This window comes from Esox lucius, chromosome 21, assembly GCF_011004845.1.
Source record: "Esox lucius isolate fEsoLuc1 chromosome 21, fEsoLuc1.pri, whole genome shotgun sequence".
NCBI lineage: Eukaryota > Metazoa > Chordata > Actinopteri > Esociformes > Esocidae > Esox > Esox lucius.
This window is the reverse complement of record NC_047589.1, coordinates 26434665-26575255: the sequence shown is the minus strand read 5'-3', so window position 1 is coordinate 26575255 and position 140591 is coordinate 26434665. Positions and strand designations below refer to the sequence as shown.

Here is a 140591-nt window from a genome sequence, read left to right as displayed (position 1 = left end):
ACAGGCAATACTGAAACCCCAGGAAGCACTTAACTACCCCACATCCAACTACTCCCGTGTGTCGGCCTACCGCCCACTACTCCCCTGTGTCGGCCTACCGCCCACTACTCCCCTGTGTCGGCCTACCGCCCACTACTCCCCTGTGTCGGCCTACCGCCCACTACTCCCCTGTGTCGGCCTACCGCCCACTACTCCCCTGTGTCGGCCTACCGCCAACTACTCCCCTGTCTCGGCCTACCGCCAACATCGTGAAAGTGTTTAATGCCTGTGTGTGTGTGCGTCCACCCATGACATCAAACACACACGTGGGCTCCCACCTGCAGGGGTGACTTCACACTGCGCGATGAGAGCAGCCATGGCAGAGTTGGGGTTCAGACGGTTTCCAAACATGTGGGATGGGGCCATGTTGAACACCGGACCTGGCAGCCCACTGACCTGCAGGGAGACACACAGTTACGACACCTGGAGGGTGACCGGACATGCATGCTGGCTGGCACACACACACACACACACACACACACATTCCTATTTGCAAAGCATGCACGCAGACACTGTGCTGGAACTGGCTGTAAGTCCTCTATGTGCAGTAAATAGGCATGATATCCTGCTTCCCCAGGTCCCAGCTCTGCTCTACTATGCATGGGTGGGGGTTGGGATTCGAGTGCAACTCTCCCACCGTTCTTGTCCTCTATGGTGCCTGTCAGAGCACATCACGGCAGAGTGTGTGTGTGTGTGCGCCGAAATAATGGCCACGGGTCACAGATGGATACTCATGGTGTCATGTGGAATGACAACAAACAAAGAGCCAATGCAGGCCAGCGCATCTTTCCTTATACTTTGCCAAACTTACGTTTAGAATCCGTGTCAAGGTAGATCTTTATAGGGGGGGGAGAGGGGGGGCGTGGGGGGGGGGGGCGTGGCCTGAGCCGATACTCACATGGGAGGAGGCAGTGCTGGTCAGGGGGGCTGTGGCGGTGAAGGGGGCGGGCGGAGCAAGGGAGGGAGGCGGCTGTTGCTGTGGCAACTCAGAGTTAGCCCCACCCATAGCAACAGGTCCCACCCCTGAGGAGACGTCACCACTGGAGAACGTACCTATAAAGAGATGTGACCATCGTCATAATAAACTCGTTATTTATTATTATTATTATTATTATTATGAAAGCCTTCATCCTTGTGAATAATGATGGAAATAAACCTGACACCGTGAACCTTCTGGACTGAACCACAAATGTCCTTACGCACAAACAGCACGTGCACAGCAGTACACACACAGATGACCCAGAATCACTAGAAGAAATCTGATGACTCACATCAAATCACACACACACACACTCTATTCCATTCAGCAGGAGCCTCCATTCATATTCATGTGACTCCCCAGACTCACCAATCACAGACCCTGCCCTCTACGTTGGTGTTTGTTGTTCCTGCTGCTGTTTTATTGATTTCACACAAACATGCACGCACATACACATGGACACACGCACACACGCGCACGCACGCACACCTTAGCTGGGATAAAGTCTGCCCCCTAGTGACCCCCAGGGAGGGCAAGGAGGGGGAGGATAGAGAGAGGCCCCCCTCACCCCACAAAAGGCTGAATGGCTGTGAGCAGAACACATTCACAGGAAGAACAAGAGTGCTTTGTGCCGGAGAGAAAGAGAGAGAGCGAGAGATGAAGAGAGAGATGGAGAGAACGAAGACAACTAGAGATCACGTACTGCAGAAACCCCCAAAACCACTACTGAAGTCATACAATCGTCTACACAATACCAAAGTTATACAATATTGTTGACAAGACAACAACAGAAACAATACAGGCAAACACAAAACGGTCCAGTGATAAACAAAGACCCTGACCAGATTAACACCACAACCGACATATCACTACTAAGAGCTCGAGGCAAACCGTGCTGCTTGTGACCCTCTAAAATCCTTGGAAATAAGAGCACAAACAAAATGATTTCTTCCCCCTGCTGCACCAACCTCATAGTTTTATTAACCAAACAATAACAAACGTACTGGGGCCCACAACGATTCCGTCCAGCCTCACTCAAACCTCATCAACTTTCCTGCCATTACCCGCTAGTCCGGTAACACAAATTAAATCCAACAGACATCAGACTCTCACCAGGCCATGCTTATTGCCAGCGGATAGCTTTAGTGTCTACTGCGATTTGATCTTCCCAACACATTGCTCACAGAACATCCATGGGACAGGAAAGAGCCATGACTGTTCGGATCAGTCATGGAAATAAAGTGCTGATAACCAATAGGCTCCCGGCTTGAAAAAGACATCCGAACAAGCTCTGACGGGTGAACACTGGTGTTCTAGTTCGGGTATAGCAAACTACAACAGGTTTATTAAACATATAAACAGCTACATCTTAACATCACACTACACCTAGCCTACATTTATACATATCCACTGGCCCCATAACATCACGCTACACCTAGCCTACATTTATACATATCCACTGGCCCCATAACATCACGCTACACCTAGCCTACATTTATACATATCCACTGGCCCCATAACATCACGCTACACCTAGCCTACATTTATACATATCCACTGGCCCCATAACATCACGCTACACCTAGCCTACATTTATACATATCCACTGGCCCCATAACATCACGCTACACCTAGCCTACATTTATACATATCCACTGGCCCCATAACATCACGCTACACCTAGCCTACATTTATACATATCCACTGGCCCCATAACATCACGCTACACCTAGCCTACATTTATACATATCCACTGGCCCCATAACATCACACTACACCTATCCTATATTTATACATATCCACTGGCCCCATAACATCACGCTACACCTAGCCTACATTTATACATATCCACTGGCCCCATAACATCACACTACACCTATCCTATATTTATAAATATCTACTGACCCAATAGATAAATTGCGTGGCTACATTAGTCATGTCTACCTGGAACAAATGTAGCTAATAGGCTTTTATGGCCTCTAGTTAATCATGAACAAGACAGAGGACTGGATGACTGGGAGGCGAGTGTGTGTGTGTGTGTGTACGCATGCTGACCATCTTCATTAGCTCAGCAACATTGGCGCAGAACTGTCCATTTGGGAATCAATCAGATTGATCAATAAGGACTTAACACCCCCCCACCCCCCCCTCCACACGAGAGACATGTGGAGCTTCAGAGCTGGTTAAGGGAGTTCTGCCTATACTGCAAAATACAACACCCACATTAACCGCCCTCCAGATAACATTAACCTGCACCGTTTACGCCCCCACACCCCAACACCCCCACAACACTGAACTATCAAACATTAACAGGGCATGATGGAAGGATCACTAGTCCTAGTTATGGAATTATTGGCACCCTAAGACTATGAGAAAATGACATGGCTGTTTCATCAGCTGGAAAATTAGAGTATTCGAAGCCTTCATACAGGTAATTTCTTTTCAAAGAAACATTTACATATCCACCAATAAATCCTTTTTTAAATGTGTGACACGATTTTTGGCTACCCTGCAGTTAGTCCTTGGAGAACTCCACCCCCTCCAACAAGACAACCGCACTGACTGGTCTCCTATATAATGTTTGCTATATTGGGAGAACACATAACAAGGGATCTGACACCATATGTTAACGCAAATCTCCCCAGCAGAGTTAGTTTAGAGGGCTGGGACGGCCACTGCAAGCTTGTTTCGGTAGTCAGTGTGGTATTTCTTTGGGTCATTTCACACTGCATTGTTGAAAGCCCTGGGCAATCTTAGCCAAGGGTTAAGGGTTAGCTTAGCCTGTGTTCACACAAGAGTTTGTTAAACTTGGGCTAAGTTTTGACTCTAGGCTAAGGATTCACACTTGTATTCTAACAGACTAACGGACAGGTCTAACGGACAAATACGACACAATATCATTTTAGATTCTACGATAAGCTACAAATGTTACATTCTCTCTGGCATGCGAATAATGTTACAGTAGCCAATGTTACGCTACTATAATCCGTTGATCAAAATGCCCACCCTGTCGCTAGCCCTGAAAAGTCGGTGCTAACCCTGCTCCAGAGCAGGGCCTGCTAGCCCTAGGCTAAGGGTGATGATAGCCAACCTCAAAATAAACAATTGTGAACACTTGTTGAGCCCTGGAGGCCATTAGCCCTGGGCTAAGGTGCAGTGTGAACATGCCTTTTGTGACTCCGGGGGAATGCTGAGGATCATTGTCCGGGGGAATGCTGAGGATCATTTTACCCTAATAGTGATTTTTTTTTTTCTAGATGTGTAGCTCTTGTTTTCTAAATGTCAGTGCATCATTCCTGAATCTCAACAACCTATTGTCTTTTTTTATTTGTTTATTTGTGTGTTCTCTGACCTTTCCCATGTTGCTAGATGACTAAGGGAGTTTGACATGGATGTCCCCTCATATTTATACCCCAGAAAAAAAAGGTACTGAAATCTACTGTAGAAATAAAAATTACACACACACACACACACACACACACACACACACACACACACACACACACACACACACACACACACACACACACACACACACACACACACACACACACACACACACACACACACACACACACACACACACACACACACACACACACACACACACACACACACACACACACACAGGAAGATACCTGTGTTATTAGGTTCAGAAGAATAACAAAGGGTGCCAATAGTTCCCATGGCTTTTGAAGAAGAGAGAATGAGGACAACAATGAGATTGATTATTATGAGAGATGCAGAGGAAGAAGGAAAAACATTTCCTGCAGTAGAAGGGAACTCCAAAGCATTGATGACGTTGCCAAGCAACAGAACACAAGCTGAAACAAGAACACTTCAGTGTGTGTGTGTGTGTGAGAGAAAACAGCACGTGCGCACGCACACGCACACACTTTAGTCCACTGGGGTTCACAGCACTCTAAACCTCCTCCCTCACTCACGCAGTCTAATACAACAGCCACTAATTGAGAGTTCCCCTCCATCCAATCTATCCGCTCCTGGGATTTTCGGCTCCATCCCTCCCCTTTACCTGGGGATGTCCAGGCGCTGAGTCTCAACACTCTGGAGATTTCCTCTCCTCCCCATGACTACTTTAAATACATAATTTGCCTTTGGGGAAGACAACTTGGCCAAATAGGACCGCATGCCCACAGATGGGGGCTTCTTCTCATGCCAGTAATGGTTTTATCCCTCTCATTCAGTGCCAAAAAAAATTACTTAATGGATTGAAAGAACAGCTCTTCCAATCTGTACATCTTAAGTTGGGTGACACTGACTGACTGCATTTGGACGGGATTATTATCACAGAAAGCCCTCATGCCGTCATTGGGACAGCCCCGCCTTTTGAAATCCACAACAGCACATTGCGGTTAGTCCTGAACATACATCAGTCAGCATTTTGATTATTTTTTTTTATATACCCCAAATAAAATGTAGGTGGAGATAAATGTAACCTGGATTGTGATCCTAAGTTAACATCCTATGACTTCACCACACCCTTCAACTCCAGGGGATGAGGCGACATGCTAATTCCTCCCATTACCAAACCAGGCTATGTTGTTATGTTGAGTAAGTCCACTAGGGGCAGCGGTATGAGCACGTAGCCGCAAAACGACATCAAGTTAGGGAGTCAAAGACTCCAACGATTCCAGTTCCACACACAAGGAATGAGGCACATTTTGTTATTCTAACCCTCGACCACACAAGACTTAATAAACCTCAACCGGTTTTGTGGTCTAACCTTAATCCTAAACCTCGCCCACACGGGAGATTAAACTCATTTTAACCCTTTGACCGCTGTTCGTAGCAGAGGGATCCCCAACACCGACGTCACCAATGAAAACAAGACACCCGATTTCATGAAGAGTGTAGTGCTTCCTGTGGGAAGGCAGAAGGCGATTCTAGCACTGTGCACTGCGTGTGGCTCAACATGTATTTCTGCGTGTGGCTCAACATGTATTTCTGCGTGTGGCTCAACATGTATTTCTGCGTGTGGCTCAACATGTATTTCTGCGTGTGGCTCAACATGTATTTCTGCGTGTGGCTCAACATGTATTTCTGCGTGTGGCTCAACATGTATTTCTGCGTGTGGCTCAACATGTATTTCTGCGTGTGGCTCAACATGTATTTCTGCGTGTGGCTCAACATGTATTTCTGCGTGTGGCTCAACATGTATTTCTGCGTGTGGCTCAACATGTATTTCTGCATGGTACACATATGACAGGCGAGCGAAGATGTCTGCGACCTAGGGCTGCACAAATAATCAAATTGCAAAGCTGAAAGAGCAAAGCATTCGTAGTCAAGAGGGTGCAATATTTCTTAAACATCTCAGCTGCACGTGAAATGCGTTGACTTCAGGTGATTCTTCCCCCACACACCAAACCCCCGCCCGGACCACCTCCTCGCTGTTAGATTCACTTTACCTGACGATCTGCTAGGTCAAATACAGTTACCGGACCGTCTATGTAGAAAAGCCATCGTACCGATTGGCCTCAACAACGCAAAATGGGTTTGATGATTAATCCTGTCCCATGGTTCAGAGGTGCACTCCCGGCCGGAGCTACCGGCGTGTGTGAGCGAGCCCGTAGGCAGTTCTATTTTATTGCTTTATATGACCATAGTTATCAGGGTCCCCAACAGCACATTACCCAGCTGCTGACACAAAACATGCATTGATAGAATGGGTAATGAACGAGAGAGAAATAGTGTGTGTCCTACCAGAGAGAGAGAGAGAGACAGGGGGAGAGAGAGACAGGGGGAGAGAGAGACAGGGTGTGTCCCCTACCAGAGAGAGAAAGACAAGGAGAGAGAGACAGAGTGTCCCCCCTACCGGAGAGAGAGACAGGGAGAGAGAGACAGGGTGTGTCCCCTACCAGAGAGAGAGAGAGAGAGAGAGACAGCGTGTCCCCTACCAGAGAGAGAGAGAGACAGGGAGAGAGAGACAGGGTGTGTCCTACCGGTGGCTGAGGGAGTGGAAGTGACTCTGTGACTCTGCAGACTGCCGTTGAGTAAGGAAGGAGACTTCTGGGCTCCAGTACTGACACCAGCAGACAGCAGACCTCCACCACCTCCGGGCCGCCCTGGCAGGGCACTGGTAGAGGAGGGGGAAGGAGAGGCTGTGGAGGAGGAGAGAGAGGAGGACGGGAGGAGAGGTAGTGGGGTGGTGTGGTGCTCTGGTCCGTCCGTAGCCTTGCTGTCCGGAACATTAAAACAAGGTCCGTATCGATTCCTCCAGTTGCCCCTCTTCTTCTTGCCCTTCACTCCTTCTTCCCCTCCGCCTTCTGACCCCCCCCCTCCTCCTCCTCCTCCTACTCCGATCCCTGGCCCAGCGGAGGAGGTCGCTGACGAAGAGGAGGAGGAGGATGACGAGGGCTGGGGACGTTTGTAGCCGGCAGTGGAGGCTACGTTCCCCGTTGGCTCGCTGTGGGAGTTCTCATACAGTTTACTGCCGGTTATGCCGCCACTCGCAGGAAGTGACATCATAGAGCCAAAAGTTCCAAGCGATGCCATGCCCTCCGGGGCCGTGACCTCACCGGGCTTCACAAGGCAGCGGCTGAACGAAGGCGGAGAGAAGGAGTCCCCGCCTCTTGAGCGCAGCGACGGGTCAGAGAAGCCAAGGAAATCAGAGGTGGGAGGAGTCATGGTGGAGGGCGTCTTATTGGACAGCAGGAGTCCTAGGAAAAAGAGAGAAGCTGATTGGAGACTTAATACATGCACACATTAGAAAACCAAGCAGGAACCAATGCATAAATAGGCGTGCGTGTGCACACGCGCGCAATATCCAAAATAACTTTGTCTCTCTTCTGTAGTCAGGCCCTTGGACCTGATGGTCTGTGAGGCTCGAGGCCTAATACACCACATCAGACATCCAGGACACCTTGAGACAGAGGCGCACGCACAGCCCATCAATCTCACCTTGATGAAAGGTTCCAGTGGAGGAGGCGGCTGTTGAAGAAGTTGCCGTAGTGACCACAGCAGAGGGGAGTGGTTTCCCAGGTGTGAGAGACTTGCGTCCCCGCTGACCGCCAATCACATGACCGGTGACGCTCTTCTTGTTCTGTTTAACCTCCGACCCCTGTTTTCCTTCTGAACCCACCTGGGACGCATCTTTAGCACCCCCAGAGTGCACTGGCACTTCCTGAAAGTTGGCGGTTGTGAAGCGAGCGGTGCTGTCATCCAATCGCTTCTGAGAGGAGGCAGGCATGGAGGGTACTCCACCACTGTTGTAGCTCTGAGAGGGAGAAGGATGATGGGAGCGAGGTGGATGAGAGGGAAGACAGGAGGGACGAGGGGACGGGAGAGAGGGACGGGAGAGCATGAGAGAGGTCAGTCCAGCTTTAATACTTAACAGAGCAAGTCCTTTCGTGTCACATTAAACTCACAGAGTGAGACGGAGAGACTGAGGGACCTGAGCAGAACTCACCTTGTCTGACGCCACCATGAGAGCAGGAGCGAGGGAGGGGGAGAGCTCCAGGGTCTTCTTGTGCTTGGGTTTGTGTCGGTCTCTCTCTTTATGTTTCTGCAGAGAAAGAAAGAGGGGATGAGCATTATGGAAGGGTAGGAATGTGGAGGATGAGAGATATCAGTGTTTGGTTTGCTCCAGTCCACAACTTATGACGCTGCTTCTGAATGAAAGACAGACAGAAAGAGAGAGAGAGAGAGACTGCAAAAAAGGGAAAAAACATCTTACATTTAATAGCTCCAGTCTGAGGTTATAAAACTGTGCATAACAGAAATAAAACGTCTCTGCAACATATGAGACCCTTATTTTTTGGTGTTCCCAGTTATAGATTCTACCCAATCAGATCCCTAGCTTAAACCACTCAGAACTCAATTTACACACACACACACACACACACACACACACACACACACACACACACACACACACACACACACACACACACACACACACACACACACACACACACACACACACACACACACACACACACACACACACACACACACACACACACACACACACACACACACACACACACACACACACACACACACACACACACACACACACACACACACACACACACACACACACACACACACACACACACACACACACACACACACACACACACACACACACACACACACACACCCCCCAAATCTACACCTTTCAGAACCCCAGCAAACACCTCGGTCATGCGCTTACTGCACACTTATTAGCAACACACACACACCCTCACACGCCACCTGCGGTGATCCTGCGAGACGGCATGAAACTTAACATGATATCGACACAGCACCATGACAACCATCGACCCTCATCCAGAAGGGTCTCTTCCCTTTTCACTCCCACAAACCAACCTCTACCCCCCCCTCCCCCCATCACCCTATATATCCCCCGTCACCCTCTATCGCCCTACCCCCCCATCACCCTATATATATCCCCCGTCACCCTCTATCCCCCCTACCCCCCCATCACCCTATATATCCCCAGTCATCCTCATCACCCTATATATCCCCCGTCACCCTCTATCCCCCCTACCCCCCCGTCACCCTCTATCCCCCCTACCCCCCCGTCACCCTCTATCCCCCCTACCCCCCCGTCACCCTCTATCCCCCATCACGCTCTATCCCCCCTAACCCCCCTCACCCTATATATCCCCAGTCATCCTCATCACCCTATATATCCCCCGTCACCCTCTATCCCCCCTACCCCCCGTCACCCTCTATCCCCCCATCACGCTCTATCCCCCCTAACCCCCCTCACCCTATATATCCCGTCACCCTCTACCCGCCCCCCTCTATCCCTCCCCCCGTCACCCTCTACCCCCCCCCGTCACCCTCTACCCCTCCCCCCGTCACCCTCTATCCCTCCCCCCGTCACCCTCTATCCCTCCCCCCGTCACCCTCTATCCCTCCCCCCAGTCACTCTCTATCCCTCCCCCCAGTCACCCTCTATCCCTCCCCCCAGTCACCCTCTATCCCTCCCCCAGTCACCCTCTATCCCTCCCCCCAGTCACCCTCTATCCCCATGTTAGGTCCACTCCTTGGTGATCCGCTACTACTCTGTTATCCACTATGTATTCCAATCTTTCTCTACATCAATCCCACTGTCGTCCTTTCTACCTCAATCACAGCCTTCCTGTCTGTCCATCATAATCCCAGTTTTCCAGTCTCTCTACCTCAATCTCTCGGTATTCCGGTCTCTCTACCTCAATCTCTCGGTATTCCGGTCTCTCTACCTCAATCTCTCGGTATTCCGGTCTCTCTACCTCAATCTCTCGGTATTCCGGTCTCTCTACCTCAATCTCTCGGTATTCCGGTCTCTCTACCTCAATCTCTCGGTATTCCGGTCTCTCTACCTCAATCTCTCGGTTTTCCAGTCTCTCTACCTCAATCTCTCTGCATTCCTGTCTCTCTACCTCAATCTCTCTGCATTCCTGTCTCCCTACCTCAATCTCTCTGTATTCCTGTCTCTCTACCTCAATCTCTCTGTATTCCTGTCTCTCTACCTCAATCTCTCTGTATTCCTGTCTCTCTACCTCAATCTCTCTGTATTCCTGTCTCTCTACCTCAATCTCTCGGTATTCCTGGCTCTCCACCACAATCTCCGTTGTCCTCTCTACCTCAATTCCTCCATTTTCCTGGGGCTCTACCTCAATCCCTCTGTGTTATTGTCTCTCCACTTCACCTGCATCTGTCCCGGTTCCTTGCAGATGCCAGGTCGTATTCTCAGGGTACCTTCTCAGGTTGTGTAACAGGGTGGGGGATCCCTTGTTGTTCCTCATTAACATTCCAGTGTTACGCGTTGACGGACAGAGTTAGGCCGAGAGGGTCAAAGTGTTCACACAAACGCACACAAAATCCACTTTTTCGCCTTGCACACCCTGATAGGCTCCCCCCTTATCAGAGCTGGAGACACGGAGGAAAAAAAAGAGGGGCTGAAAGACAGGAGGGGGGAAATAATCCAGCCCAGACCGGCAGGAATTCCCTTGTGGAGTTTCCACCAGGCTCTCTGACCAGCCAGTGTGTTTGTGTATATTTTCCTGCAGGCTGTATAAGCGGCCAGTGGAAGGACAGGCTTTTAGCCCTCATTGTTATTTGGCTGCGGGGTTTGGAAATAGGTAGGCACAAATGAACACACACACACACACACACACACACACATCTGATCCTTCTGACCTATGACCCTGGAATGTGGAGGGGAGGGGGAGGAGAGGGGGGGAGGGGGTCCAACTGCTAATGCAAATCAGGCAGTATAACAAAAGCCAGGGCAAGGAAGGAAACACAGGGAGACTTCACAACTGGGCTAACTCTGCTTTCACACACCCACGCACGCACGCACGCACACACAAATGCACACACAAATGCACGCACGCACACAGGCACGCACACAGGCACGCACACAGGCACGCACACAGGCACGCACACAGGCACGCACACAGGCACGCACACAGGCACGCACGCACACAGGCACGCACGCACACAGGCACGCACGCACACAGGCACGCACGCACACAGGCACGCACGCACACAGGCACGCACGCACACAGGCACGCACGCACACAGGCACGCACGCACACAGGCACGCACGCACACAGGCACGCACGCACACAGGCACGCACGCACACAGGCACGCACGCACACAGGCACGCACGCACACAGGCACGCACGCAGACCCATTTTCAGTGTTACCAAAAAAGCAAAGTTAAAAGCTCATTCATTTCTCATTCTAGTTGACTTGTCATGCAATTCGAGAAACATGCTCAAAGCACTCACATACCACATGATAGGAATGATGGCAAAAAACTAAACAAAAATATCTATCTTAAAAGGTCCAAAAAATAAAATAAAAATATTTGTAAAAACACTAACTACAACTAATATACAAAGAAGCAGGCAATGAACTACGGGCACATTATCCAATAAAAACACAGGAGGTGGATCCAATAGAAAAGAACGATCAGTAGTTGACCAATCGGGTGAGAGAAAGGGATTAATGGAGCGCGGGACTCCCCCCAGTGTCATAATGGAGGATGCATGGGCCAGACTTGGGTCCTGTTCAAAAGCGAAAACATGACAATCAGACAGGAGAGAAACTTCCTGCTTACAGACATCGACAACAACCGAATAATGACCTGCCCGGTCTACGGCAGGTCAGAGTGTTTATTGATGATTTCTGCAAGCAGAAAGACCCCATTCTGTGTAGAACCATGTCATTAATTTGGGATACCTTTAAACATGCATCCTGCCCTAGTTGAAGAAACAAATCTAATGGTGTTGGACAGAGGAGGGCTGGGTTCCAATATAAGGATTAATCTATGCTGTCACCTCAGACCAGCAGAAACTAAGGGAGGGAGGATGCATGTGTAAGATATTGGAACAGGCCCAACGCCAGAATAGAGTATCGATGACAGTGGACAGAAAACCATACGCTCTCTCTGAGTGTCTTAACAGTAGTGACTGACTTGTGTTCACTCCAACATAATAGAGACTGCAATCCCGTGATCGTTCAGACTGGTTTTACCCAGAGGGCCACGTTGCGGGGACACAAAGGTCCGAAGTGCCGCAATTCAAATGGGCTGTTTCCTGGCCCTCACAACTTGCAACAAAATTGTCGGTCCATCATCACTTTAGGGAATTTTCAGCATTCCCACGCTTGTCCAGCCTTCCCCTTCAACGACTGTTTTAGTCAGCTGAAGTGTGGGATTGTTTCCCACCAAAAAAAACAATTACAACGTACGCAGGAAATAGCTGTTCTGTGGAGCGTACGTTTGACACCGCTGACCCAGGACATAAACCTGTTCAAGCGAGGGGCATGCCCTCCTCGGCTTAGCCGTGTCTCAGCATCGCCGGGCCTCGCCGTCCCGTCTGCCTACTGTGTGTGTGTGTGCGCCTACGCATGCGTGTGTGTGCGTGTGTGTGCGTGTGTGCCTAGAGAGGGCGTATGGTTGCAGTGTCCGTCACAGTCACGTAGAAACAGAGATACCAAATGTTGGGGCTGCCTTACCTTGTGGTCTTGGTGATCAGGGGGCTTATCCCAACACTGAGAGGAGTCAATAAGGCCCCTATTACCACGGACCCTGCGCCTTCGCTAAAAGGTAGAGAGGAACTTGACGTTACCAGAGTATTGCCCAGCCCAGATGGAGACTAGATGAATGCACAGAAGCCAGATGAAGAAATAATTACAGGCGCAGCTATGCTAATGAGGCCAGGTGAAGGGGCTGCCGGTATATGTGGTAATGTGTACCATGTACGAGACGAGTTTGACTCCCTCTGGAATCAGGGTGATGTACGGCGCGAAACACGCAGCCCACAACACAGTGAAGACGCATCGCACACACACGCAACAGACACACGTAGTGAGGGCGCAACCACGCATGCACGCAACGCACACACGCAACGCACACACGCAACAGACACACGCAGCAGACACGCAGTGAAGACACGACACACAGACGCAGCATAGATGCACACAGCATGCAACGCACGCAACACACGCACGTTGATGCAATTTACAAGGAGCAGGCTAGTCAAATGTTTTTTTTTTAAACAACATTGCTGCTAAATCCATTCTGGCCGACTGTAAAAAAACTATCATCATAGGTCCAATAGAGGAGCATGAAAAGGGTTAATAATGTCAAAACATGACAATGTCACAACTCTCTACAGGAAGACAAAACCCTGTAAATGTCACATGTTCATAACATGACATTCGTCAAGCCGTTTGGCATCTGATAACTACATTGGGGGGGATCCAACATTGATCCCTTGTCATCTGCGTCTTTGCCCCTCTATGCTGTCCTAGCCTAATTACATTAGACCAGACCATCCAAACCCCTACACAGGATCAATACAACTACAAGGATTCCTTAACCAGCATTTGTTAACATCATAAAATGTCATCTATGTGTGTGTGTGTTCGTGTGGTTGTGTGTGTGTTTGTATGTGTGTGGTTTGTGCCTGCAATTACAGGACAGCGGAAAGTGTACAGCCAGAGTTCTATTAAAATCACAGAAACAGTCCCCTAATTCTTGTGCGTGTGTGCGCGTACTTTTTTGAGTGTGTTTTTCCTTCCTGACAAATCACACGGGTGGGGCACTTAATGCCTGACACAGCAGGGGCTCCAAAGCCCTCAGAGGAGATAGAAAGACACAGAGAGAAGGAGGGACACGAGAAGACGAGAACAGAGAGGGAAAGAAAAAGAGGAGCAGAGAGTGAGGGATTGGAAGAGAGATGGAATAAAAGAGAGGGAGACAAAGAGCGATGATATTCAGGAAGAAAAGAGCGGGACAGAGGGACACACAAAGAGGGACAGAAAGAAGGGGACACCGAGAGGGCGATGGGAAGAGAGAGCAGGAGCACGTGGGTGTAAATGTTCAGCGTTCCCACGCGGCGCTCCATGCGCCAACATGAACCCAGACAACATCTCCTGAGCCTAACCGTACCCCTCACCCAGCCATGCCTCTTCCCAGCCCCAGACAGGAAGCCCGGTGGACCAGGGACGGCCATCCGGTTCGGAGGTACAGGGAGCCCTCCAGGCACTGGGGAGCTCGCCCTGCTGCTGTAACCCAAACCGCTGTGCCCGGCCCAGGCTTAGCACACGGAGAGGTGGGGGCGCGGGGGGACAAAGGGCCTGGCAGGCATTGCTGATTGTCAACGAGATTAGATGGGGTTGAAGGGGAGGAGGCGGGGGGGGGGCTTGACAGAAGAGGGGCAAAGGGGGAGAAGATAGGTAAGATGGTGGGAGGCAGAGCGACTGGGGGAGAAAAAAAAGGCGGGAGACAGAGGTTGTTGGGGGGGTTGCGATTAACGGACGGCTCCACTTTCAGCAGTTGGAATTGGCACAAGAGAAGAGTACTAAGTCATTCAAGAAATAAGAGGCGGTCTTGTCTTGTGCGCGCGTGCGTGCGGTCCACATCCATGTAGTAAACCCTGAAAAATATGTCCCATAATGTTTTCTGGCAGGTCCTCAAAAAAGGAAAAAACATATTTCCAGCTCAGGGATAAGTTGTAGATTTTGAGCATAGCGCTCGAATTGCCGCCACTTTCAGATTCAGAGATTATTGGCGAGGTTTAGGGTTAGGCATTAGGGCAAGGTTAAGTTTAGGCAAACAAGTTCCATTAGAGAGGCTTGGGTTAAGTTAAGGTCAGGGAATGGGGAAGACGGACTTCTGTGTACTCGTTTCAATCCCCGACAAGAACAAGGAAACAAACGCGGGTCCACGGCCCGAGCGGCGACCCCCACCAACCTTACAGCTTCCATCCTGACAGGGCACTGGGAACCAACACCGCACCAGCTCCTTTCAATCAAAACCAGACGCCACACTTCCGAGGTGAGAGACAACTCTCTTACTCCCCCCGGCACGACAATAATGTGAGGAGTGAGACGTGGAGAGTGGGGAGACGGGGGGAGGAGAGGGGGAGGTGTCTTACCAGTTTGCTGTAGTGGTATTTGCAGTAGCCACAGTATTTGACGTTGTCGGCATCTGATCCCTGCTCCTCACACAACAAGCCAGCAAACTGGGCACTGCACACAGGAGACCGGGGGGGGAGTTAGAGCGTCTTACGACTAGAACAGGGAGACTGCTTCCACGGTCATTTAAACCTGATGTCACTTCTCCTAGGTCAACCCCCAGGGGTCAACCAAACCCTGGCCCTCGCCAGGGGCCATGTTTCGTGGGGCAGGAATAGAATTACAAGCACGGAAATGTATGCAGTCATTAGGGGAAGTCTCTTCGTATAAGACCATTTACTGAAACGAAAAATTATATATATATATATAAAATTATATAAAAATGTATACTGCGTATAAAGTCAGTTAAATGATCATGCTTCTGAATTTGTAATGTGGTTAGCTAGTAGAAACACCAGTAACACAGTAATAGTGGGCTGAAGCCAAATGGATTAAGTGTTTGGAGAAGAAAACATTGAATTAAAATATTGCAGGAAAGTTTTAAAACATTGTCATGGTATAGTTTTGCTTTAAATGTGAGATAATTGAGAAGGAAAAAACAAGACCGGCATGTAACTATACTAACAGAGACTGTGATGTCTGACGAACAATTAACAACTGCAAAAGAAAGTTTGAGACAAATTGCGCTTTTCTCCATTAAAAATAAGTTACATATTTGGCATTGTCTCACCATCTAAAAATGTACTAATCAAGTTGTATGTTTCTGAATAAAGCTTACAGCTTTATTAACACATGTTCGTGGTATGTATTTGAATGAAGCTTACCACGTACATTATGTTAATAAAGTTTTTCTGCATTTGAAAGGGGCTCACCATGTGACGTGGAATGCTTGTCGGCAGCCATGTTTGTTGCAGGTCATACAGGCTCCGGTGGCAGCTTTACTCTCTCGGCCCTGGTCCTCACAGATATAACACGTCTACATGAGAGAAGCACACCGTCACACACAGAGACACAGAACACAGACAGTGGGAGTGTCCGTTTGCGTACCTTGTTGTAGCGATCGTGGGGGACAGACTGCAGTACGATGGGCTCCATGGTGGACACGTTGGCGAACTCGACCTCTGGGATGTAAAGGGCACACACTACATGGGCCCAGCCTACACACACACACACACACACACACAGACACAAGACATTAGAACCAAGAAGTTTTAAGAAAAACCACATGCTGGTGAAACTGAGGGCCATGTTAGTGTGGGGTGTGCTATGGGGGGTAGTGCTCTCTGTTTGTAACACATTCCACTGTGGGGAAAGGTAACCTGGAATGACATTGGACGTTTCAATAATGATAAAAAGAAAGTTGGGAAAAAAACTACCTTGATAACAACAACGCGAAAGATGTCCTCCACACAAAGCCGACAAATCTAATGTCTTACTATGAATTTCCCAATCGGAGTTTCTTTGTGTGGCCGTCTATGGGAATTGCCATTTGGGCTGCACCGAGAAGTTAAACAGTACCAGCGGCAGACTGCAGGCGCGGGGAGGAAAGGCGTGCTTCCAGACCGGAACACCGGCCCCTTCGCTTCAACTTACAGTTGACCTGCCTTTGACCCCGCCAGGGGACAGGGGGGAGGAGAGTGTGAAAGGGGGATATTGTTGTTTTGAAGTCCCTCCAAGAATCTGTCAGGAGGACTATAAAACCGGGCCGTAAAACCACACAGAGCCTCCACGCCGGGACACGTGCACCGCTCACCAAGTCTCCTCGTCTCCCCCGTGCCGCACCTCGTGCGAAGTCGTGCAATTTAAAACCTAAACAGCTGTTTATCCAGAGGGACCCTCCGTGCCATCTAGTACGGCAGGCCGCAACACAACCCCATACAAACCCGCGGGGCTGCGGACATATCAGGGAGGGGGAGGGAGATAAAGGAAACGTGCACGAGAGCACTAGAACAGATCAGGTAGTTAAACGCCGTGTGTGCTGGTCTGATGTCTCCCCACAGGCCAGGTCACTGTCCCACAGCTGTGCCGCCATCCAACACACACATTCCAATCCGTGTTTACAGTCTTCTCGGTGAACTCCCGGTGAACCCAGGGGAGAGCCTCCTCGCACCCTCGCCTGGCCCCGCCCCCTCGTAAACACATGTGAACGATGGGTTTTAAATTACGTTACTGTTGGAATAACACTGCACATTTTTTTTTTGGGGGGGGGGGGGGGGGGGGGGGCATTTCCCCCCGAACTTTTTCTTTATTTTTACTTTTAGTAAAAAATTTACCCGATCTGAGCACAGTTTAGCAAGGGATAGACAGAGGCACTATTTCACCCCCCTGTTGGCTTAGTAGGAGGGGCATTTCAGATGACGGATAAAGATGTGTTTCCTCCAAGACGACTCCTGGGGCAGCATGGAGTCAAGCACTCAGAGCAGCGGAGCAGTTACCGGCCACTAGTTAACAAGATGCTAAAATGAATCCCCAAGTTGACCGCGGTGAACAATCTGTAACTCTGTCCTTGGGCAAAGGCCGTTAATCCTAAGCGCTCAACCGCGCAGCAGCAAAGCCTGAGGGCATTTCATGTGGGTTTCGAAAGCAAGCAAGCTAGTTAAAGGCTGAAAACAAACCCGTTGCCCAAATGACATCTTGCATTTTGAAAAGGCATTTCAGTCGATGGCAGGCTAATCACAGGAAACACGTGTGCTGCAATCGTGTGTTAGCAAGTGGCAAATGGAGGAAACAGGAGTGTAACGTCAGAATCTGTGAAGGGTTGCGCAAACTTGATCTCTCGCCCCTAATACAATAACAATGATAATTATAATAACAATCACACGGCTTCTCCACTCCAAACTGTGAAGGCATGACAGTTTTACGGGTGTGCATGTCAAAAAACACATAGAAAAGTTAGTTGCTTTATAACATTTTAATAAACGCCTGGGCCCATCCCTAGCACAACACCACGGCCCTTGGAGATGCACACATCCAGGAGAATGAGACAAAATATACATGGGCTTTCAAAACACATTGTATTTGTAAAATACACATGTGGACTGATGTATAGACTGGACCTGACTGGCTCATGTGACTTCTTCACCACGGCCTGGAGGGTATGTGTGAACCGTATCAGTTTATCCAGAAGAACTAGTCGCCCTCGATTGGCTCAACTTTAGCCCTGTCTATGTGGATCCAGAGCGCTGCTGGTCCTCCCTTTCCAGTAGTTCCAGTTCACCTCTGTCACCACCCTGTCTTCGGGGGAGAGACTGTTGTCCACTTGTTGGGTCATAATGGAGACAACATCATCAGGGCAGTTAAGTCGACAACAGCTGAGGTGAACTCGGTTGGTTTATCGGATGACTCCCGGGAACATCACACAGACTGTGTTCGCAAAAAAGTCTTAGTAGTTTAGAACCGACTTCATCTGACCACTTCCTTATTGAGCACGTCACTGGTACTTCCTGTTTTGAGCTTCTTCTTTTTTTTAAAGCAGGTGTCAGTGCAAACAGTTGGTTGACTCTTACCTCCGTTATCTGTCCTCTTGAGGGCGCCATCTTTGTGGGGGCACAGCTCACACCTCTGCAGAGAGGAAGACAGAAGAGAGGTCACAGCCTTCAGCAAAATCCAGCACCGTTAGAAATACACACAAAATATTGTGGACACGCTCGCAAGCATGTCCCTTACCCTCCCTTTCCCAGTAAACACCTGGAGGCCCACAAATCAAATGAACCATACAAAAACTACCTCAGCATGTGAGGACAACCATGGGCACAGATGCATTTTGGCACTCTCCGGATTTCTCACTGAATTCAGAACTACGACACAGGTGTATGAGGCCTTCCAGTCCGTTACAGTTACACCCAGTTCCGTCACCCTGTGTGGTCACAAATTTGAGGAAGACTGGGCCTAGTTAGCACCAAGCTAAAGCCTCTCTTACACACAATCCAAGACCGCTTCCCTTTCCTCTGCCCGTGTCTGCGCGTCTGTGTGTCTCTGTGGGTGTGTGCGCCTGCATACTTGTAGCCGCCTCCCCACTACTACACCCCCTGCACAGGATGCTTCAGAATATATATTTGTTTAAATACATACATAAAGTTTTCCTCTTCCTTTTCCTGCCTGATTTAATCAACACAACCACATAAGACATTTTCAACAGCCACTATGAGGAAAAGGCAGACAACGGCGTCGTCTCCCCCTGGGAAAACCACACTCGGGTGACTCTCAATCCCAGTATACAGCCGCCATATTCTGCCCTGACACTTCAGTGCGTGTGTCACTGCTTGTGTTCAGGCAACTCTGCAAAATGTTTGGGTCAGAAGGTTTAGCAAGGTCCGGCATATTACTATCAGAGTGAGAAATTGAATTGAAAAAAAAGTATTCCTTGTTCAGAGTTACAGACACGCTAGGCTAATTGTTGGCATCGGATGTTCCAAATTAAGCCTGCCACGGTCAGAAGCCTGATCACCAACAGCCAACCAGCATCACGGGGTCTGGGCAACAACCTCTCCCTGAACTTCAGAAAAACCCCTTGTTCATTTACCGCTCAGAACCTCATCAACAACTGAGGTCCAGCAGACCTAGTCAGCAGTTTGAAGCCCCTGGTCAGAGAACCTCCCCTGGCTTATCAACGCCACTGACTTGGTACGTGTGACTAAGGTTGGATCCGCCACCCGGGCCTCCCAACAAACACTACAGTGGCACTAGCAGAAGCATTCCAGCGGCATCTCAGCCTGACATGGTAATGGCTCCACACACGACCGCAAAGAACCAATTCCAAATGTTTAACCCAGCCACACACAATACAGCCACCTACCATTGGATAGGAGGTTAATTGTAGATATATCAGTCTGTATCAGCCTATCCAACACAAAGCTTTTACCCAACAAAAGCTCTGCGGGATACCTCACACAGGTCATTAGCGATATGGAAAAAAATAATATTGACACATCGTAATACAGTTTTTGATAATAAGAGAAATTCACATTTTAAGAAACAAAGCGTGACGCCTTGACATGCCCACAACAATTGCATCTCGCTTAGCAAGACCGCCACCAACAAGAGCCAAGGACGAGACCCAGACCAGGGAACACATGGCAGATTTACTCATTAACATCTGGCATGTTACTGGCCGAACTAGCAGTTGGCAGACTTTCTACATGTCAACTCAACACAGCCTGTCAGCATGCATGGGAACCGCCCACGGTTGCACCGCTCCCGGGAAGTGTGAGGCACATGGAAGTGTGAGGCACATGGTTTCCTCCAAAACACCAGGGGAAGCCACACACCGGGTAAAAAAAAAAAAAGCTGATGTGCCGACAAGATGAAACAGGGCTTTCGATATGTCAGAAAGATCTCCACAACAGCCAGCCGTCACTTCCAAGTTGCAGGCTCCCGAGACAGGAAAGAACAAGGAGGATATCTGCACTCTGACCCAGTCTGACCTCTCAACTGCAAAGGAGATCGTACGGGGCCCTAAAGCCAACAGAAGAGGTCAATGTTGGAGGGGCGCGACCACGCAGTGTCAGCCATAACACCCTAACCCGCACAGCGGCTGTGCGACAAAAACGAGAACCGTGGAGATTCGCCGACTACGGAAGACAAATGTAGCGGTTGAGAACCTAAAGAAGGGTTAAGACAGTACTGCGGAGAAGAACCGTCGCTACACAGTCAGAGCCCTCGGCCCAAGATTTAAAACACCGTCGTTCCTATTTAAGGAGAAACAGGAAGCATGAAGCAGAGTGACGGCTGAAGCTACAGGGACAGGACCCAGGTAAACATCTCAATTAATGTAACTACGTTTTCTCTGCAGATTATTGCACTCGGAATTTACCCATAATCGTTAGTGCAACAGATTTAAATATTAATTACTAAAGATGCGGCCCGTGACAATTGTAATTAACCTCATCGTTTTAACCCTCCCATTTTGTGTCACATTTTGTTCATTGGCATTAGTAGAATTTATATCATACCTCAGTCAGCCACCAAATTTTTTAAGCGTGTGGTTTTGACAATACGGAGCATACATTTCCACGTACATGAAACAGCACACACATTTCAGGTAACCTATAGGGCTCGAAAGCAGCACACAACCAGTAGCCAATAATCCCAGACTGCATTTTGAAGCTTCATTTGTTTCCGTGTTTGTTGTGTTTTTCTAAGTTGTACCAATGTTTTTTTCTAAGTTGTACCAATGTTTTTTTCTAAGTTGTACTAATGTTTTTTTCTAAGTTGTACTAATGTTTTTTTCTAAGTTGTACTAATGTGTTTTTCTAAGTTGTACTAATGTTTTTCTAAGTTGTGCTCCGCAGCAGGTGGTGGTGGACAGAGAGAAGCTCTTTGAGGATGAGACTTATTCCAGGGCACATATTGCATTTTCATTTTTACGATCCCTAAAATGGATTCTTGAATGGCTTACCTAGTTAAGTAAATATTAAATTACATAAAAATAAAAAGGGGTGGGGCGTAAGATCCGTAACCAACAGGCTCAGACAGTTCTGTTGCTATTACTAGAGTAAAATTAACTTTCAGTAACCTAAAAAGGTCTCCAATCAACAGACAAAATCAAATTCTGACTAATATTCTACTGTGCAGATGAAATAGTACAGGCCTAATAAAATAAACACCATACTATGGTACAGCTGGAAAGTAAGAAGAAGAATTAGCAACAATCCTTATCAATAATTCCTGGGTCAACATTTCTCACCCAATCTGTAGGGTGACAATCATAGCTACATGCTGGCCACCTACAGTTCACTTCCTATAGATCTATTCCTAATCCGATTAAAACATTACCGACAGGATAGGCCTATTTTAACTGAAACCACGCCTCCCAGCTAAGAGCGTGTCACGGGCCGGCCGTGACGCAGCCGTGATGGTGTGAATGATACCGGATCCAGGCGACGGACGTCATGTTAACCGAGTCCACCATCATTTCAACTGCGCATGGTGGCAGGGAACGCCCCCCCCCCACCTTCCCCGACCATCCAGAGCACTTTGACAGATCCCATCTCTGCTAAGGACGGCCGGGCGGTAGCCTGCATTTGGTCGAATATTTTTTTGTTTTGTTTTGTCTTTTACCTTGCGGGGGGGTCCATCGAAACTGCGGAACGCCCGTGACCCACACCCATCGACCTAAAAAACAAATCACCCATCAATCAAAGCTACCCGGAGCGCAGCAACAGAAACACAAGCAAGTAACATTTCTACTTTTCCAAGAATATTTTTAAAAAATCTTGTCGCTTCCAATCCTTTCTGGAGGAGATGCTTACGAAAAGATTAATGACAAATGCTTGGTCAATGCAGTCCATCCTATGAAATAAATGAAGCAGGAAAACGAGAGCAACAAACCAATTTTAGATGTTCAAAATCATAAACAATTTGAAACATGCACATTTCTGCACCTGGACTAAATGATTTTTATTCCTACAATGCGCACGATTTCCTTCAAATCAACATACGAAGTTGGGAACTATGAACCTGATGTTAGATGCAAAAGACAGGAACTGATTAAATAAAAGATTTCATGGTGAACACAAAAATTACAGTAGGGGTTCAAATACTTCCAAGCAGAACTGTAACTGCAACAAGGCACTTTTGTAGCCATTTTACCTAGAGCAGGATCATGGGAAACGCTGGGAATAACTTATCTGCTTAATGCGCTAAGAGCGGAAGTGGCAGTGAGCCAGATCGAGAATTCATATCGGGTTGTCTTGTCAATTCACATTATGACTTAGTTTCTTTAAGTTAAATCAAACAGTAGCTTAAAGCATCAAACAACTTGGTTTTATTAAAACACACACAAAAATAAATTGACTAGTCGACTAGTTGAGAGATCAGCCGAATCTCAGGTAAAAAAAAAAAAATACATCTAAGGAGGGGACAGCCCTTCTGTGGATGTCCTGTTCCTGAGGATCTATCTCCCATATAAAATTGGTTTTCAATTGCGGATTGAACTGCTAAAATTCCAACTTCAACTGAAGCCCATTTGGAGCAGATTTGTATTTAGAAGAGAAGCAGACAACTTTGCTCCTTTTGTTTCTACTTGATGGTAAACCTGGTGTTGCACCTCAGTATAAGTATTTCAATCCTCAAGGACCAGAGTCACTTACCCCGGATTTAGATGGTTGATTTTACAACTCAGACATTGTGACATGAGCCTGGGAGGTTTATGTTCGACACATGAAGACTTTCCAAAATGTCAAGGCAACAGCAGCTCAAATGAAATTCCTACTGTCTGGGGTTGGTGTCGGACACATTTGGTCTGCCTGTCATATTATAAAGACTCAGCATGTTAGCGCCAAGAAAAAGAAAAGAAAGAGTAGATAATGAAAAAACAAACAATTGCTTCAAACAATTTGGTATCTTTACAGCAGGCAACACAAAGTGCAGCTTTTGTGGTCTTGAATTGCCTAACTTCGCCAAATTCCTCTTAAAAATAACCCTTGGAGCTAGAGTTAAAGCTAGCCTCTGTCATTCTTATACTAACAAAGCATTCATCCCACCTATATTTAGGTAGAAGGATGAGGGACGGCCCTGAAGAAAAATAATCTCACGTTCATAAACAGAGCTACACGTTTAGTGTACAATGGCGTATGTACTTGGGCTGGGAAAAGAATTGGAGCGGCCTGCCACAATGGCTATGAACCAAGAAGTTAGCTTGAGTCCCAGCATGACTGGCTGGTCAGAAACAGCAGAGGGGTAAGAAGATAGAGTGATATGTACCTGACAAAATCAAATTCAAGCACTTTCAAGTACCTTTTCAGGCACTATTTTCTTCTTATACACCTAATCCAAGTAATATCACTGTATATTATAAACCTCACGTGAACACCATACTATTTACCAGTCCATGTTTTCACAAATATTGAAGGTCTTTTTCATATATTTTACTTCACCCATTAAACAATCCATTTATTTAAAGTTAAAGACAGTCCAATCTACCACACTGTCCTCTATCTACCATACATGGTCCAAAAGCTAGAGACGATTTATTATGATCAACCTGCAGCTGCACAGCGCAAAGAACATGATCACAGCCACAATTAAAGAACGGTAACTGATGAATGAAACTCTAGAATGCATGAGTGTATGAAAGAGAACAATCTGTCACTGTGCATTAAATAAATAAACAATTATATTTTCTTCCATTTCTACATGCGCAATTCTGCTAAAATGAGCCGACACATGTAGAGAATATTTTATTTTTGTGGAGGGTTACCTTTAGTGTGGATAGTTTACCTGTCAATGCCAATATTAAAACTGCATGTATAGTGCATTGTGTTGCTAATCTCATACGGTGAAGAGATTTCAGTGGGTCATAGATATTAATATTGAAAGGAATGCCACATGCAACAAGATCTACCCGGTCCCAAGTAAATTTTAGTTAAAATATAGGCACTGAATATTGAAATCAAGTGGTATGAGCCTAGCTTGCTGAAACACTTTAAGAAACTATGATTTCAAGAAAAACTGTTGGCTACGTCTTAACTAGAAAAAAATGTATGTTGATCTTTCAAAACTGTTCTGATTTATAGCTTTCAGTTAAACGTGAGTCTGTCAACCTGGCTTGATAATATTGTCAGAATAAAGAAAGACAGCTAGCTGGCAAAAAATAAGAATAAGCAAGTTATTGGTAGGCAAATAAAGACCATCATGAGCAGTACAGTTACACGCCTGATGTCAGTCGAAGAGTTCAAAATGATGTGAGACATAATGGCACAGTTAACAGTCAACTTCAGTCGAATGTTCAGCTGCAGTCCGAACTAGGAGTGGTCAGGACAAACAAATGTTCTTATTTAATCTTGATCACAACTCAAGATTATTATTATACGCATTTAGCAAAGTCAGGGCCTGTAACGATAAATTGACAAACTGACTGGATTAATTTACCTCAACCTGGCATTTCGAGGGAAACATTGTGACTGTTAGGGAGAGGGAGCAATAGAGCTCCGAAATTTCTTTCAGCACTTTAAGGACCTTGTGTGAACCCTGTAATAACCCATGTCCTGCTTGGATTTTCTCTCTGTTGATACAACACATGCACGGTACTTGATTCTACCAGGAGGTTGTTCAGCAGCCAGGCCAACTGTGATGCATCCCAGTCCCATTCCAAAACCTTCAAGAGCACCTCATTGTGCCACACCATTTCCTAGAAATTGTGAAATACGGTGTTGAAAAAAAGGCTGTCGACTCACCACTCTGGCCGCTCTCTCCTGAGATTCACACTTCCTGCAGAACCACGGTCCGGTAGGAACTTGGACAATGCCATAACATGCTGCCGAAAAGACAACACCAGGTTATTAAATACCACAGTAGGACACACACACACAAACACGCCACTCATCCAGCTACAATTCCAGCCAAACAGTTGCCGATCTGGCTGGCCATTTCACAACGATGAAGCCCACGTGACAGGACACAAATGCATTTTAAAACAAAACAGATAACAAACAAAAAAAAAAAGAGAAGCATTCAAAATGTGGAAAGCTGGAGATTTTTTTCGCCAGCATCTTGGTACTGGTCTTGGATGACTTATCTCTTTGTTTTCAACAGTATGCCATTGTGCCAGATTGGTTCCATACAGAACAAGACCCATGTGTATGCCTCTATACTGAGCACATAGACTGCTTTTATATGATCTAGAACATTCAAGTGTGTAGCAAATGCTCTGTGATAACTCCTTAATACCAGATTAAGGCAGGTTCACTGATGACCTAGTGACCTCAGAGTTCAAACCCTGATTTCAAGCATGTCTATATTCCTGTGAATAAGACGCAGGTCTCAACATGCAGCAGTCCAGACTAGATATCTCTGCGGTTTTCTTTCCAGATAAACTCACTGACTGTCTGACTGTCAATACAAATACACTTCAGTCAACAGAAATAATTCAATGATGATAAAAATGGTTACTATGGGACCTTCGTTAGTTATTGATTACATGTAAACGTACTGAATTCACATGCCAAGAACAAGTGGTATGTTCAATAACAGTATTATCTTTAAATAACAGTTAATCCAATTCTTAAGTCAAATGATTGTCAACAAAATCTGAGTGACGTTGACATTGTTTGAGTCAGTGAAAACATCTGTCATGTTTGGTGCAGACAAGCTTGCTACACAAGTTTATTCGGTCTACCCCAGTAATAGTTCGCAACTTGGCAAACTACCTATTTTATCACGTGGCTTTAAATTATAGTTGTTTACAAAAAACAATATGCTAGGTCACAATACATTTAACAAACAGTGTAATTCAACAGCTAACCTTGTTACCAGAGATAGTTAGTTATGACAAATTATATATAGCTAACATGCTAATGTTCGAGTTAGGAAATACCTGGGCAATACATTTCTACGAATTGTAGCTAACTATACAGCCAGGCAAAGTCCACTTTGACTAGTCTTACAGAACTTTGTATTACTTAGCTAACTCAACACCATACTACTAGCTATTTACCTATACATGAAGGCTAACTAGGTCACGACAAAACGCGCTCACACCACTAGATTGAAAGCTAGCTAGCTATAACCCTGGCTAACTAATAGCAAAATGAGTTAGCTTAGCGTTGCTAGCAAGCTTACTGGCAGTCCATATACCGCGCTGTTACTTGCTAGCCATGGCTAGTTGTCGGTTGTTAGTCAAGCAAATTCCACGTTTATTTTAAAGGGTGTTTACCTTGATGGACTGCAACATTGCAGCCGTGACCGTCACAGTAGACGAGAGGGTTTTCTGCCCAGCCTCTCTCGTCTGAGCACACGCAGCAACCTCCGATCATCTCCTTCATATTATTCGTCAAGAAGTCGTTGTCCGCTGCCAGGCACAGCTCGCCGGAGACCATCTACGGAAAAAGTGGACATGCGAAGACAACAAAGATGAGCCTAAACCTGTGAAGAAGATCCTCATCTAACCACTGTGACACCGCTTTAGCTCCCACTTGGCCAAAAGGTCATGTTTTAGTCGTGTTTACATTCCATTTCAATACTGCATTTTCTCTCCTTCAGCATAAGCTACACACAGCACGGGCGAGAAGAAGCTGTACGTCGTTGAGTGGAAGTGCGTAAGCACGCACAGCCTGTGACAGATAAAATATTATTGATGCGATTGGCTCAGAGAGTGTTGCCAGTGTGCGTGGCGCCATTTTAGTTCCACATGGCCTTTTAAAACAAATGTGTTGTGAGGAAAACTGCTTTGGAAACTTCGTAAAAAGGCAGAGACTACACTGCCCGCCATCCCTGATATGTTTTAACTTTCTAGCCTTTTGACCAATCAGATCATCTCAAAAAGATATCCCCTGTAAAAAGATGTAATGTGATTCGTCCAAAAACATTGAAGCAAGATGATTGTTAAAAACATGATTGTTTAAAAAAAAATACTGAATTGCGATTGACAATAAACATGAGGCATTTACAAATATATATATATATATATTCCTTATTAAAACCCTAAGCCCTATAATTATTATCTTTTGCCATTCGTTGTAATTGAAGGACCTAGTCTTAAAATGAATCCAAAATAAATCCATAGCAAAGATAACACACACATAATTCTGATTATAATATAACATATTGAGCATTCGAACATTGTAGCTATACAAATCAGATGGACTTTGCATATGAACATGCAACGGTGCATGTATTGTGTACGTTCATTTGTTGATTACACACTCAGTAGTAGGCTAGTAGTCTGTTAACATCTGACATTGTGCCCTTACATCAGGCCTAAATATATGTGACTAAGGGAGTAGTATACGGAATTAATAGGACTGTGGCAAAATCTGCACACACATTCTGGAACCTTCGAAGACAAGAGTTGAAATCATCTGAAATTATTTTTACATGGATTTCATGTATCTTTCCTAAAGCCTTATATTGGGTATGTCTTTAACTATGGGAACATACACGTCAGTTTGTTAGCTAAATATATTCACAATAGTTTATTAAGAATAGGCCTACATATCAAATGGTTGTATTACAATTGTTTCTATGTATTAGTCAACTGAATAAACAATCCCACTTTAAACAATGAATGGAAACTTTAAAAACACAATTAGAAAACAGTACTTATTTCGCTTCAGTTTTAAAAAGTTTTATTACATAATCTTGGTTCCATCACTTAGATGCTATGCAACAAGCATGGATTTATTCGCACGCGCATCAGCCAGCGGCTTGCATCACAGTTCGTAAACCCTCAGACGTCTCCCGCTCCCTCCCGGTTTGGTTTCCAGAGAAACGTAATGACTTGCCAATAATGCGCGAAAGCACACGAGCGTCCTCCGTGTAATATGAAGAGCGAGAGGTCCCCGGGAGTGGCTTCCCATTGCTGGCTTTAATTTCAAATTGCTCGAATGCTCCAGTCCACACCACACAAAACGGGGGGGGGGGGGGGGGGGGGGGTTGTGTGTGGCAGGGGAAAACCTATTAGAGTTGGGGAGAACAAAGAGAGGCGAGGGAGGGGGCAGCTTTCGGTTGGAGACTACTGAAACACCGAAATAGCAAATGATTTTTTACAACACGCACTTGATTCTGGCAGCCTAGTTCTCCTGTACAAGGGCTATATTCGAGCAGAGAGAGAAAAGGATCCACGCGTTGGCAAAGTATCTAAGAAAAATGACCTTCCTAATATAATTTAGTGCCTATGCCGGGTCTACTAATACAACATACGGAGCGACATACACGGCTGACACATGGGTCTGTTTCAAATATAGAATATATACTGCCACAAATATTGGACTATTATAGGCGTGTTAGCCTACCTACAAGCCTATATATATGAATGGATGTTCCATTATGATTTTTTAAGAATCCTTTCGACTTATCAGTTGCTCTATATCCCGGATACTGGAACCTGGAAATATGCAGGCTATTTTTAAAAAATATACTCAACTAAACCGTAATTACTTCTTACATCAACATCATATTACCCCATGTAGGGTTTTGGGGAGTTCCAACGTGTTGTGTTTGGTGTTTGGGACTGGGGGGTTTGAGCTCCAGAACAGAACTGATGACGGATTCACACAAGACATGCCGCTTGAGCTCTTATTGGGCAGTATAGACTATAGTTTCATGTTTCGCGGTGATCTGAAAGATTTATCTTTACCGATGTAGGCGTACGCCAAAGCTATGAACAGAGAGCGAGTGACAGACAATATATATAGTTCATCTGACCAAATGTCCAATCAGTGTTTACATTTAAATTCCTGCTTCCTACAGAGATCCGAAATTGTCGTAAACGCAGAAAAAAACTAATATGCTTTATAGTGCACGGTATGAAGTTTTGCACATGTTTAGATAGTTATTAAGGAAGTGGGTATATGCTAAATATCAGGGACAATACAAGTCTGTTCGAAACATCAGTAATAGCAGAATCATTTCTGACCACAAACTTCCGTGACATCACAAGATGCTATACTTTTAAACTGAGAAAAACTCATTTACGGCATCACCGAAACAATACATCTAAACCTTTTTCCACTTGGCCAAAGGCCTGAATTAACTGCACACAAACACACACACACATATATATATATATATATATATATATATATACATATATATATACATATATATATATATATATATATATATATATATGTGTGTGTGTGTGTGTGTGTGTGTGTGTGTGTGTGTGTGTGTGTGTGTGTGTGTGTGTGTGTGTGTGTGTGTGTGTGTGGGTCTATTTACACTCTTTCGAATCGCTAGTGATGTTGTATTAACCATAGGGTAAGCGGTTAAAAACCAAAATATTTTTTATGGTAATATAAAAAATAGCCACAGGCTACTATGTCAATGGTCGGTAACAAGATCCTGTCAAAAAATTATAAAACTTGTAAGACAATCTGAATTGTTCTTGAACAAATTGGGCAAAGAATACATTTGGATTCACTGCTAGGCTACCTTCAAGGTGTATTTTAATTGGACGCTTCAAATCCAAATTTAGACTATTTCTCCACTCCAGAACCTGAGTGCCTTTTGTACGAACAACCCATCCCACTGAATGCATTAGGAAAACCGCGTTTACCATCAATTAATAGCGGCATTAAATATTTCCTCAGGCTGCATTAAACTTGCATTACATGATGACACTGCATGACTGTCCGGTTCCATACGACACTCATGGCGATGGGGTTGTCTTGCAAACAGCCCGGAGGCATATGGGGCTAGGGGGATTAAGTGGGAAAACCGAAGGCTCGGTGTAAATGCCTAACCATGGAGTTGCTTTGTGTTTTGGCACATGGTCTGTACGAGAATGCACTGATGCAATGCTGAAACAATTTGCAAAACAATGTTTTCATTTAAAATTTAATTCAAAACAATTGTCAAAAAATCTATTCTTAGAAAAAATGTATATTTAATTGACCTACCAAAATTAAAATACATAATAGCCAACATGTAGTTTCTTATCGAAACAAATAATTAAGCTTTTTAATTTATTTTCCATTTTGGAAAAATGTCCATCATATTCATTTTTTTTCTAGTTCTGAACTACAGCCAAACTTGCGCATGAGCTACAGATGGGTGTACACACTGAGGCTAAACAAAACCACGTCAGACTAAATAAAGAACATTACAGCAGATTGGCCAGTCCTACCTAGTTTGATTCTTCATCGTAAAATCTGTTGTGTTGATTAACTCCATAAGAAGTTAAAGTAAAAGGTGCAAACGTACCCCAGTGTTGGTTTAATAACCAGAATAGTATGTTAATGTGGATTAAATCCGTCCCATTAATATCATGCCTATTTCAAGAATATTTCACAGGGTAGACTATATATGCTGTAATGTTTCAAATCCCCCTCACAGAGTCTCAGTGTGGTCTAGGCCTCTGTCTCCAGGGGCACATGTACTGCTGCAACATTAGTTTGAAACAGTCAAACTGCACTTTCTGCATAAACACTCCTGTTCACCACTTTCATCTCCAACAAGCCATAAAATATCTTAAAAAATATTTCCACAATCATTTCTTGCTTCACTTAAACGTTACAGTAGCTAATACATTTATGGAACTTAGCATTGAGTGTTGTAGGCTCTTATAGTTCCTTACAAATAGTTTAGATTTATATGTGATGGATGGCTCAGGCCAAGCCGAATGTAGTTGTGTAATAAGTGTATACATGTATAATCAACGTTTGGAGACAGCTTTGCTTATTTTGTTTCACTAAAACCAAAACATTACAAATAGGTCACTCCCATTAAGAAAATTTGGAGAGTTGTGCTACTTGTAGAAAAAAGATGCAGGCGTGTTTTGTAAAGGTAGATTTTTCATTTAATTTAGCAACCTTTAGGATACCTCAGATATTGGCGACTCAAACTTAAACTTGCTCTGGCTTGAAAGGCTAATAATAAAGTTATTAACACATTAAATCCACAGAGCAGTTAGCCTACATTTTGAGTTAAGAAATTGGCGCCTCACCCAGCCCACAACAGCTGGTGAGCTCTGAAGTGTGCGCAGACAGGCTCCGCCCCAGCTCAGATTATACACTTTGCGCAAGCTAATCTCTTTCTTCCTTTAGCTAGGAAATACCAGCCTTCCAGTTGTCTACCCTTTTCCTAGACAAACAAGTTGGTGTACAGAAAGTAAGCATTGAGTTGAGTTTAATAATACAACTGAACTCTCCCGAAAAATAGATTTTCTCGTCTTGCTAAACAGGTTATTCCAGGTTATTCTAACAAATATCTATCTTTAAATCAAAAAAAATATCTAGATTCAGCGTTAATCTAGCCCTTGTGGTTACAAAAGACATGACACTTCATCTGTGCTATGTTTTTTTCTATAGTGCAATAGTGGAATCCATTTTGTTCAAATAAAGTCTACCGTGCACTCAGTTAAGCAGGCTATGCTACTTGTGGACATGAAGGAAAATAATATAAGGGAACACCTTGTTTTCTTATAACAAACGTAGCTGGGTTGTATTCATGTATTTAATCTGTTGAACAAAATGTTTTAGTTGTGAAACAGTGTTTTTAATATGAAGATTCAAGTAGTTCCCTGTCACTAGTTTTTTTGTTGATGAAATTAATTTACCCTTATTTAACCACTGACAAAAGTCTCTATGTAAACATTTTGTGGTACAGAAAAATAGATATAAATATTTAATGATCTTATTTTAATGATCACAATTATACTGTGTGACTGGGTAAATATATTTTTATATAGAAATGCCATCTAATGAGGTGGCATGGATTCCAACAGGAATTACATATAATTAGGAAAGCCAAAATAATGTGACTTGGCGGCCCGATGTGGACGGTAAACCTTGAGTTTCGGGCAACTGTATTGGGTATGAAAAAGATCAGCACCAAAATACGACCTTGTGACATATGTAATGTATTTCCAGCAAACATTGCATACCCTAAACACATACAGGGGACTATCTCACATCCGAGAACTTATATTATGGTATGTAATGAAGGATTAGCGAGGTGGGTCAGAGTCTTTACTGCCCGATGTAGCCAGAGAGATATAGCCTGTTGAAACTCCTGCGTTAACCAGCTTTAAGGCTTTGCCTCAGTCTCTCTCCCTCTCTCAGGTGCTTTCTACAGAGCTGCACTGGAAACAACGGGGAGGGGGGGGGGGGGCATAATTAGGCCATAGGACTCCGTGAATGAGTATGTGCACATTTGCATTGGGCTCTTCCACCCTCCACACATTTACCTCATTAACTTCTCAACAACTGTGCCAAATCCACGTTTATTTTAGTTAGGTATACTTTAATGTCATGTTTGTAGAATCACAATCACCTGTAATCTGTCACGTTAATGTGCATATCCTTACGGATTTACCTGGTGCCAGGTCACGTTTTTCAGTAGGCCTATTAGCCAGCATTTATAGAATAGATTCGACGTTGACATTTCACGAAGCCTGCATTGCTTGTTAAACATAGGCCACGGTCCTCTTTCTAGACTGGCTAGCTTTGTCGGGCCAATGTGGTTAACTAAGTTGACGTGGGCTCGTTGACGTAAGCATAAAAACTAGTCGATTGGCCATGCCACTCCTCCGCAGGCAGGCTCTATGTCCCAGCCCCGCCAGAGTGCAAGGGGACGTCCCTATACAATCTCGGCCCTGGAGGATTACTTCATACAATAGAACCATACATGATCCAGACGACCCGTTGACGTTCTCGTGTATTACTTATCAGTAAGCTCATTTAAAAAATAGATTACCCAGGCCTATTAGGCTATATCACTTCATAGATTACATTGCACAGCAGATTTTGAAAACGCTGACAGCTGACTTGTCGAATGTAACAAATAGGCTGGGGTATATGCTATATTTTTGGGGGAGACAGACTATCAGGACAGAGAAAGTAGGAAAGGTCGAGGCGGGGACTGAAACCCGGTCTAGGGTTTGGGCAGCTGTGCTTACACCACCAGACCGTTGTAAGGGTATATTTTGATTTTGGTCATTAAAAATGATTTAGAAATGTATATACCAAGGTACAGATAATGCTAGAATGTAGGTAAAATTCTGCAATTTTAACTATATTCTCATCATACCTTATATCTCTATTATTTAATTTATTTGCAGCTTTACGTTTTGCATACATAATGGTTAATACGTTTTATAAGAAAGTATATTAACAATTTGGACTAAGCTTAAATAATTGAAGGTTAAGTCACATTACATCATTACATTATTGTAATAAAATAATCCTAAAATAAGATGATGGAACTTTAAGATCAGATTGGATCGATTTTAAAGTTTGGACCAGACATAAAAATTCTAAATATGCACATTAGTTAATAGCTAGTTTAATCTATATGAATGCAAACAGCTGTTTTCAATGGCGAATTTGGCAGTAGAATTCATTTTCAACACGTGTACACAGAAATATGAGCGAGAATGTGGGAGAGTGACCAATGTCACTCAATGTGCAGTATAAAAGGTTCTGCCCTATACCTTATGCAAATTTAAAGCGCTGCTGGGCGGTGACCAACCACGTCAACCTGAGAACCAAGGCTTGTTTATTAAAGATAGCTAACATAAATAGGAGGAGGGTTGCAAATGTAGCCTAAGTATTTAAATCCTAATGTATAACAAATCCAGCAAAACATTTACAATTCGGAAGAATATGTTTTCATTCTTTTTTTCTATAGTATATTTCCGAAAATTGCTGTTAGCCCTAAAGTAGCAACATTTTGGACCTATGAGTACTATCATGGTGAGGTGTCACACCGACTGAGGCCGAATGAGGTTTAAATAACGCAATGGGGAGGTTGTCACCGTGCTGAAACAGCCGGACAAACATAAAATTGGCTATACTGCAAAAATCTAAAGACAACATTTTTATTGTAAATCTTGTTTTAAGGAGATATGGTAAATTGTAAAAATGTGAGGGCTTTTTAGCCATGAATAATGTACTGAATGATGATGAAGATGACTGCAGAACATCTAGACTGATCTATAAATCTCCTTGCATCACAAAAAATTACTCAATATTCGGCTACTTGTGGATCAGCCAGTCAGTCGCAATTGCTAATCACACATTGCGTTTTTGATTGTAGGGAACATGGCCAATTAAGACTGTTTCAACTATAATTAGAGCTTGTCTTGTGGGATCTCTTAAAAAAAAAGTAATTAATTATGACTTTGCTTAAGGCTTCCATTATGTTTACTAGTTATGTGTAGCGTACTGCATGGGCAAATATAGCTTACGTGACTTTCAGTTGTAGGCTCAATGAATTGTAGAAATGGGCTTTGAAGTTAAGACTGATTTTCAGGTGATAGCATAGGTTCTGGATGGTTAACATATCTCTAAAAACAGTCAAATATGCGTAGGCATAATACCCTCAATCCTTTTTCTTTAACATGAAATTAGATTTTATTAGGATCCCTGTTAGCGTGTGCCAAAAGCACAACCCAGCTCTTCCTGGAGATCACAACAAACATGAAACATGTTGCATTAAACATGACACAGGTCTAACACATAACATCAGCTCCCAAGAAGGCCGGAGCAAAGAGTCAGATTAGGCCAACCCAAATAAACCGTCTAAAACGTGGACATCTCAAATGAACGGGCCGCGAAACACACACAAAACACATTCCCAAAACCCATTCTGCACATCTACTGGAGCGGGGAGGATGCTTGAGACAATACACGATGCCAAAGGCTGCATACCTGTTGGACACTGATGCTCTCTTTGGTGCTTTTTGGTTTGCTGGGCTATAATAGCACTACGTCTGCTCTGCTGGTGGGTAAAGGCAGGGGCACAGGAAAACACAAAGTAGACATACATAACTCGGTGGGTGAGGGGTGAAGACGGCCCCTACCCCCCAGCCGCAACGTGCTCACACTTCAGGCTCAAATTGCATGTAAAATCACATTCTTCGGGATCAGACCCAGGAATTCATTTGTTTTGGCATGGCTAGTAAATGTGCGCCTCAACAAAGTGTCTCCATAAAACTAAATGCTAAACAAATTACTTGGGGCAGGTTGGGAAAGTGGAAGCGTTCAGTAAACCAGACACCAAGAGTTGAAGTGAGAAGCACATTGGTATAAAGTTCTAAGGCTGTTGAATTTCAGAGTTTGGGTTCTAGAGTGAAGCGCCTCCCCAAAGAATTTATAGCCACTGTGTTTTTTTTTTCTTTTTCTGCCAGCTTTTCAAGAAATCAACCGAAACACGAACAAGAGTAGTATAATTTAATTATTTAATCACAATTAACGGATATCCGCTTTGCGGTGTGGTGTTTTCACACATGGGAAACACGCGTGCAATGAGTCCAATTTTACACAAACACGTTATGGGTCGTTTTCAGGCCCTGACCTGAATATTTAAAATGTAGCATGGGATCAATTTATTAAAGACCTATACCTGCAATCACGTTGAAATTGGAATTAAAGAAGTTCAACTTTGATTATCCAAATATTACTGCCCGCTGACCCATATATTTCGCGACAGTAGTATCTCATAAAAACAACTGTATATCTACACACCACCACACAGCCTACTAGTGTGGGCGACAGGCCTAGAGAACGCCTTTAGACGTGTAAACCAGAGGGACAAAGTACTCGTGTTGTTTTGCATTGTTTTCCGTGAAAAACGAGGACGTGTGTGAGTGTATGTGTGTTAGAGAGAGAAAGGCAGAGAATGTGTGTGTGTGTGTGTGTGGGGGGGGGGGGGGGGTCCTCTTACCTTCCACTCGCTCTAATCCCATCTCCTCCATCAAACCTCGCGCGCAGCCATGTGCTCGCCAAAAGCACGCGTGCACATTACAGCAAACACATCTATTCGCGCGAGTAAAGAATGTGCGCCCGGGGAAATGCACTGGGCTATTCTGCCAGTCCGGTCGCAGTATTCCCCCAGTATTATGAAGCCCCAATGCAGCACGCTGCTGTGTTCTCCACTCTGGAGCTCTTCTTGGTGAGTCAACTACACTCCTCCGGCCGCGGTGGCTGAGCTCAGAGGGAGAGAAGAGAGCTAGGGAGCGGCAGGACATCTCTACACAAAGGGCTAGAGAAACGCGGTCAACAGCAGACACAACTTCTGAATAAGCTGCAGCACCTGAAGGGAATATCGGTTTTAAATACAAAACTAGGAGCAGGCCGAAATGTTAGCCTACATGCAAAGTGTAACGGGGAAATAAATGTGTGGTAAAATAAAAAGCCTGTAGGCGATTCACAAAGACTCAGAACAAGAACTTATTACACTGCAGTACAAGGGAAAAGCAGAAACCATATATTTGGTGCTTCAAGTATTATATTATATGTGTGTATGTTATTATTTTTATTTAGGTACATTATTTTTAGCTAGGTATATCTTTAGTGTTGGCATGTAGGTCAATCTAAAAATGATACCCTGTAGGCTATCCCATATGCTGAAATAACGCAAATGAAATTCACATAAATTGTAAAACACATAATTATAGAATAATGCTTCACGGGTGTGTGTCTATATAAAGCTTACAATAGACCTATGTGTGTAATTAGATTTACACATTTTAGCTATTAGTTTGGGTTTGGTAACGGGCAAACAAGTTGGCAAATAAAATATTTACTAAAAACTGCTAGGCTTATATATTAGCTGCTTTGTAAAATAGTTGTGTTGATCCATTGAAAAACTTTAGCCTACATTCACCCTTATGTTTTGTGTGCGCACGTGCGTGTGTATTCACACGTTCTGCATCAACAATTGCTGGTCTTTCTGTTGTAAGACCCAAATGCATTCTAGGCATTTACATATTCAAATGGAGTCCATAACGTGTATAATTAAATATATATAAAACTCCCTATGGAGAATTATGTGAAACTGGATTGATTAGTAGGCGCCTTAAAGTAAATGTAGCCTATGTGCAACACCTACATTTTTTTCCTGGGCAACCAGATCAAACCCTATACTTCATATAGCCCTAGTTGGAGTAATGCACAGACGTCACATCCAAGATAAGCAAACACGCGAATGCACACTTCCTCTATACTCTCCATTTTGGACAGAAGTATAGTTTAGAAGCGTTTTTACACTAAGCTAGTTTTATTTAGAGAATTACTTGTTGCGAGATTTGCATAAGATATCTGTTTCGGTAGTTTTAAAGGTGAAATGTCAATGGTCCTACGTGGGACAATTTTCCGACTTACACTCCCCACAGGTCTACAGATGTCTCTACATGTGTTTTGGAATGGAATGAGCGGTTATGTAGAAGTCTGTTTCTGTTGGTTGTTCAAGCTCCATAAACAGAATCAGAAAAACAACAATTTAGTAAATGGGAAGCAACTAAAAACACATCACACAGGCAATAGAAACAGTTAGCCTATACTATCATGGCACTTGTTCAACAAAGAACGCCGTGCGAGTTACCAGGTAAACAACATCGTCAGTGACTTCAAGCATGCGTTGCACCTTGCAACACGGCGTTGCTAGTGTGAATAGAACATGACATTTACATTTTATGTTAATGTTATTTAAATTAAATTGTTTTCAGACAATTGTTGTGGTCTAAATGGGCTCATAGGCTGGAGAGGTCGAGTCTTAATCACCACGGATCAGGTCTGTGAGGGCTGGTGGAGCTTAGCTAACAGAGAAACCTCCCTTCCTCTTCTTTGTAAATCAGAAGGCAGCAACATCCACACACTCAGTACTTTATGCATAGTAATTCGGTTCACTGAGAATGTTACAATTCAGAGAAGTCTTGATAGGGGACTGAGTTGGATTAGAGTTGTCCCACACACTTACACACTCACACAGAAACGCACCGAGTTACATAGTGCAAAAAATATGGTGGCCTATCGTGCATTAGTATTCGTCCCGTCGCATATTATAGGCTAGGCTACTACACAGGTTAAATGCAGACTTAACATCAAACCCCAAGTAGGCCTTCATGGTGAAGGCTCCGAAACCGTGCACAACGTTCAGCGTCGATAAAACTGTAATACCAGGCCGTTTGGCATCCCGACTCCGGATCCTGCTGACAACGCTCAGCGCTCCCCCAGCGGGGAGCTACAGGCCGGGATGTGCTGTAACTTGTACATCGCCCTGGATCACAGGCTGCTATGTAAATACACGCACAGTCATGAGCGATAGGTTTAAACGCCACTAACGAGTTCATCATAATAATCAATGCCCCATAGCCCTGGAAATGAATCCCTGGAGCAGGTACCAGTGGAACAAAACAATTCTCGTAAAATATAGGTTGTAGGCTTATCAATGTATTTCTGTGGAGGTAAAACTGGAGTTATTTTTGCAATAACGGCGTATGGGGTAAAACATTAAAATTACAAAAATATGTAAACTAACTGTAACAAACTTATTTATATTTGAGTATAAAATCACTACCGACCACGTGCACTTTATATCATGAAAGGCAAGTCTGCCCTCCCACACCCAGCGCTTTCATCCCTTTTCTTTACCTCCGCCCTTTTACTCTTCCCAATTCTCTGGAACTTGGTCAAGTAGACTATTTATATACAGATTAGGCCTATGTGCAAAGATTTCGAGGGTTATAGACATTGACAGTTCCTGAGGTCTGTGCTACGCAAATAGTTTCAATGTCACAATTTGCATGTTTTGGTTGTTTTTGCCATTCATTAAATTAGATGCCTATATCGCCGTCCGCGGTGCTTGTACCACCAATCTGCAGCCTGGTCTAGCCTAAACGTACCAAAATCAGCAAGGCTATAAACATACAAGTGATATTGTTAGGTTAAACAGACACCATAAATTATCCTATATCTCCCATACCCATATACACACACGACAATTAGTAATCAATTTAAAAAGCATATTTGAGCGCCGATATGGCTCAGCGTGATGATTCTCCAGTCAGCCTCACCCTGCTCAGGCCATTGGCATGTGCATAATACAGCCTTGAAAAGTGTGTGTGGTGTGTGTGTGTTGGGAGGAGGGGGGTTTATACGTATTTCACATTGCCGTGGTTAACATACAATACCTTGTTGAACACAAACCCTAAGTGGAATTTACCAGTGTCACATAGTCACGTAGTCACCGAAACACCACACACGACAATTAAGAAAAAACGGTCATAACTCCTATTTTTCTGACGTTGGCCTATATAAAAGAATAAAATATAAATACACTATTTCAAAAATATATATGGATAGGTCTAACGTGAACATAAACTGAAATTAATCCGCCTCGTCTTGGGGAAAAGCAACTCTGAGCGTACACTTTAGCAACACGTGAAAGCACGAGACTTTCCCAGACGAATCGTGCCTCACGTTGCTCGCGTTTTCAACGTGGTAGACCGGGACATAGCGAGCTCAGTGGCCGAAATAGAAAGAGCATATTTACCGTTTTCAAAATAGGCCGTCGAGACAAAGACTTGACCATTAATACCGAGGTAAATGAGAATTCATGCTTCCTCATGTCTCACACTTAGTCTACACACTCATACACACTACGTAATCTCTTAAGATTGGAAGCTTCGACAATATGTTATGTAACTGAAACTGCAGATTAATATTAGGTTTTCGATCTGATATGTGTATATGTAGTGTTTGTGCACGGGTGTATGTATTTACAGTATATTTGTGTGTGTGTGTACGTATGTATGTATAAACCTTATAAATGATTGTTTTTCTGTTTGCTACAGATAATACAATGTGCTGTACGCACATGTGGTCTGAGCGTCATAGAAGATACATGACAATGATAAAACCAATCAATCAATCCATCAATACACACACACTTACACTTTCACACACACACACACACACACACACACACACACACACACACACACACACACACCTCACACGCCCATCATTCACAAAGCAAAACTCTCTATTTGGCATAATGTTGAGGGAAATCTAAAAGGTATAAAGATTACACAATGTAATGTTTTTATTCATAAATTATAAGACCCAACCATTCGTAAATATGTCGCTATACCTAAAAATATGCTGCTTAATCGGTGTAATAAGCTTTGATTTAATTCTTGAAATTCGCGACAAAACTAAAACAAAAATCGCGTGACAAAAAATATTTCCTAGGAAAGCCTACCTAGGTGGTTTGCACCTCAAAATGTGGGATTTTGAACAGCGATATACTGTTCAAAAAAAAATGAAATCTCTTTGTCTCCAAGTCCACTAGAAAAAAAAGGCTACACCAAACCTCCATACTAGAATTAGCCAGGGGGGTTACAAAAAAGATTACCAGAGGCCTGGATTCAAACAATTATGATCTGGCAAATAGATGTCATATATTCCATGTTGCCTAATGATTATGCTCTCAATAATGCAACTTTGACTGACAGTGCTATACGAATAAAGCAATAGACTACTAGCAGGATATAGTAGAGGGCTTGCCCTGTTCAGCTTTTCCATTTCGTCTATAAAAAACAATCTTGAAATATGAACTTGTCACAGGCGCATTATTTACTTAAAAAACGGAGGTGGTGGTGGTAGGGGGGGTACAATAGCACGGCAATCAACTGGGGGGTGGGGTTGGGAGAGGGGGTGGTAGGGTCAGTGGGTGGAATATCCATTTTTATTGCATCACCTGTCAGCGGCGTCCAATAAGCTTCGAGTCTGAGGGCATTAATTGATGAAGGTGTCTCCTGGCTCGCGCACTTCCCCTCTGTCATTTTATTTGTGGCTAACCCCGCAGCCGGGATAGCAGCTGCATTTTGGCTCTTATTCTCTCTCCCTCCCTCCCCTCTCTCTCTCCCTCCCACTCCATGTAGCTAGCTCTCTCCCTACCCCTCTCTCTCTCCTCTTTTTTATCCTCTCGTTGGGGCAGTGGTGTGCACCTTCCTACCGTGCTGTCGGCCAGAGGGAGTGAGCCGGAGAGGAGGAAAGGCAGGTAGGGGATAGCGTGCCCGGCGACACAACCCCTCGCATTCCTCCATCATGCTTGGTTCGGGGCAGGGCCCGGGGACTGATGCTCTGAACATATTCGACACCACTCCATTTAACTCCGCATCTCAAAGTTTGCCTGTCCATGACGCACAGTGGAGGTACTAGGACGCGTCAACAGCGGCCGGCGCGTCAGAATGCCTTGAGCCCAGAAGAACAGGGAGTTTATTCCTTTTCTCTTTTTGTGGCCGCATGAGGACAATTGGCCGAGCTGAATGCTGGGATTATTACAATAGACAGGGAAACGCAACATGGGAGACCTGGAGTGTGGGTTTGAGGAGATGCAGGGAGTGAGGCTGGGATACCTGCTGATAAAAGGAAAACAAATGTTCGCCCTCTCCCAGGTCTTCACCGACCTCCTAAAAAATATTCCCCGGACCACCGTGCACAAACGCATGGACCACCTGAACGTTAAAAAACACCAGTGTGATTTGGAGGAGTTGAGAAAGCTCAAAGCAATACACTCTATTGCTTTCCACGCGGCTAAATGTACTCTGATATCACGGGAGGACGTGGAGTCGCTTTATTTCTCATGTAAAACAGAGCGTGTGCTAAAATCCAACAAAAGAAAAGCAAGGAAGGCAAGTCTAGAGGAGGATGTTGGCGAGGGCAAGCTCCATGCGGACACGCACCCGGCTGGGTTATGGAAGGAGAAAGTTTGGTTAAGTTTGCACAGCGTTCCACAGGCTCTGTCTCTCAAAAACAAACCCGGCAAAAGAGAGCAACCAACCTCACAGCCCGACTCTACTCTACCTCAAATTTACAAAAAAAACCTAGGTCAGAGGTACTCTTCTGTCACCAAGTCGGCATCTAAACCCTTTAAAAACTATGAAACAGCTCAAATACCGGGCAAGTGCGTCGCGTTCACCCAGAGACAATCGTTTTTTCGGAGCGTGGTTAGCCGGCAGCCGGTGTTGTTTCAATCCGCCATTACTGCTCAGTCCAGGCTCTCTGCAGCCGGCGACCTACTTCACAAAAGGAAGAGGAGGCGCGAGGGGGGCGGCAGCGGCAGGGATAGGGACAGCAGCGCAAGGCGGTCGTGGAGCAGACACACACTCTCACACACTCTCTCACACACACACCACCCGGTGCTCCTCGTACAGCCGAAGTGCTGCAGCAAGCCAAAAACAAACCGCAACCAGAACGGGACAACTCACGGCGAATTTCACGTTGGTCATGGGTTTTACCTCGACCACCGAGCTCACCATCATCCTCAGCCGCAGCAACATGTGGGGGTTTTTCCAGAGACCTACAGCAGTGACACTGAGTCCAGTTGCTACTCGGAGCGGCTCCACAACGACTCAGATTTTGGCTCCAGTTTATCCACCAGCAGCAACTCTGGGACCTCTGACGAGGAAGAGGACGAAGAGGAGAGCTCTGAGGTCAGTTCTGACGAGGAGAGTTCATCTCAGTCTGACACCAGCTCTGTATCCAGCCAGGTATCTGTCCAGTCTATCCGTTTTAGGAGGGCTCTGTTCTCCTCTCTCAACACCCCCAAAAATATCACCACTAGAACAAATGCTAAAACTCTCCCCAGTGCTGTCTCCAGCACTAGAACTCAGTCGAACTCAAGAACACTATCAAACAATAGAACTCTTCCTCACACCAAAGCACCTTTACTACTACAGCCTACCTTTCACTACAGCCACCAGCACCACACTTCTAAGTCGATGGTCCAGGGTGTAACCTGCCAGGTGGACTGTGTAAGTCCAAGGAAACAACAGAAATATGACGTTGCAGCCAGGGAGGCCAAGCAGAACGCACACACACCCAATTCGCCTGTCGTCTGGGGGAGCTTTTTCGTGGAGAAAAGAGACAAGAGTGTTCCCGAGACACAGATCCAGACCCAAAGAGAGGCAAAGAGAGCCGAGTCTGTGACTAGAACAGTTCGTGCGCTGAGCCCCTCACCTAACCGCAACGGAAACAAAGCGGTTTCTCAACACAGGACACCCGGGCACGCAAACAAATGCCCCTCAGCCTTGAGCTCACACTGCGCCCATGACAAAGACACAAAGCACCCCAAGCCTATAGACAACAACCAGCTTTCATTAGCTTCAAATCTAAAGAGAGAAGTGAGAATCAGCCCCTGCCTGAAACTGCCCTCTCCGCTCAAAACTATTAAGACAGAGCCCGAGGAGCGCTCAATAGCTGCGGGTCTCATTCCTGACAGCGGCAGGCCGGTCAAAACTCACCCCTTCAACCTACAGAATGTAAAAATTAAAGTGGAGGAGAGCTATGATGAATTCGAATACTACAGCCAGCCCTCTGGGTTCCACTGCAAAGAAGACGAGGCTGTTATCAACAATGGCCAATACTCTGGCGGCGACATCAAACAAGTTGCTGGCTGTTTCAACAAGACCAAAGCCATTGAAAGTTCTGCTAGGGTTCCTAAGTCCTCCACCGGCTTGCAGGAATGCGGGAGCACTCAGGACACCCGGAGTACAGAAGAGGGGGAGTACAAAAACGGAGCTAAGGTCAGGAAAAACGACAAGACTCTGGTGCTGGGGAAGAAGTCTGGAATTTCGAGGGCGCAGCCGAAACAGAACGTGCCCAAAGTTGACAGGACTTTATCTTCTCGTCCCACTGGTAAAGCCGAGATTTTTGAGGGAAATATTGAGGATCTATCAGGGGCAAGTAAACGAAAACGAGCGCCTAGCAATGTAACAGCCTCTCTGAAGAGGCCTTTCAGCTTCATTGCGAATTTCCCCGCTCCTCCGTCCTTGGTTGTGGGAAGCGACGGGGATTTAAGCCCTGCTTACTCTCTGAACTCTCTGGGGGGACCCCGGCCTCCCCCTTGCTCTCACCCGGTGTGGCGGTGGCAGCCTGGCGGTGTGCCTGTCCCTCCCCCACCCGCTCAGAGAATCAGGAAATGTTAACGCGTTTTCTTTGACAAAAACAAAAGCGGAAAAACCCTGGATGGAAACCTACCTTGACTACACTTAAAGTGAATGGGAGGCACCAATGACTTGCGTCCTTTACATTGTTTTTTGCATTTTTACCTTCAATTGATGATGTGGATTTATAACTTTCCTTGTTGTTGTGGAAATATATAGATCAGTGATATACTGTGCTATTTCCCATAACGCGCGGACTGTCCATGAGCTGGGCAGTCCCTCCTGGTGAATCTATTCTGACAAACTAACTCTAAATAAGCTGTTCACTACAAGCAATAGTCCACGCGGTTTGGCGAAGTTTGCTAAATTGACTTCGTCTGGGATCTATTGTTTTTTCTTCGCCTTGAATCTCGACCTGTTGGATTGTGAAGTAAACATTTACTTGTGCCGTGGCCAGATCTGCTGCCTTTGTGGTGAGAGAAAAAGAGGGGGAGATTCCCTCTGATAAAAAAAAAAGATCACAGCACTCCTATTTGGTTTTCACTGCATTTTTTTCTAACGTCAGCTGTAACTTGGGTTAAGTTGGGATCAATGGACAGATTCAGGGGTTTCCTTTGGTAACTTGGTTGGAACTGTTGTCTTGTCAACCGTATAATTATAGTTGTGGTTGTTGTTGTTTCCTATACGATTTGGAAAACTTAAACAAACCCTAATTTATCGTTTAATTGTATGCTTCACAGAGTTTGGGTCGATGTATCTAATTCAGAGTTTAGAAAAATAATTTGATTTAAAATGCAAATTAATAGCCCACAGTAGACTAAGGACGAAATAATAGTAAACATTGGACCGGAAATATTGAAATGTGAGATCAAGTAAAAATAGTAAAAAGAAAGAATGATGATAATGATACTGTTGGTCTAAATTATCTGCGAGGGAATTTACACTTACTCTAACCTGGTTGGTGCTTGTGGTATTTCTGAGAGGTTACGATTTGGTTTCATTCTTGTTTGTATTTCTGAGGGTATTTCCTGGAAAAGGATATGTTTGGCTTATGTTTGACTGTAGTCAGATAGCCACCAGCGCCCATTTCGGCCACAACACACCACAGGCCTTACGTACTGACTATCTCAAGGCTACCCAGACCTGACACAGATCACACCTTTTCGTGAAAAATCACACGTCCTGGGAAGCCTTGAACCTTTTTTTGTGATTTTGGTTTTTGGTGGGTAATTTTCCTATTAGGCCTCTACGGTTATCTGTTATTTGAAACATATGTAATGTACATGAAAAAAAATATATGAGAAAAACTGTGAAAATTACACTCCTCTCCGAGACTTTTGCGTAATAAGCTTCCAGTTTTGGATTTGCTTCACAGAAACACACCAAAGTGACGTCTTACAACACACCTACGTAAAGCGGAGGAAAACGTGGAAGCACAAATGATAGGCCTACATGCTTTGCACTTTGACACACTCATCTTGAGTATCGTACCTTCGCCTACAAAATGAAAGCGGTTGTGTGTGTGATAGAGAGATTTTTAAGAAGAAAATAAATGCAAGATAAAATATCTACTAAAAGCTAACGTCCAGATACATATTTCACTTAAAATGTCTCCATTTGTAGTTGTTATATTGTGGCCTGTCAAAAGGAGATAAGATAATTTTTTAATTAATTGTACCCACGTATCAGCAAGAATGAATAAAATGCCTTGCACAGCACGTTACTGGGAAATATTAGCTCGGTTGGTATGCGCAATTATCTGTTTACGTTATGCTGCGAATCCCGCCACGCTGTACTGACCAGGAAAAATATCCAGCCAGTCAAAATGACTTACATATCGTGTACTGTCTATGACCATACGAACAGGCCCTACCTGCATCCAGTCACAAATGTGGTCGACGGAGGCCCGAACACAAAGCTGATCGTGTCCCTTTGTTGGGATAGCATTGCAACTCTACAATGATTCGCGTTTTACACAAAAGAATGTCCCGATTTCAGCAGATGGCCTATACGCAGACTTTTGTCATGTAACAAGTGACAGAAAATATTTTTAAATGTTACCACGTTGCATAACATTAATTTAGCCTTTACATAAGGACGCGCGATGAATGTAGTATGTCAACGCTTTTGTATGGAACATTATGTTTAAAAAACTGATGTTGATCATTCAAAACTTATAGTAGGCCAAAAGTAATTTGTTAATTGAATTGATAACGAGTCACCTAAATATCTTTTCACCGACGTTAAATGCTGATTTTGCGAAGTTAAGTTGAACAGATTCGTGTCTCGTGATTTCAGGTTTCTCACAATATTAGCAGCATGGCAGAAGCGAAACTCCATATCTGATTGTTTTTTGTAATTGAGAGCAAACGTGGCCTCATATAGCTCTCATTAGTTTTGGGGCTGAGATGGATGTGTCTGAAATGCAGCTATACCACCCGGAGTCTGTATAACCTCCCAGCCTCCTGTAGGTCGCACTCTTATGCTATGAGACGTGTACTCAAAACACAGCCATTTTATCCTCCACTTTAAAATGACGTGATCTCTCCAACCTAGAGGGAGTTAGTCCAACCTAGAGGGAGTTAGGGGGAAGGAAGGGAGGGGAATTCATATGTTGCACGAGGGAAGCCTTCACCCCGTAATCCCCGTGTCAAAGTGTATTGGGCCAGAGAAGGAATATACAGCGCGGAGTTCAGAAAGGATACACACACACACACACACACACACGCGCGCACGTTTCCCAATAGGTTCTCGTCTATTCTCACGCCGATCACAGCAAGCATCACCCAGGCAAGAAGATGGTGGTCGAGGCGTTTAAGGGGGGAACGGCCAGGCAAAGACCAATAGAGCTCTGACAGTGACGCTATTCACGTAAACAATTTCGTGATGTCGCGGCTCCAAGGATGGAGTCCTCCCTCTGTTTCTCGGTCCCTCTCTCTCTCCACACCATCAGTAGCTTTTTGATACACTTGAGGTCAGGTTTTTTTTTTACATGAAATTGAAAGTCACTGGTTGTTTATATAAATACTGAATATTTATTTTTGTGAATAACTTGTTTTTTTGTATATCATTGTTGTGTAGTATAATGCACTCGAAATGAAAAACTTGAATGGTGGATTTCTGAAGCACTTTCCCTTTCTTCTGAGTTATGAAGTATTCATTAAAGACGTCTGAGTGTGGGTTACAGTGCATTCTCAATGTTGTGAGTTGTTGATGGCACACACTGCATGTCCTTTGTTTCATTGAAGAAAATCCGTAATCAACGCACAATGTTTGGTTAGGGTCTATTCCGGCAAGGCAACTATTTTACACTCCATTGAATTAGGCTACAGGACTTTATTGCCAGATGGCCCACCCTACACTGCCTTATTTGATACACAGTTAATTGCAATTATTAACATACTTCCTTGGCTAGTAATTAAAATATAGGACAGGTTACCTCAAACGCCTATGGCACATTTTGTACACGTAATGTAATAAATATACATGGCTTATGTGTGGCATTTACCATTCACCGTAGATATCCAACCAAATCTATGATGTACTCGTAGGCTAATGTGTATTGTGTATCAATTCAGATCTACTTCAGTCTATACCTGCTCGTCTACTGTGTTTTTGTGTTTTGGTTTCCCAAAACACAATTTTATGGTAAGGCCGGAAGTTGATGGAGAGGACCCCGGGTTAGAGGGCTGATTTTCCCGGGCCAGGCCCGTGCACCGGAGTCCCCGTGGTAACCTACGGATGGATGATCTCACTAGCAAAGAACTTTGAAAATATCCCTTGTTGAAAAGGCATATTTCAAAGATTTTTTCTTAATGGGTTGGCAATCCGGTGTCGCTTACTGAGACTAGGTCACAGACGACCATTGAAAGCTACAGCGTTCAGGAAGGGAATACTGGCGCAGATTGCGAGCCAACAGATTGTAATTTCGGAAGGATAACAGGAGATAAAAGCAGAGGAATTAAACGAGTTTAACCAGAAGCTGGTTTGACAAAAACCTCCGGATATTTAATATCTGGGCGGTTGTTGCGTAGATATTTTCGCCATACAATATTGTAGGCTATGTCCATGTTTAGAAAACCAAGTTATTGTAGAAACGCCGACGGATTCAGCCAGCATGAATCTCAACGCTATGATGTATCAGAATTTAATCCCAGACCGACAAAAGCTGTCAGATCGCGTTTATAGCCAATTAAATGTCTTAACTGTAGGCTATTAAAAAATATGAAAAAGATTGTCGCATGTCGTTGACATTTATTATTTAAAAAAAGGCTACCTCAAAATATGAATTATTATAAAAAATAATGGAATTAATTAGGGTAATGAAACACACACATAGTGGTTACTGAGTCAGTAAAATACACATTGATCTATAAATAATTTTCAGTGATTGCTAGGGGTACAATTGCGTGAAGAATGGGTCAGCAACACTTAGCTTTCCTTTCTGCACTTAGCTTGACTTTCCAATAAATAAATAAAAACACAATAACTCGCCCTTCGAGCAAAATTAACATGAATGGGAGATTGCGGTGAAAGTTCGGGTTATAGGCTATAGCATATGTCACTTTGGATCCCTCCATGCTGGATGTAATCATTTGGCAAATGCTGCTGGTGTAGTCAATCGGTCGCATGCTGTATGATAAATACTGATCCTACACACCAAGAACAGATCACACTGGCCAAGCTACAATATGTAATATGTAACAAGGATTGGATATATGTCTATCTATTTGGTGTGCACTAAATTCCCAATTACCAATAGTCATTTGAAAACAATAACAGGCCTAGGCGCTCAACAACTAATTTTCAATATCTACAGCAGTAGGTCCAAAACCAGCAGAAATCCACACTGATTAGGCCAGGCGTTTATGGTGTTGCACAGAGCCTGAATATTAGGCTATGTGCAACACATAATAGGCTCTTTCCATCCACAACTTTTTTTTAAATTTGTTTCATAATTTCAAAAACCGTAGTCGGCCAATAAATGTTCGCCGTGTAATTGTTTTGAAAGTAATATTATATAGACTACTCAGTCAACTACACCACGTCGCTAAACCGAAGACAAAGCACTGATGATGATTATCCTGTAACATGAAAGCTACTTCGACTGAAGATAATTGCGTCTGTGTGTGTGTGTGTGTGTGTGTGTGTGTGTGTGACCTATATAAAGTCCATACATTGTGCGAAACCTAGGAGACTGGTGGATTTGAATACGGTTCAGTCTTGTTAAAACCATGTTGCACAAATGCAGGCAAAATCACTACTCAACGAAGCGTCATGTAGCAGAAAGGAACTGAACTCTCTCAAAACAAACATTGTCACTTGAGTCCGTATAATTGAAAGACCGTAGATGTGAAACACCCAAAGCTTTTATTGTCGCACTGACAATGGTGCTTGTTTACTTAACCGTCGGGCGTCTGTTTTTACGACGCTGACTTCTGTAAACACGCATGGTCCGGTCTCCATTAGAAGAACAGCAAAGTTTACAATCATAACAACAAAGGTGTGGTCATAACAGCAAATCCCAGCTATCATATGTGTCAGGCCAAAGCACGAAGCACGAATGGAGTCCAAAAGGGAGGACAAAAAGTGTGGCTAATCTCTTTTAATGCTTAGTCAACGTGATTAAAATAAATATTTTAGGCAGGGTACTCGTCTGTTTTTTTATGAATGTTTTCTAAATATAATTCCATGTTTATTTTTGTGTGCAATTTTTGTTTAGTTCAGTTTAAGATCGTTCTTGTGTTGACTTAAGTGGAGTGTAACCCCCCCCCCCTCCCACACACACACACACACACACACACACACACACACACAACCCTTGCATATTTAGTGGGGAAATGTGTTTGTGGTTTAGTGTGAATTACAAATATGCTCCACCTTCATGCCCACTTCTTTCAAACAGCCTACCAATGATCACCTGAATAACCACAGAGTAATAAAAACCACACACACTCCAATACACCACTGCTCATCTTAACTGAAACAACATTAGTAGCCTATACCCACAGTGGCAGGCCGGCACAGGAAGCCTTATGGCCTATTCAGGGATGACAACAATTTAGTTTAATAACATGTATATAACATAGAAATACAGTTTTGGATTAATACCTGCAATGAGAACATGTAGGCTATTTGCGCTTTTTAAACAAGTCAATAACTATTGAGGGTTAATACTTTGCATTATTCCCGCCAATATACACCTCCATAGCCACATACACCAAGCGGTCACAAAGCTCAGAAAAAGGTGAAAACAAGCGCAGACAATGCCTTGCCCTGCCAAAATAGTAGGTTGTCTGTTGCTTTCCGGCTAGTTGGCTAGCTAGTTGGCTAGCGTGCATGTTTAGTTTAAAGCTTATTGGACATGTCAAAGAGAGTTATCGCATAAAGCAAAGGACAACCCAACAGGAACTGGTCCCATAGCTGGTATTTACTGGACCAACTGGCTGAATTCCTTAGACAGTTATGGTAAGTAACATGCTAACAGTGTAGCCGAGCCAGACAGTCCAAAATAATATTTAAACAAAGGGAATAGGGGTTGGTCATAACCAGTGCATCACACATAACATTGAATGCTCCATTGCACTGAATGTAGCGCGTGACTTTGAATACGTCTTAGGCGTACACCGAGAGCTAACTAGCTGTCGCTGATTTAAATACGTTTTCAGGAATTCTGCCACTACCAGCTGCTGCAGTGTAGCAGCTGATCAAAATGAGCTATTGTTGAAAAACTGCAACACGGGAGACTTCCAGGGGTATGCGGTGTGGCTCAACACGTGCGCGTGCAGCGCTTTTGCAAGACCACTGCCCAGTTCGGCCTAGCCTACATCAACCAACTGACAATGTTGTTTACCTGATAACTAGCACGGCGAAGTCCGTCAAACGTGTTAGTTACCTGGTGCACGACGTAGTGAGTTCATAGCCTAGCTGAAACAGTGCGCGCGTGTGTTTAGTCTTGCAACATACCTCTGGGCCAGTCAGTTTCTCATTATCTGGTGTGAATTGAAAATAGTATTTAAATATTATGTAAATCTTATCCAAATAAATGTTCATTTAACCAATTGGAGTCTAAACAGGTTCAGAGATGGGACACTTTCAGGTTCAGAGATAGACCTACTCCCCTCGGATGCTGAGGTCTAAACACGATGTCTCGCTCAATGTGTGTTTGAGTGGAATGTGCAGTGTGACGTTGAAAGTCTTGTTTTTGTAGGTCGTTCCGGCTCCTTAGACAAAATCAGAAAATAAATTGCGGTTGAGAAGCAACTGAAAACATCTCATTTTGGGCACCGATTTTTTTTTTTACTACCACCAACAACACACTTGTCCGATGCCATGTTAGCTACCAGGTTTACAACCGGTCTTTCGCCTTGCAACAAAGCAAGATAGTGTCCTCTTTGCTAATGTGAATAGAAAATACTATTTACATACTATGTTAATGTTATTTATATTAAATTGTTGTCACCAAACAATGTAATGTAAATAGGCTCTTAGCCTCCCCTTACTAAATGTCTCTGTTATTTGTCAACATGAATGTCCTTTGACCTCCAAAGTTACCACTCACATATCTAAAATTCACATTAGCAACACATTTAGTGTTCAGACTCCAGTAACCGCAGTGGGTATCCTAGATTTGAAACGTTTGACAAGCTACCTCAAAGGGTAACGCGAAAATGTGCATATTTACCAATATAAACTATTTTAAAATACATAGGCCTATTCTGAGACTGCAAATCCAGCAACAAGTCTCATTATCTGAGTAAAACAATCGAAGTTTTAAAGGGCTCCTACTATGTGAATCCAGGGAGAAAAACAGATAGAGAAAATAAAGTGAAAGGAGAGCGAGAGAGAAAGATTAAGTTCGGGGGATATGACCAAATAAACCTAGTCCAAACCAGAGATCCAATGAATCCAATGATCTACCAATGATCCTCCCGCGAGACGACCATTATCTCTCCTCTCCACCGCGGTGTAACAGGCATACTCATTTCATTAAGGAAGTCTAATAAAGCTACAATAGGTTTGATTATAGGTCAAAACACGCATGTTGCGTTTTGCGTCAGTATAGGCCTATTCCTTTTCACTTACAATATTTTTTTTAATAGAAAGTGACTGAGTCAATTATTTGAGAAATGCAACTTATAATATCTGTTAAAAGCGAGGCTACATTTTATCTTACCAAATTACTCAAGAAACAAAAGGCCTGTTGTATTTTCAGATTAAATATTAAAACATACACGCAGCAACATATGCAGCATTAATTATAAAATATAAATATACGGAGGTAATATGCGTTATTAAATTTTTAAATATAAATTTTTTTATGTTATGTTGGCCTACAGTAACCGTAGCTCTTAATGTGATTTAAATTAAGGTTTTATGATTAGTTATGCTATTTAGTCCAAACAGGCCGTCCAAATTACATAACATGTGCCAAATTATATAACAACGCATGGATACAAGCATCCAACCACACAAAAGACCTTTGTTGTAAAGTTGAACCAGTTTCTCGCATAGGGCAGCCAATAAGTTCATGAAGCCAACTTATTTAGGGCATATCCATAGGTTACAAAGACGCCCGTTTTCCACATCATTTGTATGGGGTAAACAACACATGATCTGAGAACCTTTGAGAAAAAGCGTTGGTTTCAAATGGACCTGAAGTCTTCAAAAACATTGCTTAAGCATCGACAGGTTGCAGGAAGAGGCCAGGGGCTCTTCATGAATGCGAGGGAGCGGGGCTGCATATGGGGCTCGTGGTGGGTGGAGGGGAAAACCGTCTGGCAGAGGGCTCGCGCCTGGTCATGGAGCTCAAAGCGATTTCAAAGCTTCTTATGCCAGGAGAACAAGTCTTGATAAGTCGAAAAAATATCAAGACTGAACTGTGGAGTTGTCTGTTTTCAATATTTAAACAGTCGTATTTTTGTATAGGCCTATTTTTGCAGTGTTTAAATGGTTATTACAGAAATGACACAAATGACAAAAACTATTATACGAAGAGCAAAATTATGAAGAACATGACCCTGAAAATACATGAAGATGTAATTTCAAATCGATACGTCACTGCTTTTGTACAAATGCACTGTTTGAGTAGGACATGGACATTTGAAGTTGTAACTATGTAATTCCAAACCAACATGATGTAGTACACAATCTGAATTTGAGTTCTGCGCGTAAAACTGTTGAAAGGTCTATTCCGCGCTAACCCACTGTACACTGTAAATCCTGAGTGTTGAGAAATCCTATGTCAGTATTATATAGCTACTATGTCAGGGTTTTTCTTATACTTTATAATTTTAAAGAGTCGTGCAGTCCCACCCTGTTAATAATTTGTATGTATTTGAATAAGAGGTAGACATACGTGGCAGTAGGGCGGTTTCGAACCCATGCAGACCCATTTATTACTCATTCACGTGTGCTGAGGAAGCGACATATAATATAGAACTCTGGACCATCCTTTCCCCTATTACATTTAGCCTGAATACAAATTTGTTATATCAGGAGTAACAGCTTACAAACCCCGATTATAACATCGTCATCAAATTTGGTAATTGTTTATGTAAACTAGTAAACTAGTTACTGAATAATTAAACAATTACATTTTGATATTGATCATGCTGGATTTATAATTTCTACATGTTTTCATGACATACATTATTTAGGCCTTGCATAAACAAAAGCTATTTTTATATTGGTGATAAATACTATAACTCAGGATCGTCACGTTATTGTTTAAAAACCTATAAACTCATATGCGGATCTTTAGAGGTTTTTCTTCTACAGTTATCCGCATGAAAAAGTCTAGTCTCGTGCCCCCTCTAACACATTCCGGTTTCTGAATCCATCTGAGGCCGATTGACACCGTAGCCGCCGCGGGGGCCTCAATTGACCGCGGGGGTTAAAGGACTCACATTTTAACCACGACCCTTAATAGGCACAAACTATACCCTACCAATTTATAGGCTACTCCCTGGTTTTGTTCTCATGATATATAATTATTATTCTGTCTGGAATAACTGTTTAAACCCCAGGCTCTTTCTTCTCCAACGTCTACATTTAATCATCGAGTAATTTGAATGTATCTTTTACATGACTGCAGAGCATTAATAAACCGACTTTTGAATGACTGGACTTCACTGTTTGACGCAACTAACTTGTCCAACTATCAAAGTTAAATTATTAGTGATTTCTTTATGTTGATTTGCCTATTTGTGCTCCCATACGCACCACCGGCGATAATTCCAACATATTAAAGTTAAGCAAAGACATCCATGCAAAATCCTTTTACAGGACTAATACAATTTCTATATTTATTTAGGCTATTGTAAAGGCATTTATTATTGTATTTTCTCAAACAGTACTTTTAGATCAGATTATATTTATCTCACAAAATATATACGTAAGTATACTTACAGTACAACGTACTTTTCAGTACCTCTACGTAAAATGTAAACTGTAGGATATAATTGATAAGAAATACATCCTCATAACATATAGAAATTGAGAGAAACAGATTATTGTACTGAAAGAGATATAGAATGTAGAGAAGATTATTGTACAGATAGCAAAAGACGAAGAAAGAGAATCAAACTGTCGGGAAGTTCGGAATCACTTATGCCAGATGGTTTAATTGTAGGTGATTGTCTATACAGAGATAGTGCCTATATAAAGCTATTGCCTATAGAGCACAAAAAGCTAATTGTGTCTGGTATTTCAGTTAACAATTCCCTGAGAATTTTTTTTTGTTGTTGGCGAGGCTACAATTATTACCTATTATTACACAGAATGTACATATGCATACATTCTTATGTAGGCAGAAACAACAGCTACAGAGAACATTCCCATCAGAATCCGCTGAAGATGTAAATCGGCTTATTGTATATAGCCTGTAGAAGTATAGCCTGTAATCGATTTTACTTTAACCTCCCCATGTTTATAAATATATACTGTGTAACAAACAAGGTGGGCTAGACTATATCAAACAATTTCTAACTATTCTGCATTCTAGAAAATAAGCCTTGTGGTCATTTATAAATGCCATTGTTTGTTTAGTTTTTGGACGTGTCCGCGCCCGCGTGACCGCCTGCAGGGATCTCACTACAATCGCGTCCAGTGCTGACCTTTGGCCCCTCATACCATGGGATCAGAATCGGCATGCACTGGGTGAATGAACACAACAAGGAATACTGTAGGTACAATTGTCCATATATTAGCCGAAAACCCCATTAGCTTCTAATTAATTATTCATGTTTTTATGGCAAATGATCTAGTCCTAAAACATGTCTCAACGTGTAGAATAGACTGAACCTTGTCACAGTCCTCTCATTTTGAGATAGGGATTTTTCTTTGTTATTGGACCACTTTCTATCTTGTTTATTCGCAATAAATAGGCATGAGTAGGCCTATAGTTGAAACTTGTTAAAAGTAATCACGTTTGTAATGAACATCACGTTTGTAATGAGCACAGGAAGTGACACAGAAAAGATTCGGCTACTACGCCTACGTGAAAACTATCATTTTCGTCGTAAAAGCAACCTCGTTCCACTTTACATTTAAATTGTTAATTTTCATATTTTCTGTCTGGTTCTCTTGGATCCACCCAGGTTTCAGACAGCATTTGCATACCTTCTTTAAATTGGGTATTGAGGGCCTGGAACAAAAGGGAGATTCAGGCCACATTGTAACCCTTGGGAACGTGGGGACTGTGCTGTGAAGCAACCACCATTCAAAATGGTAACGAAGTCAAACAGGAGTTATGAAATAAACCCTTATATTAGGCTACCACTTTACGTGACCCTATTGGTATTCGAGTTTTGATCAAAGCTCCATGTCACGGTGGCTCTCCGTTAGGCAATTTAGGTTTGGTTTGATTAGAGCTTGTTTGGATAAGTAATACGACCTGGACCAAACCCCTGAGGGACACGTAGCATCAACAAATGTAGTCAACCAGTTTACAGGGGCTCGATACTTTAAATATCTGGAACTTTAAAATGTAGACGACTAATCCCCATTGTTTTCACGGGAAACCTGGTGGCAAACGAACTCGCTCTTCAAGATGCATGCAGGTTATGGGTGTTGAAAGTATTTGTCAGTCACTTATATGTTAAACTACACAGGCTACTTTTTTGAGGTTTTTAGTTAATGGCGCAAGGTTTTGGATACCATCAAGCAATTAACTCCGTAGAAAAAATAGATGACATCAATTCACCGAATAGCTAGTGAAGAAACAGATGCTGTCACAAGCTACGTTCATAGTAATTCATAATATTAATTACGATTTTTTTTCATCTAGCTGACTTGAAGTTAATGTAAAAATATAATACACACATTTTCCAATTTTGTTAAAGCAATGTAATATTGACCAATAAGACCGTTGCTTTAAAATGGAGTGTATAGTCCATGTAAAGGCCTATCCATTGATATGACGCGACTTTTGAGTCTGATTCATAAACCGAACACACATGGTTGCCCATGTTTACAAAATATTGCAGTGTGTGTGTGTGTCTTCACTTGTTGGAAACCTCAATGTTGAAATGTTGCGGTGTGTGTGTGTGTGTGTGTCTCATTGGGAACCTCAACTGCATGTGTTCCAGTTCTAGTCGTTTATTTGGCCAGTACACTTATTGCAATATTTCATATTTTACTAATTCAGTGGTTAGACAAGCCAAATATCCCATACAAAATTATAGCACATTTTCTCAAACTCCAGAACATAATCATCAAAATATATATTTTAATTAAATACGTTTTGATATCGTATAGCCTAGGCGAAGTCTGTGAATATAAAATAACCTATCTGTAGCCATTGTTACGCATTGTCATTTGACACGAATACCAATTAAATTAATAACGAATAAGCTAACAACACGATTTAAACTTTGTTTTGTGTGCATGCATTAGCCCCAACGAGAAGACATTAACAAAAAGTATATTGGAATTAGATTAAGATTTGTGAACACAAAGTTTATTTTTTTTAGAATGTAGGCCTGAATTAATTCTAATTGGAAAAGGATTACCAGTTTGTTAAGGGAAAGGTGGTGCCTACCTTTCTAACTGATGTACCTGCTTTTCCAGTTGTGTTATTGTGTTAGGCTTGTTGAAGACTGATGTAAGAGATACTCAATGAGGGGCTACGCTTTATGTGGAAAATAATATTCGGAAAAAGATTAGCGGTTAATTAATAGTCCTGTAAAATCATACTGAAAAACCTCAAGAAGAGGGGAAAACTAGTGTCAGTGTTATTATCAATTTCAAAACCACATATTTCACACACAAGTTAATCATTAATTTCCTCACCATTCGCTTGTTCATTGCTTGTCCGGGTAGATCTTTTCTTGTTTGATAGATCTAACCGGTACTGATATTTCTTCTGCAGTTGTTTCCTGAGAAATTCTCTGTCATATGGTCAGTCATAGCCAATAGCATGAAACATTAAAAACTAACTTTTTAGGGAAATGATGCTGGACTGCGACTATTTAAAAAAATAAATTACATTGAGCGTTATCAAGAAGTGTTCGATGGGCATTGGCAATAATTCGGTTAATACTAATGAAATTTAAATGTTTATTGAACTATATTATAAGCTATATTTACGGCATATTTTAATATAGTTATATAGGCCTATAACATGTTATTCTATCGTTTTCATTCAAAATAAAGTATAAAAAGTCATTATCATGCCTCGTTTGTCACGGAGGAGAGAATGACGGTGGAATGTAACAGCTGTTAAGCATTTTCACTTCAACGCGGGCAAAACAACGCTTACATAACACGTGATACAATATTTATCTAAAAAGAGTGAACGAGACCGCTCTGCTGTGCTGGGTGGTGAGTGCTGTTATGGGTTTGGTGCAAGCGCGTGGAAAAGCTGCGGCTCTGCAGACCTGTGTGTCCGCGGCATTTTGTCGCGGGATCTGCGTGCTGCGTTTTGCCGACAGAAAGATTAGGCAAAAATATATTTTGTAGGCACTGAGCCCACATTTAATAATGTGATATTGCATAGTAATATAAATGAAATAAAAACAACGAGGAAGACGAATTAGGATAGGCTACTTAATAGGCATTACATTATTTGAACTCGGTTCTGACTGTAGTTATACTATTCCTTGGATTTCTTAAGTGAGCATCTATATAGACGGGGTGTTATTATATTAAAATGCTCGTTTTTAAGAGAGGAAAGAGCTAGGCTTCCACTCGGAATAGGCTAATAACACACTGCCTAATTGTGTTAGTAGATAATGGCACAATCTACCAGCGCCCCCTCCCGACCACAGAAACTTGTGACGCGCTATCTTAAAGGGGATGTTAGGCATACCGGAAACACAATTTAAGGTGGAACGGGGTAGATGGAGTCTCGTTATACTGGCATTCTGCGAAGTAACCATAACGCCCTGGATAGAGCTGAGTGCCAGGCTTCGATGATTACATTTCTCATTCTCTAGCGTTTATGGTAAAAACATCAATTTACATGTGTAGGCTAATATTTAAATGACTATTTGGCTAGTTTGAATTAGTTGGTGATTCGAAAAAATCTTAAATTGTAGATATTAATCAGACGGTCTTAATTTCTAACGCGAATTACATTTGGGGCTTTAGTCTTGGGTCATATTAATGAACTGCTCACACGTTAACCGCAGTAAATCGAATGAAACCAAATTATGCACAAGAGTAATCCACCATGTTAACCTGCAGTTACTACCTTTATTGAACTAAAAAGGCCAAATACGTAGTATTAAAGAATATAACTTCGCGCATAAGTGTCTCAAATATTATTTATTTTTTACAGGTAATACTATTGTATAGCCATAATCCAATATAAGATGAATCCATAATTTACAAAACGAAAAAAATAATAATCATGTAGGAATAGGCTTAAAGCGGGGAGATTATAGCCTACCCACTCGTATTAGGATAATCAAAATAACGGTTTTCAAAAAAGTTTGAGGAACAAGTAAAAAATACAACTCTTACACACAGTCTTTCTAAAAGGGCCAACGTTGTCTTCGAGATAAACTGTCGTAGGTAGCGATTACAAGTAACACAAAGGGTAGGCCTAAAAGCGTGTTGCAGGCTTCTGTGAAGCACATAATATATGACATCAGACTTTCATCCAAACTTCTGCTTGATTGAACCACAGGGGTTTTCCCACTAGGTAAGTTAAACGTGCGTGTACGAATTGAATTAAATTAGCCAAAGGCAATCGTGGAGTGTAGATGCCAACAACTTAAACCCAAACCTCTTTCGAGGACAGGGGTCTTCGGCTAGCATCTTGGATTTCGTTCCTTACCTCGGTCTAAAACCAAACACGACGTTTATCAGTCAAATCGTAGCAACATTTTAAAGTATAGTTAAACCAAATTAAACTGGCATAGTAATCGGTAAGAGAACAAACACTGATTTTGATCCGGAAAAGAATGGCTGTCAAAAACACTTCTGTAATGAGACCAAACGCTGCTCAAATAATTAGTTGGAAAAGAACACCATTTAACTGGATTAACAGTAGCATAATGTTTAGAACACGACCGTTTCGAAACATTAAAAAAACAGTACAACAAAATAAAACTGTTTCATAAACGAAAGTATATACATCCGCAGTCTCAAATATTTCATCAACACCCAGAAATTGAATATAATATTATTTAGTTTAAACTAACGTTGAAGTGCCTCCTGTAACTATGCTCGTGGAATTGAATGCGCGTGTGAAAGAATGTAATTTGTGATTCTATGTTCAAACTCCGTCAGTGTATTTTTTGTGCTCGGTCTTGTTGCGTGTGTGACTCCTGTCTGTGCTGCTGGGTGAAAATACTGGAAATGGGAACGATAATAATAAAAATAAACTATTCACGGCAGACAGCAGTTTAGCAAAGTGCTTTATTGTACTTGAGCGAATGCTTATGGAATAGAGTGTATTATCATCATCATGTGTTGAACAATAAACATCATAGAACATGAGTGAGCCTCCCTCACAAGACACAAGAGGTTACACCCCCACGGACCATCTGCGACAGCAACACACAATGCTTAAGCAAAGCAAGGACTTTGGGTCACTTTGGACATGACAAAACATGCAGGAAGGACCTCGTAAAAACCTATAGTCTTCTGGTCTGTTTGCATATTCAATCCCCCCAAAAAACTCAGCGTATTTTGTAACAGTTTTCGGTTGTATTAGAGTCTATTTCATGAGTATAACCGATTTCAAATCCCTATAGGGTTTGAGAAAATTCAGCTCCTGCAGATTCTGTCAAGCCAAAGCTATCATCAAGTTTTATTTCCCAAACAGTTAAAACCCGATTTATAAACTTGCACCGGCCTGTCCCAATAGCTGTGAACGTCCAACAACTATCTGTGAGGGCCCGCTACAACCCTCCAAACGTTCTCCCAATTCACATGTTAAAAAAATAAACCCGATTGAATACATATACACCAGACAACATTTTTAAGCTCATGTGCGCACGTTGAGACTATTTATGGATACACATTAATGGGAAAAGTAGCTTTTGGCAATATGGTGGACTCAGAGGTACAATAGGTTTTACACAAAGGTGAGAGTTGAAGGATCATCCACGGATGGAACTGGAATGGGAGGGGGGGGGGGGTCATTTGTTGTTTACCATAGTCAGAGTTCCTGTCGGCGGCATGGCAGCACTATATGGATCCAGCCTCAACACAGCCAGAGCAACAACAAAAATCACAGAATGCTGCGTTTTCTATCAGAAAGTGCAGGTTGGATTTGTTTTGTCATGAATCTTGTTCTATAGGCAGAAATTAATCGAGGGGATACCTCAATTTTAAATGGTGGAACTTGCATTATAAAACATACTCCAAGCTCAGATTACACTTGACCAGGTTTATTGCTCAACTCTGACTTTAACCCTAACCTTGAGCCCAACCTTTAACCTTAACCAATTCCATCTGAAACTTAAATCGAGGGACTTGATCGACAGACTCTGGGGGCACGTCATTGTCAACGATCACATCAGATCTGCCTCGAAAACGAGTTGAGAAAATATTTCGTCAACTGCACCACGCCTACAAGACGCCCCCCAAGAATGGAGGCGTTTTCTCCGAGTGACGAGTGTGCGAGTGCTGGATTGGCTGACCCACTGGGGGGAGGTGGAGTAGGTAGTAGGTCCTGGTGTACGCTGACGTAGCAACACTAACACAAGATGACGGGAATGGGGAGCGACTCCTGAGAACAACGTGGAGCTTGTTGTCAGAGTCAGACTGTGTCCGAATCATCCTATTCTCTAAACAGCCGCACCAGTTCCGACCCGGATACAGCAAATCCTGCCCGTGTGACGGCTCTCGTCAAAAACCGAGCAGTGTGGGAATAGAGTGCCATTGCAGAAACTCTCAAACTCGAAAGGAAGCCTTCAGAGAACCAGCACGACAAACACCACAGCAGTCACGCACACGCACGCACACTAACACACATCCCTACTGAAGCAGGAACAGTGGTGAACATCCCCACACCTGTGAGGAGGTAGAAGTTGCCCCTGGACACCGATCTGCAGTCAGAGTCGCTGTTACCCCACCTAATGATTAAGGTTAGGATTTAAGGAGGGTAATCTTGATCTGTGCCTAATAACTAACTTCTACACGTCACTTCCGCATCAAAGATGGCCATTTATTTTTCGTTTTCTGAAAACTGAAAGTCAATATCAGTTTGGACTTAGCAATAACAATAAGAGATTGAAAAACACCTACTACACGGGGAGGGGGGGCACTGAGAATAAAAGTGGTGATACATTTCTAAATAACCACCCTATTATTATTATTATTATTATAATTATTATAACCTTTCAACTTTGTAAAAAATAATAATTAAAAAATACAAAATTAAATAATTTGGAGTATAAAGGCACACCTCTTAAACAGTGTATACAATAAAAGAACACTTTAAAGCATGGTAAGAACAGACAAGTGAAGTTAACAGACCGGTGAAGTTTCGGTGGATCTAAACAGCCAAGACACAGGAGGAGGGAGAAACTGTATTCCTGAAACATGCATTTTTGTTTTTTTTTACAGTACGTACAGTGAGCATTGTACAAATCCAAGCAGTATTCTTCATATGACACAACACTTTCATTCCCTTGAAGGGCGGTGTTTTAAAATGCAATTAAATTTGATGACCACAATGCAATGCAAAAATATATGTGAATATAATCTGTGTGTCCAAAGAAAACAAAACATACCTCAATATGGAAGCTTTCTGCTAGGGTTAGAATAGTGGAGGACGACAACATCACTGGTTTTAGTTGGTTAGCCATCACAGACTCAACACCAAAGCCACAGACACTTGGTACAAGTCAGAGCTATATAGAGCTACAAGCCATATACAGCCCCGGTACAGATATAATAATATTGCGTTTCCCTTGTTAAGACCATGTCAACCAATCAGGGTTGTATGCATAACATTTGGTTCCTTTTTAGTTTTTGTGCAAAATATAAAAATTTACAGCGTCAATTCCTAAACTGCCAAATCCAATCAGAGATTAACAAACTTAAAAAAACAACAACAACACGAACAACACAGTCTGATTAACAGACGGACAACAATGTTAAAAGGAGAGGCTGACAGGTTGCCATGACATCAACACTTAAACAACAAGTCAACTTTTTTTGTTTTGTTTTATTCTATACCACCAGAACCTACTTCCACGCCCCTCTTCATAACAAAACACTGAGACACACAGCCGATTCAACACTGAACCAGATATGTCAGATATTTTACGGCCTCTGGGTTTTCGCAACTCCGATACAGGAGAGCTACTAGCACGCGCAGGCTCTCATTACCTCCCGACTCCAAAACACCCGATTCAAGCTGTCTTGAATCAGGTGTGTTTGTGCTGGATGAGAGTAAAATCCTGCACGCCCTGTTCTTCTCTGGAACCGACTTCAAGTCCCTGCTGACAGAGTTCTGGGTGAGACCATGGTTCAGGGCGGTGTGTGCTGGTATGATGTCAGACGCAGACAGCAGGCTCCGACCATCCGCCTTTGAATGCATCTCCCCTCTCTCTGCCGCCCTGACCCAAACCCACCTGAAGTCCCTCCCGCCCCAAGTCGCTGTGGCCCTTAGCGGCCTAGACACTCCTATTCCCTTCTACAGCCCCATCAGAAATCCCAGGACTGTGTTCTATAGCTCCAGACAGTGCTTTTGTTTGCGGCGGCGTGTAACAGAACAGGGTGTCCTACTTCTAACAACGTAAAAGTGCAACGATATGTTTAAGGGTGCCAATTGCAACGCAGGGTAGAGACTCCGCGGAGTATCAAAACACGGCCTCACAAGACGCCAGACACAGAAGCATCACCATGTCACTTCCTGGTACTGTTCCGGGAACGACATGAACCAGATCAGTCATTGATGTCACGAGTCTCCAGAGCCAAAATGAAACTCTGCCCAGTAACTGGAGCTGAAGGAAACAGTTGGAACTCTTAGATCTCATGTGTACTGTGCAGTCTGCTCTCTGGCCAATACTTCTTCACGTCTTTCTAGGTACTCCGCTATCCTCTCCCTGTCCTCTTGCTTCACGCTCGCATTAATGTGTGCTGAGCCAACTGCTCACTAACACATACTATTAACGCTAACACACAGTGTTCCTTGACCAGCTCTTGGTCTTACTAAACAACTCATCTTAACTTGTTGTGTCTTGAGGGAAAGGGAAATACAGTGTGTGTGTGTGTGGGTGTGTGTGTGAGAGTATGTGTGTGCATGCAGGTGTGAGTGATAGATTGCAAGTAAAGGTGCATATCGGGGAGGATCACCCATTGCCAGGAAGAGGGTTTAAGGACAGAGTGAAGGATAAGGGGACAAATAGGAAGATACATTTGGCTAGGGCAGGGCTGTACCAAATGGTGATTGGATGATCTGGCTGATGACCTATTGGAAGACTACTTCCTGAAGAGTGATTGGATAAGCCTCAACGTGCACTTCCTGTTTACTATCCAATCATTGAGCCCTGTTAGTCCTCATTCTTAGCCCCTCCCACCCAAAAAGGGTAATACAGAACAAAAACAAGAACAAAAACAACACAAGAATACTGGTCACGTAAAGAGGCAGTAAAAAAAAAAAAGACAAAAAAAAAAGAAAAGCTAAATTCCCACAGTAAACCAGCAAATAAAAAAGGTACTGACTAGAACCAAGCTAAAACACGTGTTCTTCTCCTGTCACATGTCATGGTCCCACGTAACAGAGGTCAAACCAACAGAGGACAACAAGGTAAATGTAAACAAATGATGGTTTTAGCTGCTGAGAGGGACACCCGTGCTGACGGAGAGACGAAGACAACCCACCGCCCTCACCCACCCGTCCACTCTTGTTTTGTTTCCCTCCATTCCTCCTCTCTGTGAGTGGCCCCATGTGCCCCCCCACCCCCTACTCCTAGGGGCTATGAGAGGATGGTGGTGATGAAGTCATAGAACCTCTTGGAGTACTGCTCCGGGTTCACGGTCGAGATCTCAGCTCCCGCCTGCAGGGGCAGACAAAGTGGAGTGGATGGTTAGTCCATGGAACACACACACACACATTGATGTAATTAAGAACACCCACACACCCCCACACACACCCACACCCACACACCCCCACACACACCCACACACACCCACCCCATGTTTGACGGTCTTGGCAGCATGAGCAGCTTTCTTCTTGGCATCATAGTGCTGCAGGATGTCAATAATGGCCATGAAGTACACCTCCTTCCTAGGAGCACCTAGACAGACCCCCCCCCACACACACACACACACAGACAGGCACACACAGACAGACAGACAGACAGACAGACACACACAGACACAGGCACGGTTAGTGTTATAACCATTAGATTGAATAGCAGGACAGAGATCATGTGAATCACATTCCAGTTCTGTGGGGTCTTGACTCCAGAACCTACAATATTACTCTAAACGTAAAGGGTCGGCCCAACATGTAAACCCTCACGTACCTGAATTGAAACTAATCCCCCATTTGCCTACGAGTAACAACGGTGGAAAGTTGGGACATGACCTCGCAAAACTTTTTGGATTTATTCATGAGAAAAAATACCTCCCATTTGTCCCAGTAACGTTCATCTAAGTGAACTTTAACCCTGAAACCCTCTATCCACCCAGTCAAGAGAAGATTTCAGAGTGACCAAAAACTGGATAAAACTTCACTCACTGTCGTTGCTCCTGATGGCGTAGACGTCTATGCTGGGGTCAAACTCCCCAGGGGACAGGGGCTTGGTGCTGTCCAGGGTGTTACTGGGGGAGTCGGGGGGTGTGCCTATCCCCCCATCACTCTCCCCATCATCGTCTCCCTCGTTGTCCTCGCTCTCCACGTCCTCCTGCTCAGCCCGCTCCACGTCATGGATGCCCACCAGCAGACTGTAGTCCATCAACTTCAACTGGGCCAGGAACTGGAGGGTGAAGGGGAGAGTGAGGGTTAGAGTGGGGGGGGGAGAGAGAGGGAGAGTGAGTGAGGATAGATAGGGTTAGAGTAAGCGGGGAGAGTGAGGGTTAGAGATTGAGGGGGGAGAGTGAGGGGGGAGGGGGAGGGTTAGAGTGAGTGAGGGGGGAGACACGTCAAAAAACTCCTAGGGTTAGATTAGGATTTATCCAGTATTTACACACACACACACACACACACACACACACACACACACACACACACCTCCACGTCTTTGCGTAGTTTCTCCAGGAACATTTTCTTGTTGTCGTCGTCGATGTAGATCTTCTGTCCATCGTTGATGAAGTCGTTGTCTTTGTAGGTGGGCAGTTCCTTTGCCTGATGCCGAGCGCAGACACAACAGTCAGTAGAGCAGGAGAGGACACCTGGTCTTGCTAGTAAAACTTAGACGGACTTCTGAATCTTTTGTGATCCTCTAACTGACTTATTCATAAAATAATCCTATTTTTTGTTTTCCCAGAATTTACCCATGTTTTTTTTTTTTTTTTAGCAGCAGTGGTAAAGTTATGGTGCATGCAGAGGGGTGTGGCCAAAGGCCCAGTCAACCAAACATTTTAGAGGGACAACCTAAAAAAAAAAAGAAGATTCCCAAAATACCATATATTTTTCTAATTTTATGGTGATGTTGGTGTATGTTTTCTGTCTATGACATCAGGGGCTTCCTGATTGGCCAGGTTAACTGCAAAAATGCACATTTGTGCACCTGCACTGGACACCTTTCACAAATTAGCAGTTCTAAAGTGTTGGCAGTTCTAAAGTTTAACTTAACCATTTAACCAAGCCTTAAAATGTATAATATGGGAGTGGCAATTGCAATTACCCACCCCTGCTAAATTAATATAGGGGAAACACTTGCCTGGGACACCAACATCACAGACCAACATTGGAAGGTTTGTGAGTTTCCTGTTAGCCATTTGGCTGCACTACCATCTGTGGCCTGTGGTTTATGGGGGGGCACTGGTGTATAACATAAGTGAGTCAGGACTGGATGGTCGTAATTCTGTGAAACTGAGGAAGGAGCGAGCAGGAAATGAGGTCACATCAGAAGCTCTGCTTAAAGAGCTGACAGAAGCAGTTCCACGGCAGCACGAGAAAAGCAGCCACGCACGCGCACACACTCTCACTGAAATGGATACACACAGGTACGTCATGGACGAACACAAACCCACACAATTTTAGCAACACAAAAAACCCCACAAACAACGCTATGATGGCCGATGCACCCTGGTTGTACACAGAGATGGGTGTACTGCGTAATAATGTGGAGCGTCAAACTGCCCTTGAAGACAGACCAGCAGCAGATAACACCCCGGATATATATACTCCCGGCCTTCAAATATCTTTCCACCCATCCTGTTCATCCATCCTCAATCTCTTCTCAAATTAGTAATCAACACATATTTGTCGCCAAGTTATCAGTTCCGTCTCAGAAGAGTACAGAGGAGCTCAAACAAGTAACAGACCAGGTAGAGTTTGGAACGTTTGAGGCGCAGAGTTAGACTGTGGTGACATGAAGTCAGCCTGAAACAGAGGAAGTAAAATGAAAAAGGCTCAGAGAGAGAAAAATCAAAATATCAGGGGGCCCTGATTTTTAACGCCATCATAGAACTGCGTAAACCCTCCATCTCAACTTGGGGCGAAAGAACAGGACATCTGTGCCGGATCAGACACACGCGTCACAATATTCAAAGCAAAACCCCCAGTAAAAAGACACACAACCAACGATGATCAGTGAGACAGGGGCGGCGTGATAACTGATGACCCCGGCCGAGTCGTTAGGGAGTCCGGAAGGACAGGGGAGGGGCTGGTGGGGGACGGTTGCCGACCAGGGGAGCTCCTTTCCGGGCATGCCCAGACCCCAGCAGTCCCCACCAGCCACGCCTCCCTCCCAGTCTGCCCGTCAACACCGAATGGCAATCTGGGTCAGCCGCACTCGGGGTGTCGGAAATGGCACCTATTTCCATATGCAGAGCACTACTTTCACCCAGGCTGGGGGGGGGGGGGGCGACGACATCGTCTCAAGTAGTGCAGTTTGTAGGGCATAGGGTGTCATTTCAGACACCGCCTCACGCTCCCTTGGGGCCCAGCATCACCACACTGCGTCAGTGACAGGAAGAGGATGTGAGTGTGATTGGTTGTGAGGTTGTAAAGCGCCGTAAAGTGTGTGTGTGTGTGTGGGGGGGGGGTACGAAAAGACAGCACTATGAAAAACTGTTCCAAAATAAGGAACAGTTCCTAGACGTTATTCCACTGCAAGTATGGTGTGCCGTGACATTACAGGAATTTGGGGGGAAATATTTGTGAGAATAAAATGATACGATGGATCGAGTCAGAATGCTCTTTGTTGGTTCTGTATTATGATCTCATCTGATATTTGGACATGAGCATGCCTAGCTAGGTCACATAAAACGACTGATAGATTGAGCATGCCTAGCTAGGTTACATAGAACGACTGATCGATTGAGCATGCCTAGCTAGGTTATATAGAACGACTGATCGATTGAGCATGCCTGGCCTTGTCTCTTACGTCTCTTACGTGTTTCATGGCGCAGTAAAAGCGCGTGGCGATCCGAAGCGTTTGCAGCCTTTGCTGAACGTTAGATTTGGGCCTTGGAGGGGCATCCTCAGGAGGGCGTGGCTGCTAGAAAAGGGGAGTGAGGGAGGGAGGGAGGGAGGAGGAGAGGAGAAAGCCAGAGAAAGGAAGGAAGGAAATTGGAGAGGCAAGTTTTTAAGGAATACACAAACCGTATTAGTTAGCTTAAAGAGCAGCAAGGAGGGGGAGAGCTCCCGAGAGGCTGGCAGCACTGGTGAACGCTGCTGGTAATGACAGGGTCAAAAGGTTGCAGGGATCACATACATAGACTGAAGTATCTGACCCCATTGTACTGCAAGTCGCTTTGGACAGAAGCCTCTGCTGAGTGAAGTACAGCAAGTAAGGTCATCATAGCCCACCACTAGAAGTAGTCGATGACAAACGAAGCAGCACAACATGAAATATCCATAATCCTCTGGGGCAAATAAGGAATGGCTGCGACAGCCAGTTCTTTCTGACCGCTGCTAAGGCGCTCCGTCTGTTGGGTAAAAGCCACGTCGTTAGCCGACCACATTACCCGCTGGCGCCAGGAGCCCCGGGAGAGGAAACCAAAACAATACCACCACCACTAAACAGCAGAGCTCTCCAGCGGTGAACCGGTACCCCGACAGGTCTGAGATCAACAGGTGGGGAGCTCTGAACCCAGAGCACAGACGCGAGTGCATGCTTTTGTTCCGGCACAGCACTAAAACACAGGAACAGGACTTGCCGACAGACACTCATCGGCCACTTCATCAGGTACGTCAGTCTTGTTTCAGGTAGTCTTTTCTTGTATACGTTTGTTTTTTTTGCACCCATCTGCTTCAAGGTTCGACGGATCGTGTGTTCAACGCCGCCCTTCAGGACACCACTGTTGTTAAGGGTGGTTAATAGAGGATTGTGGCCTTTTTATCAGCTTAAATGACACTGGCCATTCTCCTCAGACCTCTGACCCATAGAACTGCAGCTCACCGGAGGTCTTTTTGTTTATTGCACCATTCGCTGTAAACACGAGTGACTGTAGCGTATGAATATCCCAGGAGGTCAGCGGTTTCTGAGATGCTGGAACCACCACGTCCGACACCAACAATAATACCGCTGTCAAAGTGTCTTAGATCACATGTCTTCCCCAGTCAAATGTTTGGTCGAACTACAAATAAGATCTGCATACTTTACTTACTGGGTTGCAGCTACATATTTTGCTGCTTGGCTATTTGCCTTAACAAGCAGATGTACCTAAAAAAGTGGCAGCACGCATATATTTCACAGCTTGTGCAACTGGCGTGGTCAGTGTGGATACATTTTGTTCAATCGTCCCAGCTCTATCCCATCGACACTCACGGTAAAACAATGTACCCTCTTAGAAACCTCTCACATTTGGTGTGTTTAGAACTGGGCTGAAACTAAACCATGCACAGTGCATACAACGCAGTCCCGTCGCCCACCCTGGCTGTGATCCATGAACATGTTCATGTAAAACGCAAATCAAAGTCCGCAGCATGCTGCGCGGAGTGGGGCCACCACACACAGTGACACTGGTCATTTTGTTGGAGAGAGGCAAGCCCAAAAGATGCAGGACCATGCAGAGTACATGCGTGAGAGATAGACAGAGATAGAGAGTGGGCATGCAGTAAGTCAAGGATGCTTGTTGTTTGTGTGTGAAGCAACATACACCTTACAGCTGTAACACATTTACATAATTATAACTCCACCAAACATAAACCATCTTCCTTGTGCTACCATTCAACCCCCCCCCCCCCCCAACTGTGTTTATACAGATACCTTAGTCACAACTTCCAGACAGGACGAATGGCTGAAAATGAAGAGCCGGCGTGCTTCTGAAACAGTTCAACCAGAAGGGACTGAACTGAGGAGCGTGTGCGCATACCGCACGTGGCGTTTACCAATACGACCACAATCAACATGGGAAGGGGAGTTTTCAGTCACACGGCGTGTAATTGAACGGGGCTAGTGTTCGGCGAAGCATGCCTTTTGTCAGATTTTTTTGTGTGCGCGCGTTCGTGCGTGTGTGTGTGTAGCATTAAGTCCAACTTCTAGGACAAAAAAATTGAATAAAAAACGCAGAACTTGAGGTCACATCAATTCTGCCACTATGGAAAAGCAAGTGGTCACAGCAGCACCATTTGCACCGGGAATGTTTTCGTTTCTTCTGGCGGTGAGGTATTGTAAATGCTACGCCCATATCCACATCCGCTGATTGGTCGGCAGTGAGTGGTACTGTCACTTTGTCGGAGTGTCAGAGTGTGCCGAGTGAGCAGAGTGATTAGAGGACAGCGTCCTGTGTGTATTTGCATTCATCTGCTTCTATACTGCAGCATAAGGGGGTCCAGGGTGTGTGGTATATGGCCAGTACAGCACGGCTAAGAGATTCTCAGGCCCACAGCATCCCGGAGTGATACGCAGTATAGCACACCTAACAGCCAATCAGCATTCAGTATTCAAACCACTCGGTTTATAATTTCATTCAAAGACCCACACCATGCCAGGGTTTACCCATGATACTGTACAATGAGTAAACAAATGTACAATAAGTAAACAAATTGTGGACAAAGCAAGATGTGCTAGGCCTCGAAGTGGCACAATCGAAAGTGTCACCTTGAGTGCCATCTCTTTGCCCATCACCTGTCAGTGTCTTAATAGTTACTCTTGTATTTCTATGCTCCGTGTGGACACTTTCTCCATCCCCAAACCATGAAAATGTATTAGCACATTCACATCAATAGCCTGCATTATTACCACAGAGTTGGATTTCCTGGTCTAGAAAATAAATCATGCAAAATAGGGGGAGAACTACCCTCCAAGGTGGGTGTTCAGATCACCATTCCTTTCCTCTGAGGGCTATATTTAGACAGAGGGGAAACCTGAAGTTGCCACAACCCTTTGGTTCTAGTGTTCCACCCGACCGGATCGCCAGAGGAAAGATCTGGCCTTTCAGGGTGAAATTATGACCTGGCCAAACACTCACACACAAGCTTGTTCTCTCACACACACACACACACACACCCCCACATCCAAATACAGTATGCTGCAGAGTTCACAGTGTCGCACATCAGTTCACGCTACATCACAGCGTGACCCTCAGAATCTTTTCCACACTGCAGGGAAGGTTCACGCTAAGGGTGGGGAGGGTGGCTGGTTTTGAGTGGGGGAGGAAGAACTGCGACGGGTGGTCTGACCCCCCAGCAGTCCTTAATTAATGCAGCAATTCCCACTCCTGGAAAGTCTGCTCTCGTTACCAGATCATCGGCTGATATAACAGCATCTGATCAAATAAACAGCCAATGTCAACACACACACGCGCACACGCGCGCGCGCACACACACACACACACACAGCAAGCAGGGGAAGCAACAGAACTGCAGTGGCAAACGGATGGAGCAAACTGACAGAGAGAGCGTGCAGGAGCATGGGGAATACAATGGACAGGTATGGGCGAGGGTCTTAAAAAGGAAGATGGATGACCCGCCCCCCCAAGACCACTCAGTAGCGGCAGAGCCATGTGGCCGGTCAGGGATGGGGCCGGTCTCAGATGTGGAATGGGTGGGAGCTGGGATGCTTTAAAATGAGGTGTCTGCTTTTAAAATAAGGTGTCTGAACATAACCCCCCCCCAGTTTCTACCTCCACATGGCTTTTATAGGTCAAGGAGGGGAATCAACGCATTAAAACGCCACATAACAGGTACAAGAGATGTCTTAGAATAGATGTCTGTGTGTGTCTGTGTGTGGGCGCATGACTGTACCTTCTCCTTGTCACTGGCCTCTCTGGCCACAGTGGAGCCCTAACAGACGAAGACAGAAACACATCAGAGATGTTCTTCCCCACGCCAACTCATGTAAGGCCACAGAGGTCCCTCTGCCCTCCGCCCCACCTCCCGTACCTTCAGGTCGTATTTCTTGTAGACGGAGAGGCGGTGGGAGAAGACGTTCCGGGTGACAATCATGTAGGTCTCGTCTCCGTCCACCGTGAGGCGATACATCCCCAGGAACTGAGGGAGAAGTGTGTTGCCATGACACTCCACGATGAACTGAAGGGGGAGGTCCATATTTTAAAACCCACTCTAGGAACTCATGAGGTGTGTGTGTGTGTGTGTGTCTGTGTGTTTCTACCTGATGGTACTTCTTGAGGATGTTGTGCATCTCAGCCACGTCCTCGCTGCTAATGGTTTTGATAACGTAGCGTTTGTCGTATGAGGTGTGGAAGCGAGCGCCGCTCCGACCGTGAGCTTCACTGTTCAATGGAGCCTCACGTGTCAGGGAGTTCTACACACAGAGACAAGAGGGAAACACGTAAGTAAAAACCAAACTGAGTTATATTCACAACAGAGAAAGACAGAGTGAGGAGAGAGAGAGAGAAAGGGAGTGGACCGTTTCAGAGTCAACTGTGCCATCCCTGTCAGAAACCGCCACGCCTTCCATTGTAAACATTGAGACAGAGAGAGACCACCTCACCCTTCACTGTAAACATTAAGACAGAGAGAGACCACCTCACCCTTCACTGTAAACATTGAGACAGAGAGAGACCACCTCACCCTTCACTGTAAACATTGAGACAGAGAGACCACCTCACCCTTCACTGTAAACATTAAGACAGAGAGAGACCACCTCACCCTTCACTGTAAACATTGAGACAGAGAGAGACCACCTCACCCTTCACTGTAAACATTAAGACAGAGAGAGACCACCTCACCCTTCACTGTAAACATTGAGACAGAGAGAGACCACCTCACCCTTCACTGTAAACATTGAGACAGAGAGAGACCACCTCACCCTTCACTGTAAACATTGAGACAGAGAGAGACCACCTCACCCTTCACTGTAAACATTAAGACAGAGAGAGACCACCTCACCCTTCACTGTAAACATTGAGACAGAGAGAGACCACCTCACCCTTCACTGTAAACATTGAGACAGAGAGAGTCAGTCTCACCCTTCACTGTAAACATTGAGACAGAGAGAGACCACCTCACCCTTCACTGTAAACATTAAGACAGAGAGAGTCAGTCTCACCCTTCACTGTAAACATTAAGACAGAGAGAGTCAGTCTCACCCTTCACTGTAAACATTAAAACAGAGAGAGTCAGTCTCACCCTTCACTGTAAACACTAAGACAGACCATCTTACCCTCCACTGTAAACATTAAGACAGACAGAGAGAGAGAGCTGCAGATGACTAGAACCCACTGATCCAACATCCCCTAATGCCCACACAGAACACACTCTCTAGCCTGGGAATAAAGCTTTACACACAGATGCAGAGATTTAGAATGGGAGCCAAACAGAGAAAATGACAGAAAAAGAGAGCGGGAGACAGAACACACTGACAGTACTTCTACAAGGGTTACAGATTTCATTGTACTTTTTGGGTCATTCCTACTACGGGGTGCCATTTCTTTCCCCAAGAAAATATAATGTCTAGTATAAAATTGTCTAAGGTTTTAAATATGATATACATTTTCATTTAAATGTATTTGACTAAAACCAGTGTATATGTTTTATATAAAAACAGTAACTGTCAGCTCCTGGAATAGAGAGCATCTACTTCCCGTACTTTGATTCTGAAACAACAAACCCAGAATATCTGACCAAAATCCAATGGAAGACGTGCAGTTTGAATTAAGTGGTAACATTAAGTAAATTATCTAATGCTATTCTTAAACTGTTTAAAAATGTTTTTATTGTTGTACAGGGCAACACTGTAAACGAGTCCTCGGTCTCAGATGGTTTTCCCTATAAGAATACAACAAAATAAAGATAAATAATGCTACGTGTGAAAGTGTGTGGAGTGCAAGTGTGTGTGGGTTTTGTGTGGGCACCGTCTAGTGTGCGTGTGCACACGTGCGCATTATAGTGAATTCTGAAGCGATACTGCAAAAAGACATTTGATAATCATTGGCATCTGATAATCTTTCAGTTAGCAGCCTTGTTTATCAGTGTTATTGCCTGGGGTGAGAAGTTATTTGTCAGTTCTCACCAGAACACAGAGGTCTCCGCTACACAGGGACCAATTAATTTGCTCCTGTTGCAGCTGAGTGAAACCCAGAAGAGACCAACGAAGGCCTTGGGCAGGCTTCCCAAGGAGTCGTGCCTGGTTTGCCTTGGACAGGGTCATGTTTCTTTGCCCTTGTCCGTCACAACCTGCGCCACTGCATGCAAATCCTAATAAATGGTGATCCATGAATGCCATACTTTGTGTAAGCAGGATATTATCCAAAATACTGAAGTTTCTCTATAAAAAAGGCAGGGTTTCAAGTGGGGGTCATCAAAAAGTACTTTTTCCTTAAAACGGACAAGGAAATTAACGGGATCTGGATCCCCCATCAGGGGGCAAGGCCAGAGAAGGGTTTTCGACACAGTCGCTGGGCAGATCGGACACCACCCTTGTGTAGGAGCCGAACAACCAAGAGCCCAGAGGTGGCAGAATAAAGAGCCCGGGCAGGGATGTAGGCGTTGCTTAAAGGTAAGCAGGGGGAGCACCCCTTCACTGCGTCTCACTGGAAGCCATTGAAGTGAGCAGCGGAGCAAGGTGACATGGGACAACCTGGGACGTCCTAACACAAGGCATGACGCAGGACTTTTTGACGAGTTGCAGGTTTTTCTTAGGAAGACCTCAGGAGCTCTGTCGACATGGTGAAGTGGACACCACACCTTTATTTGGACACTCATATGTTTACAACAGCGCCAAACAACCCTGCACGGGCATTAAATAAACCTGGGATGGTGGGCACATCCCTGACCAAACAGGCCTGTGCTTGCTCTGATCTGAGAAATATAGAATTTAAGAATGGTAAACCCTAACGATGAGAAATTCAAGAACGATTTAGGTTCCTTGAATCAGTAATTAAAAACAAGCAAACGCTATTTAATTATCCAAAATCCAACAAGAACTAAATGAAAAGCTCAAATCTGTAAAAAGACATTAGAGGGCAAGATTAGGAGGACAGATTGCGAGTGAGAGTGGGATTAGAATCAGGGTGGGTCAGTGTGTGTGTGTGTGTGTGTGTGTGTGTGTGTGGGTGGGTATGTTCATGTTTAACTAACCTGGTGGGGAACAAAATCCCCAGATGGAAAAACAAAAAACATGACCATCCACCAGTCCACACAACAAAAAAGATTATTGAGTTAGGTACTAGGTATGCAGGTAAAGATTATGGAAGATAGGATTTCATGGGAATACCTCTGCGTCCCCACAACGATAGTGCGTGTTTGTCTGTGTGTACCTGGAAATCCTGGTCATCGATTCCAAACTTCTCTCTGAGGTTGCGGAACACTAGAGGACAGTACTCCTTAAACTTGAAATGGCTTGGCATATTCTCCCTACACACACACACACACACACACACACACACACACACACACACACACACACACACACACACACACACACACACACACACACACACACACAGTCAACATTTTATGAAAAACGGTTATTAAGGTAGTAGGCATAAGAGGAAAGGCTAACCAGATTGTTCATCGGTCCACTTACTTGTTGAAGAGGTGATTGTCCACCTTGATTTTGGAGTAAGCCTTGAAGTCATCAGGCATCAGCATGATGGGAATCTGAACATGGCTCAACTCATTGATCTGAGAATGATACAGACAAAGATCAGGAAGGTAAGAGAGACTGATATAAGAGAGAAAAGTGTAGTGCAGTGCAGCGGTCTAATCTGTCGCAGTGTTTTGATACATAAACATGTTAAAGATTTTAGGTAAAAACCATTCAGAAGAATCTGAAATTCATGGCGAAGCTCAACAAAGACACATGATCACAGGGACATAGACATAAAAAAATGACAATGTCTGAGGTCCAAGTTCCCAGTTGGTTCTGAACGCAGCATTAACTCCCTTCAATGTGTCATCAGTGACAGTCTGCTGAGAAAATTGTTTAAACCAGGTACAAGTTGCCTATGACAACATCGGACAGGATACCTGATGGATATTACACAGATCTGACAGGCAGTGCAAACGTAGCGGTAAATTACGCAACTATGGTTGCAAAAAGTCGGAAACCTCCTGAATTGTAATAGACATTTTCCATGGGAAGTTAAGCCCAGGAATTTTGCTTAAATTAATTGAAAAAGTTTCATGCCAGCGTACCCCAAGTATGCTGGCAAGAGCATCCTGTCTGGTGCAGAGATCAACAAAGCCTGCGTTGTCACCACTATCATGACTCGCCAGCTTGGCCAGGATGAAAGCCAGGTTCTTGGCAGTTTGGCGAAGTACACTTCCAAGCAAGGACTTTGGGATAGAGATGTAATATGGCCGTAGTGCCAACATATGTCATCTGCCACCTGGTGGAAGGGACATTGTGAATCTTAGGCTCTTTCCCCTGTGGCTTTAACAGACTGATGTTCAAGAATTGGACATTGAGGTGGTCCAGGAAGACGACATGGAGGTCTGAGAGGAAAACAACCCAAGTTTTAGTCTTCCGATTACCAATTTACAGGCAACGCTTTTTTGTGGGATGCAATGGATCCTTGGGAACACATCATTCAATATTCCCTTTCTTTTGTTGTTCAGTGGAAATAATGTGAAGAGTCTTTTGAAGTTCAACTGGTAACTTCATGGTTTTCTTTTTTAAATTCTATTGGAAGGATTTCATTATTTGCAATTATGTTTGTCCAGAAATATTTGGACACTGACACAATTTTCATAATTTTGTCTCTGTACGCCATAACGATGGATGTGAAATGAAACAACTGAGATGCAATTGTAGTGCAGACGTTCATCAAAAATATCATATGAAACTTTTAGGAATTGCAGCCATTTTCATACACAGTCCCCTTATCAAAGGGACTCAAATGCAATTGGAAAAATTTTAATAATTTTTCCAATTAATACTTTTTCAAGAATCCCTTCCAGGCAGTGACAGCTTGAAGTCTTGAATGCATGGATATCACCAAACGCTGGGTTTCCACCTTCATGATGCTTTGCCAGGCCTTTACTGCAGCGGTCTTCAGTTTTTAGATGTTTCTTGGCAAAGTCTAATCTGCCCTTTCTATTCTTGTGGCTTATGAATGGTTTGCACGTTGTGATGAACCCTCTGTATTTGCTCTCATGAAGTCTTCTCTTTATGGTAGACTTGGATAATGATATGCCTACCTCCTGGAGTTTGTCCTTTACTCAGCTGGATGTTAGAAACGGTTTTTTCTTTACCATGGAAAGGATCCTACGATCATCCACCACTGTTGTCTTCTATGGACGTCAAGGGCTTATTGTGTTGCATAGCTCACCAATGCGTTCTTTTTTTCTCCGAATGTACGAAACTGTTGATTTGGACACTGCCTATTTTGGCCACTAAGGATCCTGCTATCTCTCCGATCAATATTTTTTGCAGCCTAAGGATGGCCTGTTTCACTTGCATTGAGAGCTCCTCTGACCACGTTGTGGGTTGACAGTAACAGCTTCCAAATGCAAATTCCACAACTGAAATCAACTCCAGATCTTTTACTTGCCTAACTGATAAACAAACAAAGGCATAGCCCACACCTGGCCATGAAACAGCTTTTGAATCAGTTGTCCAAATACTTTTGGTCCCTTGGAAAAAGCAGGGGCTACATACTAAAGAGCTGTAATCCCTAAACCCTTCCACTAATTTGGATGTGAATACCCTCAAATTAAGGCTGAGAGACTGAACTTTAAGCCCATATTCATTATTTAACTGTAACCTTGATATATTTTAGTATACAGCCAAAATACCAAAACTTGTGTCAGTGTGAATTTTGTCCGACCTAACTGTAAAGGTAAAAGGCTTATGTATCTATCAGCATATGATATGGTAAAAGTATCCTATGCCGAAAAAAAATCTACATATAAATAGTATTAATATTAATTAACATATTTTTGCGTTAATTCCCCACATATGTGTAAATTCCCACAGAAAGTTTCCACCTCTGAATATTCCCCCAAAAATGAGCAACACTACACTCGACACTTCTGGGAACTTCTCTGTGCCGTTTTTTTGGATGAATTATCCACTAACTTTAAACTGTTGCTAACACAGGCAAAGCATGGCCCCACAGTTGTGAGATCCTCCACACAGGACTGTGTGTGTGTGTGTGTGTGTGGAGGGGTGGCAGGCAGGGACAGGGTTGTCCAGCCAGCCTCAATACAGCAATAGGGATCTGCAGAGCAGCTTGCCTGCCAGCATCAGCAGCTGTGACTCACCCACTTCTCATTTCCCCATCACTCTTTCTCTCTCTCACTCACTCTACGACTTTTTCCGTGTGTGTGTGTGTGTGTGTGTGTGCCTTGCTGAGAGGTTGTTCAGTTCCAGTCTATGTTTTATTAACTGCTTAATACAGCAGCCACTCTCATATTAAAAGGACCATTGGAGACAAAAAACAAAAAAGCCACGGGCACAACATGGTTTTCTAGTGACCCTCCAAGGGTCCATCATTCATTCTGTTGTTTCTATAACAAACCAGAATGAGTTCCATTCACCCCCCCCCACCCACCCACCCACCCACCCACCGGACGGTTCAGGAAGTACACTGAAAATGCAATTCTCCTCAATGCATTTAAATGAATAACACAACTGGAATGGAACCACAAGGAAGAATTTCTTGAATGTGATACCAGAGGCCCGGTGCTGAGGCCCAGAGGCCCGGTGCTGCGGCCCAGAGGCCCGGTGCTACGGCCCAGAGGCCCGGTGCCCAGAGGTTTCCAGTGCCAATGCAGCATGGGTTTCAATCTGGTTCACTGCTCTTCTTTTTTTCCCCTTTTCTTTTTTCTTTGAAGCCCTCCCTACCATTCCCTTCTTTCCTGCCCAACCAAACTAAAACGCCCAAAAGGACACTAAAAAACCCAACCTTGGCTCCCACAGAAATAAACACACCTCCACTTCAATTCCGGCAGGGGGTAGAATTAAATGTACCACCATATAAACAAAAGTTTATATAATAAACACATGTCGGTTCCATCATCATACCATTGTGTTTTAATTGGCACCGGGCCAGCCGGTTAGCTACGTCACCGTCAGGCTGACCACGGCTGCAGAATAATGTCAGTGTAGCGAACAGTGTCTGGGGGGGGATTGGGTGGCTCGCGAGGCAACCAGTCTGTCCGGGCCAGGCCTGCGTTGCCTTGTCAGGGCGGCAGGATCTACACAACAGATGGGATGGGACATGGTCTCAGCATGACTCTCCTAGTCCTCGTCCTAGTGCCGTTCAGTATGAGGTTTACTGAATAAGTAAGAGGGAGGGAGGGGGAGGGAGGGAGGGAGGGAGGGAGGTAAAAGTAAGAAAAGACAAAGAATGACTAGAAAAGAAGTACGAGAGAGAGACCGATACACAGGGGAAGACTCGGACAGAAAAGTATCATTTGAGGTTGTGTTTGGTGTTGACACTGCCTTTTTCTGCCGTCTCCTCCTACCTGTAAACCCCCTATTTTATGGAATATGGTCCAAAATAATACCAAATAAAACGACTGACACCAATTAATCTACGGAGTGTTCTGGACAATTTTAATGCCTCAATTCAATTCTCTGGTTTGGTCTTTTACTCTGACATGCACAGTTAATTGAGACCTTATATAAACAAGTGTGTGCCTTTCTAAATCAGGTCCAATCAACTGAATGTCACAGGTTGACTCCAATCAAGTTCTAGAGACATCTTAAGGATGATCAAAGGACACTGGATGCATCCGAGCCCAAATATTTTTTCAATAAATTGGCACACATTTTAAATGTGTGGGATATTGGGTGTAGATTCTTGGCAAAAAAAAAAAAGACATAACCAATGACAAATTAAGTTCACAATACAAAATAATAGTGGAGAAGTGAATTATTTTTGAAGAAACTAAAATTTTCTATGTAGGACCGCCTGCTAAATGACTAAAAGGTACACCCAACAGGGCACAATTTCAAACTTCGTATGATCAAAAATCCCAAAGTATCCCTTTAAGGATAGAGGCTTCTACGAGACTGCGAGATGTTGGGTGCCAGGCAACGACGTCACCCAGGGAGACGCATCCTGGGTACTTCAGAAGGAGACGTCCCCACATCACAAAGCCGTGTCTCACAGAGAGCAGAGGCAGGAGGGAAGACAATGCCCCTAATCTCCTCTGATGGTGAGAATGATCGCTCCGAACGCAACTCACTTATGCTCCATTTTCCTCTGTCAGCACTTTTCAACCTGTCTGTCTCTCAGACTGTCAGCCTGTGTCTGTCAGACAGGCTGTCAGTCTCTCTGAAGCACTCTCTCTGCCTGCCTGTCTGACTGGTTAACTTTCATACTGCCACTTCCTGTTCATTGTTGCCTTGGTGACGGAGTCTGAGGTTTCCGGATCGGAGCAGAGTGCATGGCCCCGGTGGACAGGAAGTGGGAGAGGAACTTAAGTCAGCACATGGAGCCTTATCTCTTATAACACCACTCTGGCTGACAGAAGACACAGAGCCTGGAAAAATTAACTACAAAAAAAATGTGGAAAAATCACCAAGAAAAGTCAACAAAAGCATATGGTGTAAAACTACATTCTCAGGTCACCTATGACTTTTATTCTTGGCCCTTGGACACAACTCTGACAAACAGCACCACTATACAGACAAATCACCAGTACTCAAGTCATCATGCTGTCCCAGCACATTAGTAACAGGTACAGCCAGGCGGAGCAGGTGAGCAGCGCGCCAGCTTAGCACAGCAGTCTGCGTTCACTGCTTAGTGACTGACCTGACATCTGAAAACCCACCGACAAGATTCAGAATGTCTAGCCGATATGTAATCTCCGCAGGAGGCAAGCGACAGAGACATACACCCCGGTTGCCCAGGCCGGACACAACCAGACCCAGCCTTCCGGTTGCCCAGGCCGGACACAACCAGACCCAGCCTTCCGGTTGCCCAGGCCGGACACAACCAGACCCAGCCTTCCGGTTGCCCAGGCCGGACACAACCAGACCCAGCCTTCCGGTTGCCCAGGCCGGACACAACCAGACCCAGCCTTCCGGTTGCCCAGGCCGGACACAACCAGACCCAGCCTTCCGGTTGCCCAGGCCGGACACAACCAGACCCAGCCTTCCGGTTGCCCAGGCCGGACACAACCAGACCCAGCCTTCCGGTTGCCCAGGCCGGACACAACCAGACCCAGCCTTCCGGTTGCCCAGGCCGGACACAACCAGACCCAGCCTTCCGGTTGCCCAGGCCGGACACAACCAGACCCAGCCTTCCGGTTGCCCAGGCCGGACACAACCAGACCCAGCCTTCCGGTTGCCCAGGCCGGACACAACCAGACCCAGCCTTTCACAGCTGCAAAATGTGAGCACAATCGGGCTCATCACACGACGGCAGGCAAACGCAGCAGTTTGGCCTTTTAGCACCAGTGCCTCTACACTGCAGAATGGAAAGGGTGAAGCCATCACTCCAACGACGTAATCCCGGTTCACTTGGCAGCAGACGGACACACCGGAATACGGGAGTAGGTAAAGATGTAAGATATCCTGATAAAGAAGTAATCAGCTGGCTACAAAATCAACTGGCTACAAAAACGTTTGTCTAAAGTGAAAGTACCTTGTGAAAGTAGTTGTCGAAAGCTGCATTATTCAGCTCGTTCTGGACTCTAGAGAATGGACACAGTATCTCCAGAGGATGGACACAGTATCTCCAGAGAATTGCTGCTTAACATGACTGGCTGCAGGGAAGAACGCAGATATAAAACATCTCTTGCATTATGAAAATGCATCACTGTTCATGGCAGCCTAATCCCAGGCCACATTTGAGCAGCTTTCGTATGTGTCCATGTGTCATATAAAGCTATGATATAACAACATTTCTCCTAGAGTAGTCTGTGATTTCATCAGTCTATGCATTGGTTTCATAAATCAAGCTCAATTTATGTAGCTGATTTTATTAAAACTTAAAAAGTTTACCAATCAGCTGGCCAAAAGAAATGTGGACTACGGTCAACCAAGTTCTTTTCATCTGGAGACAGCCCGGCACAATGTCTGAGTGTGGCACAGACGGGGCCCCAAATGCCACAAGCAGAGTTCATTTAAAACGATCTATCCACATCCAAGGGGGGGGATCTAAGACAATTAGGCTCTAAATGTCACAGATTAGGAACACAGAAACTGGGAGACCTGCACAATGCTACCACTACCTCATCAAAGCACTGAATATTGGCCCACATTCATCAGCCCAGGCTGCGGACAGCACAAGACCTTTAGAGATAACATCTCCTATTGTCACAGAACGTTATCTGTTCATTAAAATGTACATTTAAATACAATTCCCCTGGCCAGCCCCGAGTCACTGTGTTAGCATCAGATTAGTCAGTAGAGGAAGTTGGTCAAGCCTCTGGTCTCTGCTGAAGGCCCGTCATTCCGAAACGACGCCAAAGCCTGTTTGTCAAGTCAACATCTCAGTTCTGTGCGAGTGGCAGCCCACCCCACCCCATTACTCACTGAACGTGTTTTGATATTAGCAGCCAGTAGACTGTGAATGTGTTTTCTTTCTTCCTGATGGTCCTGGTCGGGCTACAGGTGAAGCTCACGGTCTATAAAGAACTCCCTCTGTGTCATGGTCAGCAGCGGCTGAGGTTCATATTAAGGCCCTCTGCAAATTTTACATCCCCCTATTTACTCTCTCACTTCCCCTAACCATCAGTTTGGCGTTAACGAGCACAGATCATCAGGGCCCTGCTATGATAGGAAAGGAACACACACACAGTGTGTGGGACCTACTGTACCTACACATACTGACTGACAGTCATGCAGACGAGGGCACGTATATTCATAGAGCTTTGGCTCTCCGAACAGCTGAAGACAGCTTCACGTCTCCACCAAGGGAACGTCACACCATCTTCACCCCTACATGAACGCAAAGGATGTCCATTCCCTCCTCTGGGGGCTGGTGACACTGTGCACCAAAGATTACCTCTCCTCTCTCCTGCTTTGTCAAAAGGCCAGTGTCGACACCCACCCCAGCCCATGCATTTATGCGCACGTGCGCACACGCACACACACATACACAAGTTCTTCACCACATATTCGCTGCAGGTTGCTCCTGTGACTATTAATAGGACCCGCCTCTTATGCAACACGGGCCCAGACAGTCACTGGTTGAGAGAGAGAGAGAGGTTGGGTGGCTGATGAAAGGGACAAAAAAATAGTCTGGAAAAGAACAAGAATGCACTGACAGAGAGGACGAATGAGGAATGGGTGGTGGGAGAGATAGCAGGACGAAGACGCCACTGAGGGAAGGCCGAGAGAAGCCGATAGGATGGAGCAGGAGGCACGGACAGGAAGCAGACAGAAAGATTAGTAACGAAACAAGGAGCAGACGAGTGGGAGAATGAGACCAGAGAGAATTGCGCATTCAATAGGTTCATTATTTAACTTTACAGAAAACCTACAATGGGGAACATCTGTACCCAGGACTGACTTTGATTATGTTAATTAAAATACTGCTGGGCTCGGATTCATGGGTTACACCAGTCTACATCCATCCGCTCGGCGACTACGGCCAAGGTGTCCCCCACTAATTAATAATGTATGGTACTGCTAGGCTACACACAGAATTGGGGAAACGAATCACTGAAAGAGAACATGCCAACCACATACCCATTCAGAGTCGGCGCGGCATACGAGCGTGCACTGACACGCAGGCGTGCTCCCTGACAGCGGTGCTCGCTGTGCTACAGGTCAGCGCCTGCCAGGGATGACGCCGGACAGATAAACGTCCGGCCTCCATTTCAACAGGCAGTGTTTGCCTCTAAGCCAAGCTCCCATATATCCTCGGGGCCTGAAGACGGGAGCAGAAAGCCTGCGAGGCTTTTGGTGTTACACGGAGTTCATTCCCTCTGCACACGGGGGGGAGATTAAGGATTAGTGACAGGGGTCGGGGTAGCTGCTGTCACTCACTACCAGGGATCACACAGCTGGAAGGGCCTAGACGGAGCAGCTCTCTCCTCGCAGCTGCAATTGGCAGTTGAACTGCAGGAGAGCTGAAGCCTCGAATCAAGGAAAGCTCTACAGCGTGGTACTCCGGCGGGATCTCCCTGTCCAGTCCGTGCAGGCAGTGTTGGCGTTGACACCGGTCTCCCATGATGCTCCAGCTCTGAGCTACAGGAATGCAGTGGGCTGGCCAGTGTCCAGGAAGTGATAGCAAGTGGATGGGTTTGATTGATGGGTCCCCTCAGAGATAAGGTGGGTTCTGTACACTTACTTGCCTGCCTGTCTGTGTGCAGGCATCTTGCCCCTGTAAATTTCTACCGGTGGAACACATTCTCTTACCTCCCCCTCACCCCATTCCATTCAAGTGTTCGCTAGCAGACATTCCATCCAACCCCTACTCAAACTTGGGTCACAGACAGCAGCTCCAACACAATCACCAGGCTTTCACCAAATAACCTTCCACAACAACATCACAACTCTGGTCCTCGTTAACGGACACATTCAGAGCTGGCAGACAGAGATGGTTGCTGTGACCGTGAGTACTTAAACTGTAAGGTATGCAGCTTCGGGCTGCATACCTTACAGTTTCAAAACGTTATTTGACACCCTGTCCTCTGTTGGGCAATGCAGAATAAAAAGAGTTTGAACATGTATCACCAGGCTTACCTATCAAACCCAGATGCTGACGAACCCTGAAAACGTCTGTGACTAAAACCCCACTGGCCCTCAGAGGCGACGCCTAGGGCATTAACTCTGTGAAGTAACATTTGGTATTCCGGTCGCAGGTGCGGCGTGCGGTCATTACAGCTCACAAGCCTTCTGCTGCAAACCAACCACTGGAATAGAACAGAACTGTGGGCTAGGCTGTTGTGACAGCGACATAGCTGGTTGTGTTCCCGCCCCCGTTCCCCTTCCTGGCTTTAACACAGGTGCACTTGTCGGCGCTCAGTAAAGCCACGTAGAGCAGAGAAGAGAGCAAAGCTCAGGCCTGTTTCTGTGAGGAAACTCCCATCGTGCACCACCACAGAGGGACCACCTTGGTGCGTCAAAAGCAACCGCTGGTTTACTGGTTGAGCTGATAGTAATTTGCAGTACAGGCCCATCAACCTCGACTAGCTTCTTGAAAACCCCTCGGTTTGTTTACATGGCTGCAGTCACCAATTGAGCATTACAGGTATTAAAGGCACAGCAAACACCTCTTTCAAAACGTCTGGTGTGGCTTTCCAGAGAAAATCTAGGGCTGAGTGAGCAAGTATTCCACTGGTGTATTATTGAACTCTTGAGGTTTGACGTATACAGCGGCCTTGCATTTGAAAAAGATGTCTCATTAGAACCATGACTAGGGACCTAAAACAGCTCTGCTATGTGAGCCCTTACTTCCGGAGCACACAAACTGCTGCAGCAGGGCCTTGAATTCGGCCCATTGCTCTTTAAGCATGGGTACAGGTAAGCGGTTTTCAGAGTTGTAATAGCAAACTGCTTGACCCTTCATAACTTAAATAATAAGAAATGAAATCCCAGTTATGGAACTGCAGTCCTCAAAGACAGGATCGCTGCTGCAGAGCACGAGCACGCCATGTACAATGGATTACAAGTATAGACTGACACAGTCCACACACTCCACTCCAGTGATGTAATGTAGCTACATCTTGGAGTTGAGGAAAAACTGGGATAGCAGTAATGGAAAAACATGACATGACTGACAATCAAACACCCTTTGAAAGGTCACTAACTGAGTTGTTGCCAAAGCGCCATTGTTGCCAAACTCGCACACCAATTCTATGGCAAGCCTAGCGACCAGATGGACATTGGCATTAACATGGTGATTACCACTAGCTCTCACTACTGAATTACGACAGATTTTTGTCTGACAATCTCATGTCTCAAGTTAACCACAATATAACAGCCGACACTATTATTAGTTAGCTGATTCTTATGTCAGGGTCCTGAAACATCACTTTGAGCACCACCAATCGGATGAAACGACTTACCGAATGGTTAACTCCCCACATGAGCACGCTGAGCAGAGGGTCACTAGCTCGGAACAGCTTCACTTTTTGAGCCACGAAGTGTTTCTTCTTCGTCTTCGTCTTGCTCGCAATAGATGCGGCAATGCTGCTTGCCGTAGCCATCTTTAGCAATGTGAAATTGGCTGGTTATCAGTCAGTAGCAGTTCTTTATGGAACTGAAGAGTAGCCTCTCAATGATCACCCACACTCTGCATTTAACGTTACATAGAGCAGCCTGAAAACAAGTATTTTTTTGTATTACTTTCTCTGGTTCTCCAATTTGGCCCCGCTTTTCGTTAGCTGGCTAACTAGTGACTTTGTTGACAATGTATTGTGAAATATTAACGTTGAGTTATTCACTGCCAGTTAACCCGCTACTACAGCTCGCTGTATAACCCAACACTTCCCCACATCGTACTACACCCTCCTTCCTCAAGCTCCTCTCCCCCGCGCCAGCCTCACTGAGTCGATTTCATTAGCATTGCTAGCTGGCTAACTACTGAACTAACATGACACATACAGGTTAATTTTTTTTAAATGTAAAGTGTAACAACCCAATGATCATATGAAAGAAAACATTTCGTGCAGTTGTACCATCTATGCACCTACAACCGTAGCTAAAATACCAATGGAGTTCGCCTGCCTAATGTAACGTTCCTACACACTCCGACCTTTGCTAGCTTCTGCAAAGCAGCGGCAGCACTGGCCAAAGGTGACGTTATGTTAGCTTGCCAACTAGCAACTAGCTAACTCACTAAAATAGCTCGCTTTGATAGCTATTTAGTCCTTTTTGTATTCCTCCTACGCGTTCTTTAGTTCGCCTCAAAACGTCAGTGTCCAAACCGTTGTTCCAGTGCCAACAATGAGAAAACTAAAATCTACGGTTTATCAAATCTGTGTTCTTTCCCACGATTCTTCCGGCTCGTTGCTGCGCTGTCAACTGACAGCTCGAGGGAGGGAGTTGACAGCCAAAGCAACGTTCCCTCGTGCTGCATGCAGACAGGAAAATGATAGCGTTCCAGGTCACCTAAATTAGGAGACGAGTTGCGTAGAGGACAAAGGAAACACACGGGGAGGCGTGGCTTAACGTGATCACGCCCAGCAGTAGGGTACAGACTGTGGGGTACATTCTTCTCTCCCTTTTCAAATTGCGTACTTTACTCATAAGGCCACGACGTCTGCATTTTATTGCGTGTAATTCGATAAATAAATGGATGATTGGTCATTTTGAACATTAATGCTTCTTAATCAGCAAACGACATTGAACGACGTTCATTTTAAGTGTTAAAATGTTAGCATAAACCAAGAGAAAGTTTAATGGAACGTAAACACTTCACGACTATCCTCCAAAGAGCCAATTAATACACATGGCTTAGAAAGCCAAAAGTTTAGCGTATAAATGTTAACATTAAACAAACAAGGCTGCTGAAAATAATTACTGAAACAAATTAAGTGTTCGTAGTTTGTTTAGGATCACACATGAACGTTAGTTTTATTACATGGGAGTTAATGAAGTACACCGCGGTGTGTACATACATTTGGGGCATGGTCTAATTAAACCACTCCTCATCCTATCTTTAGAATCAAGGAAACCCAAGGGTAGTTTGAAGTATTTACACAGAGAAATCAACTGAGACCAAGGTCTCTTTCACAGCTGAGCCCTGTATTACAACAATAAAACCTTATCAAATTTGTTATGTCTAAAACATTTCACTTAATATTGTTTGGAATGGCATTTCATGATGGTAGGACAAAATATTAAAAAGCAGTTTTACCTGGTTCTGATTAGAACCAGCAATATTCAGTCTTGAGGGCATGCTTGGTAACTGCTATATCAATCTAAAGATAAGCCAATTACTGTTGCAGTGAAGTAATATGGAAGCCCATTACACGCATACTGATATAATATATGTACTGTAAAATAAACTAACAAAATAGGTTTTGTTGGACTAACTGTTTAGCAAATTGACTCTCTATTTTATTGCTATTTTTGTATGCAAAATAGAGGTAATGGACAATTTTCACTAAATTCTTTAATGCTTAATTATACTTTTGTTAGGGACACCTACAAAGACCCAAATGTCCTTTGCATTCATCTTACCTTTGATTGCAATTTCACCTAATGCCATGTTTTGTTTATAGACTAACGTTAGCTAGAGACTTTGTCATACTCAAATCTGTAAATTTTTTACATTAGTTGTGTAATTGGGTAACATTAGCCAATTACCTTGCTAGCAATTTTTGTATAGTTTACAAGTTATACCATTCATAGCTTGGTTATTCTATCTTACAATAATAAAAATAACTTAATTGACTACATACTCCCACTCTTCTACTGAGTTTGTGCACTGAAATACAACTGAGAAATCAACCAATTAATAATGAACAGACCACATATTAATGAACACAATATTTGGCGTATGTCCAGATTAACATTTACTCATGGATGCGTATTAGGATGGCTATTCATCTCCAGTCCTCAGGGCCAAAATACTTTTGAGTTTCACTGAGTAAATATGCAGAAATTGATAATTCGAGACACCACTTTCTGAGATAGCCTGTGCCACATTTTCATTAGTTGTATAACCAACAATAGCATTACTACCTATTGTGGATATATCTTTCAAAGTAAATTCGGGACTTGGCTGACAAAGGTGGTTATTGTGATGTAAACCATGGTATTTTAAAGTTAAGAGTTAAATCTCAAATTTAAAAGAAAAATAATGGCAAACACTTTAATCTGTCCACATTAGTTAAGACAGGAACAAAGACTCAAACCATCTTTTGGAAACCATCCAGATCTGCATTTATATACTAGATTCAGATCATTACAAATACGGAAGTTCTGTTTATCTTTGGAAGCAATCAGACATAACAATATAATAATATGCGTAATGTCAGCAGCCTGTAACCCTATCACCTCAGTTCTATTCACTGCAATCTAACCTCTGCACGTCTCTTTGCCTTCATCTCACTCTTTATCTTTATCTCTCGCTCTCTCACTCTCTCTCTTTAAAAATACTATACTGAAATATAATGTGACGTTGATTAATGTTCATGCTTTTTATTTCATAGGAACATTATCTGCCATGTGCCTGCTGCTGTCTGTGTGTGTACGTTCGTACAGTATTCATGTCCTTTTGCATTCACTAATAATGCATTGGTTAAAAGCCACACAATGTCCACACATCCCATCCCCCCGGCCTCTGTGCTTTATTTGAGATTAATCTGTATCACTCAGGGCAGGCGTGCCTCTGACAATGTAATGACTGTGTCCCGCACGGCCAGAGGGGCCATAATGCTTTTGGAGGTCGTCTGGGTGTTTTGGTGCAGAGTGAGCTCTTTCCAGCTGCTCTGCGGTGCCGTGTCAGTGTGTCGCGGTGGTGGTGGTGGTGGTGGAGGAAGCCCCGCTCTGCCTGCGGATGCTGATGTGGAGCTCATTTGGTTCATGACTCACCCTCTTCATACCAGAGGCCTCTGTGCTGCTGGAGAAAGGCCGGCAATGTCTTAAAGCTACAGAACAGTGTAAAATAAAACCGAAAGAGTGGACATTGATGGGCCATTCGGAAAGCCAGACCATACAATAAATACATAACAGCCCAATGGCACGCAGGCATATTACCCTATTTAAATAATGTAAACCAATAAACACTAACCAAACCCCTCATGAAAAACAATGTTTAATGCCACATTATTCTAGAATACTCATAACACAAAATCAGTCAGATGACAGTGGGGTTGACATATTGTTTGTGCTGACAGTGTTGACTATGCAAGGAGTGGATGCACAATAGCCCCATAGGGCAAATATTATAATTTGCTGTGAAATCTAAATTGGCCCTTGGGTTGCCAAGGCATGCAAGGTTAATATCTTGCTGAGCAAGTTGGCAATAAACAGAAAAAACAGTTGATAGAAAGCCACAGCCTGTGATTTCGTTCTTTTTTTTATATATATATAGCATGATGTTGTCTGGCTGTCATCATCAACCATATAAATGATTCACCAACACACAGACTGGTATCAGCAGAAAGCGTCAATCTGGTACAACTTTTCAAAAGAAATACTTTTAAATGAATTATACTGACTGCATGGCTTTCCATGGAGCGTAAATTATTAGCAGAATATCAATGCCTTCAGAAATACACAACTGTTCAAAAGTTTCGGGTCACTTAGAAATGTCCTTATTTTTGAAAGAAAAGCAAAAACAAATCCATTAAAATAACATAAATTGATCAGAAATAGTGGAGACATTGTTAATGTTGTAAATGAGTAGTGGCTGATTTTCAATGTAATATCTACATAGGCGTACAGAGGCCCATTCCAATGGCACGCTGTGTTTGCGAAGTTTATCATTATAAAATGCTAACTGATCATTAGAAAACCCCTTTGCAATTATGTTTCACAGCTGAAAACTGCTGTGCTTATTAAAGAAGCAATAAAACTGTCCTTCTTTAGACTACTTGAGTATCTGGAACATCAGCAATTGTGCATTCGATTACAGGCTCAAAATGGCCAGAAACAAACAACTTTCTTCTGAAACTCATCAGACTATACTTGTTCTGAGAAATGAAGGCTACTTCATTTGAAAATCTGAAAAGAAACTGAAGATCTTGTACAATGCTTTGTGCTACTCCCTTCACAGAACAGCGCAAACAGACTGTAACCAGAATCGAAAGAGGAGTGGGAGGCCCTGGGGCACAACTGAGTAAGAGGACAAGTCTAGTTTGAGAAACAGATGCCTCACAGACCCTCAACTGGCAGCTTCGTAAATTGTACCCACAAAACATCAGTCTCAATGTGAACAGTGAAGAGGCAACTCCGGGATGCGGGCCTTTAAGGCAGAGTTACAAAAAAAGCCATATCTCAGACTGGTCAATAAAAAAAGATTAAGATGGGCAAAAGAACACAGACACTGGGCCGAGGAAGATTGGAAACAATTGTTATGGACAGACAAATCTAAGTTTAAGGTGTTCGGATCACAAAGAAGAACATTTGTGAGATGCAGACCAAATGAAAAGATGCTGGAGGAGTGCTTGACGCCATCTGCATGGTGGAGGCAATGTGATGGTCTGGGGGTGCTTTGGTGGTGGTCAAGTAGGGGATTTGTACATGGTAAAAGAGATCTTGAAGAAGGATCTATCACTCCATTATGCAACGCCATGCCATACAATGTGGACTGCACTTCATTGGAGACAGTTTCCTCCTACAAAAGGACAATGACCCACAGCACAGCTCCAAACTATGCAAGAACTATTTAGGGAAGAAGCAGTCAGCTGGTTTCTGTCTATAATGGAGCAGCCAGCACAGTCATTGGAGGTCAATCCTTTTGAGCTGTTGTGGAAGCAGCTTGATGGTACGATATGTAAGTGCCCATCAAGCCAATCCAATTTGTGGGAGGTGCTTCAGGAAGCATGGGGTGAATTCTCTTCAGATTACCTTAACAAATCGACAACTAGAATTTCAAATCTCTACAAGCCTGTAATTGCTGCAAATGGAGGATTCTTTGATGAAAATAAAAGTTTGAAGGACACTATTATTTTAATTAAAATCATTATTTCTAACCATGTCAATGATTATATTTCCAATTAATTTGGCTATACTTCCTATTCATACTCATTTCATGTATGTTTTCATGGAAAACAAGGAAATGTCTAAGTAACCCCAAACCTACGAATGTTAGTGTAAGTCAAGTATATCCCGTTTAGGTAAATACTTTCAAATAAATGGGGAAAGATAAGCCTTACAATATTGACACATTATAATGTCACAGCCCCCCAGATAGCCCTCGGAGGACGGTGCCATTGGGCAGTATTGTCCAGATACCCAAGTAAGTAATCAAATATGGCTGTCTTACCTCCTCTTGGGAAGCACATCAGATGTGTTTCATATATATCAACATCAACTGCCAACATTGTTTTGTTTAATAATGTTTTTGTAAATATGTGCCCAGCTTAATGAACATAATTTAAACTATCGAGCTTAGGTGAGGTAAAAATTTTGGTTTATTAAATTATTCCTATTGTTGACTTGACTGATATTAATGGATGCCCGGGACAGGGCAAATACCTCTTTGTTGCATGTTTTCTAGCTGATACACATTATCGAGGTGTCAGGCATCAAGAGACAAGCTTTAGTTTTAAATTGATATATGCCTCAGATGAAATCTATTATTCATGCCCAGTATGCTCAGGGCGACATCATTGCTCCAGATACACACCAGCAATTTTTCCAATACATTCAAAGATGTATTTTCAAAAATATCAAGTCAAAAAGATCTTTGATGTACCGACATTATGGCATATAGGCAATATGTTATATAACAACTTTACACATTTATGCATGTAGGCGGTTCCCCTACTTATGTAGGGGTTCCCCCACAGTTTCAATGTGAAGAACCCATAAAGGACCCTCCAAAAATATTTTATTTTCAGAGTGTGGCTATAGTTGTTTCTCACCAACTGCACCATTCTATTTTTTAGCCCATCTTACGTGAACAATTTTGACTAAAACAGGAATCAACTTTTACCTAGATTAGTAACGTATAAAGTAGTACACAAATGAATGTGCTTTTTGAGCCCTCCTTATGTTTACACACATATGACCACTGTTTTATGTGATATGGGGATTCGTTTATTTCGACGCACGCACCAATTTACGTTAACAAACAACGCAAATGATCTTAGGTGCTTCTCGGATCTGTTATCGTCTGCAGTCGTTTTGATCCTCTCGAACACCGGACGTGACACACCCAAGTGAAGATGAGCTGTCTTGTTTACGTTTTTGTTGGTGCTCTTGTGATGTACTAGCCTAGACATTTATTTTGTATCAGTGTGGCACGTCATTTTAAACGAAATACCTTTCCATCGTTTCGGTAACATTTTCCAATTTATTTTCATGCTTCCGTTTTGGTTCACTAAAACCAGACCCGGTGGCATCCGTCGCTTAGCAACGAAATGTCAAAACATTACTAGCTAGTCGAAAAACATAGGCCACCTAGCTTGCTAGGTACTGACCATCCACAGACTTAAACATCAGGTAAAATATTTCTCTAAAATTATAATTGTAATCTTAAATTAACTCTAAAGTCACGTATTGTGAATCTCCCATGAAAAATAGATCCATACAGCTAGTATCAATTAACATTTCTGGCTGCCTCAACTCAGTACAAATAGCCGCTGTATAACAGTACTGTGTAAATAGTTTAAAACTTTTTCAGAAAAAGGTTTTTGTTTCAGGATGGGGAAGAAAGTGAAGAAAGAGACTGAGCCTCTATCTAAGGATGTGGTAAGAAGATTAAGATCACATTGCTATGGTTGTGTGTCAATACAATGGCTTTAAAATAAACCGGCTGGCTACATCCGACACGATTACTAAGAAAAATACTAAATATTGAATCTTTAATGCTTGTCGGTTTTACCATCCGGGTAATTTTCAACCTGGGCCGTTTTATGTGTAAAATCACTTACATGCGTATCACTACGGCATTCTCTAGTTTGACCCTCTGCCGATTGAGAGTAAGAAAGCAGCCACTGTTGTCCTCCTGCTCAGTTCTCCTGAAGAGGAAGTGTTGGCTAAAGCTTGTGAAGCCATCCACAAATTTGCTGAAAAAGGTGGCTATTTTTCCCTTACATTTTGGCAAGAGAACTAACGTCATAGCAATATGGTATTCTTTCTTAGAGGGACATGGTATATCATTTTTTGTTTAGGGATTATAATATATGAAATTGTCACTAATAGATCAGCAGTAACAGGGGAATGATTGTGTTTTCAAACATTTACTCAATAATATCATTTACTTAAAAGTATTCGTGGTTACTAAACTAGTTTTTAATTATTGTTTTTTAAGCAAAAATCTAGTTTTAGCCTACCGTTTTTGTTTAGTTGTTGCTGTAATTCAACTAACTGCCACAAGCAAGCAGCAAATCCCATTAATTTGCCTTTTATTATTACATAGATTACCACAGTTATTTCAGACATTCACATTATTTGAAACTGCGGAAATCTATGTAATAATGAAAGTGTTTTTTTAGACCCTTTACCAAAGATTGCGAGCGCCTAACCTACTCAATATAAAGACAGCTCTCTCTCCGCCCTGTCTCTTTCCCTGTCACATTGTCTCCCCCTGGTGGCAGGTGATGAGAACAGAAGTTCTCTGCTGGGGCTTGGGGCGGTGGAGCCTTTGTCTCGCCTTATCTCCCATGAGGACAGACAGGTTCGCCGCAACGCCTTCATGGCCCTCGGGGTCATGGCTGCCAACAGTAAGGACCACTTCTCTATGCTTCTGTAGGATAACAACAGTTACTGGTGTAGTAGTAACAAAATGCCATAACTATATTAGTTGTCTACAGTTGGCGTTTGAAGTGTCAATCAAATTGTGTCTGAAGCTGGAAATTAGAGGTAATTTTTGTTTCTGCTCTATTTTTTAAGGCGATGTCAAAAGACTTCTGAAGAAATTAGATGTAATTCCTTCTATCATTGGGAAACTGTCACCTGAGGGTATGCTTTGGCTGGATGTTTGACAGTGGCGTGGCTCTCATATATTTTTGAGTATCCATCAATCAAATGTTTTTACTGGTCATTAAATAAATGTCTGTATGTATATATGTGTGTGTGTGTATGCATATACGTATTTATACATACATACACAGGTGCTGGTCATAAAATTTGAATATCATCAGAAAGTTGATTTATTTCAGTCATTCCATTCAACAAGTGAAACTTGTATAATATATACATTCATTCCACACAAACTGATATATTTGAAGTGTTTATTTCTTTTAATTGTGATGATTATAACTGACAACTAATGAAAATCCCAAATTCAGTATCTCAGAAAATGTTATTATTACTTAAGACCAATACAAAAAACTGATTTTTAGAAATGTTGGGCAACTGAAAAGTATGAACATGAAAAGTATGAGCATGTACAATCCTCAATACTTAGTTGGGGCTCCTTTTGCCTGAATTACTGCAGCAATGCGGCGTGGCATGGAGTCGATCAGTCTGTGGCACTGCTCAGGTGTTATGAGAGCCCAGGTTGCTCTGATAGTGGCCTTCATCTCTTCTGCATTGTTGGGTCTGGCGTATCGCATCTTCCTCTTCACAATACCCCATAGATATTCTATAGGGTTAAGGTCAGGCGAGTTTGCTGGCCAATTAAGAACAGGGATACCATGGTCCTTAAACCAGGTACTGGTAGCTTTGGCACTGTGTGCAGCTGCCAAGTCCTGTTGGAAAATGAAATCTGCATCACCATAAAGTTGGTCAGCAGCAGGAAGCATGAAGTGCTCTAAACCTTCGGCTGCGTTGACCTTGGACCTCAGAAAACACATTGGACCAACACCAGCAGATGACATGGCATCCCAAACCATCACTGACTGTGGAAACTTTACACTGGACTTCAAGCAACGTGGATTATGTGCCTCTCCTCTCTTCCTCCAGACTCTGGGACCTTGATTTCCAAAGGAAATGCAAAATGTACTTTCATCAGAGAACATAACTTTGGACCACTCAGCCGCAATCCAGTCCTTTTTGTCTTTAGCCCAGGCGAGACGCTTCTGACCATTTAAAGGCCTTTGCAGGTGTTTTGGATTAATTAGCTGATTGAGTGTGGCACCAGGTGTCTTCAATATTGAACCTTTTCACAATATTCTAAATTTCTGAGATACTGAATTTGGGGTTTTCATTAGTTGTCAGTTATAATCATCACAATTAAAAGAAATAAACTCTCAAAATAAATCAGTCTGTGTGGAGTGAATGTATACATTATACAAGTTTCACTTTTTGAATGGAATTACTGAAATAAATCAACTTTTTGATGATATTCTAATTTAAGGCCAGCACCTGTACATGTGTATGTGTGTGTGTGTATATAAAAACACACACACAGTAATGCACACATGTAGACACACAAAACACATGCATAGACATAAACACACAGGAATAAACCCATAGACACACAGGAAAACAGACACACACACACACACACACACACACGTATGTGTGTATGTATTTATGTATGTATGTATGTATGTATGTATGTATGTATGTATGTATGTATGTATGTGTGTGTGTGTGTGTGTGTATATATATATATGTTTATCTGTGTGTGTTTATCTGTGTATCTCCCTGTGTCAGAGGATGTGCTGGTCCATGAGTTTGCCACTCTGTGCCTGGCCTCGCTATCGGTGAACTTCAGCTGTAAGGTCCAGATCTCGGAGCAGGAAGGACTGGCGCCGCTCCTCCAGCTGCTGTCCAGCCCGGACCCAGACGTCCAGAAGAACTCTTTGGAGTGTATCTTCCACCTGGTGCAGGTGTGTGTTTTGTGTGTGTGTGTGTGTGTGTGTGTGTGAGACGTGCCTGGGTTTTGATCGCAACATTGCCAAATCAAAGTCACACACGTTCCATGTGTTCAGGACCTCCAAAGCCGCGTGGCCGTTCGCGACCTAAATGGCGTCCCAGTGCTACTGGAGCTGTTGAGATCTGAGTTCCCGATCATCCAGCAGCTGGCCCTGAGGACCCTGGCGATGGTAACCATGGATCGTGGCGCCCAGGTCACCTTCAAGGAGGAGCAGGGCTTTGACAGGCTGCTGGAGGTCCTCCGCAACAGGGTCTGTGCTTCGGATCAGACCCACCTGGCTCACACATTCATATAACGCACTCTGACGTGCCTGCAGTTAATGTGCCCATTCCGTTTAGTCTGTTACGCCTCGTGAACTAAGCGTTATCCCCCGTGTTCTGTAGGAGTTCTGCGACCTGCACGGAGAAGCTCTCCGGGTGTTCTCCAACTGTCTGGAAGACGGAGACAGTCTCCAGCCGATCCGCGAGGCCGGAGGTCTCCAGACGCTGTTACGGTTTGTCTCCACTCCCGCCCGGTCGGACGTACAGACGCAGGCCGCCCGGCTTGTCTGCAGAGTGGCTCAGAGCTGTGAGGGCTGAGTGTGTTTCACCTATGACCCCCCCCCCCCCCCCCCCGTCATCACCTCTCACCCTCTCTCCCCGTTTCTCTCTCAGCGGAGAACTGTCGCAGGCTGCTCCACGAGCAGGACATAGAGAAGTCTCTGCTCGACCTGCTGTCGGTGGAGGGCGACGGCGTGGGGGTGGCCGCCTGTCTGGCAATCGCCGCCGTGGGCCTAAACCTGGCCAGCAAGGACGCTTTCAGAAATCTGGGTGGGATGAGCACGGGCCCAACGCGCGCACACACGCACGCATGCACGCCAAAACACACGGACCTGACCCTGCCGTCATATGTTCCAGGTGGCGTCCGTGTCCTGGTGCAGCTACTGGACAGTGAGGGAGGAGAGGTGAGGCCGGCTGCAGCCCAGGCCTTGTTCACCCTGACACAAGGCAGTCAGCTCAACGCAGAGTGAGTTGAGTAGTGTGTGTGTTTATGTGTATAACAACACGGTGGTGAGTTTCGCCCCGTTCAACGAATGTGACGACGTCTCACTTGTGCGTGCGTGCGTGCGTGCGTGCGTGCGTGCGTGCGTTTCAGCGCCGTCTGTGAGGCTGAGGGAGTCGAGAGCTTGGTTCGTCAGCTCTGTGATCTCTTCCCTGGTGCCGCGGCTCACGCCGCTGCTGTTCTCACCAACATGGCTGAACAGGAAGTCCTGCGTGGCTGCATCCTGTCCCACGGGGCCATGGCCGCCCTCCTGGAGCCGCTGCGGTCTGCAGACGTGCACACACTGGTCCGTGCCACGCAGCTCGTCTCCGTTCTGGCGTGCGACGCTGTGGGACGAGCGGATGTGAGTTGGTCGCGGTTGGTAGTGTGGGCTTACCTGGATCCAGGTTGAATCGTGTCAGATTTGTGACACCCTACTCATAGTTTGCCTTGTGTCGTGGAAGCAATGCATCAGACCAAAAAAGTAAAAATATCTCCTCTGGTTCCATCTCTTCCTGTTGTTTAGCTGAGGAACGCTGGAGGCCTTGCTCCATTGGTCAAACTGCTACGGTCCAATCACAAGGATGTACGCCGCAATGCATGCTGGGCCATCAGTGTGTGTGCCAATGATGAGCTTAATGCCATAGAGATGTGCAATCTGGGGTGTGTGTATACCAGTATGTGTGTGTGTTTGTGTGTGAAGCGTCTTCCGTTATTAAGGCTTATTTCAACCATACTATCAAAAAAAAATTCATAATGAAAAGCCTTAAAGAAAATAATTTAGTATTGATCCACAGGAAATATCACTAAGAAGCCAGCAGGTGGCAGCTTTGCTCTTTATGATTTCAGTTTAGTGTCATCTCTGAAAGTGTGTGTGTGTGGGTGTGTGTCGTGTGTGATACCAGAGTGTGTTGTACAGAACACCGGTTTATATTTTGTGTGTGTGTGTGTGTGTGCTTGTCAGGGCCCTGGACTTGTTGCAGGAGATCAACTGCTCAGTTAATCGCAGGAGTACGTTCAGTGAGACAGCACATCAGAGGCTTCTGAACTCCAACCTGTCGCTCAAATACAGTCTGACCAACACCCTGGCCTTCAACGACATCACCGCGGACGGCTTCTACGACCCAGGACAGGTGGGGATTAGGGTGAGCATGTGCCTGCCAGCCTCTCACTGTGGCTGTCCCCTCATTGTCCATCTCTGTCTGTCTGTCTGTCAGGCTCGTGCTGGCCAGAGGGTGTTGACTCTAGAGGATTTGTCCAAACAGCCGGTTCACCAGCGACGGCCAGTTATCGCTATCAACGCCAAACCCCACGACACGTGAGTACGGTGGCCATTACCTCCAACGCCAGGCTTCATCCAGCGTGCTGTGTACCAGACGCCTTCAAACTGCCACTGGCACCTGCATTGTTCGGGTTACCCTTGGTGTTTCTGTTCTGTGAGCTCCTTGACTCTGAAAGCCGTCTGATCCCTCCTGGGCTTCGGCCTTCCTCTGTCCCGTCGTTGACAGACTCCGAGCACACAAGCTCTTTGTTTGACTCTGTCTTTCTGGGTTTCAATGAATTGACTTTGTTAATGCCCCTCCCCCTCTGTGCCTCTCTTACACCCCTTTAAATGTGTGCCTGCCCTCTCACACACACCCACCACTCCAGGCATATTTAATCACTGTGTGCCCTAATAGAATAGTGTAGCTCTGTTAAACAAAGGTCTGGGTTTAGAGATGCACTTCCCATGTGGAATAGCAAGTTACAGGAGTGACCCAAGGAAGAATGCCACCTTCATCTTATTTCTGACAGTCAAGTGACTGATGTTATATTAACTGAAGTAGTACGACCAGGTGACTGATGGTATATTAACTGAAGTAGTATGACCAGATCACTGATGTTATATTAACTGAAGTAGTACGACCAGGTGACTGATGGTATATTAACTGAAGTAGTACGACCAGGTGACTGATGGTATATTAACTGAAGTAGTACGACCAGGTGACTGATGGTATATTAACTGAAGTAGTATGACCAGATCACTGATGTTATATTAACTGAAGTAGTACGACCTGGTGAATGATGGTATATTAACTGAAGTAGTACGACCAGATCACTGATGTTATATTAACTGAAATAGTACGATCAGGTGACTGATGTTATATTAACTGAAATAGTACGACCAAGTGACTGATGTTATATTAACTGAAGTAGTACGACCAGGTGACTGATGGAATATTAACTGAAATAGTACAACCAGGTGAGTGATGGTATATGAACTAAAGTAGAATCAGTGACAATCATATGTTTCTGCATATTTTTCTCTTTAATGTCCCCTGACCGCATTTACTTGTTCTTGATAGAGTTATCTTATTGTTAGTTCATGGGGGAGAGGGGAGACTGTGGCTGCTGCATGTTAATCGGGCCCTCTCTGGCTGAGAGGCCAAGTCAGCTCTGAAAGCCTCAGCAACTCACTGCAATACTCCCACAACTGACTGCAATACTCCCACAACTGACTGCAATGCTCCCACAACTGACTGCAATGCACCCACAACTGACTGCAATACTCCCACAACTGACTGCAATACTCCCACAACTGACTGCAATACTCCCACAACTGACTGCAATGCTCCCACAACTAACTGCAATGCTCCCACAACTGACTGCAATGCTCCCACAACTGACTGCAATACTCCCACAACTGACTGCAATACTCCCACAACTGACTGCAATACTCCCACAACTGACTACAATACTCCCATCAAGCTAATAAAACCACATAAAACACTTCAGAGACTCAGCACATGACTGTGACATAATGGTGACATAGCAGTGACATAGCGGTGACATAGCAGTGACATAGTGGTGACATGACGGTGACATGACGGTGACATGATATGATTCACACCTCTAATAAAGATTAGCAAAAATACATGGATATATTAACTGAAAATACAGCTCTGTAAGAAATGAAGAGACCACTGCACCTTTTTCTTTCCTTTCCAAAAAAGTTGGAAAGGAAGGTTTTGAGTGAGCAACAGAAGGGTTAAAATTAAGACACCACTGCAAATTGAACGCTTCTGTTCCTCACTCAAAACTTTCCTTTTCAACTTTTTTGGAAGGGAAAGAAAAAGGTGCAGTGGTCTCTTCATTTTTTCCAGAGCTGTATATTATTTTTATAATTTCAAATAAATTATTAAAATAAGATATCGTATTTCCAAGAAATGGAAAAACTTATTTTGTACAGTATGTAACAGTATCAATGGTCTTCCTCATCACTAAGAGCTCGTCACAGATGCCTGAATGGAAAGCTTGCCATGATCTTTAACTTCAAATCCGTTGATACGACTAAGGACATTAAGAAATTGTGGAAGGTTATCAAGTGGAACACAAAATGAATTACAGCTGTGTGTGTGTGTGTGTGTTACCTGTCATGCAGGGTGTCAGTGGACCAGTCAGAGGAGAGACAGCAGGACAGTCCTGCCGAGACTCACATCACGTCTGTACTCAGCAGCAAGGGAGCCAGCAGAACCCCAAGGTGTGTGTGTGTGTGTGTGAGATTAAGTAGTTTAAGTATCAACAGGACATCCTCTCTCTCACTCTCATCCTGCAGCAGAGGGAAGAGCAAAGGTTGGAATGAAGACGAAAAACGGATGGAGGAAGACGAGGGTAAGCCTCGGCTGGATGTAACCCTGGCAACGGGGAGGCCATGGCTTCCGTACGATGCAGCGTTCCACGCCCTGGTCAACGAGGCCACCAAAAACATCCTCCCACTGCTCGAAGAGCGTGAGCAGTACAGCGCCTTGGCCAGGTGAGAAAGATGCCGCCGTAATGACGGGCCGATAACCGGCATGCAACCACAGGCCGCTCACGTTTTGTCATCAAGCTGCGGTTTCGGTGCTCCCTGTGCCAACGCTCAGCGTCCGTCTCCTGTGTGACTGACCGTCAGGCTGGTGAGCGAGGCGATGGGCGGGCCGGTGGCGGAGGACAGGCAACACGACTTCCCGTGGGAGCTCCACCTCGGCGAGCTACGCCAGGAACTTCAGTCCAACGTGGTCCCCATTGGGCGGATACACAAGGGAACGTACTACCACAGGGCGCTGCTCTACAAGGTGGGTAGTGTAGAAACTTCCCCCGGTGCCTTTTGTTTTTCGGTCCCTAACGCCTGCCCCTCCCCCCAGGTGTTGGCTGACCGGATAGGTGTGAGCTGTAGTCTGGTGAGGGGGGAGTACGACCGGGCCTGGAATGAGGTCCTTGTGTGTGTTGGGATGCCCCAGTTCCCAACGTGCCAGCCCCAGCCCAGAACCCACCTGGTGGACCTCATACATCAGCCTGGCAGGCTCCTCAGAGCCAATACACCGCAGGCCATACGATACCAGACTATATAACCACACTGTGACATAAAATGTCAGATTATGTAACCACACTGTGAGATACAATATCAGACTATATAATCACACTGAGATACAATATCAGATTATATAACCACACTGTGACATACAATATCAGACTATATAACCACACTGTGAGATACAATATCAGACTATATAATCACACTGAGATACAATATCAGATTATATAACCACACTGTGACATAAAATGTCAGATTATGTAACCACACTGTGAGATACAATATCAGACTATATAATCACACTGAGATACAATATCAGATTATATAACCACACTGTGACATACAATATCAGACTATATAACCACACTGTGACATACAATATCAGACTATATAACCACACTGTGACATACAATATCAGACTATATAACCACACTGTGACATACAATATCAGACTATATAACCACACTGTGACATACAATATCAGACAATGTAACCACATTGTGGCATCACTGTATCACTGTAACCACACAGTAATGGACCAAATACACCAACAAGAAACCAAACTGTTCTGTTCAACACACACCAGATGATCCCTAGCTTCAACACACACCAGATGACCCCTAGCTTCAACACACACCAGATGACCCCTAGCTTCAACACACACCAGATGACCCCTAGCTTCAACACACACCAGATGACCCCTAGTTTCAACACACACCAGATGACCCCTAGTTTCAACTACACACCAGATGAGACCTAGGTTCAGCTATACAGGTTCAACACAACACAACCTAAGGTAACACATCTTATAAACAACATCTGAGTGTATGGACTGCTATATCTAAACCGTGCAGCTATCCCAACATCTCTGTGCAGAGTCACTTTCCCTGGGGGACACTGTTGTCAGTAAAATATCTGTCAAAGTCAAGTGGACATGTCTTATGATTCTCAGGGTCTGAAATAAGTCACGTTGTGTAAGGTCTTGACAACAAAACACATGTGATGTTGAAACAGCTGTTTCCCAGTTCCCTGCCCACACACATAAACACACACTTCGTAAATACAGTATTACTCATTATTTCTGTTTAAAATCAAATCAGACAATCTAGAGCTCATGCTTTGAGACTTGACTGCTTTCAACATGTTTACTAAATATGCTTACATGCTCTCGGGACATCAGCAGATCGATAGACAGCTGCTATCCTTAACCCTGTGCTTTTACTAAAATGGTGTGCTCTTTTCACATTAAACTAAATGCCTGGCTCTTTCAAAGGAGTTTGGAGTGTGTTTGTTTAGTAAGCATCAACTCTGAGATCTAGCAGATGTTTGCAGTCCCCCCGACCCTGGGATGTCAGCTCAAATAAAAAATGTCCTTTAATACGGGCCTGTTGACTGGCTATACCCACTCTTCTACACGTCTGCTCCAAGCTATCACAAACTCCGATATATCACCTTTGCCCAGGTCACCTACAATTACAAACTGATTGGCTCCTCATTCAGACGACCGCGATTGCCGACCAACTACAAAATATGGGCTAGGCCTCTATCTGTGTGTGGTATCTTGATCATGATTTCAGAAGTATAATAATATAGTTTGCGACCGGGTCCTATAAGTAGTCTACCTACGGTCTACTGGTAAACGGGGCGGAAAGTAGGGATACGGTCGGTCAGGGACGCTGGAGCGTTGAAAGAACTCGAAAAACAAATTAGGTCAGAGACGCTTAGGCGCCAACAGGCTACACTTGACTTCGGTACAGCGCGGAGTAGCCTGCTGGAACGCACTGCCCCGACACTGCAAGGCATAACATGTCTCGTCTTATCGTTCGACTTACCCTCGTCGTCGCTCGCAGGAGAGTGGCTGCCAATTCCGTGTTATTGCCCAAGACTGGGGTTCCTGCTTTCATCCGTCTTGTCTCCACTAGTTCAGGTATGAGCTGTATATTGGAATCCATTGAGGCTTCATAATAATGGATGTGGCCTATGTTTTGCATGGGCATTATTCAGTCTTTCTGCATTGATACTTTTCAATAAATACGTTATAGGTGCTGTCATTTAAACTGCGGTGTTTATTTGTGCTGGTACCGCTAATTGTTTTTCGGTACCGTAACTGAATGCTGGTGCAGTCGCTCCTAAGTAACCTACTTCTCAGGAAATATTCTGTAAGAGAAACAGCTACTCGATTGAATTGTGGTTGGCAACAAGCGCAGTTCATAACCTTTGTTGTCCTCCCACCAAAAACAAAACAATAATACGTGTTTCTTTTTTCAGATTTTTTTGTTCAGAAAATACTTTTAAAATCTCCAGAAATGTAGTCACGTACGCAGCTCCAGTGAGCTCCTGTCAAGTACTGGTAACTAAGACCAGTGGAAGATGCCAAGAAGTTACCTATTTCGCATTACATCTTCGTTCGGATTGGTTTGAAAAAACAAAAAATTTAATCAAGTGTGTGAATGTGTGCGTGCGTGTGTTCATCTGAGGCAGGTTTGCGGTCGTTGACTCGTTACGACGAGACAACAGACTGGCAGAAGAAACTGACCCCTGAACAGTATGTGGTCACGAGAGAGAAGGGGACAGAAATGGTGAGTCACACAAGGACCTGTCTGGTCTGTACTTGGTGTCGGCTTGCATGGACTTTGTTCCTTGTCTTTGGTTTTCTTCAGCAATGGTCATTAGAGCAACCGGTTAATAAATGACTTATGGTTGTGGGACACAACTCCACATGCTGTCCACATCTGCCCCGTGTGTGTGTGTGTGTGTGTCTGTCCTCAGCCTTTCAGCGGTCTCTATCTGAACCACAATGAGGTGGGGATGTACCACTGTGTGTGCTGTGACACTCCCCTCTTCAGGTAACCACGGTACCTCCCAGGTTACAAAATTGTTGGTTCTCTCCCCCGTCACCCCCCACTTCACTTTCTCTCTCCTCTCTTTCCCACCCGTCACCACCCCCAACCCCCCCCCCCCCCGCCCCCTCTCTGTAGCTCAGAGGCGAAGTATGACTCAGGGACTGGTTGGCCAGCGTTCAAAGAGGCTCATGGGACATGGGAACGCGATGAGAGCCACGCATCCATAATCCGTCGCCCTGACAACACATTGGGCAGTGCAGAGACCGAGGTCCTCTGTAAACACGTGAGTTGGACTCTGGGTAATAACGGAGAGAAGCATTTGGACGTTGGTTTGTGTTCTGAAGTGTATTCTTTGTTTCCTGACGTGTGATATCTGTGTGTGTGTGTGTGTGTGTGTTGTGTATTGGTACAGTGTGATGCCCATCTGGGTCATGTGTTTCAGGACGGACCAGAACCCACAGGACAAAGGTTCTGCATCAACAGTGTGTCTCTCAACTTCAGACCCAGAGAGTCCACACCCAGCAACGAGTTGAACCCTCTAGAACCATCTGCTTAAGCCACGCCAGAACCGAACTTCACACTCGGAGAGCACAAACACAAGGACAAGTAGAACACAACATCTGGATCCGCTTACCCTGACCAGAGATGGGATTTTCCAGACCTCTGCATAAGGAATGCGTTTTTTTCTTTCTGGGTCTTTCTGGGTCTTTCGGCTCCTGGTCGTAGATGACACTGTAACATTCATGTGCCTGGCTGTGCAGTGTTCCCAAACCTCACCTAGCCACGACAGCTGAGCACTGTTATTGAGGAAAGGTGATATGATCACATTTCTGTGTCTGTTTTTATAGTTCATTAAAGGGTGTTCGTGGTCACTGGCTCCCTGAGCTCACTGCTTATAGCTGATATTATGTGCATCCCTGTCGCCGCTGTAGTTCCTGTTGCAGTTATTCAGTTCTGATTAACAGCAAACTCTGAAATGAACAACTGATTCTGGAACTGGTTCCGGAACTCACGCATTCTGAAACTGGCAGAGCAACCGACGGTAGAGCAAAACGAGGAAAGGCCCTGGCTTCCAGATCGACTGATCGTCATCTTATGACCACTACTGACTATTTAGGGTTCTCAGTCCTGGGCAGGTTGTGTTCACCGAAAGACAGGTCTTGGCCTCACATCCTCTGTCTGTGCTAGAACTTGTTTTCCAACTCCCTTTGTAAACCACTTAACATAGAACACACTCTGTTAATAAAATGTGTATTCCTTTGTTTTCTCTGGGTGTACTTTAGATTGGTTGTATTATGTTCTGCTGACAAGCCTTGTCTGCTTTTTTTTTTTCTTTTAATAATCATAATATCACAGCCTGTTTTGTAACAACAACAGGTTTGTATCAACAAAAGCAGAAATTATGTGATTGAGTGATGCAGATGGAGCATTGAAGTTTAAAATGGCTAAGGCGCCCATTCCATATAGGGCTGATTGTCTGTTGGTTTTCAGTTGGACACCAAAAAAACTGAAACCAGCAGACTCTATGCCCTCCAGGAAATTAGTTTGACATATCTGGGTGAGGATTAGGTAGAGGTTAAGTTTAGGGTTTATTGTAGGGACAAGCCCATTTGAAGTGTAAGCAATTTTTTGCAACCAATCACATAATTTCTGCCTTCAGGGGCAGATTAATAATGAATAATGAAAAATGCTTACCTGACATAATTTAACTGGATGAATCAGCAACAATAATAGTTTCAATAGTTATACCTCCTTTGACCCCTATTTGCTTGACACATCTACACCACTTTGCCAAGTACGTCCATTGCCAGTAAAGTGCAGTTAATGATAAACTCACCAAAGGGTCATCGGCCACGGTATGTCCCAATGTTTGTTCCCAAAAGAGGCGCCCAGATAGTGGGGGTCCAACGCAAGAGAGACAGGGATACAGAGACTGGGTAGAGGAGCAGAGAGAGAGAGATTGTGGTTTGGTTGTTTTCGGAGTGGTCATCAGTGGATATCAGCTCTGGTAAAACAGACAGACATGGTCATTTAGTGGGGGAGCATTTCACAGTTTCCAAGCAGAACCGATCAGGTTCCAACAGCACTGTGCGTCAAACCTGTTTGGACAGGGAGAGTGAGAGGAAGAAAGGATAGACGGGTGTCTTGAGAGTTTTGAGGACGGCACCGGAATGGTCGGGTTGTGGCGTTGGGTCACCGTGGTGACGGTGGCGTGCGTGTGCCTCTGGGGAGCGGCTGAAGCAGTGGGGGGAGCGAAGAGTCGACCACGACCCCAAAGGAGACCCCAGAAAAAGCCCAAAGTTAACCCAGTCGAAGAGATTCTGCCGCCTGGGGATATCAACATACAAGATGTACGTATAGGTGTGTCTTTGTGTGTCTCTATATTTGCCAAGATGACAACTTATCAGTCAGTAGTGTGTGTGTGTGTGTGCTGCAGATGAGCGGGACCTGGTACCTGGTCAGTGCAGCATCTAAGTGTAACTTCCTGGTGAAGAACGGTCTGAAGGTGGAGGCGACGGTGATGACCCTGACACCGCCCACCGCCTCGGGTGACCCCATCTCCGTCAGCACCACCACACGCCTGTGTGTAATCCCTGCCCCCGTGTCTTTGTCACGTTCTTTCGTTTTCCTCTTTTCCTTTGATTATTTTTATTTTTCCACATAACTCTCTGTTTGTCCCTTTACCATTGGAACATCTTGCTCTTCCCAACATTTATTTTCATGAGTGTACCACAATAGACCACCAGAGAGCGCACTCTCGCCCAATTTAACTATTTCTCTTTTAACATTCTATCATCTCTCTCTCTCACACACTTTCTTTCAGGTCAAGTTATGCTTTTTGTTACTAGCCAGGTCGGGCTAACCTTGGTCTGCAGCCCTACTTGGCTGGAGGCACCCTGTTCCTATGCGGAGAAACTTCTCAAGCCTGTTTTGACTTGAACGTTACACAATGTATTGTGGCCGTGCCAAACACGGGCCCTGTGCAATGTCAGAGCTTGAGTCGAGACCAACATATGAGCTGGGATAACACCTTCTTTTCTCCCTTCCCCCCATTCACTGCTTCACCTTCAGTAATCACCAGTGTTGGGAGATCTTGCAGGTATACACTGTCACTCCAGCCCCAGGCCGCCTCGTACTTAATGGTAAGACTCTATGTTGTCCCCCACCACCCGTTGGAAAATCCCTTCCCCACAGGCTATAGAAAGCGGGTTACGCACAGTTCCCTCCCCTCTGCCATACCATCTCCTCCAGCTACCACTTTATCTCTGGTGTCTCTTTGAAACGGCAGTTAAGCATTCCACCATTTAATTCAATGTATTGACCAGGCTCTGTCTATTTAAACACAGCCTTGGAACCAGGCTGTGAGTCTCTGCGAGATATTTGCCCTGTGTTTATTTCAAAGGAGCTGGAGCTCATGATATTTCAGTTCAGTTGAGTGATAGGTTAAAATGTGCCAAAGTCATTCACATTGCTGTATTCTTATTGTCACCCATGATTGCTTTCCACATAGGTAGCAGACCAGAGCTGAACACTGATATAGTGATTGGAGAGACAGACTACAGTTCCTATGCGGTCTTCTACTACCAGAAACAGGGACAGCTCACCATGAAGCTCTACGGTCAGTCAGAAGCATATTCCAAACTGATTGATCCCATGGGCTAACAATGTGCTCCGAACCAACAGCATGTGACCTTATCTGTTTGAAAACCAAGTGTTCTAAGCATGACAAGACTAAGACTGGGTCAGCCAGCAGAGCTAAAGCCTGGGCATTTTTTGACTGAGCCTGTTAATTAGAGGGTCAGGCTCAGTATGAATTGAAAGCTTTCAATTAATGAAAATGTGAACTGTATTTCCAGTTTTACAATGGAAATGGGTAGATGGACGAATTCCCTAGCCACAGAATGGGCCAAAGAACTTCTCAGTTGGCAGGATTTTAGGGCTGCCCACTTGCCCTCTTTGGAGAAGTTTTGGAACCGTGGATGACCAGCTTTTGAGGAGTCGGCACTGTTATTTCCCTATGGTACTGTTTGGTACCGTAGGGCCATGAAAGAGGGAAGCTGGCAGGCAATTAGCCTTCTGTGGAGTTTGGAAAGTTGGAATTCAAAGCTAGCTGGACGGGTTACTACAAATACTGCACTGTTGATTGGCATGGTCAGTGTAACCCTCTGAATCTGCCTCTCCCCTGCATAAAGGGGATAAAGAAATATGTCAGCATCAAGGAATACTTTTTTTTGTTCATTTCATTTCCTGCTAACCCAGAGTCACTAAACCGAAGGACACCATTTGTGTGTCTCTGCGTAGAGTTTAAAGGAAACTGAAGGTAGTACTGGGTTAGCTGTAGATATCTAGTATGTCCCAAGAAGCTGTGTCACAGGGAGAGCAGAGAGAACATACACAGGGGGAGTTCTTGTTCCCTGGAGGCTGTTTGTTGATAAAGAAAAAAGGCAACCTAAAGGCAAAACCCCCGAGAAGGCGAGGCTGCTGAGTCCTGGGCTTTGGGAGTTATTGGTGCGGGGGAGGTGATTTATAATGCCTTGTATAGGAATGAAGGCTCTAGTGATCGATTCATGGGTTATTCCACTACCTTGAAAGACATTTGCTAATATCAATACTTAATTGTTTCTTAGTTCTTCTCTAGGTTTCTTCCAAGGTTCTGACCTTTCTAGGGAAATGTTCCTATCTGCTTTGCTTCGACATCTTATTGCTTGCTCTTTAGGGTTTTAGGCTGGGTATCTGTATAAGCACTTTGCTAGCAACAAAAATACTAAATATCTATACCTGATTATAATTGGAAACACTCATGTTTTCCTACTGGGCACTACTGTACTTGTATTGTGAGAAGTGCATGAATTACAAATTCAGTACTGATTTCCTGTGCAGGTCTCTACATGGTACTGCACAAATAAGTTTCATGAAGTAATTCAGCTATACATTTTAATGCATATTGTTCACCAAACCAGCCTCCATAACATAAACATCAGTATTGTTGAATGGTTCAAAAAGCGATTGTATTTTCTCTACAGGCAGATCCAAGGATACCCTTTCAGAAGCTATCTTGGATAAGTTTGAGGACCTTGCTGAGAAAAAGGGTCTGGGGTTGGCCTATGTGTTTGCCTTCCCAAACTACAGTAGGGACTTCTTTATTATTATAACTCACACATTAGGACCGAAGTGTCACTAAATCTGTAACCCAGTATGCATATGTAGCCATTAAAATGATAGCCGATGTTCACTTTTTCTCCCAATCTGCACAGGTCACTGCACGTCTGTGGAAAAAGACAATGTGATTAGTAAGTATAACATTTAAGGAGATTATTAAGCCAATGATACAGGACACCGTGGACCCTGAGTGGGAAGAATAAAGGCTACAGATTCATAACCGTAAAGTGTAAGAAAAACGGTTTCTATAGAAGCCTAGATCGAGTAGCGAAGATGACTGGTTTAGTTTGAGGAATCTGTGAAGGGAGACGCAAGCCTGGCAACATGTCTCAGATTGGTGGAAAGGCATAGCCAGTCCACGTGCCTAAATGGAGACCAATCCAAACCCTTTTAACTTAAAATCACGTTTACTCCGTCGTCCAGCACATGTGGAGAAGTACTTGCATAACTGCAATAAAACTGGTTTTTAAAACGAGCCTCGTAAAGTGTGTAGAAACAGATTTGCGTAACTGTTTTATTGTTTATTTTTAAATGTTATTTTTTGTATGACTGTTGTGTGCTGATTTCAATTTTCCTTCCCAGATTGCGTGCCGATATGTTAAGGAAGAAATCGAGAGCACTCGCTCTTACTGCTCAGGAACTTATGGCATATTAAAATGATTTTAATATTTATTTTGTGTCTCTGTGTTTCCGTTTATAAATTCATTAGTGAATGTAATGGATTTGCCTGTATACGGGTTTCAGTTGCATGCTAATAACAGATGTAACCTCAGGGGGGGGGTTTGTTGCAAATTCCTTACCCTCACGCTAGCGATGCTATGTGCGTGCGTGTACGCGCACGTCATTATCTAATGAAAGCGAGAGACCTTCAAGCCTCTGCCTGCCTCCTTCAAAACAGAGAGTTACACGTTTTTGTGTATCTTTCAGAGTTACATAACGTCCAGGAGTTATGTAGCCTATTCCTCAGGCCTGAAATTAAGTAGTGTCTTCCGGGAGGGATTCAACCCGAAAACAAAACCAGCATTGCGTGAGACCACTGCGAACCTGTGTGCCGTCCTGCACATTGTGTGACTGAATGCACGGACTAACAGGGAAGTTACCACTGATGGCATGGGAATAGGACTGTGTTGTACCTGCCGCTGATGTCTGTTTAATCTGAGTTTATATGCATTCCTGGGTAAAGGTTGTAATGTTTAGACATCCGACTGGTGTGAAGAGGTTACATATTGTCAACCCCATGCGTGATTGTGTAAGGCTGAGATTTAGATAATTTGTGGGATGAAGTGGGCGGGGACAAGGGGTGGAGCCAAGGTGTGAGAAGGGGGAGGAGTAGAGAGGAGGTGGGACCAGTGGGAGGATATAAGGACATTGTCAGCTTGCCTCTTCACTCTTCATTCTTCTCACACACACACACCGGGAAGTTGAGCTGTTACATACACAACAATCTCTGACCATGATGATGAGGAGAATAATTGGCGTTGTGCTGTGCACTGCCCTGGTGGCCTGCGTTGATGTCATGCCCCAGAAAGACTTCAACCTGGAGAAGGTAAGACACGGACAGAGACAGAGAGGGTCTGTGAAGTATAAGAGTGCAGATATTAAAGACTCTGAGGTGTATTGAGGTCAGGGAAAATATTTGTATGTTTACAGGGGTCTGAGTGGAGACTACAGTATAAACACTGCTATGACTTATAATCAACTAGAATTGTGGGTATTAATGTGATGCTTTTTCTCATTCCTGCTGCATACTTCTCTCTCCCCAGATGGCTGGTAAGTGGTGGATTGTGGGCTTTGCCACCAACGCCCAGTGGTTTGTGGGCCACAAGGCGAACATGAAGATGGGCACTGCCACTTTGACGCCCACTGCCTCAGGAGACCTGGACCTCATCTATGCCAACCTGAAGTGAGGAGTGTGTGGGTATGTTTTGGTTGGTGTCTACAGGTGTGTGAATACCTATCACTCATACTGACTCCTCTCTCAGCGCTGATGGTTCTTGCTGGAGGATGACCCATCTGGCAAAGAAGACAGACGCCTCAGGTCGCTTCACTTTCACCAGCCAGCGTGAGTCTCTGCTCACACACACACAACTCCCACACAACAATACAGTTTCACCTACCGGCTATTCCTCACCTCCACATCTGTTTTCCTCTCAGGTTGGAACAATGAAAATGACATGCGTGTGGTGGCTGTCCAGTATGATGAATTTGCTCTGATCCACACCATCAAGACCAAAAATGGAGTATCGGAGGTCCTCAACAAACTCTACAGTAAGTCTGCCTGACTGTCCGCATTTCAGAAATGAGTTCAAGGTTTTTATAATCCCATGGTTTTTATTTGATTACTCACAGCTTTTAGCCTGGTCACAGTACAGGTGTGTTGTGTTAAACTGGTGCTGTTGTGGTTTCAGGTCGCACTCCAGAGGTGAGTGAAGCTCTGCAGCAGAAGTTCAGACAGTTCTCTCTGGATACAGGAATCCTCTCTGACAACATCGCCATCCTGCCCAAAAACGGTAGGATCAAACACACGTCTACAAATACACTCAAAAGTATAGATAGATACACCGTATGTTCAGTATAATCTATAAGATCACTGATCCAGCAGGAGGAATCACCTGCTCACTCTCTCCCCTCTCTGTATTGCAGGTGAATGTACCGAGGCATAGGCGGTCTCATCCATCCATCCCTCCCTCCATTCCTCTTCCATCTCTCCTTGGTCTCTCGCTTTCATGTCCAAACTCTTCTATGACAACCCCTCCACGAAACAAGGAACCCCATGTCCACCATTTAAATGCACCAGTTCTCAGTGCTTTTGTTCATGTTTTTTGTAAAAAATTATGTTTTTACTAATGTGTTGACTGATCTGTTCTGATGACTTGTGTTGAAATAAAGAATTTGTAAAAAAAAAAAAAAGTGGCCATTTCAAAGTAGGGTTTAAATTCTTTCATCACAGATTACAATGTTATATTGATGGAAAATTAAATATAAATGTGTAACAAAAGGTTTGTACCCATATGCAATGTCAAAATAAGTGCAACCACACAGCACAAATTGGATAGAATAATAATTGAGAAACGCTAACTGTTTAACCTATGAACTTTGTATTTAAAACCATATAGGACAATCACAAAGTAAATTATAAATAATAATTTAGTGTGCCTCTGACAATGCTGGAGTTCGACGAGCAGACAACAACCATCACACAAACGAACAACAAAGTCTGCACTTTAATGACAACTTGAGCTCTCTGTGTCAGACCTCATTCCAGCACCACCAGTGTCTTCTCTAACCTATACTTTTTCATCTGAAACAATATATTGGAATTATCCAGTATGTCAGTGTCACTGTGCTAGTCAAACATTCCCCCCACCACATCTCTCACTCTAATATACATTGTGTGTGTGATCAAGGTCTATATACACATGAGGGGGTGGGAAGTTCTCACAAAACCAGAAACATTGGTCCCCGCAAGGTTTTTCTTAACCAGTCCTCAACAGGAAAAATATGATTTCCGTCTTAGTGTTTAGATTTAGAACAACGTTTAGAATTGGGGATTGTGTTAGTACTGGGGTTACTTTCAGGTTTAGGCATTATGGGTTTGGTTTAGGGTTAAGCATTAGGGCCAGATCCAGTATACAAGTAAATGTTTGGTTATTGAGAATAAGGACAGCTTAAAGTCACGGTAACGGTTGGGGTGAGGACTGGAGAAGCTGGAGAAGCTTGTTTCTCCCCCCCCGATGGTGGAAGAACAAACCAACTTGTGTGGGTCACTTGTCTCTGACTCCACCTGAACTGCATCTGCTACTGCTTTAGCTGGGGGACAGGAGAAGGTTAAATCTTTCTGTTTATATTGTTGACTTCTTTCATTCTTTCACCTCCTCCGCCTTCCCCTCCCCCATGTGTGGTTGTGTAAGGTTGAGATTTACATATATTTGGGGGACAAAGAGGGCAAAGCAAATGACTGGAGCCAATGGGTGAGAAGATGGGAGGGGTAGAGAGGAGGTGGTACCAGTGGGAGGATATAAGGACATTGTCAACTTGCCTCTTCACTCTTCGTCCTTCTCACACACACACCAAAGACTCGGGCTGTTACATACACAACAATCTCTGACGAAGACGAAGATGATGATGATGAGAATAATGGGCGTTGTGCTGTGCGCTGCCCTGGTGGCCTGCGTTGATGTCATGCCCCAGAAAGACTTCGACCTGGAGAAGGTAAGACAGAAACAGAGAGGGAGAGAGGGCTTGTAAAGTACAAGTGCAGACATTAAAGACTCTGGTTCGGAGAAGACATTCTGAAGTTCACAGGGGTCAGAGTCGAAAACGCCATGTAAAACACGCCATGAATACTGAATCTATTTCAAATATAACTATGAATGTGGTTCTTGTCTGAAGGGGTCATTCTCTCTCCACAGATGGCTGGTAAGTGGTGGAAGGTGGGCTTAGCTACCAACGCCCAGTGGTTTGTGAGCCGTAAGGCGAACATGAAGATGGGCACTGCCACTTTGACGCCCACCGCCTCAGGAGACCTGGACCTCATCTGTGCAAACCTGAAGTGAGGAGTGTGTGTGAGTGTGTGAGAGAGACAGAAAAAATGTATTGTGTTTATTCATTTGTGCGTGCGTGTTTGTGTAGGTGGTGTGTATTCCTATCACTCATACTGACTCCTCTCTCAGCGCTGATGGTTCTTGCTGGAAGATGACCCATCTGGCAAAGAAGACCGACACCCCAGGTCGCTTCACTTTCACCAGCCAGCGTGAGTTTATACACGGACAGACACACACACACACACACACACACATACACACACAAACACACACAGAAACAAACAAGTTCTCCTACCTAAGATTCCTCACCTCCACATCTGTTTTCCTCTCAGTTTGGAACAACGAAAATGACATGCGTGTGGTGGCTGTCCAGTATGATGAATTTGCTCTGATCCATATGATCAAGACCAAAAATGGAGTATCTGAGGTCCTCAACAAGCTCATAAGTAAGTCTGCCTGACTGTCTGCATTTCAGAAATAACGTTTTTATAATCCCATGGTTTTTATTTGATTAATCACAGATGTGCTTTCAGCCTGGTCACAGTACAGGTGTGTTGTGTTAAAATGGTGCTGTTGTGGTTTCAGGTCGCACTCCAGAGGTGAGTGAAGCTCTGCAGCAGAAGTTCAGACAGTTCTCTCTGGATACAGGAATCCTCTCTGACAACATCGCCATCCTGCCCAAAAACGGTAGGATCAAACACACGTCTACAAATACACTCAAAAGTATAGATACTTACACCGTATGTTCAGTATAATCTATAAGATCACGGATCCAGCAGGAGGACTCACCTGCTCACTCTCTCCCCTCTCTGTATTGCAGGTGAATGTACCGAGGCATAGACGGTCTCATCCACCTCTCCCTCCCGCCCTCTGTTTCTCTTCCATCTCTCCTTGGTCTCTCGCTTTCATGTCCAAACTCTTCTATGACAACCCCTCCACGAAACAAGGAACCCCATGTCCACCATTTAAATGCACCAGTTCTCAGTGCTTTTGTTCATGTTTGTTTTACTGCTAATGTGCTGATTACTTGTTTTGTTGAAATAAAGAATATATGTAACATCTAAAACATTTTTTGTGTTTGTATAGTCCTTCAGTTAACTTCAGCAGACATTTGAAAATAGGGTTTAAATTCTTAAATCTCAAGCAGCCCTCTGAAAATATATATATATACAGTATCTCACAAAAGTGATGTTAGAGCGCAAGGTCTCTAACATCCACCAGCTCTGTGATGTTGTCATGGAGGAGTGGAAGAGGATTCCAGTGGCAACCTGTGAAGCTCTGGTGAACTCCATGCCCAAAAGGGTTAAGGCAGTGCTGGAAAATGATGGTGGCCACACAAAATATTGACAATTTGGGCCCAATTTTGATATTTTCTCTTACGGGTGTACTCACTTTTGTTGCCAGCAGTTCAGACATTAATGGCTGTGTGTTGAATTATTTTGAGGGGACAGCAAATTTACACTGTTATACAAGCTGTACACTCACTACTTTAAATTGTAGCAAAGTGTCATTTCATCAGTGTTGTCACATGAAAAGATATAATCAAATATTTGCACAAATGTGAGGGGTGTACTCACTTTTGTGAGATACTGTATATATTATATAACAAACTGAATGTTAAAGAAAAGTTTTTGTAGCCACACACAATGTCAAAATACAAGAGTAATTCCACAGCTCAATGTGAGATTCACTAAATCACAGAACAGAACAATAATTTAAACTCAAACTATATTTTTCACTTGTGAACTTTGTATTTAAAACCATATAGAACAATCACAAAGTAAATTATAAATAATAATTTAGTGTGCCACTGACACATCTGACAATGCTGGAGTTCGACGAGGAGACAACAACCATCACCCCTGTGAACAACACAGTCTGCACTTTAATGACAACTTGAGCTCTCTGTGTCAGACCTCATTCCAGCACCACCAGTGTCTTCTCTAACCTATAATTCTTCATCTAAAACAATATAGGAACAATATGTAGGAATTATCCAGTATGTCAGTGTCTCTGTGCAAGTGAAACATTTCCCCCACAACATTTCTCACTCTAACATACATGATGTGAGTGTCCGTGTGTGTGATCAAGGTCTATATTCACAAGGGGATGGGAAGTCATTACGAAAAGAGTAAAACCAGAAACACTGGTCCCCACAAGGTTTTCTTAGCCTGTCCTCAACATGAGAAAAAGTATTTCTGTCTCAGTGGTTAGATTTAGAATAAAACTTTGAATTAAAGATTGTGTTAGTATTGAGGTTACTTCCAGGTTTAGGCATTAATGGTTAGATTTAAAGTTAAGCAGTAAGGCCAGGTTAAGTTTAGGGTAGGGGTTAGGATTAGGTTTTGGGCAAGTGGTTAGGGAAGGTGGATTTCGTTTTTGTCAGTACACAGACAGAAAAACTAACCAACGTGTGTGAGACACCTCTCTCTGGCGCCTCCTGATCTGCATCTGCTGCTGCTTAGCTGGGGGACAGGAGAAGGTTAAATCGTTTTGTTTATATTGTTATTACCCCCCCCCATGTGTGGTTGTGTAAGGTTCAGATTTACATATATTTGGGGGTAAAAGAGGGTGGGGACAACGACTGGATCCAATGGGTGAGGAGAGAGGAGGAGTAGAGAAGAGGCAGTACAAGTGGGAGGATATAAGGGAAACTTTGATATTCGTTTACATCATACCATACACACACACCGGAGAGATCACACACCGGACCATGATGATGATGAGAATAGTAGGCGTTGTGTTGTGCGCTGCCCTGGTGGCCTGTGTTGATGTCATGCCCCAGAAAGACTTCGACCTGGAGAAGGTAAGACAAACGCAGAGGAAGGTGCGGTCCGTGAAGTACCAGAGTGCAGACAGAAAAGATTTCCGGTGTTTTGAGGGTCCCAGAACGGATCCTGATGTGTATCAAATTACAGAGATTCAGAAGAAGCTGGTTCTTGTTTTCATTCGGGCAGTATAATCCTCTCTCCCCAGATGGCTGGTAAGTGGTGGACTGTGGGCTACGGCACCAACGCCCAGTGGTTCGTGAGCCGCAAGGCAAACATGAAGATGGGCATTGACTTGTTAACGCCCACCGCCTCAGGAGACCTGGACATCACCTCCACCAAAGAGAAGTGAGGAGAATGTGCTGGTGGCTGTGTGAGAGGCAGAGCTCAAAGTAAAGTGTGTTGTGTGTACTTACTTGCGCGTGTGTATTGCTATCCCTCATTCGGACTCCTCTCTCAGCGATGATGGTTCTTGCTGGAATGTGACACATTTGGCCCAGAAGACCGACACCCCAGGTCGACTCACTTTCACCAGCCAGCGTGAGTCTACACAAACACACACCCACACACATTCCCCTACCTACAATTCCTCACCTCCACATCTGTTTTCCTCTCAGGTTGGAACAATGACAATGACATGCGTGTGGTGGCTGTCCAGTATGATGACTTTGCTCTGACCCATATCATCATGACCCAAAATGGAGTACCGGAGGTCCTCAACAAGCTCATAAGTAAGTCCACATTTTAGAAATGAGTTCAGGCTTTTTATAATCCCATGGTTTTTATTTGATTTATCACAGGTGCACTTTTAGCCTGGTCATAGTACAGGTGTGTTGTGTTATACTGGTGCTGTTGTGGTTTCAGGTCGCACTCCAGGGGTGAGTGAAGCTCTGCAGCAGAAGTTCAGACAGTTCTCTCTGGACACAGGAGTCCTCTCTGACAACATCGCTATCCTGCCCAAAATCAGTATGTTCAAACGCATCTACACTAACACTCCTATGCGTAGACAGATAGTTTAATATACAGTGTATCTTATACAATCAATTGCATTTGAAATCACCTGCTCCATCTTCTCCCCTCTGTATTGCAGGTGAATGTAGCAAAGCATAGACTGTCATCCATTTCTCGCTCCCGCTTCCATCCATCCTTGGTTTCCCAATCTCATGTCCAAACTGCACCCACCACCACCACCACCACCAACCCCAAAGCACTGCTTCATTTTCTACAAGTGTTATACTGCTGGTATAACTGGGCTGTCATATTGACTTGTGTCAATGTGTTGAAATAAAGAACATAAAAAAGACAGTGTGTTTGTGTAATCCCGAACTTCAAAAGCAATTTAGGTTTTAGGTTTTTAATTAAGTACTTAGTACATACAAACCTATAATACTGTCAGGGAAATATTGGGTTACACCATATATTACACAGTAATAGTGAACTGTATAGTTCTGTTTTACAGTACCAGTCAAAAGTTTGGACACAAACCCATTCAAATGAATAGGTAACTGTGTCCAAACATTTGGCTGGTACTGTACACAATTAACCATCTAAACTGAATTATACATGTTCCATCTATTAACTCTGTATTTCAAACAAAATAAAAGCATCAATGAAAATGAAAAATGGGTCATATAAAATCTAAATTAACACAGTTCAGCATTAAGAGACCTTACAAGCAGACAACAACCATCTCACACACGAACAACAAAGTCTGCACTTTAATGACCACTTGAGCTCTCAGTGTCAGACCTCATCCCAGCACCACCGGTGGCTTTTCTAACATGTACTTCTTCATCTGAAACAATATGCAGGAATCATCCAATGTCAGTGTCTCTGTGCAAGTCAAACATGGCTGAATATATCCTGATATCACGATAATGACATAACTAGAACACAGACGGAAGCCAATTAACCTCTGTCATTTAGGTAATTGGTTACCACTGATCAGGATTGCTAAATGACAATGGGTTGGAGACTTCTAGTCACGATTTCCATATTTGCCTTTCACAGTAATAAAAACGTATCCCATTAAAAGCAGAGTAGGCCGTGTAAATGGGGGGGGGGGGGGGGGGGGTTCTAATTTGGACTGTATGAAACACTTGTACTGACCAGAGAAAATTTGAATAAACCTCACAGGGTTTAGATTTTCTACAGGGACTATGTGCGTTTCTCACCTGTCTCTGCCTCCTTCTGGCCTGCATCTCCTGCTGCTGCTTCAGCCGCACCTCCTCCAGACTCAGGCAGCCACCTTAACACACGTGTGCACACACACACACACACACCTTTGACAACCAGCTATGACAACCAGCTATGACAACTTGTAGAACAATGGCGCCCCCTTTTGGCCATGAACAGAGCTGTCATTAGAGCAGCGCTCGGCAGAGGAAGGGCATTTAGGCTGCCGGCACGTCAAACTACCCCCGCCGTGACTAACCAATGAGGAGACAAGGACTCACTGTGTATGTTAGTGCATGTACAGTGCCTGCTAGGCGATGTTGTTGTTTGCTTGTGTGCGTGCGTGTGTCCGCGTGTGCGCATATGCGTGCGTCTCACCGACACTGCTGGGGTCAATGGAGACATAGGGCATGGCTCTGCTCAGCCTCAGATCCTCTAGGGCAGCCAGCTCCGCCTCCGCCTCTGCACAGCCAATGACAGACACACAGAGTCCTCAATCAACCAATCACCCCCCCCCCCCCACCCCCAACATCAAACCAGTTCCCACAGGGCCTCCCTTGCCCTGTGGACTAATCCTACATGAGGAGGAGGAAGGAGAGGAAGATAGCTATGACATGATTATGATGTATGACAAGCACACTCGTAGCAATGCAACAGACAAAAGCCAGAGGACTTACTTTGCTGGATCTCGGTTCTTTTCTTGGGGTTTGGGGGGATGACTGTGAAAGCTCTGTGACTGAAACCAAGAGGCAGAAACTAAACTAAATAGCAATCACTACCACCCTGGCTTGAAGTGTACACGACAGCAAAACATCAAGTGTTATGGCATTTCAACCACGCAGCTCCAAAACACACACAACCGTTGTCTAAAGGACAGTTTGTAGCATAGTATGAGGTGTTGACAACAATATGGTGAGAGGACTGTGCTGGATACAACACCTGCGTGTCCACGGGTGGCAGGATTATACAGAGAATGACAGATGGCTCAGAGTTAGACACGGAGCTATTCCCAGCCATTCCTGACCCATATCACACACCTGCAAAGACCTACATGGATAGGCCAGGTAGGCGACCCTGTTTTTGGCGCTACAGGTTCTGCAGGACCGTGTCCTAACTAGGCACCACACCGAACCAACCAAGCCAGCTAACTGATCAGTTCAGTTGTACTAAATTAAACACCTGGTCTTCCTGGTCAGTTAATTCAAAAACAGGTAAGGAACACAATCCCAGTGATAGAGTATATATTGAGGTATTGTAGCCCTACAATGAGGTATGGACAGCCAGCCTTCCTGGAGAGCGAATGGATATGCAGGCTTTTGTTACAACCCTGCTTTAGACTCCAGATTGACTTGTTTAATTAATCTGGTGTAAGGGCCATAAAAGGTCCCAGCTGAGCATAGTTTCATACAAGGGCATCAACATGGAATGGGCTAAAAGCACAAACAACAGCTCTCTGGGGCCAAGGCTGACCAGGCACTGGGCGTTGAGAAGGAAAAACTGGTTTTGCTTTACCTCTGAATAGCATAGGGCGCCCTCTGTCTTGATATCCTTTCCTCCTTCTGCCCCAGCTGCGCCGGTTTGTCACACTTTGAAGTTGCCCTTGACTTGGGGGAAGATGGATTTTGGCAGAGCACAGCAGATTTCGAAGAGAGCGTTGTTTTGGGAGCCGTGGAGGTTGACCTCGCTCTCCTTTCGCACCCGGTAGAACAAACCGTACCCTGCTGAGTCTTCGTAACCTCGCAATGGTTCCTATGGATACATCTCGGACAACTCGACGCCCGCGTTTTGCGAGGAGTGACTTTGAGTTGAGATATCGTCGCTGGTTTCTTTTCAACTGGTTTGGCCTTCACCTCGACAACAGTTGTTTTTGTTTCAACAGGCTTTTGTTTGATGACCCTTGTCGTAGGCATCTTATTAGTAAATACAAAATAAATAATTGAAGTCAAATATTCTTTATCTTGTGGCTCACCTCACCTTCAACAGCTAACCGATAGTCATCTTTCTCTGGTCTTAATCCGTTAGATGACTGCGAGGCTATGAGGTCCTAGTTGTTGTGGTAGTAGAACTCATTTTGTCTTCACCTGGTTACCGTTTGTTGAATGGAATCCCATGCCCCTTGCAGGCAAATTAAGTCCAATCGGTTTTACGGTGATCCGATTACGCTATTGACACCAAATCCCTAAATGATCCTTGGCAAGTTAAATATTCAGACAAAATACTTTTATTTTGCTTATAGTCAGTATAAATAAGAGATACCTAGGAAAAGCCACCAAAAAAAACAATTAGACCATATTTAAGTTCATGCAAGAACCACATAGTTTAATCTGTGTGGTCCTCCTGCACAAAGCGTGGTGCTGTCTCGAAGCTCCCTGCATTCAGTGTGAGCGTCACAGCTCTACGGTTCTACACACTGTCTTCCTTCCTCCCACCTGGCGGACTGACTGGTCACCCGCTCTCTGGTCACCCTGAGCGGTCTGCCTACACACAGACACTGATGATGGGCAACCCAAGCTTTCTGAAACCTTTGAGGCTTGCTTCGAAAAACAGATGGACTGACTACATTTCATAGCCAGTAGTGACATCTACTGATCAGAATTAAACATCACACTTAATGTTTATATAGACGTATTTTTCCGTCAGGTTCGAGAAGACTTTGTGGCGCAAGGGCAATCTGTTAAACAGCGGGTTCACATTTGCCTAGGCTACGTAAAATGTATGCAACGAATTATTTCAACAGCAAGTGTTGTTTCAATGGAATTTTGCCCCCCTAAATTGACATGTCCCCGATATTACCTGCTGCGCCATAACTGAAGTTACAAGGGTTGAAAACTTTCGTACCTACATGCGTGAAACAAGGTGTAGCCTGTGTGTGTGAAAGCAACTTGTCACCGGAGAACTTTAAAACCCGGCATTTTGCCACAAGCAGTGGATAAACACGTGATCAAACGAAGCTTCGGACGTCATTAATCACGTGCTATTGTCACTTTGAAACGAGCATCAGCACATTGTGTCGAATCAGTAGTGCTTAAAATCTGAAGAGTGCGTCGGAACTCCGGTTTCAATCTTCCCATCAGTACCCGCAGGTATGAAGGGGTGGGCAGAGGGGACCACGGAGAAACGTTGGAACCCTGGGGTTACGTCTATTAAACATAAACTAAATCTTACTGTGTATTATTTTAACGTATCTGTCACAGGCGTTGAAGAAACATCCGCGTTTGGGGTAGCCGTACTGTAGGCTACTTTCATTTTGTTGCAGGTTTATCACAAACCAGCAAAGTGTAAAACAGTATTTTATTTTGGCTGATGTGACGCAATGGTCCAGGAAGTGGAGCGAGCAAGGTGTCTCAGCCAGTGGTCACAGCAGCACGCCCTTTTTATAACATCGTCCTGAAACGCAGATGAGACTTCCTTCAGTGACATTTAAATGAGTAGCCTTTACAAACATGCATTTCTGGTTATCTGGCGGATCTAGAACAGGCTTGGATGCATGCGTCACATCTGTTTTTTAAGTAGTATGTCGCTTAGCGTATCCAGTGAGCAACATTGGATATAGAGAATAAGCTCGGCTGCGTGCGTCACAGCTGGTTTTGAGTATGTAGCCTCGCCTACCTCAGTACCTGAACTGAGAGTAGACCATTTTTATTACAGGTTCTCCCCTGAGTTCTTGATTCTGCAATAGAATGTACCATTAGTCAGTTCCGCAAACGTTATGTCAAAATATATCAACCATCTAATGCGATACTATAATTCCGCTGGATCTAGAGTGACCACGTCCCAGATTCTGCTGCACCCATTCTGCTTTCTGCCCCCAGCAATTCCAGGCATTTCATCAACAAATTTAAATCCCAATAATCGAAGGACATCCAACCGGTCTATTTTCCTCTTGCACTTCCTTATATATCCTTATATATAGTTATATCGTTGAGATCTGATATTCCTCGCAGCATAACGCGAGATCTGTTCCAACATGCCATTTCGGAAACTAAAGACGTTTGTCAAATCTTGTGTGGTAAATTCCAGGTACTACATTTTTACAAATACGTAATACAAATATTATTACATCATTTTGGAAGTTGAAAAGATGTCCAATGTATTTTGAAAATAGTATTTTCTGGAGGTTGCACATGTATGGATGATTCAAACTCATGTGTCACCTTATCTATGGCTGACCGGTTGTGTCATCTTTATCTGGTCTGACAAACCGTTATACCACTAAAAGATACAGAAGTAAATGTGATGTGCTTGTCAGCTTGGTTACTTTGAAAACGCTGAGGACTTTGAAGTTGGGAAAGCTTCAACACAAAAAAACTATTTTGCACCCTAGATTCATGTGAAGGTTCATGTGAGTTATGGGCAATCAACACGAATTATACTGATGAACATAGTATAAAGTCAAAATGTTTTCTAGTTTAAATTGGGAAAGCCTGGACATGAGAATTAGTTTGGTCCCTAGCTTGTACGGTTCAAGAGAATATATTTGAACTGTAATTACGCAAATAATGTTAGTATAACCAGACTTGACAAACATTAAGTCGGGATAGTCTAAATATGTGAAACAAAGTTCGTTTGGTCTTTGTTGCTTGCACAGTCCAAGAGATTATTTTTGGGTAAATGAATGCTAATTATGCAAATTAGTATATTCATAATTAATAATGTTGGAATAGCCAAAACGTGAAACAAATTTGGTTATGTCTCTAGCTCTAACTGTAGAATAAACTGTTTAATTTTAATTAGTGCAAATTATGCGTAGTAATATAAACGTAGTTGGTAAACACTTAAGGATTTTAATTTGGGATAGCCTTAACATGGAGGAAAACATTTATTTGTAGCTTGATTGGTTCGAGAGATACTTAGGATTAATTAACCCTGCTAATTAGGCTAATTAAAATAGGTTTTTTTATAAATGTTTTATTGAATTTCAATTTAGCATAGCCGTAAAGCTTTAGCTTTGAATAAAGTAACGTATCCCTGTGAATTTCATTCAAACCACTTGACATGTTTAGATGCCAATTTTTAATGCTTATCATTAGAAAAGTAAACATGGTATCAAATATCAGAAAGAAAGCAACTCAAGTTGGGCCAGTCTGAACATATCCGTTGGTTTAGACTGGTTTGATGGTGTATATATGTTTTTGTCCAGATTCAGGTCTATGGCATTTTGTCCCATTGAAATAATTTGGGAGCTGATTTAAATAGTTATTTTTAAAAAAAAAAGGTTAAAACCATCTTAAGCAACCCGAGATAGTTTGGACATTTGACAGTCGGTTTGGTGTTGATAGCGTCCATCGTTGAGGTTCTAGTACAAGTGAAAGAAATCAAATAACAACATTTGGTTTTACTGGAACTCTTCAAAATTAAAGTTTAATGTTTTGAAATTGGGATGACAAAGTTCGTGTCGACTCCCTTGCTTGAAGAGTTCAAGATAATAATGCTATTTTAAAACGTCCAATGAGTTGGCAACATTTCTAAAACATGATTTAGCTTGGTCATAATGGGGTATTGTCTAGATCTGAGGGGAAATAAATAAATGTAATACATTTTAGAATAAGGCTGTAGCCTCTATTTTTTTTTGGAAAAGGTTGAAGGGGTCTGAATGCACTGTAAATATTAGGATAGTAGGTTGTTGCAGAAGACTAGAAACCCTCGCTTATTTTCACGCAGTTACGATTTGTCGACTTAACCCGAATCCTTATAGTTAAATATTCAGACAAAAGACAACTTTCTTCAGATGTAAAGTGAATTCAGATGGAAGGTGGTTGTGGTTCTTCGATGGACAGAAACGAATAACGACCACACTGTAGTGTAGACGATCCCAAGCTAGTGAAAGCAACAGTTAATAACAGCACTGAGTTGTGAAACGTAAATCCGACCTACTACACACAACCACACAGTATCCTAATGAGCTAGAGGTAACGCGAAATAGGCAATAGTTACACAGCATACAGTACCTCTATAAACGCGTTCCTGGCCTATTTGGCACAGCTTATATGAGCCTGGACAACAAACATTCGAAGTTGGCCTTCAGGGTATGACCGCGTCGTTCTTTGAGTGCGAACTTGTGAAGTGTTTGTCATCTCTTTTCAGCGGCAAATAGTGCTGCTAGGTATGTCGTCCGAGGAAGCGGTGTTTGATCATTTGTCGATTATATACGTCATAATATGAAGAGAAGCTAACTAGCTTCGGAACACATTATTTTGTTTACGTTTTATTAAAGCAAGATCTAACCTCTTCCCCAAGTCACCGCGCTCAGATCGCTCAGTTGCTAGGTTAAGCAAAAAAAATAATCCAGACCGACTGCTCAATCCATCCCAGAATTCCTGAAAACTTGGCCAACTTTTGTGGGTACACAATATTGACTATTTTACAAGTGCCCCCCCACGTGAAGCCGCGGACCCTACGGTAGCTGATGTCTGATTGTGTTAACACTGAAACACTTGCATTGAAACACTGCGGCCGCGGTGATGTTTAGAAGGCCAAAAACCCGCGACCTATAAATTTTCACCCGCGACATTGTTTGAAGTAAAGAGGATGTGGGCAGATGTCTGGCAGCCTGCCTATCAACCTTCCCATCACCCTATCAGTCAGTAGCAGAGTTTATAGCTTTCTCACCCATGGGTGCAAACCTTTATCGCGGAGGCCCCCCTACCACCACCACCCCATCGCAAAAGTCTTGCTACCTTATTTCCCAACTAAAAGACGTTTCGAGGGCACATATCGTTATATTTATATTGTATTGCTTTTCTTTTCTCTGAGTGGCAGACATATCTACGTTCCATTTTTATGTTACTTTACTTAATTTTCTACTGTTTAGATCCTTAGCAAACGAGCCCACAAAATCCAACGTTATGCCCAGGGTTGCCAGATTCACTGACAATATAGCCCCAATCACCCGCTGACTCCAAATAAAAACAGCACACTGTCATAAAAAACAACCCAATTAAGTAGGAAACCTCCCCATCTTGCAAAGCTGGCGATCATATAAATGCGTTATGGAATCATAAAAATATACATGTTTATCACTTCAATGTCAACTAAATAGTATGTAGCAGATTAATAATAATATACAAAAAATTCTGTTTGCTATAATTTGTTCAACCATAAGGTAAACTTCTTCGGGGCCCCTGTGATTGGCTGCCGTGGGTGTGGCGCAGCCATTCAAATTCAAACTATGGTTCCGTAGAATAACAGGCCTCATTCAGGAGTTGGTTGTGTTTACTACAAAGGTTATAAATAGGTTAGTATTGAAAAGATTCACCAGGAAGGAATTCCGTGACAGAGCGGCACCAGATGGAATCTACGTTTGGGCTAAAAATAGTCTGGATCGTGACTTATAATGAGGCCTGTCAGGTGGATTTGTGTAACATTATCTCAGCTACATGTTTTTTAAAAGGTTTGTTTGTCTGGTCTTGGAAGTGTTGGCACTTACTGACACTGTAACGGTCTGCTTTCATATACCCTATTTAAGTTTGAGGCCTGGGCTGTGTGGGACAAATATTAGCCTGTTTGCTTACCCTTGCTGGCTTTCAATTTGAAGTGTGTTGTATGCTGTCTAAACGGTCTGTGGGTCCCTGATTTGGTTAAAGGCAGGGGTGTTTCTTTAGTGCAGCAGTAATCATTAACTACGCTGTAAGACAGAGACAGTGTTGATGTTTGATGTGTGTGTGTGTGTTCTTCATTCTGCAGCGAGCTGAACCCTAGAGGTATGGAGACAGACCCCAACTTGGAGACACATACTGAGAGCAGACCAGAGACTGGGGAGGAGAGGACAAAGACCAGAGAGGCCCCCACCAGCCCCCTGTCACTCACAGAGTGTCCAGCTGCTCACACCCCTGCAACACTCACCCCCACTCCCCCTAAAACGAGTTCCTCCTGCCTTAGAACGCTCACCCCCACTCCCCCTAAAACCAGTTCCTCCTGCCCAGCAACGCCCACCCCCACTCCCCATATACAGAGTTCCTCCTGCCCTTCTCAACTCAGCGCCACTCCCTCTACCATACTCTCCCTCACCCATGCATTCACATCCTGTTCTCCCTCTACACCCACACCCAGTCCTCCTAAACTGACGCCCACCCCCTCATCACCTTCACTCACCTGTAAGACCCTCCCTTACGTCTCACCCGCGTTACTCGCCCACGCCTTTACGAATCCCCCCTCGGCCTCTGATGACCCGGTCGCCACAGCAACACTCACCCCTACTCACCCCTTGCACGTCCACTCGCTACCTGTACCCAGCCACACACCCCCACCCCCAAGCCCTACCAAAAAACCCGCTCCTCTCGCCTCCAATCCCCCAACCCTCGGGCCTTCTCCCCCTCTACTCACCTGCCCTACCGTTTCGGCTGTCACGTCTCTGCCCTCCTCCTCTCCAGCCAACAGCAACGTTAGTTCTCCTTCTGGGGCTTCTCCCTTCCTCCTGGCCAATGGGAATGCGAGGACAGCACCCACGCCCGCCTCTCCACCAATCACGCCGTTCCATACCCCTGCCAGCAGACAGGTAACCAACCGCTGTAGGCCATTTGATGATTGACTAAGTCCCTTACAGCCAGTTGATTACATGGGCAGACACTTCCTGAGATGGTCAGAAGAACTGTTAACAATGGCTGTTAACTTCTAGAAATGTCGGGATGCAAGAAATGTTTTCCCACTTACTCCAGGGCTATTTAAAAGCATAAACAAACTGTGACATTATTATACTGGAAATATAGTTCTGGAAAGAAATTAAGAGACCACCTTTTCTTTCCTTTCCAAAAAGTTGAAAAGGAAAGTTTTGAGTGAGGAACAGAAGCGTTCAATTTGCAGTGGTCTCTTAATTTTAACCCTTCTGTTGCTCACTCAAAACCTTCCTTTCCAACTTTTTTGGAAAGGAAAGAAAAAGGTGCAGTGGCCTCTTAATTGTAACCCTGTTAGCCTAGGAACCAATGGTATTTCTTGCAACCAAGTCAACAATCCTCTTTCAAAGGCTTGTTTTAAAAACACTCAAGTACCCATTGCACATGCCTTGCTATTTGGATTATGTAGACATCATTGATGGATCAAGCCAGTTGAATATCCTTCCTGCTTCGTTTTGCACTTGTAGATGTTTGCGTTTTGGCCTCGCTTTGGATTAAAGCCGCATATTTTATTCTATAATATTTTATCATGAGTGTTGTATTCAAAATGGGTCCGAAATAAACCACTGCCTCTTCTCAGGTCCATCGCACCCTATATAAGCCTAGTCTGCCGCAAGCCAATCGGAGCACCTCACCTGTCAGACAGAGGGTTTCCCAGCAGGCTTTGCTCCTGGGTCGGAGTCCTTGCTCCAGCCGAGACCAGATGCTGCTCAGGGCCCAGATGGTAACAACACACAAACACACACATACACAACTATTCTATGCTTGTAAAAAAACATTCAACAGTGACCCGAAAACGTAACCCTAAATCTGACCCACGACTAACTGTAACCCTAATCCAAAGTGCACTTTTTATACCAAACCAGTGATATTTCCCCAAGAGGTCAAACCAGTGATATTTCCCCAAGAGGTCAAATGTTCCTGGTTTTACTGTTCTTGTGGTGTGAAAGCCAGTATAAATAAAGCTTTTAGATTAGATTCAACTTTGTCATGGAACAGTACAAGTACAGTACAACGAAATGCAGTTTGCTTCTAACCAGAAGTATTAAGAATATGTATGTACAAGTGGAATGTATAGATGTGCAATTAATGCCAATGCATTACGCGGGACATTTACAGGTATTAAGTATAACGTAGGTATGTACAAGTGGGATAAATAGTTGTGTGGGTGCAAGTGGCAGTTCTCAATGGCATCTGAATTTGCCGTCGAGGCAAATTCTAGGAGAAGGGCAACAAGCAAAACTGAACTGCAGGGCTAGCAGCAATGAGGTTCCTGAGGTAGACGTGTGTGTGACAATAGAAGATGCAAGTACAGTGGCAAAATGTGCAATGAGGACAAGTTGAAGGTGGAAGTCGGCATGTGCAAATGAGGTACAGGTAGAGCAGCAATGTACCTGTAGGGAACTGAAAACTGAACCTTATCAGACTTGTAAGGCGATGACAAAGTCCAGTGGTACAAAGGGTGGGTAAAGATAGCGATGGCAAGTCACAGAGTTCAACAGGGTTACAGCAGATGGGAAGAAACTGTTCCTGAGCCTGCTGGTACAACGAAGAGGCCTGTACCGCCTGCCTGATGGGAGGAGGGCAAACGGTTTGTGCATGGGTGTGAAGGGTCCCTGGTGATGCCGCATGCCCTACGCAGACATTGCTTGCGCAGGAGGTCTACAATGGCTGGGAACGGGGTACCTGTGATGTGCTAGCCAGGTTTCACCACCCGATGCAGGGCTTTCTGGTCGGCTACAGAGCAACCACCAAGCCGCACTGTAGCATGGTTCGTCAGAATGCTCTCGACTGTGCCGCAGTAAAAGTTCACAAGGATCTTCGGAGACCGACAGGGCCTTCTTCAGTCTCCTCAAAAAGTACAGGCCCTGCCACGCCTTTTAGACCAGCGCTGAGGTGTTAATGGACTAGGAGAGGTCCTCTGTGATGTGGACACCCAGGAATTTGAAGCTGGGCACATGCTGCACCTCATTGCTATTGATGTTCTGTTGATTCTTCAATTCAATAAAGGCTTATGTACAGTTGCCCATTTACCAAAGCAATGTACATCTGAAGCATTACAGAAAAATTGACTACTAAAGTAACAGTGTATGTATTTCATCAAAAAAAGAAAATGGTAACATAAAATACATCCACAAGGACTCATGGTTGTGATATGGTGGGGCTTTGTCTCTCATATTATGACAGTTCAGGACATAATGTGCTGTGAGAGCTACTGTTTCAAAATGTTCCCCTAAAAAGCAGGCATTTCAAAAATACATGTAGTTCCTACTTAAAATGTGTTTATGAATGTCTTATTGAGTCATGCCAGGATTGGTCGGGTGGGAACTGTGGTTCATTCTCTGTTTCATCCAGCCCACAGCTCTCTCTCTTGCTCTGTCTTTGTCTCTCGCTCTCTTTCTCGCTCTCTCTCTCTCGCTCTGCCTTTGTCCTGCTTTCTCACTCCATCTTTGTCTCCTTCCCTCGCTCTGTCTCCCTCACTCTCTCTGTGTCTGCTCTTGAGCAAGGCACCAACCCTCACCGGTTCAGGGTTGTTATCGTTAATGGCCGTGTTTTGCGTGTGGAACAGGACACCTAAGCACCCTGTGTTTGACCCCCTCCGTCCCTCTTCCTGGCTCTGTATCTTTTTCTCAAATTTTCAGCTGATTTTCACCTCTACAATACGGCCTGTCCTTTCCTCCTCTTCCTCCTCATCCTCCTCATCCTCTTCCTCTCGCCCTGGCTCCGCTCAGGTGAGCAGTTCGGCTGGTGTGTTAGGTGTGTGAGGTCATTTTGATGTCTCACTTGTTCAACTCAACTTTCTTCCTCCACCTCAACACCTGTTCTCTCCCTCTGTCTTTCTCTCACTTTGCATCTCTTTTCTCTCTGCCCCTCACTCTTTCTCCCCATCCCTCCCTCTCCCTTGTAACCTCCTCGTCTTCTGTCTTTCCTCCTCCTTGTCTCTTAGCTCCAGAGTCTAACCCTGCGCCCCTCAGATCCCGCAACGCTCACCATCCCCCCGTCTTTACGTCTGAAACCACCCTCCTCTTCCTTGATCTCTCGTCCGCGCACACCGATATTTCCCCCTTTACGACCTCGCCCCCAGTCCAGTTCCATGGAAACAGACAGACAGACCACACCCACACGGCACCACTCAGTCCCTCCTCCAAGTGAGTAATGAACACAAGATGATCATCTGTCCGAATGATTTACATTTGATACAGTGTCCAATAAAACCATTCACTATCTCACTTTCTTTGTGTTCTTTCCAGCTCTTTACCCTTCTGTGCGTTCAGTACCTCTGAGACCCAGACTTCATTCCCCAAATGGCCACAGAGCGGTGCCGCCGAGACACAGTCCCACACTGCGACAAATCACGTCTGCTCCTGACCATCTGGTTCTGCCCGGCAGACATTGGACTGGACCAGTCAGTAATCTGTCATCTCAAAACCCATCCAAACAGTCCACCCCAGGTCAATCGCTTAGCCCTTGCTCTAAGCCTCTCCCGTTGGGTTCTACTTCCTGTTTTGATCGGTTGCCACCGGCATCTAGGCAGCTTCAAATGATTGCCCTCTCTGCCGGATCCACCAGCCATCTCAGCAGCCAACCACGGCCTGCTGCCAACACACACACCCTGCCAGCACACACACAGCGTGTTGATTCTGTCCAATCAACACGTTTCGTTTTTGAGAACTCACCTACTCATCTCAATGCCCTACAACAGAGGACTTCTGATCAAATCTCTCCCACATCCTCCGTCCACATAGCCAACTCACCCTTGCACTCTCTCTATGATCCACAAGCAGAGCTGGAGAAAGAGGGGGTGAGGGAGGAGAGAACGGGGGAGGGAGTAGAGAAACAGGTGACGGGAGAGGAGGAGGGTACTGGAAGAGGAGAAGAAAAGCAGAGTGAGATGACTGGTATAGAGGTTAAAGGGGAGCGAGGAATGAAGAAGGAGGAGAAGCAGAGAAAGAGGATTGGGGTAGAGGAGGAACAGGGAGAGAAAGAGGCTGTGAAAGGAGACGTGGAGGGGACCACCGTTTCCCCGGCCAGTCTGTTGGACCCACGGCCTTGTGCCGACCCGGCTACTCAGAACCACGCGTCTCTCGATACCCTGCATAATTCCAGCACTCAGATGTACACACCTTTGTCCTCAGAACCACCCATGGACCTCCAGACACCAGCCGACATTCCCTTAGAGCCTTCCTCAGAACCGCCCATGGACCTCCAGACACCATCCGACATTCCCTTAGAGTCTTTCTCAGAACCACCCATGGACCTCCAGACACAATCCGACTTTCCCTTAGAGTCTCCCTCAGAACCGCCCATGGAACTACAGACATCATCCGACATTCCCTTAGAGCCTCCCTCAGAACCGCCCATGGACCTCCAGACACAATCTGACATTCGCTTAGAGCCTCGCTCAGAACTGCCCATGGACCTCCAGACATCATCCGACAATCGCTTAGAGCCTCCCTCAGAACTGCCCATGGACCTCCAGACACCATCTAACATTCCCTTCGAGCCTCCCTCAGAACCACCCTATCTGGACTCGCAGGAAATCTGTGAGAACATGTCCACCCAGTCTGACAACCAATCAGGTACTTGCTTTTCCATTTCCTTGAGCATTGGCCTTTCATTGAAACCCTTATCCAATGTGTTAACGTCTCCTCTTCCATCTTCTCTTCTTCCTCCCCAGTCTTGTCCAGTCTTTCCTCTCAGTCTTCCCCCACCTCACCCTTCTTCACCCCTCCGTCAGACCTCCCCCCTCCTCTCCTGCCCGTTAGCCCCTCCCAGCCAGGGACCCTAAGCGTTTCGCACAGCCGCCCTGACAACCTCAGCTTATCACAACGTGAGCCTTGGAAACAGAGGGCGTGGCCAGAGGGTGAGAGGCGTGTCCTAACTCACCTGGTGGAGGGTTTTGTCATACGCGAGGGCCTGCAGGCATTCCCGGTAAATACTCAGATTTTAGAGTGAAATACGTCTTCCTACTTCTAGCTGGTGTCACTTTTACATTGAATATAGAATCTGCTCAGCCAAGTCAAAGCTCATCTCTATCCTGGCACCTCAGTGGTGGAACCAGCTTCCTCTTGAGTCTGCAACAGAGTCCCTGCGTGTTTCCCCAGAACTCCTGCTCAGCTGCCCCCCACCTACAGTAGTATGGAGGTGGACTCACCCCCGCCTAGCATAGGGGTGGACTCACCCCCGCCTAGCATAGGGGTGGACTCACCCCCGCCTAGCATAGGGGTGGACTCACCCCCGCCTAGCATAGGGGTGGATTCACCCACATGTGTGGCTGTCCCACCTTACTGTAAAACGCCCTGCAGTTGAGCATCTGCTAAATGACCGAAATGTGTATATATATATATATTTTTTAATGTATTTGTTATTTTGTGTGTGTGTGTGTGTGTTTATACCTATACAGATGACACGCTCATCTCTCTTGTTGGGTGAGCAGAAGGGTGTGTCTCAGAATATAAACTCAGAGGAGGCGGGGACATTACCATTTACAGACACACCAGAGCCACCCGAACATTCCAGCGAATCAGAACAGGAGCGCACGTCTACGGACGACCCCCTGACAGGTAAACTCTCTTCATCCCCTGGGGACGGTCACAAGCTGTCTACCTTCATTCTGCCTACTGGATAGGATTAAGTACATAGAAAAATTCTTCATATTTATTGACCTGAACTCCAGAATGATTGACCTCCTGGAAAATATGTGCAAAAATTTATTTATTTTTTTCGTTGTTTGTCAGCTTGATCTATGAGAGGAATCTAACCTTCAAGTGTGTCATGATTGACTCATCTCAAAATACTTATGAACCAAATCCAAAAGAAGCCTTATGAAGTCTTAAGTGGTTAATCATGACTTCCTGTTTCACTGGGGTACAATAAGGTGACTTGTCAAACTGAGTAGGTCATCTACCAACATAGGAGATCAAAGAACAGAAAATGTTATGCGACTACATGGCTATAGAAAATAATTGCTACATGCCTTCAAAAGAACGTCCCCACTGTCAGATTTCTCTTATATTTTCAAGTTGACAAAAGTATTTTTTTAAGGCCTTTTTAGGTTATTTTTACCATGGGCAAAAGTTCTGGAGGGCACTTTGAAGATATGCTTTGAAAACCCAGACTCTTGATTCTGAAACAACATTGAATTAATATTTGTTACCCAACGCACACTGAAAATTGTAAACAATTTACATAGATAGATAAAGGAAATGTTTTGGTGTTGTCGTATACTAATTCACGTGCGTGCGTGCTTTAAATGTATTCATGGTTTTGTATGTGAAACCCCTCTAGCACCAAAAGAGAGACAAAAGGGAATGTTGCAGTGTGAGTCCTGTGGGAAGAGAGGCCACGCCCACTCTTTCCAACGCTCCAAGAGATACTGTTCCACTTCCTGTGCCCGCAGGTCAGCTACATTCCCCGTTGTGACGGCAAGATATTTTGTACATCATGTTTTCACATTGTCCTGCCTCAGTGTTTCATGCATTTAGATAAAGATTCTACACGCCACACCTTTGAAGGTGCACTCCGGTCAGTTTATCACCCATTTGAAATTTCCAAGCACCCCCAAAAACACACTGTTCTCAACGACCAACCTTTCCTTGAAAAATGTAATTACGGCTGGTGAGTGACATTCACACTCTCTGATAAAACAAGGGTCATGTGGGCAGCAGATCATTTTTGCTGCCCACCTCTACCAACAGGCTTAGGTACTTGCACGAATTATTAACTCAGTTCTAATTATATATTTTTGTTATGTTGTTTCACTGTAAAACAGCAGTGCTCCAATATAGTGTACAGTGCTGCTTTCAAGCTTGAAACTCTCTAAGACACTGACATGACAATAGTTTTCATAGGGACTGAATCTAGTTCAGGTGTTCAGTACACATTCATAAACACAGTAAATACAGTCATGCAAAGGATGTGGTCAGGTGTTTGTGTCAAATGTGAGAAACACTGGGGAAAGGACACAGGATCTTTCTTTCTTAGTACTCTGTCTTCCTCTCACTCTACCTATTTCTGTCTTTGCTTCTCTCTTTTTGTTTCTCTCTGTCCCTCTCCCCCTCAATTTCCTTCTCCCTGTCTCTCTGCCTGCCTATCTGTCTCTATGCCTGTCTGTCTCTATGCCTGTCTGTCTCTCTGTCTCTCTGCCTGTTTGTCGCTCTCTATCTCTGTCTGTCACTCTGTCTATCTCTGTCTGTCTATTAGTTGTTAAATGTTCCACCAACTTTTTCAGTTTTGTGTTGGCCCTGACCAAGCTTTTTTGAAATGTGTTTGCTGTCATCATATTTGAAGTGGGCATATATTTTTCAAGAAATTGTAACATTTCTCAGTTTCAACATCTGGAAAATGTTGTCTTTGTAATACATACTATTCAATATAGAGTTTGAATGATTTGCACATCATTGCATTCTGTTTTCATTTACATTTTACACAGCGTCCTAAAGTTTTTGGAAATGGGGTTGTAAGTCTGTCTGTCTGTCTATAGGTATAATGTAGGTCTGTCTGTCTATAGGTATAATGTGGGTCTGTCTGTCTATAGGTATAATGTGGGTCTGTCTGTCTATAGGTATAATGTGGGTCTGTCTAAGCGTCTGCGTGCTCTGAGTGCTGGCAGCCGGCCAGAGGGGCGGAGTCCTGAGACAAACAAGGTGGAGTCTGTTCCTGGGAAGCCCCTCCTACTGAGACTGGTCAGTTACAACTCTGATGCCTGATTCACATTTGTCTGCCGATAGGGTTTCCTTCTGAAACACATCTTGAAACATTTTTGGGATATTTACATATATTTTAGAAATTGTCTCAATCCGACCAGTGAAAGTGAGTAAGACACAGGCATTTGTTGTATTAAAATATATTTTTCTTATTATTATTTTCCTCTATCCTGTGTTCGTTGCACTCGGATTGTAGTCCAGAAAAGTTTTACACATTCAAATTAAATAACTACTTTTTTTACATGCTTTCTGCTGAAAAGGTTTACCATATCACACAGAATGGGTGATTTAGTATACAACAAACATTTCTAAATAAAGATCCCCATGCTCATTACCCCTGTAGAAGAGCCTTTTATGATTCTAACCCAGTCCTTCACAAATTTCCCCCCACATGACACACTTTAGCCCCGTGAAATATGGAGTGCCCGTCGCCATGACTACGAAGAGGCGGGGGAGCGTGCCGTTCCCATGACAACCAGGCTAGAGCGCCGAGCAGCACGGAGGGCAAGGAGAGCTTCGGAGCCAGTGATGACCCCTGCCAGCCCCCCCGTGACCCCCGCTGACCCGACACTTGCACAGTGGAGCGTGGAGCAAGTATGGGACTTCATACACACCCTGCCAGGTAATGCAACGCCCCAGTGTGTGGGTAGCCGTCTCTATCGACGCCGTTCCTTTTTTGTTAAGACTTCCAGAGTTATCAAAAACTGCTAAAACCTCATTGTATAAACGCAGAAGAGCCGTCTGCTGAGGCTTGTCCGTTTTGACGCGTGCGTGTGTGTGCGTGTATTTCATAGGCTGTAGGGAGGTCGCGGAGGCGTTCCGTGTTCAGGAGATAGACGGCCAGGCCTTGCTGCTTCTGACCGAGGACCACCTGATGACAAGTATGAACATCAAACTCGGACCGGCCCTGAAGATCTGCGCCCACATCAACGCACTCAGACACAGATAGAGGGGAGGGGGAGGTGAGGGGGAGGTGACGAGGTCAGGTGAGGTTGGGTGGGCGATAGTGATGGAAACGATTGAGAACGGGGGGGACTGAGAAGGATGTCAAAGGGCGATTATGAGCTGGGAGCAGTCGGAGACGGGACAGGTTTTTCTATTTTATTGTGTCTGTAAATATTTAACAATGAAGTGTACTGGATGTGAATCTTAAATTGTTTATTGTATTTGTAATATAAAATATAGTGTATTTGCCTGTTTGGTATTATTTCAGGTTGTGGTATCACTTTTAAAATGTATTTTAATTTGCAAAGTGCATACAAAAACATTTTTATTCACTGTGTAAAAATGTGTCAACTAAAGAAATTATACAGGTTTTTATATATAATCAGGCAAAAATGTAAATCTTATTTGACTTGTAATCATGTCAATAATGTGAGATAATGTAACGTTTTCCCTTTCCCCGCCTCTTCAATCACTACTGTAATAAATCCAGTATTTTATGGACTGCGTTACATTGTTTTATTACCGAGGTATTATCCTCTGTGTGTTACCCAACAAGCAGCCGTTTTTGACCTAAGCTCTGCTTTTGGACAATTACAATATAGCCCTTTATCTTAACTCCTCCCCCTAATTTACTGATTGGTCAAATAGTTCGGAAGTGCAACTCCTTCGAAGGTTTTACTTTCCTCCTCTTCTCATCGAGACAAGTATGTGGAAGACAGAATTCCTGGCCAGTATTTAATGCCTCCAATTCAGGTGAACTAAGGAGTTGGTGTTTGCGATGTGTTGTCAGGCTTACTCTGGCCACAAGGTGGCGATGATGATTCTGGTTTGCTAGTAGACGTGACGCTAGGTCAGTATTTTTGCTGTTTGAATGAAAATAATGAAAAAGATAAAAGAAGTGTTAATTAAATAAAAAGAATGCAGAATATTTATATTCATATCACCAATGCTTCTCTGGACGATGGAGTTCAGACATGGAAAACATGATAAAGCAGCATAAACCCGTTATTTCCTAACTAGCCTTGTTTATGCCAAAATAAGAGCTCTTTGCAGTTTCTGTACTGCTGGAATTTGTTTTCAAAACATAAATGGTGTCAAATAAATCATAAAGCACACACACACACACTTCAGCTTACCATCGTAGCACCCATTCCATCTCTGGTTCATATTAGCTGCACCATGCTTTCTTCTGATTGGTTGAAAGTTGGGTTTAGTTTTTTTCCCCTCCACTATAAAACTCAATCTGCACATTTTGGGCTGTTCTTTACACATGCCTTAGCACACTTGGACCCAGAACTATAACACCTATGTTACCTTTTGGAATGTAACGACACCTTATTTTTGATTGGCTAAGTTATCAGTATTTTTGGGTCAGCTTTTTTTCTCTCCACTGGACTTAAGCATTTTATTCTTAGAAAAGAATAAAGCAAGAATATATATTTTTTTGGAGTTGGGTCAAGCGTCGCCGTCGCAGTAGGTTTCATGGCACGCGTGTGTAGGCAGGTAACCGGGGGCGTGGCAAGCTTTGCAGGCTGGGTAGGCATTATCATTGCCACGGCGACCCACGACTGGGTGCGCACCTGCGAGTACACAGTCACCACCTGCCTGCGCATGGACGAGCTGGGGACGAGAGGCCTCTGGGCAGAGTGCGTCACCTCCCAGTCACTTTACCACTGCGTCACGCTCAACCAAATCCTCACACTGCCAGGTGAGGGGTGTGTGTGTGCGTGTGTGCGTGCGTCTGGGTTTCTAACCAAATCCGTAAACCACAAATAGACCAATGAAACCTTGTTAGTGTGGTGAGAAAGTTTTTTTTATGTCCTAGACAATTACAGTTATGATGCTGTACCTGCAAATGTAGAGAATAACAGCAGGTTCCAATTCATACAGTAAATGTCAACAGAGATATTTCTGTTCATTCTGTGGTTGGGATGTCCGTTGACCCCCCCACCCCCAGCGTACATCCAGGCATGTCGGGCGCTGATGGTGTGTGCCTGTCTGTTGGGTCTGCCAGCTGTCGGCCTGGTTCTGATGTCCATGCCCTGTGTCCGGCTCGAAGACGAGATCCCCGCCACCAAGAGACGTCGCGCTGTCCTGGGGTGTGCACTCCTCTTCATCATGGGTTAGTGGGACATGATATGGCTGATGTCGTGCAGGAAAACACACTGGAATTTATTCAAACTAGCAACAGCTACACACACACACACACACACTCACAAACACACACACACAGCTAATTCTGAACAGTGACAGCATGTCATGTGGTAGTAGTAGGCGAGCTGTGTCAATAATACATTGCACTAAAATTCATGTTGATCAATGATTGTGAGGCTTTGGGATGTTTGGATACATGTCAGACCAACAGGGACCACACTGGGAAGGAGAAATCTCACTGCCTCATTTTGTCTGTTTCAAAATAACTTAATGGCCTCCGTAGACGAACAACAGCTGATAGAGCCACACCCCCGAGGATACTGGAACTTAGGGTTTTGCCTAAGAGCAAATCGACTTAAACCAAACGATAAATCTCAGTTCGTCCACCATCTTTGAAATACTTCTGGGGAGGACAGATAATGACTGGAACGGAACGAATGGAATGGTGTCAAACACGTCACACACGTCTTCCGTTTATTTGATTTAAAGGAATGATTACGAGGCGCCTCATGCTCTCGAAATAACATTATTTCTGACCACGTCAGTGTTTCTGCCTTCCTGTGTAGGACAGGAAGTCCCTGTCAGAAGCCCTGTGACGGGGATAGATGCAGCCGGGGGTCAGCAGGTGACTCATCTCTCCCTCCTCCTCTCCTCCCTCCTCCTCTCCTCCCTCCTCCCTCCTCCTCTCCTCCCTCCTCCTCTCCTCGCTCCTCCTCTCCTCCCTCCAGCCGTCTGCGGTTTGGTGTCCACCATATGGTTTCCTATAGGCGCTCATGCGGAGGAGGGTTTGATGTCATTCGGCCCCTCGCTGTATGCCGGATGGACCGCCTCAGTCCTCTGCCTGCTGGGGAGCTCCATGGTCCTCTGCTGCCTTCCTAAAGACCCCTCAACGAGCTTCCAGTGGCGGGAAAACTACCACGCCAGGCCACCAGGGGCCACCAAAAGGGACATCAGCCCTGCCGCTTCCATGGTTGTCTCGGGCAACCACGCCAAGAGCGCGCTCGTGTGAGAACGTGCGCAATGTGAGAGAAAGGGGTTGAGTTCCAGGCCAGTCGCATTGCAGATGACTGCCAGGGCGCACAACATCCAGATACCTAGGTCTTTATCGTTTCGGTTAACCGGCTCACATCCATTGTGGGACCCACAATCGTGGGTTCATGCAGTGTGATTTTGTCGGGCAGGAAAAGGAGATGAGCTGCAGAACAACACATTGTCATCCACCGTTTGGACTTTCACATGGCTGGTCAGCCTTGCCCACCATAACCAGGACATAATGATGAGACTATTTTTGCCTCCTTCTTAGCAATGGGGATAGTAATCCACAAACTTGCATCGGATATACTTTCAAAGAAAGAGACTCCCCTTCACTTCCTGAAGGAGGGCGCTCCCTTTTCCCAGAATGCACTGCACTGCTCAACAGGGAAAGCTTTTATAAAATATTTTGTCTAAAAGTTGCCAGAAAGTCAGGTGTTTCATCAGTAAACTCACAACATTAAGTATTACCAACCTTCAAATTGACCAAAGAAACCT

General features: G+C 44.3%; 12 protein-coding genes across 30 annotated transcripts in view; 9 read left to right on the top strand and 3 right to left on the bottom strand.

Moving 5' to 3' along the window:
- Positions 1 to 42617, bottom strand: part of mllt10 (MLLT10 histone lysine methyltransferase DOT1L cofactor) — a 49130-nt gene extending 6513 nt beyond the window's left edge. The window contains exons 1-14 of one of the 8 annotated variants that reach the window (XM_034289229.1): positions 42530 to 42617; positions 27058 to 27220; positions 25580 to 25659; positions 22464 to 22517; positions 18911 to 18965; positions 16452 to 16561; positions 16277 to 16380; positions 15425 to 15518; positions 12999 to 13082; positions 8445 to 8540; positions 7937 to 8252; positions 6979 to 7695; positions 938 to 1092; positions 318 to 435 (exon numbers count right to left, since the gene is read on the bottom strand). In XM_034289229.1, coding sequence (XP_034145120.1) covers positions 318 to 435; positions 938 to 1092; positions 6979 to 7695; positions 7937 to 8252; positions 8445 to 8540; positions 12999 to 13082; positions 15425 to 15518; positions 16277 to 16380; positions 16452 to 16561; positions 18911 to 18965; positions 22464 to 22517; positions 25580 to 25659; positions 27058 to 27220 — 2146 coding nt within the window. In that variant the 5' untranslated portion in view covers positions 42530 to 42617. Of the gene's footprint in view, positions 1 to 317; positions 436 to 937; positions 1093 to 6978; positions 7696 to 7936; positions 8253 to 8444; positions 8541 to 12998; positions 13083 to 15424; positions 15519 to 16276; positions 16381 to 16451; positions 16562 to 18910; positions 18966 to 22463; positions 22518 to 25579; positions 25660 to 27057; positions 27618 to 36509; positions 36806 to 41585; positions 41655 to 42529 lie in introns of those variants that run through there. The other 7 variants (XM_034289232.1, XM_034289231.1, XM_034289230.1 and 4 more) reach the window with 7 other exon arrangements.
- skida1 (SKI/DACH domain containing 1) lies at positions 41331 to 47706 on the top strand. The gene has a single exon (XM_010890143.4). The coding sequence runs from the start codon at positions 41935 to 41937 to the stop codon at positions 44557 to 44559; it is 2625 nt and encodes an 874-aa protein (XP_010888445.1). The 5' UTR covers positions 41331 to 41934; the 3' UTR covers positions 44560 to 47706.
- A 12660-nt stretch (positions 47707 to 60366) lies between these two features.
- Positions 60367 to 87463, bottom strand: pip4k2aa (phosphatidylinositol-5-phosphate 4-kinase, type II, alpha a). Of its 3 annotated transcripts, none has more exons than XM_010890139.4 (11): positions 86426 to 87463; positions 76035 to 76132; positions 75766 to 75862; positions 72657 to 72809; positions 72428 to 72574; positions 72290 to 72328; positions 68484 to 68597; positions 66161 to 66274; positions 65669 to 65906; positions 65119 to 65222; positions 60367 to 64982 (listed from the first exon to the last, which is right to left on the bottom strand). In XM_010890139.4, the coding sequence occupies exons 1-11, from the start codon at positions 86564 to 86566 to the stop codon at positions 64902 to 64904; spliced, it is 1326 nt and encodes a 441-aa protein (XP_010888441.1). In that variant the 5' UTR covers positions 86567 to 87463; the 3' UTR covers positions 60367 to 64901. The 3 variants fall into 3 exon arrangements, with proteins under 3 accessions (XP_010888441.1, XP_010888442.1, XP_010888443.1); XM_010890140.4 differs by having other exon boundaries at positions 68493 to 68597; positions 86426 to 87462; XM_010890141.4 differs by lacking the exon at positions 68484 to 68597 and having other exon boundaries at positions 86426 to 87462.
- A 5387-nt stretch (positions 87464 to 92850) lies between these two features.
- Positions 92851 to 102637, top strand: armc3 (armadillo repeat containing 3). Of its 5 annotated transcripts, none has more exons than XM_034289280.1 (17): positions 92851 to 93479; positions 93680 to 93728; positions 93937 to 94054; positions 94577 to 94702; positions 94872 to 94940; positions 96582 to 96757; positions 96860 to 97054; positions 97188 to 97371; positions 97458 to 97809; positions 97939 to 98188; positions 98351 to 98487; positions 98789 to 98957; positions 99042 to 99142; positions 101246 to 101617; positions 101756 to 101918; positions 101988 to 102218; positions 102413 to 102637. In XM_034289280.1, exons 2-16 carry the CDS (start codon positions 93681 to 93683, stop codon positions 102192 to 102194), a joined length of 2667 nt encoding a protein of 888 aa, XP_034145171.1. In that variant the 5' UTR covers positions 92851 to 93479; position 93680; the 3' UTR covers positions 102195 to 102218; positions 102413 to 102637. The 5 variants fall into 5 exon arrangements, with proteins under 5 accessions (XP_034145171.1, XP_012995205.2, XP_012995206.2 ...); XM_013139752.4 differs by having other exon boundaries at positions 92856 to 93479; positions 101246 to 101344; positions 101420 to 101617; positions 101988 to 102637; XM_013139751.4 differs by having other exon boundaries at positions 101988 to 102637.
- Positions 102638 to 102759: 122 nt separating this feature from the next.
- On the top strand, positions 102760 to 106264 carry msrb2 (methionine sulfoxide reductase B2). Of its 2 annotated transcripts, none has more exons than XM_013139755.4 (5): positions 102760 to 104084; positions 104639 to 104736; positions 104927 to 105003; positions 105136 to 105283; positions 105443 to 106264. In XM_013139755.4, exons 1-5 carry the CDS (start codon positions 103964 to 103966, stop codon positions 105554 to 105556), a joined length of 558 nt encoding a protein of 185 aa, XP_012995209.1. In that variant the 5' UTR covers positions 102760 to 103963; the 3' UTR covers positions 105557 to 106264. The 2 variants fall into 2 exon arrangements, with proteins under 2 accessions (XP_012995209.1, XP_012995208.1); XM_013139754.4 differs by having other exon boundaries at positions 105413 to 106264.
- A 612-nt stretch (positions 106265 to 106876) lies between these two features.
- On the top strand, positions 106877 to 110832 carry c8g (complement component 8, gamma polypeptide). The gene is made up of 7 exons (XM_010890131.5): positions 106877 to 107351; positions 107438 to 107583; positions 108073 to 108143; positions 108512 to 108619; positions 110025 to 110129; positions 110256 to 110291; positions 110743 to 110832. Exons 1-7 carry the CDS (start codon positions 107172 to 107174, stop codon positions 110760 to 110762), a joined length of 666 nt encoding a protein of 221 aa, XP_010888433.1. The 5' UTR covers positions 106877 to 107171; the 3' UTR covers positions 110763 to 110832.
- Positions 110833 to 111474: 642 nt separating this feature from the next.
- Positions 111475 to 113063, top strand: LOC105022027 (lipocalin-like). Its single transcript, XM_010890130.4, has 6 exons — positions 111475 to 111706; positions 111924 to 112063; positions 112143 to 112222; positions 112315 to 112428; positions 112569 to 112670; positions 112804 to 113063. Exons 1-6 carry the CDS (start codon positions 111614 to 111616, stop codon positions 112821 to 112823), a joined length of 549 nt encoding a protein of 182 aa, XP_010888432.2. The 5' UTR covers positions 111475 to 111613; the 3' UTR covers positions 112824 to 113063.
- A 1142-nt stretch (positions 113064 to 114205) lies between these two features.
- LOC105022026 (lipocalin-like) lies at positions 114206 to 115766 on the top strand. The gene is given in 6 exon segments (NM_001303815.1): positions 114206 to 114372; positions 114573 to 114712; positions 114834 to 114913; positions 115037 to 115150; positions 115290 to 115391; positions 115525 to 115766. Coding segments are annotated over 6 exon segments (549 nt in total). The 5' UTR covers positions 114206 to 114279; the 3' UTR covers positions 115545 to 115766.
- Positions 115767 to 117381: 1615 nt separating this feature from the next.
- Positions 117382 to 118773, top strand: LOC105022025 (lipocalin-like). The gene is made up of 6 exons (XM_010890128.3): positions 117382 to 117510; positions 117681 to 117820; positions 117933 to 118012; positions 118090 to 118203; positions 118337 to 118438; positions 118563 to 118773. Exons 1-6 carry the CDS (start codon positions 117418 to 117420, stop codon positions 118580 to 118582), a joined length of 549 nt encoding a protein of 182 aa, XP_010888430.1. The 5' UTR covers positions 117382 to 117417; the 3' UTR covers positions 118583 to 118773.
- Positions 118774 to 118791: 18 nt separating this feature from the next.
- Positions 118792 to 122560, bottom strand: zgc:194621 (uncharacterized protein LOC795037 homolog). Of its 2 annotated transcripts, none has more exons than XM_010890122.3 (6): positions 122486 to 122560; positions 121160 to 121836; positions 120325 to 120383; positions 120026 to 120109; positions 119647 to 119720; positions 118792 to 119267 (listed from the first exon to the last, which is right to left on the bottom strand). In XM_010890122.3, the coding sequence occupies exons 2-6, from the start codon at positions 121555 to 121557 to the stop codon at positions 119223 to 119225; spliced, it is 660 nt and encodes a 219-aa protein (XP_010888424.1). In that variant the 5' UTR covers positions 121558 to 121836; positions 122486 to 122560; the 3' UTR covers positions 118792 to 119222. The 2 variants fall into 2 exon arrangements, with proteins under 2 accessions (XP_010888424.1, XP_010888425.1); XM_010890123.3 differs by having other exon boundaries at positions 122490 to 122560.
- Positions 122561 to 122628: 68 nt separating this feature from the next.
- LOC105022024 (polyhomeotic-like protein 3) lies at positions 122629 to 137408 on the top strand. 3 transcript variants are annotated; one of them, XM_034289278.1, is made up of 12 exons: positions 122629 to 122730; positions 127331 to 128141; positions 128837 to 128980; positions 130899 to 130988; positions 131204 to 131405; positions 131508 to 132836; positions 132935 to 133188; positions 133661 to 133820; positions 134545 to 134656; positions 135821 to 135941; positions 136368 to 136584; positions 136757 to 137408. In XM_034289278.1, the coding sequence occupies exons 2-12, from the start codon at positions 127350 to 127352 to the stop codon at positions 136909 to 136911; spliced, it is 3576 nt and encodes a 1191-aa protein (XP_034145169.1). In that variant the 5' UTR covers positions 122629 to 122730; positions 127331 to 127349; the 3' UTR covers positions 136912 to 137408. The 3 variants fall into 3 exon arrangements, with proteins under 3 accessions (XP_034145169.1, XP_034145170.1, XP_019897268.2); XM_034289279.1 differs by lacking the exon at positions 130899 to 130988; XM_020041709.3 differs by lacking the exons at positions 135821 to 135941; positions 136368 to 136584; positions 136757 to 137408 and adding an exon at positions 135460 to 135554.
- Positions 137409 to 138196: 788 nt separating this feature from the next.
- LOC105022021 (claudin-11) lies at positions 138197 to 140288 on the top strand. 2 transcript variants are annotated; one of them, XM_010890120.3, is made up of 3 exons: positions 138197 to 138615; positions 138922 to 139029; positions 139790 to 140288. In XM_010890120.3, the coding sequence occupies exons 1-3, from the start codon at positions 138390 to 138392 to the stop codon at positions 140068 to 140070; spliced, it is 615 nt and encodes a 204-aa protein (XP_010888422.1). In that variant the 5' UTR covers positions 138197 to 138389; the 3' UTR covers positions 140071 to 140288. The 2 variants fall into 2 exon arrangements, with proteins under 2 accessions (XP_010888422.1, XP_010888421.1); XM_010890119.3 differs by having other exon boundaries at positions 138865 to 139029.
- Positions 140289 to 140591: the final 303 nt, after the last annotated feature.

What these genes read in the sequence shown, in the direction of transcription:
- zgc:194621 (XM_010890122.3), bottom strand. Translation starts at nt 121,557, where the DNA reads ATGCCTACGACAAGGGTCATCAAACAAAAGCCTGTTGAAACAAAAACA. An exon ending in GCGCCCTATGCTATTCAGAG is followed by an intron (nt 120,384 to 121,159) that starts GTAAAGCAAAAC and finishes TCTTGGTTTCAG; the next exon opens with TCACAGAGCTTTCACAGTCA. An exon ending in CATTGACCCCAGCAGTGTCG is followed by an intron (nt 119,721 to 120,025) that starts GTGAGACGCACG and finishes ACGTGTGTTAAG; the next exon opens with GTGGCTGCCTGAGTCTGGAG.
- msrb2 (XM_013139754.4), top strand. Translation starts at nt 103,964, where the DNA reads ATGTCTCGTCTTATCGTTCGACTTACCCTCGTCGTCGCTCGCAGGAGA. An exon ending in TCTTGTCTCCACTAGTTCAG is followed by an intron (nt 104,085 to 104,638) that starts GTATGAGCTGTA and finishes CATCTGAGGCAG; the next exon opens with GTTTGCGGTCGTTGACTCGT. An exon ending in CCGAGGTCCTCTGTAAACAC is followed by an intron (nt 105,284 to 105,412) that starts GTGAGTTGGACT and finishes GTATTGGTACAG; the next exon opens with TGTGATGCCCATCTGGGTCA.
- skida1 (XM_010890143.4), top strand. Translation starts at nt 41,935, where the DNA reads ATGGGAGACCTGGAGTGTGGGTTTGAGGAGATGCAGGGAGTGAGGCTG.
- pip4k2aa (XM_010890139.4), bottom strand. Translation starts at nt 86,566, where the DNA reads ATGGCTACGGCAAGCAGCATTGCCGCATCTATTGCGAGCAAGACGAAG. An exon ending in TCGATGACCAGGATTTCCAG is followed by an intron (nt 72,810 to 75,765) that starts GTACACACAGAC and finishes CTCTGTGTGTAG; the next exon opens with AACTCCCTGACACGTGAGGC. An exon ending in CCATGAAACACGTAAGAGAC is followed by an intron (nt 66,275 to 68,483) that starts GTAAGAGACAAG and finishes GCTCGGCATCAG; the next exon opens with GCAAAGGAACTGCCCACCTA.
- LOC105022027 (XM_010890130.4), top strand. Translation starts at nt 111,614, where the DNA reads ATGATGATGAGGAGAATAATTGGCGTTGTGCTGTGCACTGCCCTGGTG. An exon ending in AAGACTTCAACCTGGAGAAG is followed by an intron (nt 111,707 to 111,923) that starts GTAAGACACGGA and finishes CTCTCTCCCCAG; the next exon opens with ATGGCTGGTAAGTGGTGGAT. An exon ending in CTTCACTTTCACCAGCCAGC is followed by an intron (nt 112,223 to 112,314) that starts GTGAGTCTCTGC and finishes TTTTCCTCTCAG; the next exon opens with GTTGGAACAATGAAAATGAC.
- LOC105022021 (XM_010890119.3), top strand. Translation starts at nt 138,390, where the DNA reads ATGGCACGCGTGTGTAGGCAGGTAACCGGGGGCGTGGCAAGCTTTGCA. An exon ending in CCAAATCCTCACACTGCCAG is followed by an intron (nt 138,616 to 138,864) that starts GTGAGGGGTGTG and finishes CCCCACCCCCAG; the next exon opens with CGTACATCCAGGCATGTCGG. An exon ending in TGCACTCCTCTTCATCATGG is followed by an intron (nt 139,030 to 139,789) that starts GTTAGTGGGACA and finishes TCCTCCCTCCAG; the next exon opens with CCGTCTGCGGTTTGGTGTCC.
- LOC105022024 (XM_034289278.1), top strand. Translation starts at nt 127,350, where the DNA reads ATGGAGACAGACCCCAACTTGGAGACACATACTGAGAGCAGACCAGAG. An exon ending in CCACTCAGTCCCTCCTCCAA is followed by an intron (nt 131,406 to 131,507) that starts GTGAGTAATGAA and finishes TGTTCTTTCCAG; the next exon opens with CTCTTTACCCTTCTGTGCGT. An exon ending in TCCACTTCCTGTGCCCGCAG is followed by an intron (nt 134,657 to 135,820) that starts GTCAGCTACATT and finishes GTCTGTCTATAG; the next exon opens with GTATAATGTGGGTCTGTCTA.
- c8g (XM_010890131.5), top strand. Translation starts at nt 107,172, where the DNA reads ATGGTCGGGTTGTGGCGTTGGGTCACCGTGGTGACGGTGGCGTGCGTG. An exon ending in GCTCACCATGAAGCTCTACG is followed by an intron (nt 108,620 to 110,024) that starts GTCAGTCAGAAG and finishes TTTTCTCTACAG; the next exon opens with GCAGATCCAAGGATACCCTT. An exon ending in GTTTGCCTTCCCAAACTACA is followed by an intron (nt 110,130 to 110,255) that starts GTAGGGACTTCT and finishes CAATCTGCACAG; the next exon opens with GTCACTGCACGTCTGTGGAA.
- LOC105022025 (XM_010890128.3), top strand. Translation starts at nt 117,418, where the DNA reads ATGATGATGATGAGAATAGTAGGCGTTGTGTTGTGCGCTGCCCTGGTG. An exon ending in ATCACCTCCACCAAAGAGAA is followed by an intron (nt 117,821 to 117,932) that starts GTGAGGAGAATG and finishes CTCCTCTCTCAG; the next exon opens with CGATGATGGTTCTTGCTGGA. An exon ending in CGCTATCCTGCCCAAAATCA is followed by an intron (nt 118,439 to 118,562) that starts GTATGTTCAAAC and finishes TCTGTATTGCAG; the next exon opens with GTGAATGTAGCAAAGCATAG.
- armc3 (XM_034289280.1), top strand. Translation starts at nt 93,681, where the DNA reads ATGGGGAAGAAAGTGAAGAAAGAGACTGAGCCTCTATCTAAGGATGTG. An exon ending in CTGCAGAGTGGCTCAGAGCT is followed by an intron (nt 97,372 to 97,457) that starts GTGAGGGCTGAG and finishes TTTCTCTCTCAG; the next exon opens with CGGAGAACTGTCGCAGGCTG. An exon ending in ACGCTGTGGGACGAGCGGAT is followed by an intron (nt 98,189 to 98,350) that starts GTGAGTTGGTCG and finishes CCTGTTGTTTAG; the next exon opens with CTGAGGAACGCTGGAGGCCT.